General features: G+C 39.2%; 10 protein-coding genes and 1 long non-coding RNA gene across 12 annotated transcripts in view; 3 read left to right on the forward strand and 8 right to left on the reverse strand.

Annotated features, from left to right (window-relative positions):
- The window catches only part of LOC144206723 (uncharacterized protein C14orf132), a 20,312-nt gene extending 13,368 nt beyond the window's left edge, over positions 1–6,944 (reverse strand). The window contains exon 1 of the mRNA XM_077731853.1: positions 6,619–6,944. Within this exon, the coding sequence (XP_077587979.1) occupies positions 6,619–6,645 (27 nt within the window). The 5' untranslated portion in view covers positions 6,646–6,944. The remainder of the gene's footprint in view (positions 1–6,618) is intronic.
- Positions 6,945–11,476: 4,532 nt separating this feature from the next.
- Positions 11,477–39,641, reverse strand: LOC144206683 (uncharacterized). The gene is made up of 3 exons (XR_013328412.1): positions 39,279–39,641; positions 14,444–14,499; positions 11,477–11,573 (listed from the first exon to the last, which is right to left on the reverse strand). It is a non-coding gene; the product is annotated as an uncharacterized LOC144206683 (long non-coding RNA).
- On the forward strand, positions 31,602–37,314 carry tunar (TCL1 upstream neural differentiation-associated RNA). The gene is made up of 2 exons (XM_077731310.1): positions 31,602–32,160; positions 35,890–37,314. The coding sequence occupies exons 1-2, from the start codon at positions 32,131–32,133 to the stop codon at positions 36,073–36,075; spliced, it is 216 nt and encodes a 71-aa protein (XP_077587436.1). The 5' UTR covers positions 31,602–32,130; the 3' UTR covers positions 36,076–37,314.
- An 8,167-nt stretch (positions 39,642–47,808) lies between the features above and the next one.
- On the forward strand, positions 47,809–49,572 carry LOC144206682 (uncharacterized). The gene is made up of 3 exons (XM_077731779.1): positions 47,809–48,414; positions 48,650–48,717; positions 49,072–49,572. Exons 1-3 carry the CDS (start codon positions 47,950–47,952, stop codon positions 49,166–49,168), a joined length of 630 nt encoding a protein of 209 aa, XP_077587905.1. The 5' UTR covers positions 47,809–47,949; the 3' UTR covers positions 49,169–49,572.
- A 187-nt stretch (positions 49,573–49,759) lies between these two features.
- LOC144206681 (kelch domain-containing protein 1) lies at positions 49,760–53,837 on the reverse strand. The gene is made up of 13 exons (XM_077731778.1): positions 53,705–53,837; positions 53,333–53,453; positions 52,888–52,958; positions 52,604–52,721; positions 52,348–52,460; positions 52,120–52,207; positions 51,866–52,024; positions 51,711–51,769; positions 51,538–51,647; positions 51,341–51,413; positions 51,183–51,267; positions 50,406–50,458; positions 49,760–50,286 (listed from the first exon to the last, which is right to left on the reverse strand). Exons 2-13 carry the CDS (start codon positions 53,438–53,440, stop codon positions 50,136–50,138), a joined length of 1,188 nt encoding a protein of 395 aa, XP_077587904.1. The 5' UTR covers positions 53,441–53,453; positions 53,705–53,837; the 3' UTR covers positions 49,760–50,135.
- A 1,261-nt stretch (positions 53,838–55,098) lies between these two features.
- LOC144206190 (uncharacterized) lies at positions 55,099–60,775 on the forward strand. Its single transcript, XM_077730989.1, has one exon. It carries the CDS (start codon positions 55,136–55,138, stop codon positions 55,769–55,771), a length of 636 nt encoding a protein of 211 aa, XP_077587115.1. The 5' UTR covers positions 55,099–55,135; the 3' UTR covers positions 55,772–60,775.
- On the reverse strand, positions 59,647–75,113 carry asap3 (ArfGAP with SH3 domain, ankyrin repeat and PH domain 3). Its single transcript, XM_077730987.1, has 26 exons — positions 74,776–75,113; positions 72,021–72,093; positions 70,922–71,067; positions 69,823–69,897; positions 69,307–69,356; positions 68,967–69,084; positions 68,418–68,503; positions 68,171–68,246; positions 66,869–66,955; positions 66,630–66,739; positions 66,180–66,249; positions 65,977–66,064; positions 65,368–65,416; positions 64,608–64,774; positions 64,280–64,413; positions 63,911–64,002; positions 63,661–63,841; positions 63,382–63,467; positions 63,109–63,224; positions 62,964–63,031; positions 62,768–62,875; positions 62,449–62,650; positions 62,079–62,352; positions 61,620–61,827; positions 61,166–61,297; positions 59,647–61,026 (listed from the first exon to the last, which is right to left on the reverse strand). The coding sequence occupies exons 1-26, from the start codon at positions 74,899–74,901 to the stop codon at positions 60,952–60,954; spliced, it is 2,997 nt and encodes a 998-aa protein (XP_077587113.1). The 5' UTR covers positions 74,902–75,113; the 3' UTR covers positions 59,647–60,951.
- A 2,497-nt stretch (positions 75,114–77,610) lies between these two features.
- On the reverse strand, positions 77,611–86,126 carry e2f2 (E2F transcription factor 2). The gene is made up of 7 exons (XM_077731256.1): positions 85,590–86,126; positions 81,184–81,271; positions 80,893–81,112; positions 80,646–80,807; positions 80,446–80,560; positions 80,094–80,259; positions 77,611–79,923 (listed from the first exon to the last, which is right to left on the reverse strand). Exons 1-7 carry the CDS (start codon positions 85,836–85,838, stop codon positions 79,673–79,675), a joined length of 1,251 nt encoding a protein of 416 aa, XP_077587382.1. The 5' UTR covers positions 85,839–86,126; the 3' UTR covers positions 77,611–79,672.
- Positions 86,127–88,315: 2,189 nt separating this feature from the next.
- Positions 88,316–90,280, reverse strand: id3 (inhibitor of DNA binding 3). The gene is made up of 3 exons (XM_077731226.1): positions 89,889–90,280; positions 89,710–89,784; positions 88,316–88,801 (listed from the first exon to the last, which is right to left on the reverse strand). The coding sequence occupies exons 1-2, from the start codon at positions 90,195–90,197 to the stop codon at positions 89,731–89,733; spliced, it is 363 nt and encodes a 120-aa protein (XP_077587352.1). The 5' UTR covers positions 90,198–90,280; the 3' UTR covers positions 88,316–88,801; positions 89,710–89,730.
- Positions 90,281–101,145: 10,865 nt separating this feature from the next.
- Positions 101,146–103,048, reverse strand: LOC144206463 (uncharacterized). Of its 2 annotated transcripts, none has more exons than XM_077731463.1 (4): positions 102,761–103,048; positions 102,578–102,667; positions 102,275–102,442; positions 101,146–101,811 (listed from the first exon to the last, which is right to left on the reverse strand). In XM_077731463.1, the coding sequence occupies exons 1-4, from the start codon at positions 102,929–102,931 to the stop codon at positions 101,638–101,640; spliced, it is 603 nt and encodes a 200-aa protein (XP_077587589.1). In that variant the 5' UTR covers positions 102,932–103,048; the 3' UTR covers positions 101,146–101,637. The 2 variants fall into 2 exon arrangements, with proteins under 2 accessions (XP_077587589.1, XP_077587590.1); XM_077731464.1 differs by having other exon boundaries at positions 102,578–102,664; positions 102,761–103,047.
- Positions 103,049–108,442: 5,394 nt separating this feature from the next.
- On the reverse strand, positions 108,443–130,067 carry msrab (methionine sulfoxide reductase Ab). Its single transcript, XM_077731966.1, has 6 exons — positions 129,951–130,067; positions 126,695–126,763; positions 126,492–126,611; positions 124,698–124,802; positions 115,847–115,953; positions 108,443–109,334 (listed from the first exon to the last, which is right to left on the reverse strand). The coding sequence occupies exons 1-6, from the start codon at positions 130,021–130,023 to the stop codon at positions 109,161–109,163; spliced, it is 648 nt and encodes a 215-aa protein (XP_077588092.1). The 5' UTR covers positions 130,024–130,067; the 3' UTR covers positions 108,443–109,160.
- Positions 130,068–144,179: the final 14,112 nt, after the last annotated feature.

Here is a 144,179-nt window from a genome sequence, read left to right on the forward strand (position 1 = left end):
ACTTCTTAAAACAACAACAACAACTTTGAAACCTTGTTAATCTTATCCACATATGAGCCATCCACTGCATTAGCTGACACGATAAATATTAAATATTGCAAACCTGTCCCTCTGTGATCGGTCTACAGTTGGTCTCATTATAAAATGAAAAATTAGGTATTGCACAAGTTAAATATGCTACTTGCCCAAATGCAAATGTGTGTTTATGGATGATGCTGCCAAAGTTCTGTTAGCCATTGTACTTTTATCATCAGGTTGCACTGTCAAAATTTTCTCATTAATATTGGTCACTGGCAGACAAATTTATTCATTATTAGTTAGTATTTATACCCAAAAAAACACAGTGTATAAACAAGGTCAGCTAAAGATATGGGGGAGGCCTGTTTGGAGAATATATTGGGACGCCATAATGCCTAACACCGTCAATGGCATCCAATAAATCAATGATGTAACAATAATGTGATCATCTATACTTCAATATACTTGTTGATATTCTGCAAACTCTACACAGCATCTTTTTGGCGCTCCGGTTCGGCTATTTAGGTTAGAAAAAAATACTACTATGACAGTTGGCCTTTCTACAATAGCAAATCGCCATCAGCTTGACAACACAAGAGCTGAAAAGGGAAATTAGCGCGTCTTGTGCGGTGTGTATTGCGGCAGGTGGGTTTAGTGTTTGTGGATGATTGCTCTACATATTTCCCTGCGGGAAGATGAGCCGCAAGAGTGGTGTTGGTGGTTGGGGGGGGTGGGAGGAGGGCTATGTGTTTGGGGTTTGTCACATATACACTATGTTGGCCTAGATACAGTGCAACACTTTAGCGGCATGGCCTCAATCTTGAATGAATTTATTCATGTTTCAGAGAGTGAAGTGCAAATACGAGTCATGAAGAATCCATAACCTTTGGTGGACAGTCAATAAGGACAAAGCTAAAACCTCATGCCATGCATTATTCAAAATTTTGCAGTAATCCCCCCACACGCCATTTTATCATTAGTGTTATATTTATCTAATTTAGTTATCCACTGCCTGCGTTTTTTTTACAAACTAAATGTTCCCACCCCATTTCTTCCTATTTTTTCTAAAATCCAGAAAAGTCATTCTGGAAAAAAAAAAATTCAACTGCTAAAAATTTATACATTAAACCTTCCTGATCCTTTTCGATTTTCCCAGAGTTCACAAGAATTGCGTTTATTTTCATTCTAGAAACATATTTTAGACTAAGAGTTATGGTCTTTAGGTACATTAAATTTCAAATGAATCAACGACACTATTATTCTGCACAGATCTTCATATTTCAAGTGTATGTTCCTGACTTTTAGCTGAGAAAAAGAGCCTGGACCAGGATAGTGGTGGGGGAAGGTGGTGCGGTTGGGGGAATGCCTACATGAAAAATTAAAAATGTTCAGGAAAATCAAAGTTAGCTTACTTCACTAGCACTCATGCATGCATCCGGGAACATAGGTGTATGTAATACAACTCACTGTACTGTAAGTGCTTGATTCATCGGCTCATCATTAAAGTTGCATGCATCCAAAATGAGACGCTCCCTAGTCATGTGTGCTTTATATAAACCGCCAGCCAAGAGCCTAGCAGCTTGACGCGGATGATGGAAAATAACTTCTATAAATCTCCCTGATGCCAAAGTAACGTAGAGGATATAATTGACATTTTCGGAGAAGGACGAAAATTTGTTAACTGAGATTATTTCATGCAGCCGACACAAATGAGCTGTCAGGCTGAAATAATTGAGATGTAACGGAGGAGGTGAAATGTAAAATAATGATGGAAAAGTATGGATCTGCTTTTCCCAGCCAAACAGAGATCATTAGGAAGCATAACATAACACTACCGCTGGTAAATAGCATGTAACTGAGTGTTTTGTTTTTAGACTTATTTGTAGAACAATGCAGGGGATCTAATGAAATGTTTATATTAAACTGAAATTTACACACTCCAAAATAATTGATTTACTTTGGGAAATTAGACAAAAGCACTCGCCTCAAGTCAATAATATTGCTATGTTAATTCAATTATCAACAAGCATGCTAAATTTGCACTTGCGTTTCTGTTTTAGACTGCAATTCTGGCCCGGGAAAGTAAATCATGAGTGCCGGCCGACTTACTGTTTTAGGATCAAATTCAAATGAAGAGTATAGATGTATATTAAATTTCCTGATTTTACCCCTTTTAAATTAGTAATTGAAATTTTTAATCCATTTTTCTGTGTTTTTAGTTCAAAAATCATTTGTAAAATCTAAAAATAGATTAAAAAAAAGCTCAAATAAACATTGTTTTAGATATATAAAAAAACTGAATATTTAGGGCTTTAAATCCAGTTCTTTTAATCCATTTATAAAATAAAAAACTCTAAATATCATATCTAAAATGGTCCAGCCCACATGAAATCAAGTTGACGTTAACGCGGCCAGCAAACCAACCCCGAGTCAGACACCCTTGCTGTAATTGAATAGGTATGCCACTCAAGAACAACGATAACCACAGTTTATATATAATGAACGAAGGCTGCCTGCCATTGTGCTCATAAGTGCATTTGATTCAAATACCCAAACTCATCTGAATATGCAACTATGTGAGTCGGTATTTGTCAGCTATCGGAATATGGCCTTTGCATTATTAAAAGTTATTGTGAGGTGGCTGTCTACTCTTCACTCATCTGTGTGTTGGGCTGAGATGGACAACCCTGTCAGATGGGATGCCTCGACTGGGACTGCTTCTCCAAATAAGGCGAGATAATGAGATATGCTGATGGGCTGTCACCAGTTAGAGACATAACACCTGAGGCCATGATGCAGAACATTGCCAATTGCACAAGCGAACAATGCACTGGCTCCATGGAAAAGTTTGAAACACTACCAATGCAACAGGAGGAAATAAAACATTTTAAAAAGTGTCTTGACAACATTGCATCACCGTGCACTTGACCTCGAGAGCCATAAACTGTTTGTACCTTCGACACAAGAGACAGTGTGCTTTTGAAAGGCAGCCAAGTGGTGCCTTACTAAAACTTGATAACAATGTTGCTGGTTCATAAAGTAAGAAGCCAATTGTATAGTTCACTGTGGGCTTTCCCATGTAATAATATCTATATAGCACTGAGTGAGTTTACAAATAAACGCTCGGTTGGAAAATCTGCATTGGAAGGGCGAGTGCACAAATGAATGGTAGTTTTTTCACTCTGAATGTATTTAATGTTTAAAATACAGCATGGATTAAGATTTAAACGGGTAAATATCCAAAGCATGTTCAGGGAAAGCTCTATTTTTTGGGCTTTTGCCAGACATCTTTTCTAATTAATACAAAAATGGGGATGGAATTTTGACGCTTTGTACAGTTCTGTTATTTTGTACTTTAAGTATTCAATGCACAGCATTGAGTAATTTGCAAAACTAAAATGCAATTACTAGATGCAGACTGTAAATTAAATGCAGCATGTATTATATACAGAATGGAGTTATAACAGAAAGAAATAGCAATAATAGAGGACCAACTTTTCATGTAATGTAAAAGAAATTAACTACTATTAGGGGCACCGCATAGTAGGCATACCAACATTTGTTTTCATATATAAATCACACCAGATTAAATAGTGCATGAGTTCATCAATTACTGCATTTGTTCTGCATCTTTTAACATTGTAATTATTGTTTTACATATTAATTTTATACTATTTGTCTTATTGATGAGTTTCTGAATGATAATTGTGTCTTGAGTAATTTACTGGAGTACTATAATACAGTTATACAGCAACACAATAGTTTACAAGTCATTAAGCACAAATTGAGTCATAAATAAAGTGGAATGGATTACCGTCTTGTTTTTTGTTTTGTTTTGGTAGTCCGAAAAAATAGAGGTAGTATTGCAATTTTCATCCAAGTATGCCTTCACTTGGCCAACTTATTGTATGAAGATTTCTCTATAAATTCTGCAACAAGTGTCAAACATGCCTCCCTCAAGATTAACTATTCCCTCTGCAAACATAAGTTTGTTTTTCTGACCGGATCAGACAATTTCAAGGAAAATAAGGTTAGAGAGACGCAAGGTCTAATTATGCTCCCAGCTCTCATCGTTGAAGGATGACTTTTTTTTTAGCTCTGTGTTGGATTTATGGCACTAATGAACATCATGCGCTGTCACAGTCTGCCGTCCTAATGGTCGCTCCCTCCTAGCTGCTTCTCAAATGATGCTCTTCAATAGCTGAATCTTCCCAAGTTAGAAGACAGTTATGACAAATTCTACCATCCTTAGGAGATAAAATGATGGGAAAAGGTCTTGCGGTTCACACTCGCTTCATTAAGGGTGACCTGAGGCTCTCAAAATATATTAAACTCAAACCGCAACTGTAGTCTGAAAATCTAATCCGCAACAACACACTAAGAATTAACCAGATTAGTTTTGTGTTCCTTAAGAGTCAAAATGTTGGTGTTTTTTCATGATTTTTACGTAGTCCGTTAAACTGTGTACTGAATGACAAACTTCACTCGTCATAACAACAACAACAACTATAATAAATTCAAGATTATTCAGTTTAACATTCAATTTGAGGAAGACAATCCCTCTATAAGTCATTCTCTTACAGTAGGATGCTCCATTCAAAGACTATAATAATACACAGGCAAGCATATTTAAATACGACTTGACTCAACATTAGCCAGCAGCATGCCGAAATAAATATCTATGAACAGGAATTCCCTTGAGGAAGAACCGCTTAGTATCACTTTAGGCATTTTTGCTTTGCACTGAGTGATACGTGTCATTTGTTCACAGTCATGTTCACTTAGCCGTCAACAGTCCCTCTTCTGCCCGCGTGCCTGCAGCCTTGTTCGCCAAAGATTCACAAGTGAGTCACAGTGGCAGTTTTTCCTCCCCAAGAGCTCGCTTGCCTGTCGCCGGTGATCTTAACTTCGTTAGGGACCAGTTAAAAATGCACTCTGCCTATTTCCATACAGTCAGCCAGGATAGACTAACTCAACTGCGACACTAACACAAGCTAACGACACTGAGCCTACAGATGAAAATTCCAGATCTTTAACAGTGGCAAGCACTCTGGCTCACCAGGATTGTAAACTGATCTAATCACGCCGTAGCACTCCACCACCAAATGGAAGACTGCTCATCCATCATGTTATCAAGGACAAATCTCAGTTACCCCTGTTAGTGTTTAGTGTGTCTATAATTGATTTGTTTTTGTCTGTATTCTTTGCCGAGTTTGTTTTGTGCACTAAAACAAATCCAAACTTTTTTGGCCCTTGACCTATTTTAATCAGTGGTCATTTCCATAGACCGTAATTGCTTCCCAAGGTCACAAAGCGTGTGCACGGAACCTGCGGCTCTCCAATGAGTGACTGCACACAATGATGCTCAACCATCCACCGGTTTATGAATATGATTAGAAGAAATTCCCCTTGGTAATTCTGCATCTAAGATCGCTGCCAGCCGTTCTTTTCGCTATTCTTGCTTTCCAAAAGCCAAGTAGCTCCAAGACATTTTCTATGTGTGTGCGTGCCTTTATAAGGTGAATAATTTATCTCTTTTGATATTTTACTCACGGAAAGTTTGCACAATTAGCGAATAGGAGGCACCCACTCACGTCATTTTTATGCCGACAATAAAGGAGACAAAAGCATCATGGATGAGGTAGTACACCACCTTGTTTTGGAGCTTGTTTGAATCTAATTGTAAACATTTGTCCCACATGAGAGCTATGATATTGTGAGCTAAAATCAATTACGCGCATCCAATTACAACATAACCACAGTTAGACTTCAGCGTGGCAAATAACATTTAATTAGAAAAAATGAGTCACTTGTTTTGCTCTTAATTGCTAGTGTAGTTCTTAAGAGTGTCTGGGGACGTTGCTTTCTTCTACAGTACTCGCTGAAGATTAAAAAAAAAGGATTTTTGGAGGAAGGTCTTAGATTTGTTTGAATAATTTCTTGATTCAATATTCTGTATGGACAAATACGTTGTGCAGGAGAAGTCAGATGTGGTAAAAGTTTCATTGCAAAGATGAAAGTATTAACATATGTTAAATATTGATTAATTCGCCTATCAATTACAGTAAAAAAATATGGAGATCATCCACTTTGTTGATTAAAATGCTCAGAATGAATTTTAAGGAACTACCTTCCAAGTTTTTCCTCAAATTCACAATTTTTAGTTATGGTTTTATGGAATCTAAGCACTAGCCCAAAAATGCACAATGAAGAGCAAACAAAGTTGCTTTTGAGGGCAATTTTGTATCTAATCGTATTTTATGTATGTTATCCATACATTCTCTACGTTGCTCATATTATTCAGTCTCATGTTCTGCAAGTGTTAAACATCCTACTGTAGTCCCAAACAAAATAAATGAGATGGATAATGTGTATAATGTGACTCGCCGTTATAAATCCCTAACTTGACTGACTCCTTATTCTTTCAAATCTTAATCTCAGTTTCACTACCATCAAAAACACCCTAAGAGAAGTTAAAGTAGGTAAAAGTTGCCAATACAATTGATAATAATCAATGATATGTATAATAAAAAAAAGCCCATGTACATTAGCCTGTACAAAAACAGCCTGTAAATGAAAAGTTTTAACATCAACACTCACCTGCGCGGCCATAAAGGAGAGATCCATGCTGTTGCTCGGCTCAGGGCGAAGGCACTCAATGAAAAAAAGCCTGCGCGCGTGTTTGACGCTCCTCCTCCTCCTCCTTCTAGTCCTCCTCGTCTTCTTCTTCTCCTTCACCTCCACTTCGAGTATGTGCCCCCTCTTTTGTTTTTAATCTCCTCCTATTTGGGAGCACACACATAGGCAGGCAATTCACGTTGGATTCACATGGAAAAGAGGATGGAGAAGGAGTAGGGGGTGCAAAAATAAGAGGGGGGGAAGAGAGGCAGCGATGAGAGGAGGAGATGTAGATGCAAGAGGCAGCGTGAGAGGATGTGGAGGAGAGTTGAGGCAGACGCTCTGACACATTATAGTCTATCTCTCCTCTGTGTCTAGGTCAGGCGAATTTGAGCATCTCCAGATAGTAAAAGATGGGAAGAGATTACAATCTTTTCTTTCTCAAGAAAATCCAATGCACTGATTGTATCAAGTGTTTGGATAAATAGGACTACAGTTGCTTCTGTTACTGCCTCCCAATTCAACATTTAGAGTATCTAGTGTCATACTGTACTCTGGATTGCAACTTCCCAGGGGGTCTGCGAGTCAAATAATTGCAGCGTCTAAACGGATTGATTCAAAGTCATTCGTAGAGGAGAGGGACTAAGCCATTCCATCAATAGAGAAAGTAATCTATTACTACTACTACTACATACGATATGCCGCTAGATGGCTGTAACGCTATTTTTGGCCCATATCCGTGACAAAGCTCTTCAGATTTTCTCAACATAGTTCATTGTCTTCCAAGATTCAGCCACTACACCCTTTTGAATGAATTCTGAAAAAGAGTAGAGGTGAATTGTAGGAGATTTTGTGATGCTTGGGGATTGGTAAGATATCTACACACTCAAAATAGGCAGCGTAAACACATTTTAGGCAGTAAAAGCAAAGTTTCCGAATGCTTCTTTACTAGCCCATTTCAATTTTTTCTTACTTCATATTTTTTTTATGCTTAGTGGGCAATTCCATTTTTTTTTTACCATAGGAATGTCACCGCTTTACCAATCTTCCATTCCTTCTTTATCATTAACAAGTGGAAATACATACAAATGCCCTCTTTAATTACTTTCATCTTCAGGCGTGACAAGTGCATTGTTACGCACTCTATTACTTTTATTCTTTTTCGTATCCTAAAGCCTTTTTTGTCATTTTTCTTTAGAGGGGTGTAATTGGTAAAAATAGTTTAATAATTAAAGCGCTTGTCATGATTTTCGAGGTTGACGCTAATGAGTCGGAATAATGTCATAGCACCTCAGACTCCATGTCGTAGACTGCTAGCAGTGTGACTGATGTGCTCTGTCGTCTAGGTCTACGAGGCCATGTGTCGGGTATAGTGTGCTTTGATGCATCTAAATATATATTTATACATCGTTTGCATGTATTGTTTGAGTCTTTGGGAATTTGTCACACTAAAAAGATCATTCACGGTGCGAATCGAAGCGTTTGATGACTGTTGCTCCACGTAAAAGCTTGATGTCAAATCTCAAAACTCCCAATTCTATGTTTAAACCATCGAAGAAGCTCATGATGTAACGACATTTTTTTTGAGACAAAACCCCACGGCAAATGAAGTCCACCCACACGTTTATGCGGTTATTTAACTTGCGGCTTCTGTTTATTTAATTTGCAGCCTATGTTGAAAGGCATATGTAGTAGACAGACGTATCAAAAGCTCAACCAAAGGTAAACATGAGTTTCCCACTCATAAGCCTTGTTTCATCTTATCCTGACTTGCAACATAGCTCATTTTGCAGGCATTGTTCCTGTTTCTATGCAAAGACTGTTATTAACCACTCATATGTGATAAAACAAACTAGCAAAGGATGAGCAATCTGCTCTGCTTTGGGCACCCGGCTGCACAGTGTGTGCTTTATGTGTGTCTGTTATCCGACTAGAACTCTCATGCAAACTAATAGCGCAGACTTTCGCCAAGGCCAAGTTTGTTTTAGTATTCATTTGATTGAGATATCACAAGGCGCAAGGTAATACTGTTACGCACCATACCCTTTTTCGGCAAGAAATTGAAAAATGCAAGAGTCAGTGGAGTTTGGGAATGAGTTTGCCTTCAGCATTTTCTTGTAAACCAAGCCAAATTGGCGAGGACGGAACTGCCGATGAGCAGAACGGTTGCTGAGATCACAGATGGATGGAGCCATTAACAAATACAGCAGAACCTACCAGGTTTGTTTCCAAAATCCTGCTCCTAAATTAGTTTCTCTGTGCACTATTCACTTAGCTGAAAACAATCTTCCTGCTTTCTACTTGGACAAAAAAATAATGGCGTGAATATAAGATCACAGGTTTTATTCAAATATCCAGTCACACTTTGCTTACCAAAACCTTCTATTCCATGCAACAACACTTTTCGTAAAAGTACAACAACATTGAAGTGGTGCAATAAGTCTACATATAAAAGTTAGCCTGAATTTCAGGTCCCCCTGATATTTCAACTGAAAGTTTCTCCCTGCATAACAAAAACCAGGACAGCCTGCCCTCAATTTGCTGCCCAGAGCCAAACAATGTTACTTTGGCACACACTGTCAGAATGGCTGTGCATGTGTATGCAATTGGAGCAATTCTAAGTTTGTTTAGGCACGATTCAATTGGAATACATGAGTGACAAATACATTGGCGAGTAGCATCATGTCCCTGGAAGGACATCGGAAAGTCAATCACATTTGTAAGATGAGACATGAGGAGCTCTGAGCAAAATAAATTAATTTTCTAGGTAGACAAAAACTAGCCAAAACCAAGCAAAACCGATCCTGTACAAGTAGATTTTGGAAGAGTCAATGACCCTAAATTTATATGGGATGAAGGCTACTGTGGATGCAGGATGGGAGCCAAACCCCAAAAGAGGTAAATGACTTTTACTCTGTCACATGATTTCCCCAGGGTAAAGATGCCACCAGTCTGACATGAAATGAATTCTAAGAATCATTTGAAGCAAAAATGCTAATAACTAACAGCCAAATAGTAATTTATTGATAGAAGATTAGTGATAAAAGTTGTTTTCAGTATTTCTTAGTCTTAATTTAACTAAAGTCTTTGTACAGATGAATGAAAATACTGTTTGATTGACCAATACCAAAATTCAGCAAAGCAGCGGTTTGATTTCTACTTGATATTTTGGAACAATAATTCTTGGGAAGAATGTGAAAGCTCCATCAATATGGAGTTCAAGAAAAAAGTAAAGGTGATTTCAGCAGTAGCAACATAGCACTTGAACAACAATAAAGCACTATTACTGATCCGGAACATTGCATGGGCACTTGCCTATTGATTGTTCATAAATAAAAGGCAGTGAAAGAAAACATTCACAAAGGGCAGCTGTTATGTTCCTCCCAAAGTGAATAAAAAATGTCAAGCATCTGACAGAGATTGGTCTCCAACACCTTGTTTTTGCTTGCCAATGCAGTCCCAAATAAACCTCGACTGACTGAGTGGCTGGCCGCAGCGCCGGTTTGTAATTTTCATTTTATACACTGCTGACTTTGTTGCTTTGCGTCTTGACTCTCAAGCAAGTGTGTGTTTGTGTGTGTGTGTGTTTGTCGAAACATGCTTACGAGCATAGTGCCTTATGATGAATAGAAATGCACAAAGCCTGCCTTCCCAGGTCGGAGGTGGCGCTGGACCGCAAATTGCCCTCAAGGACGACAGGTGATTCATCTGAGCATCTCAAAACATGCTACAAGAGATATATGCGATTTATTTTTATTTTTTTAGCAGAAGTCCATCTTTCTTGATTTTATTACTGTCTATGCAGCCTGGGGTGGGGCTGGCTGGGTGGTTTCTCTTTCTCAAGGGCATTTGGTAAGAGTCAGATTACATTCAGAAGCTTAGACAGGTATACATAAACACATTGCTGTCAATTCTAGAGCGTTTTGTGAATGCAGATTAAGGGAGAACATTCAAACTCCATACAAGAAGACTGGGGACTAGGTTTGAACCTAATATCTCAGAACTATAAGGGAGACATGCCAACTGCTCAACCACCACAATGTACAATAGAACCATGCTTGTTTTTAGGATTTCATTTAAAATGAATGTGCAGTGAGGATAACCATAAAACAGTGGATGTTTGGGCAAAAAAAAGTGGACAAAAATCATTATGTACCTGACCTCAACCCTATTGAGAACCTAAAAAGGCATTCCCAAGCAAACCGTTTTTTTTAAGTAGGGGATATAGGCAAAACATCTGAGAAAGTGGAAGGCATTTTAAATACAAACTAATCTATTTTATTGTCCTACAAAATTGGAATATAGAAGTCAAGTTCTATGTGACGAAACACCTTGGAAATTGATTTCTACTAGATCTGTTGTTGATTCCAAAATTTGAGAAACTTTTCAACTGAATGCATTCCACAACAAATTTCTTAAAGAGTGAAGAAGCACTGACATGATAAAGATTTCCGTGATTTAAGATCAAGCACAGCTATAGTAAGCCACTATGTTAGTTCAATACCGCTTTCTATTACATTAAATAGCTTTATGCTTTTAAAAAAATGCTACAACGGAACAATAAAGCAGAGCATAATCATGTTTTTGTGCCATAGTGACAAGCCATTTACGAGGCGGACAAACTTCATTGTGATTTATGGCATAAAGCATGTCCTGACCATCAGCCAGCCTCTCGCGGGGATCCTTGACAGAGCTGCTTTGTCGTTATTACCTGCTGTAAACTAAACACGAGCCCTTTTCTCTGCCTTTTCAAAGCGTCTACCTGACAGCCACAATCCCATCCCGCGCTGTTAGACTTTGACCTTTTGCCTCATGATTCCTGCATGTGCACTTTTGCTTACCCTCTCCAAACGGCATCATGCGGCAAGGCGCCAAGTAGAAGGTTGTGACTTTTGGCCAGAGTAATGGATGAATGTCAAGAGGCGTTTGGGGAACATCTGGAAGGTAAGAGATGACAGGTGTCAAAATCAGTTGCCCTTTTCAGATGTATTTTTTGTCTTATTCTGCCATCCTCACTATCTACTATATATTTAAAAGAGTTTTGTTTGCTTTTTTTTTTTAAACAATAACAAAATACCCAGTAAATTTTACATTGGGGTGGCTGGAGCCTATCCCAGCAGACATTGGGCCAGGGGCATGGGACACCCTGAATTGGTGATCAGCCAATCACAGGGCACGAGAAGACGGACAACCATTCCCACTCACAGCCATAGTTCACAGTTCAAACAGTCTACCATGCATGTTTTTTGGAATGTGGGAAGAAAGCAGTTTACCCAGAGAAAACCAACACAAGTCTAGGAACATGCAAAACACCCCCACAGGGCCAACCGTCAAGGCCATCGTTTAATAAATAATAATCCTGAATTATCCAATTTTATGAACCACACTTTAAACCCATTGTAAATTCATAGATGATATAAAATGACATTATTGTTTTGTGTGGGAACATTTCTGATGTATTTCACCTCTATGCAAAGTAGCTGAGAAGGCAGAGGTAACCAATAATAGATGTTTGTGCCAAGCCCATATTTTCATCTAGATGTAAATGCATCCTATGTGCTACAAGTTGGTCCTCCAATTCATTAAACCAGATAAAGCTTCATCAATTTAGCAATTGTCTGGCTGTCAACTTTCTGGGTGAGGGAATAAAAGTATGTCATTTCCCCCAAAATTAGCTTGTTGTTTTTTTCCCTCTGACTCACTCGCACGAGCGGAACACACTAAATAAAAACTGTAAGTAGAGAGGCAGTGCAGCTTGTGACAAGTGTAACGACTTCATTTTTAATATGACAAAGACGAAGGCGGCTCGGCCCAAGAGGCTGCCGCTTGCGTGTTCCTGTGTTGCCATTCTTGCTTTTATCGCGACGGGCCCACGATCCGCTATGCATTTCTCATGTCGGCTGCAGCCGTGCATGAAACCTGTGCCTTAACACTCTGTCTCGGACTTGTCTCCTCCACCACGTGCTGGTTGTGTGGCTTTGTTCTGTCAAATCTGTTAACAGCACCACCTTTCTCTTCCAATGCCACCAAATTAGATTTTGCTGATAATTGCCAGCATTTTTCGAGCAAATAACTTTGCTTTGGATCCTCTTAAAATGTTGTGGTAATAGCCATTTTTTGCAGTGGACAGGGGCTAGGTTTAGGACGTGTCAAAGTGGCGGGCCGGGGGCCAAATCTGGCCCGCCGCATCATTTTGTGTGTATGTTTTAGGATCAAATTTAAATGAAGAGTATAGATGTATATTAAATTTCCTGATTTTCCCTCTTAAATCAATAATTGTACATTTTTTAATCATTTTTAGTTCAAAAATCATTTTGGAAAATCTAAAACTATATACAAAAAAACTTATATAAACGTTTTAGATCTACAAGAAACTGCCTTTTTGGCTCTTTACCATATTGTCATGTTCATATATACTCCAAAACCTTTCAATTGAGCTAAAATACTGCTTCAGAAAAATTTGCATCCATGAAGCAAAATGTGTAATTTGTCTAATATTTCAAGGTGATAAAAAAGATTGGTTAGTGCATTCCTGCTCGCACAGTTAGTTTAACACACTAAATCGTCCTTAGGTATGAGGCAAAGTTGGTACAATGTTGGATATTACATCATCTCTCTAATGCAGTAGCATTTGATTGCTCCTGGCAAGCACAGAAAGTAAGTTAATCTGTCAAACAGACTTGGAGCCAACTTGCAGATGTCAAAACTTCATTAAAAGGCCCGTTCCTAAATTAACAACGAGGTTTAATGAGAACTCTCAAGCATAAGCCAGCGAGCGCCAGGTATTATTGAGATTAACGCCATTAGTGCCAACAATCAACGTGTCACTAGCAAGGGAGCAATTCTTTAATGAGCCTTTAGGTGATGAGGATGGCCCCATAATCACCTGAGGAAGAGCACAAAAATCAAGCCACCCTTTTATGCGGGTGACTTTCACACGGTTGCTCGTTTGTCGCTGGTGATGAGATGAGAGCGGACGATTATTCCATTAAGTCAAGCCGGGAACGTGTCATCGCATTGAGTTGAATTGTTAATGTAGTGCTTCCCTTTATTTACGTGAATAATTTATCATCGTTAATTGCCAGTATTGTTCAACGGAAGTTAGTTGCGTGGCGGTAAAGTGAACCCACACTATTTGCAGAGGGTTAGGTAACAGCAGCAGTAATAAAATTTGGGGGTGCTTTTAAAATTATGCTCTGAAGTCCAACCATGGAATCATTGGACTGTATCAGACAGACTTTGTGTAAATGAGCTTGGGTGTGTGTCACCACTTCACCAGTTCTTTCTATTTAATGCATCAGCTCAGATTTACTGTAATAAAGGGGTAAGAAAATAAAATTGCTTATTTTAATCTAAAAAATAATAACAATAATAACTTATTGGGGCTTATAGATGACAGTAATAAATACTCCTATGGGTGTGGATGCCAGAGCCAGTCCCATTTGACTACCATCCGCACTAACCAGTCAGACATAGTGCCTAACTTTGAACTAACAAAATATTTTAGATAATAAAAGATAATTTAAGAGATTAGTTAGAAGCAGCGTAAAAGTGTCTTGAACCCCAGTGATATTCAGATACTTGAGAGATCTTCCTTGTTATGATTGTCTGACAACCAATTGATGTTATCCGCCTGTTCAACCCACGTGAACGTGGCTCGCCAACAGGGTAGAATCTAAAAGTCATTTTTTGTAAGATCCCCTTTCAGCAGCTAGGCACTTTGGAACCTGAACGTAAATCCCAGTCTGTTCACAGAATTTATTCATTTGCCCTTTCGGTATCATTATTTCCATCTGTTAGTACGTACCGAGGAAAGGTAGTGAGCGGTGTGTAATTGCTTCAGCGTCAGCTAGATGTCAGCAGCTGATTGAGAAGAGAGAGAAACTATATCAGTATACTACATATATATTTTGTAAATAGTAAAGGTCTAATATACAACAAATAAACATTTACTGTATGTAAGAGACTTTCTAATTTCCAGCATTTTAAAAATGTACTTCTCCAGACTATTACATTTCCATTTATGTCTATAAAAAAGTTAATAATGTGATGTATTCAAATGTTAACCAACATAATAAACCAAAAAAAAATTCAACATGTGAATTTGAAACATGTAAGAAATATGTAGGTAATCGCAAATTAAGCAGAAAGATTAACTTTATACTTTGTGTTGTGTTAAAATATGCATATTTTACTGCATAATGCTTTTAATATTTGAATGTAGCCAAGTAAATATTAGTTGTTTTCTGACAACTGTGCTGGAAGGTAAGCTTAGATCAGCATTCACCCTCTGAATAAATTCCAATGGGGGGCGGCAGTGTAGCCTCCCCAGCCCTCCATCGCACTTTCCTTTCCTGAATTGAAGGCTGTGGAAACATCCCTACATCTGCCTCCTCCCTCCCAATTCCTCAGTCAAACACACTGCAGCTCTTTGTTCCATCCAGCTGAAGGTGCTCAAGCCCAGGATAAGCTAGAAGCACTAAAGCAGCCAGGCGTGTTTTCAAGTTGTTCGAGTATGACTTGGGCTTCTCTGTTTAAGGTCTTACATCCCCTTTTAACAAGCGCCCCCTTGTCCATTTCCAAATAATAAAACACTATTTATTACAAAAAACACCTTGAAACGCATGAAACGTTTTGAATCTTAGAATCAACAATACATCTAAATAATATTAATCATTATTTACAATAGTATTTTGTGGGTTTTAGCCTTTTTGCTGTAAGTTTATTTAAGGTTGATGGATCTATTGTATGACCAGCCTCAACATTATCTGTTGGTTAAAATATGCCATTATACAACTTGTACAGAGAGCGCATTAGCTATGGATAATTGCTATTGGGGGGTTGATTGTGATGAATTCATAATTCATTCCTTGTCCATTAATCAACAACAAATATTCGCTACCGGGAAATAGAGCCAAGCTCTCAAAACAAGGTATCGATCAGACCATTAATAAAGCCATCCGTTACTTACAGTATATGATGCTTCCAACACGGTTTGATTTTGGGAATATATTGCAATACTGTACAATTAAAAGCTTTGTATGTCTACTTTCTGATTATATTGACTTAAAATACTGTATTTTCCAGACATGTCACCCTTTTTTTCCATATTATTTATTGTTTTTAGGGCTATGGTTATCTGGAAAAAGTGCCTGTTTCTATTTTATTATTGTCCCTTTAACATGTTTGTTCTCGGTTCCTGCCGAAATAAAAATAAAATGTGACTTATACACCAAGGTGACTTATAGAGCAAAAAAATACAGTGGTGATCTTGAATGTACTGCGAGAAAAAAGTTATCTATAAATCATAAACACTCAATGTAAAAGGGTTTGCAATATAATATAAGATGCCAAAGGACTAGTTTGTTTATGAAGCTCTTCAACTAACTTCATATTGTTTCCTTGACACCAAGAAAGAAGTCAACGCATTTCTGTTGCTGCTATGGTTTGAGCAGAACAAAAATGAATAGCAAAGGAGGTCAGCAGAGGAATCAAAACAAATCCGCCAAAGATGTATTTGTGAACGTCAATGCACGAGTTCCAGGAATTTCCTTTGCCATCAAGAAATGCCTTTCCAAGAAGAGGACCAGTTACCATTAAAGTGTTGTTAAGTGTCATACAAATTCCTCCTAAGTGCAGAGAATTGTGTTTGTGTAAAGCTCAACAGAAAAAAAGCAAAGATTGCATGCTGGTGGTGGCAGAGATGATTCAAACAGAAAGAATGAGCAAATGCACATTCAGCTTGCATGAACCTATGCGGCCAAACTGATTGAAGTGCACTGAGGTGTTTCAGCCCTTGAATATGACTTGCTGCTGGTCAGCTGGCTTTTTTTTGCCTTAAACCCTTGACTCTACCTTGCCTTAATCATCTGGCCAGGGAGCACCAAGCCATTCCTTTCCTCTGGGTACAAATCAAATTCAGAAGACAAAAAAAAAAAAGCTCTGGAAGGGCAAAACCCATTTTGCTGAGCTTACCTGTAAACCGTGGTGGTAGTTAGCCAAGTATCGATTTTTCACCTGATCACAGCTTTCGCCTGCACTCCATGAACATTAGGACCACAGTACCTTCAACGCCAAAACTATTTCTTCTATGGTATTGGTAAAACTTTGCTTTGGTCAAAGTACAGTGGCATTGCTGTGAATATGCTGAATACATTCAACCTCCTTAAGTGTACACAAGTTCTTATCAGGCTATCTAAAGTATTCCCTACCAGGGGTGTCAGACTCGGGTTGGTTTGCGGGCCGCGATAACGTCAACTCGAAAACAAATGATTAAAAAATGACAATTATTGGTTTAAAAGGGCGAAAATCAGGAAATGTAATATATATCTATACTCTTCATTTTAATTCGATCCTAAAACAGAAAGTCGGCACTCATGATTTACTTTCCCAGGCCACACAAAATGATGCGGAGGGCCAGATTTGGCCCCCGGGCCGCCACTTTGATACGTGCCCTAGACCTTAAACCTGAACCCTAACAATTTAGACCAACTTCTGACCTATTTATAGTCTTTAAAAACGTCGACATGCTGTTACCACATTCACATATGATGGTTTTGGCATTGTGCTGGCTTTTAAAGTAAAACAAATTACAAAAGGGTCTCAAGCATACAACAACAATGAAGCAACATGCACATGCAACACACATTCGTTGTAGTGAGCATGAATAAAAATAGTCCTTTTTCCAACATCCAGCTTAGTACAAAATGTGGGCGTATGCCCACCTCCACCAGTTGTCACTAAACACTACTGGTATTTGCATACATTAAATCGAGCTCTAGCACACTACTGTATAGTAAGCCGGGATGAGACCGAAATCTCCCTAACTAAGACTTTGCAGTCAGCCTGCACAATATTGAGGGAGATCAGTTCGGATTAAAGAAAAGTAAAAGTTGACACAAGCCTTTGTGAGAGCGGCTCTAGAATAAATATTCATCTAACTAATTCATTATTCTTGAGGTTAAAGAAGAAATAAATCTCTCGTTTCTGCAGTAGTGACGTAGTATTGTTGTCCTGTTCAGATGCTGGGTTACCAGAATGGTAATTTTGGCCATTTCTAAAGGCTAGAAGTATTTTAGTAATGTGTCAGATAGAAGTTTGGGTTTTTTTTAATTGTTAAAAAAAGTACAGAGGGAATAATGTGAGAAAAACGGATTTATTATAGTGTACATGTTACTTTAATTTGGGTATTGTTGCTATCTCGAATTTTCTCTCTTGCATACCGCATTGAGGACCTCTGGAAAATATTCAATTCAACAACAAAGGGAATTTGATAACATCATATGATATTGTTGAGCTCACCGTGTAGAATCTCTTTCAAGGACATTCATTGTTTGATTCAATTTCCTATGTCACGTATAGTCAGTGTTTTCTCAGACAGTTTGTCTCCAGGGAAACCCTCTTGGTTAAAACTTGACCTCCTCGCTCCTATCCAATTCGAGGATTGTGGATATGAGCAATCATTTGCAAAAAAAGAAAACAAAGCACTTATGAATATTCAGCGTGAGGAGTCAAATGTCACCATAACAATAATAGAGCTTGAAGTTTGCCGGCAAATATGAGCTAATGTGGGTGCCTCATCTTGATTTGTTTGGCTGGTAATTGTTGTAATGAACTCTTCATGGCCTCAATCTCACGGTTCAGTCTGGAACTTTTTTCCAAAAGGGTTAATGATTCTGATGAAATTGAATGCATAGTGTAGTCTGGAATAAATTACTTTGAATTTCTCCATGAAAATGATTTATTTTTGGCCTCTTACTTCACATGACTCAATCTAAAATACTCCTTTTCTGCCTGTTGCTTCCAAAGAAGTATGTTTAAGAAAGGGGAGGAGCTCAATTTACTCAGGCTATGTAAATATTCAAATAGATAATGCCAAATAAGGAAACTAGATTTACCGCCATAGCAAGGTGTTTTAACGATCGTAGTTGTAGATGTGATAAAACTGCCACACAAAGCATGTATTTAGGTTATTTTATGAAAATGGAGCATGTTGACAATTTAATTTGACACACAATAGCAAAAAAAAGAAACAGACTCCCCGTGTGTGGCTCCAGTATTTTAACTAGGTCTACAATGTCTTGTGTCTTATGTCTGTCTTGTTACTGCAACCAAAAGTCTTGCAACGGCAACCAAGAAATTTACCGAATACGTGGTGAAATAAAGTTCTAATCTAAAAAAAAAAAAAGAAATACTTGTACCAAAACAAAACAAATACTATAGCCATAGCCCAAATACTGCGTGTTAGAAGTTTTAGAGGACGTCTCACATTACAGCATTAACATTAGCACAACAAGGATGTCAAAAGTTATTTAATGGCATTTCCCACAGCTTGGTGAGAGACTGAATTGACGGGGCAAATGATATGCAAGCAACAAAATGCTGATCATAAATCATCTATATTGTATACTATAAGACTCAAATGTTAATTCCCACTCATAAATACACAACATTACAAATGTGGGGTTGAATCATGTGAAGTTCGAGTTCTGTATTTATCAAAATTCATTATTGTGGCACTTCCTTGCATAAAGACAACAATGTACGCAATTTATGGAGTAATATCAAGAACATTTGTAAGGCTCCCAGTCTTTGAGTGACTATTTATGGAAGTAATGAGACTATTTAGCATGTTGCACTCTCATCACACCCAGCTGAGGTTTTTCATGTGTCCACAGATGAGATAAATGCAATGAATTAGGTCACCTTAAATTATCTTAACATTTAAAAACATCCGTCAATGTTAATGGACTTTTTGTGAACCGACGCTTGTATTTCATTCTAGCTTCAAATTAATAAATTATACACGCTGAGTCATGCCACTAATGAACAAAATTCCCCATCTGGCTTAATTGTACTTTATAATTATTTGTGCTTGGGAAAAAAAGTGTTAGACACTTATTAAAAAAAATATTAATTTGAAATAAATTCTCTTACGACTGAGGATTCAATATATTTAGACACTTCATTATTAAGCTTGGTGTAAAAGCTATTGAAATGAGCTAAAGTAGAGATTTTATTGTGGTTGTTTGTGATATTGTTTTATCTTTTTTTTCTTGAATGATAGAACAACACAATGTGGTTAAGGTTAATTAGGTTTACACCACGCTGCACAAGAAGCGTTGTTGCTGTATGCGTGAAAACGACTACAACAAATGTGCAGTGATTAATTGCTTCGTCCGCGTGCGTAAGCATATATTCTATTTGTTTTTTCTTAAGACAAAAGAAATGCTGCATCCTCCCTTTCATGGACAATAATTAATTAATTACCGTATCAAGTACTTCATCCATCAGTCCATCTGCTGTCCACACAACATTTTTCTTTAATTTATCTAAGGATCTTCTCCTAAAACATAGGCAATGTTTTGCATATGAGAAACTTTAATTTAAAAAAAATGATGCCTGCAGGCAAAAAAAGAAGAAAAATAACTTTCCTTATTTTCAGTGTGGCATTAATTACACTTGGTGACAAATGAGTCCACTGTGTAAATTTTTTTTTCATCATAATATTGACCAATGCGATAAAGGTGAGAATGGTTTGTAATCATAATTTTTCATTTCCCGCTTGGTCACTCGGATATTTTTGTTGCATCTTCTGTTATTAGACTTCCAGAATTGGAATATGATATGGATGGCATTACAGTGTAGCTGAAAAGAGTAAAGATTCTGAAGAAGAAACAAAGAAATATGCAAGATTAGAGCAGAAAATTTGCCCGTTATATTATTCAACAGTGATGTGAGCACTTGGCCAATTGGTATCGAGTCATGATTTATTGGTGTGAAATTGGCGTGTCATTTGAAATAATGTGCTGAATTCTTATTAGATTCTTGTGTAGGCGTCACATACAAGGATTATTATTATTATCATTATTACATGTGCAAATTCATTAAACTACTCAAGCACACATTGAAGTCATTATGTTCAGAGCTCAAATCGTTTTCACAGCGCCAGGGAATTATTATTTTTTTGCTCCTCAGTTGATTTTGTCATAACTGTCATGAGGGAGCAAAATCAATTTTATGATATTTGGTGGAAAATATGTTAATTGTCCTACACTAGATATTAGAATTGTTCTGCATCATGGCAAACTATAACATAGACTTTGTTAATAGTGTTTTTTTATTACTTATACTGAGGCCAAAAACTAGTCAATTAAAAAGGGCATTAAAAAAAGTTTATAAACCTGAAATACAAAAAAGAATTTCCAAGAATGAAGACAATCTACATTCAAATATTTCCAAATATATTTCTGTATTTTATGGATAACTTTGAAAATGTAAAACAAAAACAAATCTATGCAGTTTAAATTACTCCTAAAACTTCCATTATTGTTTATCTCAAACCTAGAATAAACACACATTTATTAGGTCTCAAGGAACTACCTTCAATTAAATTACTCTGACCCTAGTTCAACTCATCTTTTGCTTCAAGCTGACCAATGGGAAGAAAAGTTGTGCAAAGTAGCTCGTTACTAGCGGAAAGACAGCTTATATATTTGGATCAGCATTTCTTCTCATTGCTAAAAAAGTGCAGCCTGGGCCTCTAAGCGAAGATTAATGACCATTGATCCCCAAACAAGCTCAGAAAACCTTCTTTTGCTTCCCTGCAGCCGAATCCTTGTTGTGCTTCATCTCTATATTTTGTGTGTATCTCTGTGGGTGTGGCAATTTTCCACAAAGAAGGTCAACCGGCCAAGTGTGTTGCTTAAGCATGCATATAATTTAAAAAATCCATTAATGGGTATTCAAGAATGTTATTCAGCATCAAAAGTTGCATTAAGGTAAAAGCACCGTATATTGGAGGGGTGACATTTGACACCAGGTGGTCTCTGATCATGTGACAAAATATCATCATGTCCCACACTCTAAAAATACCAATAAGAGATCCCGATACCAACACTGAGTATTGGGTAGATTCATCACTAGTAGCCATATAATAATACTTGTAGACATACTGTTGTTCTTTGCAAAACTGTCCAATTTCTTAAGGTTAGTTGTTGACCTCATCCGTCACAACTACTTGTTCTATTTAATGTGAAGCTCGTCTACACTAACACTGCACAACTTCATATTTGCACAAGCAATGAACCACAGTAGAATAACGGAGGGAGAAAACTGTTTTGAAAACTTGGGCCGACTTCTCCTGCAGAATCCCTTATTAGCACATGAAAAGGGACATACTGTATAATCACCCTCACAGTCTCTGTTACCGCCACTTCTGCCTACGTGGACTCCCGAATGGCACAAGCGCTATCAAAAAAATGACATTGGATGGGGTCACCGCTGGCTTGGGATTCAAACGGAACATTAGCATTTGGCCAAGAATAATTACCAGTAACCTTTGACCCTAGTGCACGCTGCGTTCATTCATAAAAGGATGGTTTTTACAGAAGGTATTCTTCAAGAGTTAAAATAAAACCAATAAATGTTGCTTTCCCCTTAACATACACTATAAAATATAAGGGAGTGTGCTGCTATTTTTTTAGTTTTATGCCAATAGATAAATTATTGCCATCTTGGCAATAATTAGTGCCAGATTTAGTATTTGTCATTGTATTTGGTCAGTGTTTTTTTTCTATTTAGAGATATTAATGGTTTAAATGTGCAAATTGTTAATATTTTTGGAAGCCAGCAACACTGTTGGCCGCAAAAGGATGGCTATAATTTGACAACAAACAAGCAAACGCTTTGATGGGTACCCATTAATAATTGGGAATGCTACAATAAGCCAACATCTGCTCACACAATCAATAGGGTTGGTTGCCATATGTCACATGATAAGCCAACATATTGCACGTTTATGCTGTATTGTAGGTTGTTTGATCACCAAACAATACAAAACAACAACTACCAAAAAATAGAATCATCGCATATGTTCTTTGTTTTTGTCCAGCGTGAAAAATAAAAATGTAAAATATCCCTGAGTCTATTAAAAGCAGAATAAACAAAGGCTGTCAGCACATTTTACTTGTTTTATGTTTAATACTAATAGACAGCTGTTCCATCCTTTGTTTAACTATTTTCCACTTTCCTGGATATCCATTGCATCAATTCCATTTATTTCACTTAATAGAGTGATTCATGGGGGAAATTCGGTTTACACGAGTTTTTTTTTTTTACAATGATACCTTCCAAGTGTTATTTAGGTTTGCGGATAATAGATAGAATGGGTGCGTACTACTTTGTATTGATTTTTGAGTTAGCTGGAAACATGTTTTTTTATCGTTTTGTGGGCTTGACTGATTTATTTCAATAACTGCACCCCAAATGGCCAATTACAGCACAGCTTAGAGGTCTTCAAAAAGGCACATTTTAAGATGGATTTATTAAAGGGGCCTTATGCAAGATTTTCACTTCAATTCACTTAAGCGCACTTCATTATATTGCCTTAATATCTTAATAGACATTAAAAAGAGATGTTTTTTTAAATATATCTAACCATTTTCAGGGGTTGATAATAGATAGTTCTTCACGTAATTCTTTATAAATTCGATTCCATACTAAACAATGTAAAATAATGCAGTTTTCTGCTCTCCAATCAAAATATTTACCTTATTCTCCACACTTGAAGTCTAGTTACAATACATGGCCAAGCAAATAGGGTAACTACAATATGCAGAATCACGTCACGAAGGCAGATTGGCACCATAAAAAGGCAACGAGCAGCTGCTGCTTCGTACCCGGGCGTGCGTCTCGACGTGATGCGGGCCCCTCGTGACATTTTCACCGCCTTCGCATCTCATCAGCGCTGTAATTAATCATTGACCAAACAAGGTGGCGCTTGGAACATCGGCACTTGCCGCACGCCACCGGGTGATGGGTAAACTGTTGCCATGGTGAAGCAACATATCACATACTTTATGTCACTGTCTAGTGTTCCACTACTGTATTGCAGTTCATCGTTCGAGCCCTAGTACGAAACACACATTTTTCCACAGGAAATATTCCACAAAAGTTAACATGCTCCTCACGTTAGTCCACTCTTTTGGATCAAATGTACCTAATTATGTGTCACCGTTGCATTGATATGTTGTGTAAGTCGGACATTTTTTAGATAAAAAGTAAACAAGGGGAGAGTTCCTTGATATGAAAAGAGAATATGACAGTTTTCTGGGGAATGTTGGAGTAAAATAGATACTTTTTGTCTGTTTGTTGTTTGCAACTTTTCACCTTGTCATAGTGACCTTTAACACAGTGCTCTTTATCTCCAGTTAATGATGAGAGCAAAAGTGGCATGCCAAGCCAGCTTTTAATTTGAACTGAGGGAAATTGTTGCAAGGGGAGGGTCAAAAACATGGCTTCACTCCAGGATGAAGCTGTCACAGACTATATCAGGCGTAGGTTTGTTGTCACCAAATAATTTTTGACATATTAAAATTAAAAAGCGGGATTACTGGCTTTGCCATAACGAAACTTCCCCAAGTCAAGCGTACATTGCAAGGTCAGATTATTATTGAAGTCGCTGAAGCAGAAAGTTGAAGCAGCGTACCAACTGTATGCGCTCACTGGGGAAGACGGTGTCAGTTCAAGGCCTTTGAGTCTGCAAGAGTGGAGAAATGCATCTGCTAACGCTGGAATTATTCATATTTAGACATGCTTACCAGACAATAATAAATTAAAGTAAGCAAAAACAGAGGAGGTGGAGAAAAATGGAAGCCTTTCAGCAGTGTTGGCTAGATAGCCACTTACATCCATGCCTTTCCTTTTTATTTTTATTTTTTATCCTGCTCATTTACTATTCATGTCAAGTCACAACCACCAACCCCCTACTCTGCCTTTAGGACCAGGAGGTGGGCAAGATTCTGAGGAGAAGATGAAGGAGGAAAAAGGCAAATACTGTATGAGTCAAAGCATTTCTCCTCTGACTTTCACACGGTGCTGATCACTGATCGAGAGTTCTTTGATAGTGACGGACTCGTTTCAACTGTAACACTACAAAGAAACTCTTAGAAATGTCTAAAAAGAATCGCCAAGGCAGAAGAAGGATCATTTAGATCAGGACCAAGTTATACACCTTTGTAGGGGCCTCAATTGTTTTTATAAAGATGAATATCTGCAGATATTTGAGCTAATTTTGATATTGTAAATATTAACTTTGGATTAGTTTGCCTTCCTGGTAAACAGCAGCGGCAAAAATCATTATCATACATGTTCATGGTCGCATTTGTAATCTTTATGCAAATTAAGCCTACTTCTCTCCCACTCTATAAACTATAGAGTGTAACCGCCCACCTGATTCTACTGAAAGACCGCGCCAAGAGCGCTGCTCAGACATCAGTGCGTCTCTAGGAGCCTTCTATAGAGTCTACTGGTGCGACAGATGAAGACTGAAAGCAAATCAATCGAGATCAAGACATAAATGAAGAGTGATTTTAATTAGCTGACTCTTATTGACATGCACTCCCCTCAGCTGTTCGAACTGGTTTCAAGGCCACAGGTCACTTGCTGATCTTCAGCTGTTCATGTAACCAAGGGTGACAATATCAATCCAAAGAGGCGTGTTAATGTGGGGCCATCATCTCACTAATGTTAATGGTGGGTGGATTTTCCTTCCCTCTGGAATTTTGATATACAATAAAGCTACATTCAACAGGGGGCTTTGAATGTTGTACTGGCAAAAAACAGTTCAGTTAAGTAAAATAAGTTTGTAAATTTTCAGTATTCTATGTATGATATTTAGTGTAGGAAAAGTTTGAAACTAAGGGTTTTGGGGATGCTAGTGTGTTGAGAACATTTGCCAGAAAAAAAAGAGGGGAACAGTGTTATCTGTTTTCAACAAAATGTCAAATATGCATATATGAAATGAGATCTAAAAATAGCTGCTAATATTTCATAACTGATGAGTCGACACCAGTCCAACAATTGACAGATTAAGACAGTCTTACTACTTCCATTTACATGGGATTGTGATAGCAGCTGTCAGAACAGATCATTGTCACAGTCATGGTATCTCTCTCATACATATTTCTTGATACAGTATTTTATTATATATTTTACTGAAGTATTGTCCATTAAAAAGTACAAACTTCTTATCAGTCAGTGAGACGCTAACACATGAAGTGTGCATTTTCACCACTCACAAACACAGTCAAAACCTTATCAGTAGTCATGGGACTGAAACAGTTCCTTCGGGGAACTGTCTTCAGAGACACAGATTCTTTGGGGAGTTTTAATTGGTGGCTGGCTAAAAGTAGACTTATTAAAATGACAGCATCGCCTCTCCTTGTGTACCTATACTTGGCCAATTAGTCTTTTTTCCCCCCTTTTGCCTGTAAATATAGGCAAATAACATTTGCGCAGAGGTTGGCTGGAATCCAGTAGCATTGCTTTGATGCTTTAATTGGCTGCTGTGGTCATATTATTTGGGGGGCAGATGAAGCTCACAGTGCTTCTGGTCAAAGGAAGCGAGGATGCCATATGCTTTGATCTTGCACCCCCCCCAAAAGAACAGAGCTAGTGGTTTTATTGGACTTTCAGAAAACTATTACACAAGAGCTACCTAGTACACACTGGAAATCACAAGAGAGTAAGATTAAAAGGATGCTCCAACAAGAACTCCCAAAATTGAGTGGGAAGACAGTCTTAAAAGTGTAATGGCGGCCTAGTTTGAGAATTTACACTTGGTATCCCTGCAATCTCGTCAGATGAATTCAAATCTGCATTCAACACATCTCTCTTGAATTATTTGGATAACCAAATGGTAATGAATAACCATTAGTACAGATCAATATTTACACCCACTCGTACAAAAGACAAGGCATCTTCAATATATTAAATGATTCTAATATCTGCAAGTATACTCCTTCCACAATTCCACTTTTACACACAGAGGTATGAGTTTAAAAGGGATATTGATGGAAAACTAAATGGGATCCCACGAACAGGGTCCAACCGTCTTTAAAGTTGATGAGGCCAGATTGCTAATGTCTGACATTTTGTTTCTGGGAGGGCAAAAGGAGTTGATGCCAAAGCAAAACCGTGGAGATTCCTTATGTCATTTCAATTCCTCAATCCCTCCATTCAATATCGCTACCGTCCTGTTTCACATGATAATACCGACTCCCCCATGATGAATGAGTTATTGAATAGACAGACTCGGTTGGCGATAGGAAGGACGCAGCCTCTTTAAGAACAATAAAATGTACGTATGTGAGAGATGAAGGAGAAGTGAAATATTTCCTCAAGAATGGGAGCCTTTTGAATGTCGGAATAATCCCTCAGTGTTCTTTTTTGCTGCCAGATAATGATCTGGTTCTCACTGGCGCTATGTCCTACTTGGCCTACTTATCTTGCTTTAACATAGTTGTGTTGGCAGTGTTCTCATCGTTTGATCTAGGACTAACGCAGTTGTGTCCTTGGTTATTAGACTTATTATTTACTAACTAGAAGTCTGGTTAGGGAAGGAGACTTTTTATTGCATCAACATGAGAAAATCTTTGAGGTGAGGGGGCAGAGTTCAGTGGGGCGATTAGGCCCATTACCGAATCAATATTTTTCTAAACATTTGAGAAAGGATGGCAGGCAAAGTTCCCGACATCTCCATTTTGAACAGCCTTGAGCTGCGAGACTGTTTTTGTATGCTGCCCATGATTTATTGCTAGTACTTTCTGTTCCATCCAGACCTCATAAGAGAGAGGGAAAGTGACAGAGAGCTAAAGAGAAATCGAAAGAAAGAATGCTGTCAGGAAACAAAGTGAGGACGGCTCATTTCGATTAATCAACAGTGATTCACCAACGGGGATATTTCCAACACGTTGTCATTTGTTTCCATCAATTCTGCTAAAGAATAAAAGACTCTGCACAAATGTATGTTTCATAACGTGAGTGAGCATCTTGCAAGAAATCCTTTTTCTTGACCAATTAGTAACACAGCCTTTCATAGAGAAACAATCGCACATAATGAAATGTTGTAATGCGTACTCTTTCAAATGCAGAATTTGACAAGGAAATAAAACTTTATGCCGTTCTTGAAAACACAGCCCTTCGACACAACTATAACTTAATCTTAATCAAGAAATAATTAAAGCTGCCAGCAATGATGAATGGGCCCATTTTATTAATTATACAAACACAAAAGTATTAAATGCTTACGGCAAATTATCAAGATAAAGAGATTTCCAAAAAAAATACACCAAATTGGGACCCTATCTACTCAACTGCAGCTGCTGACACAAGGTGATGTTATTTTGGGTAGCAAAATAGTGCTCTAATGATTGTGTGTTAACTGATTTGTGTTACTTCGCTGCTGGGATTGGAGAACGGACAATGTATAGTTAAAATCTCAGGTTTCTGGGAAGAATTTCTCAAGAATAACTACTCAAGATGTTAATGTGACACATTCTACCCAATGGAAAAAAAGCTGATCTCCAAGAATCTTCTATTGAACAACCAAAGCGTCAAAACTTTCAATTTTTCTGTCTGTTTACACCTCTCCCTAAATGGAATACATTTGAATCTAGATTGATAGCTTAAATCAAAAGCCATACAAGCGAGACAGATTTTCTCGCACACTTTCATGTTAACACCTTAAAGTCCTCATTAGTTTCCAATGCCGCAAAGATCATTTTACAGCTGGGTGTGTGGCACAACAGACAAAAGATCTCTAGAGAAGCGGCGAACGTGCGGAGGTCTAGTGGAGCCTCATTACTTCCTGTTACCGACACTTCTCAAACGGTTGGCAGTGAAGATGATTGAACATTTCGGGGGGTCGAATTCTTTCTGCTACTTTGACTGACAGACAGACATCACTCTGGATTGAATGCAGCTATAATCTACAACTGCCAGAGAACATCATCTCTTTTAAACCAGGTGTTCTCAAATAATTCAAATGAAATTCAGCCTGTATCATAAACCCAATGACGCTTATACAGAACACAACTGTAAATACTATGACACTTTTTAAAGACGAAATAATTATGGTCTGTTAAACTTATCAATGCCAGTCAGTACTGCTGTAAGTCAGCCTCTAAACAAGTGTTTTTTTCAAAAGCATATCTTATTGTCGTTACTATTATTATCAATATATCTTGTGGGTTGCCCTAGCAAAGCATATTTCTTACAACATTGATGTAATGCATGAAGTTCACTTACTAATAAAAAATGATTACATTAACGGTAAAGAAGAAATGTCATGCTCGATAAGGCAGATATGGCCGACTGCTAAAATCCTGAACCGAGGTCAAATCTGACTTCCAGTGCACATGTGGCGTCTTATTTGATTACCAAGCTGTACATTTAATAATTGTAATCGAATTCAAAAAATGTCCAGTCCTGCATTGGCCGCTGCCTGCATTAGCCAATCAAGCCTAAAAGCATTACTTCAAGTCATTCTGAGTGATTTTGTCTTTTCCGTGTGTCCCTTAGTTCTATTTTTATTTTATTCAATTGTATGAGATTTGAGGACACCTCCATCAAAAGTCAATCTTTAATAGCTTTCCCTGCGTCCCATTTCTCCTTCCGCGTGGCTCCTTTGGAATGCTTTTATGCTGTCCAGTCTACACTTGACACTCATCTGTCTCTAAGCAGAACACAAACAAAATGTAAAATTGTTGAATTTGTTTTTCTATTCATCGCTGCCTCCTCTGCCAAACCTATCATGTTTTCGTCTGTTATAAATTATGGTGCACCATTTTACCAACTGTTATAGTGCACATGGGAATCTCAAAATAAATACAAAAAAAAATACAAATAAAAAAATAAAAATACAATTTCCAGATTGTGGTATTGCTAAAATGCAGTACAACAAGCACCATTGTGCCCATTTTCCATAATTTTCTTTTTAAAATATATTTTTCTCACCTTAAAAAGGCAGAAATCATTAAATCAGGTGCCAAAAGTTGTCACCAAATTAGGTTTGACCAAGCAAAAGACAAGGCATATATTAAAAATTTGCCTAAGAAGTCCTAATTCCCAGTTGTGGACCGAATGAAAAGAGTGATTAAGTAGAAGTGGCAGTGCCTGTTTCCACACTAATATTAGCTTGTTAGAACCAAAGGCAACGTGACACTGAGTTTTCAGCGTGTTTTCAGAACACTGCAGTTCCGCATACAAAATTTGATGGAAACCAAAATTAATTGTTACTAGTGTTCTTGTAGACAGCAACACTGTGAGACATCAAATTATGCACACCAACGGCATCACTTCACAGGGGGGAAATCATTCTTTTACATTTCCATTTTTATTGTTGTAGATTGCAGGTCATTTGTTAGGCAAAGTGACCATGCAGACTAGTTTGTTGTCAACGGTTTGACGTTTCAAACATCCACTGGCGTTTTGCCAGGGGAATTCTTTAGCTCAAACATGCAAAGGACTGTTTTTATGTTGAATTTGGGGTCCTAATTTATATGCATGCTTATTCGCGTATGTGTCAATTTAATATTCTGGTCAGTCCAAAAAAAATTGTGTTAAGTAGTATATTGATTTTTTTTTTTTTGGTGAAGAAGCAAGGTTTGTTCAAACTAATTTGGGCAAAAATACATAGAAAAAGTTAAGTCTTAGGGGATTTTAGGTGAAAATTCAAGATGAATTTTTGAAATGTACTTGTTTTTCTAATTGTTTTAGTACTTTTTGTCCAGTTTTCCCAAATATACATCAGGTTGTCCATGTTTAATTCCATGTAATAATAAACTGTCTTCATCTACACTTTGGCCTTTTAAGACTAATAAAACTCTTAAAATCAATGAACAGACAGCAAAAAAAATTGACTAAGGCTCACAGAAACAAACACATTCTTAGTTTTCAACATTCTTTTGTAAATTATAGAATAATTACTATGGTTCTGTTTACAATTATTAGATGATCAATTGTTGCAACTAGCAACATGTCTCAATTATGATCCACACAGTTATAAAATATACAAAAATACCATTATGAAGCCGTAATTGGAGAAGACTGCGGTATTGGATGATATTTGATTTTGCAGGAACAAAACGGCCTGTCCCTAAGAGGCTGCTATTACATTTAGTGTGAACTGATGAAGAACAATAAATATTCAAGGCGTGAAAGTGTCTTAAAATGAGAAATGTTCCGTCTGTCCTCCGTGTGAGTCATGTCTTTTCTCGTTCTTGGGAGACAAACATTGAATATCTCATAGAGGTGAAATGAGGCAAACGAGAAGAGGACAGCATATTCGTCCTTGTCTTCCATTGTGTTGAAAAATAACCGGGATGTGTCCTAAGTCTCATAATTTCATTGACTTCAAATGGCCTGGTTTAATTCAAGTGAGACAATATCATGTATACAAAATGTATGTGAGAAATCATATTGGAAAAACAGATTATTTTCTAATTGTCATTCGGAATAGTTGAAAGAGATGATTTTGTTTTTACATTTAAGACCTTATAATTTAAACATGTTGCAAATTGCAATAATTGGTCATCTAATATCTTTAAACAGAACCACAATAATTATTCTGCTAATAAATCAAGTTTATATTGTTGGTCATAAAAAAAACTAATAATTGGTATTATGGTAAATGCATTGTCAATAAAATGTCAGTAAAAGCAAAATTGATTAAATTAAAATGAGTAAAAAGATAAAATCATAATTCCTGCATTGACATTTTAATGTGATCAAATTTTGTGTTCCGACTGTCCTGGGCGGAGTCTCTTTTCTAGCCATGGATTTTCTCCAGGTACTCCAGTTTCTTACTACATCCCAAAAACATGCACTTTATGCTGGTTGAACACTCTAATTTCTCCCTAGGTATGACAGAGTCTGAATATGAATGGTTGTTCTTCTCCTTGTGCTCTATGATTGGCTAATGCCCAATTCTGGGTGTCCCCACCCTACAGTCCATAGTTGGCTGGGTTGTGCTACAGCATCCCAACGACACTTGTGAGGATAAGCGTTACGGTAAATGAAATTTAGAGTACACACACAAAGGCAAAAGTCCTCCAAACATACTAGAGGAGACCCCAGAGAGAGAGAGTGAGAGAGAGCGGGAGAGAGAGAGAGAGACTCTCACATGTATGTTGCCGGGCAACCACGACTGCATTAATATGCGGGTTGAGTGAGGGAGAGGGAAAGTGAGGGAGAGGAAGAGTAGGGGAATGCCTCTTGTCGGCAAACGGCGCGAGGTGACGGGTACCCTTCGCAGCACTCCTGACCAAAGATGCGAAAAAGGAGGGCGTTAAAAGTTGAATTTGTTTGACTGAAAAGAGGATACAAACTGAAAGAGTTGGCTTTGTTTTTGTTTGTTTGATTGTTTGCAGAAGTGAGACGAAAGAGACAGACAGACGGACGTTGTTCACATGAGATATCGTCGCTCTTTTGCTCCCACCCACATCAAAGCATCATCCATTCTTCAACTTGACATCATTTTTTCCACTCAGACGAGAAGACGGAGAAGCATATGCGCTTTCAAGCTTCAGCAAGTTGAGAGATGAAGAGTCGAGCGGTTCACTCGGGCGACAGGCGAGCACCCCACTGAAGCATGAGTGGGGTCCGCTCTCACTTTAGTCATCTGTGCGCTCCTTGGAAGTGTCCACCACCAGCATGTCCATATTATTCCTGATACTTTGCAAGGTAGGTCTGCATCTTCAACACTCCTCCATCCTATTGACTTGGATTTATTCATGATGTGGAGGGTGTGTGTATACTTTATAAAAGACGACGAGAGGGGGGCTTTCCAGGCTCAGTTGTTTTTATGTGAATCATTCATAGAGGTGATCCAAAAAGAAAACGCTAGATGCTGCCCTCAATTGTTTCCCCCGGGTTATGCCCGTCATGTCATGCGTACTCTTAACAGGTTAAAGTGCCTCTTACGTAATGGCGACAAAGACTTTAATTGACGTCTGTCTCTTGGCGCTTCTTTTGCTTGTTTTTCTTCTGCTGTACGTTTTTTTTAAAGCAGGTTTTGACCTTGGAGGACTTCAATATGGCCTCACGGGTCAAATCCTTAGAAATGGAAAGTATTCCTTCCAAACATGAATGAAACAATATAAACGATGACCTGTGAGGGTAGGGAATAAGTTAAGATAAGGGTAATGTCTGAAAAGGGTGAAGATGGTCTTTGGTTTTGTGTGGTCGTTACTTGTTATTAGAGGAGTTTACAACATTTATCTCCGGGTTTATTTAAAAATGTCCATGCCAACGTTCACCCCCAAAAAAGGTCATTTTGATGAGGATGAATGCTTTTATAATGTGGGAGGAGTCTGAATATTTTGTGCACACAGGAATGTCAGGGCCAAGGCCTCAACTCTAAGCCAAAGTGCCTACCAGTAATACAATATTGTTTGATAATTTTAGAAAAATGCATAAAAGGCACCAATAAGGATTAAAATGTAGTTATATGTGGAATAGGTTCAGAATAATAATGGGTTAAAAGCTATTTTTAAGTATCCAATTAAGTGTACAGTGTATCGTAATCCTTTTTTATATTCATGGCTCAGTGATTACAATTATTCATGTGGTTTTTCAGTGGGACTTGTTCCCATTTGTGAGCCATTCCACTGAAACCAAACGTTTCTCATCTATTGTTCAAATGAGGTATGATGCAATCAACTGGCAATGTGTGTATTATTCATCAGCATTTTTAGGACTTCTTTTTAATGATTTTTAAAAAAAGGCCAATGTGTTGCTTCATTTATTAAAGTTTTCTCAGATGTATTCTATTATTCATCGGTTTACTCATTCATTTTCTATAAGGACCGTAGGGGGGTGCTGGAGACCATCGCAGCCAATTATAGGAACTAGGCAGGAGACAATGAATTCGGGGCCAGCCAATCACAAGGCTCAAGGAGACGGACAACCATTCATGCTCGCACTCATAACTAAGGGCAATGTAGAGTGTTCAACCAGCCAACCAGAGTACCCAGAGAAAACCCCCACAAGCCCAGGGAAGCCCAAACTACACACAAGAAAGTCAGAATCCACCTGGAATTGAAACTCTCGATCTCAAAAATGTGAAGTTGATGCACTAACCCTTTGTCCACATAACCAAAATATATGTATAATTTAATATTCATGGATTCCCTCAAGACTTATCTTGGAATTGCAAAAAAATAATCACTTTTTGACACTTTGGTTAAGGAAAAACATCATTTCTTAGTGTTTTGTGCCATTCTTACAATGCCCTAAAATAGTGCACACATAAAATGACCACTTTTTGCACATTAAGGCTGAGGAATTAGCATTGTATGTTGGAAAAGAGCTTAATTTAAAATAAATTGTAAATGGAAGTCATTGCAATATCTTGAGATTTCTTCCTGAATCAAATCATGTAATTTTAAGTTTTTTCAAAATAATGTTCAACTACTATAAAGTCTAAACAATGAGTATATGCAATTGAAAGTAACGCCATTCATAATTCCACTTGACAATACGAGACGCTTTCTAATGTTAAAGTATGTAGCATTTGGGCGGGTGCACCTGCATGCGCATTCCACGACGCCAAAAGCGAGCGTGCCTTGTCAAAGCGCGTTAGCATGTGGCCCCCTTGTTTGTCATGCTGGCGATTATTCACGTGGCAAACGCTTTCACTCTCCACTGATCTGCGGTGGTTGGCTTGGATCAAGTGAGAGTGCGAGAGTTGGGATTTGTCATTTGAGGTCTGGCATCACTTCCTCTGTCTACTCTTTTAATTTTTTTGATCTTATGTTTGGCTTGAAAACGCCCACAGGCTGGCTGTTGCAAAGGTGCCGGTGCAAAGCCGGTCTTACAATGATGATGATAACTCAGGGAAAATGAAAAAAGGGCTGCAACACTGAGCGGCCTTGATAGCGACAGCCCGGATTAATCAGGCATAAAAAGTGTTCAAATGAGCTGTTGAGCGACAGCGGCAATCAATAGTGAGAGATAACCGAATCCTTCTTACTTCTTGTGGATGGGGCAAAGTCAAATAACTAATCAATTGAAGCCATTGCCGGAGGCGGAAAATGATCTTCCTGCTCCCTATGGGTCATAAGGATGGAACTTTTGTTCTCCATTAGGGGCCCCAAATGTAGTTGTGAAATATGAAGCAATCAAGCAAATGTGTGGAACTATTATTGGCTGTCCCACATCATTTCTTTGTTTAATAACGTAGGCTTTATTGAGACAGCACACATTCTGAATTTGATTTGTTCCACTAAGACCAGATGCTTCTTACATAGAGCCAAAAAATGTGAAAATGTGGCCTGTATGTTTTATTAAATATTAGGCATATGTTTTAAACTATTATATATTTCAATTCTAGCCCTAGAAAATATACTCATGTAAAGGTGTGCAACCTAAAGTTGCATTTAACACAGATTTCATTTTTTAGCGCTATTTTCACTATTTTGGGGAATTCTGTAAAATGTTGGTACAATTTTCAGATTTGATGTAATATCCTCAAATTTTAAAGATAAAAACTGTGATTGAGAGAATTTTAACTTGGTTTTCAATATTTTTCCCATGATTTTCTGATTATTTTTATATTTTTATTATTTTCTTAAACCGTAAATGATTTTATTTTTATAGCAACTTCACAGATAATACAAGAGAGATAAAAAGGACAAAAAATGATCACTTATAAAGCACCAAAAAAAAAAAAAAATCAGCAAGTTATCCACTTTCTAGGCTATTTTTAATCCACTAAAAACTTAGAAGCTTTTGCTGTCACTAGTCGTCCTGTACAACCCACTGACCAGCAAAAAGAAAATATGTTTTTCTTGAGAGGTTTTGAATGCCAACTTGCACAAGATGCTGCCCCTCTGGGATGCATAATACCGTTACTTTTTGCATAAAACAAGACTCAACTAACTGAAACTTAGTGGTCTGCCGTTATTTTTAATAGCTGCAATGAACAGGTATAGAATGTCATTTTTAGACGGGATTCCTCAGGGTACTTTCAAGTCCAAGCTATGTTCAATTGAATGTTCCTTTGTTGTGAACGCTGTGCTTTTTGTGCACACTTAGATGGGGGCAGATGTCTGATATTCTATTAAAGAAAAACGCCTTCACGTAATTTATTTTTGATGCGAAAATATTTTGCGCAGTCGTGAATAAAACATGGCGACGCAGAGGCAGCCATGACACACTGTGTAACATTGGAGAGGCAAGATGACAGCCAAATGATTTATTTACTATTTACAGATTGGGGTCAATGGCTGTGGGTGTGTCCAAAGATCTGTTCGACAACAACAACAACAACAACAAAAGAGCATGATGACACAACTCTATAGTGTTCTGTGTGGGCAAAATCTTGACATTTGAAAATGGTTTTCTTCAAAAATGTATACACAAAAGTATTTGTTACTGCAATATTCTAAAAATATTCCTCCTGTGTTTCAGACTGGTGTGAAATTCAAACTCCAGATGCTTCCCGGGAAAATGGTCAACGCTGTCTACAGTGACGAAGAAAGAGGAAGCCAAGACAAGGAAAGCAAGGAAGAGACCATTTTGGCCATGTTGGGCATTATTGGCACTGTTCTTAACTTGCTGGTCATCATTTTTGTTTACATCTACACGACGTTGTAGAGCAGATCCTCGTTGAGAAATACGATGACGACCGAGAGATGGTGGCAAAGAAATGAAAGAATTGGATCAAAAAGGACTGCAAATACAAAGTTTTTTCTATAACTGAATATTATTAAAGATGTGTTTCAGATCTGCATCTGTGAAATGTACAGAGAGACTTTTTCTATAGGAGTTTCTTATTCAGTTGTTCATTTTCCAAACTGCTTATCCTCACAAGGGTCAAACGGGGTGCTGGAGTCTATCCCAACCGCTATGGGCACCAGACAAACAACCATTCACTCTCACACTGACTCCAATTTACAGTGTTCAACCAACCTTGCACGCATGTTTTTGGAATGTTGGAGGAAACCGGAGTACCCGGAAAAAACCCATGCAAGCCTGGCGAGAACATGCGAACTCCACACAGTGAGGACTGATCTGGAATCGAACCTTCAACCCCAGAACTTTGAGGCCGACACACTAACCACTCTATCAGTGGGCCACAAAAGTTTCCTAATAAAACCCAAATTATGTCATTTTAAACAAGCTTGGACCTGAAGAGAGCTGATACATTTTTACATTATTGTTCGCAACTATAGATTATGTGAGCGTGTTTTATTTAACTGTAAATCTTACAGAACTGTTATTTACATTTGATGTGGAATACATTTGAACTTTTTTTTTTTACTGTTAACCCATTTTTAATATTTAAGCACAGTGTTGAAGTTCAAACCGTGAATTATGTTACAGTGGCGAAAATGACCTCAAAAAAGCTAGGATTTGTCATTCATAAAGAAGTTTTGAAGTTTTTCTTTTAACAAAATGTGTAGTTCAACTTATTTTAATTATTGGTGTTGAGCATGCAGAAAAGCTAATGAGGGTCATCAGGAGTACTTCATCAAAAAAAAAATCTCATGATTTCAAAGTGCCTGAGATCTTTGTGTCTCACTTGCCCAAACTTTCCTGCTAAAATTGAGAATAGCGCTGGATTCGACCCCTCCTCTAACGTGGATCGTTAAATTATTCCTCCAAAAAAAGACAAGCTTACTGAGAGCACACAGTATTCTGAATGTATTGCAATTGATTGGTTGAGCTATCTTTCCCCTAAATCAATACACACTATTTTGCTTGTACTCTTTAAGTGTATGGTATCATATAGCTCTCCTTGACTTGTAAGCAGCTAAGTTTTTTTTTTCATATTTAAATCTTTTTGTAAAGAATAACATCCGAGAAAATAAAGTGATGTTGGTGTATAAGGGTTTAACTGGCTGATTATTTCTTCTGATTCCAATAGTCTCTCATGCTACAGTCAACAAAGCCACTATTTGTCATGAGTTTTGCGATACTTTACTCCAGAGATCACGTCTAAGCTTAACTTTGACAACTCTATATGCATATATCCATATAACTTTGCGATCTGTGAAACAAAAGATGGAAGAACTGCAAATCCGTTTGCAGGATTGAGCTCAATAGAGCGATGTAGTACACTCCAAATCCCTCTTAGTGAATTCAATTCAATGTTTTCCTCTTTTTTGTATACATTCTTTTAAACTCGCGCTTCCAAGTCACAAGCATTTATCGTTTATTCCATCTGGGAACACGTAAATTAATCCCTTTTAGTGGGAGAAAGTCTTTTTCTAAGAGCACAAATTAACATGAACAAGAAGTTTAAGGAACCCCAGCTGCTAAAATTCAGACATGCCCTTCAGCTGCCTTTAAACTCTGTTTCACCTGGACCCAGCAGGCGCACACTTGACAATCACTGTGAGCTAGAACAAGCAGAATGCTAATGTGACTGGGAAAACATTTAGAAAGCATTGGAGATGCCAAAATAATACCATGATGCTTCTGTTTTGCATGCTTACTGTTTTCTTTAAACTGTATATGACATGCCAAATCTGAATAACATTATTCATCCATTTTCCACTTCGCTTTTCCTCACAAGGGTCGCGGGGGGTGCTACAGCCTATCCCAACACCCTGAATTGGTGGGCAGCCAATCACAAGGCACTCGCACAAGTATTTTTTTTTATTAATGAGCAAAGGCGATGCGAAGAGCAAGAAATTCATTCATTAAAAAAATACTTCAGCAAAAAAGTTAACAAAATAATCATAAAAAGTACAAATGAATGAATATGTATGGGGCATTTATTATTAATTTCCAGTTGGCATTGCTAGATGGAGTCATTTGTTATGCTTTCAGATGTTTTAGCACTTTAGTGATTATCCAATACTTATTCAAAGAAGTTGAGGATGTATACATATATTTTAATCTCATTAAAGTCGTATACGTGATCTTTAGCTTTATTTTATCATCAGTATGTTTCAGTGTGATCATGTCAGTTGATTTTAATATTATGCTTCAAAATATTTAGTGGGCCATCTGGTCTGAAAATGTCAATAAGGCATAAAGGTGGTTATTATAGTAATTGTTTTTCTATTGGAGTGATGATTTAATTGCAGTCAGAAAAACACTTTGCATATGTGTTATTGGGGCAGAGGGGTTGGACACTTACCTTGAAATGAAAACATAGCTTTGTATGGGGAAGAAAGTGTTATGGTGAATAATATGGTTTGAATTGTGTGTGTTTGTGTGTGCGTGCGCGTCTGTCTGTTTAGGCGTGTCACTGGTAGGTGGAGCTATTGGACTATCACAGTTTAAAATGTTTGCTCTTTGTGTCTCATTAAACTACAATATGAAGTGGCCTAAAGCAAAATATTCTATATATTCGAAAACAGGGTTGGGCAAAGGAAGGGCTGTTTATGTGCAGGTTTTATTTCCATTGTGACATCTTAAATGTTTGTGCAGAAACTAAAAGCACCTGACTGCAATCCACTGATTACACTTGCAGCACACTAAACAAAAGTGTCCTGTTGATAAGTTTGGATAGTATAGTTGATAAATACTATATGTAGATTCCCAATTTTGCTGTAAAGTAGATTGCATAAACTTGCATCACAGATGAACTCAACTATGAAATAGTTTAAAAAAATATTGCATGAATTCAAAAGGTTTGAAACGATGATCCTATGCCTACAAAACGCCATTTCATACACATTTATGGGCATCGTGCAGAAAAAAACGTCTGTGCACAAAAATATACGAAAATAAAACACAGCAATAGAACACGCATGCAAAAGCATGTGATATAATTAACGCGCATCACAATATCAGTATGACAGATCATAAGAAAAAAAAGACAAAGCTCACTCAGATTTTCTTACCGTGTGCGCTGATCCATGGCTGCCAACTTCTTTTAAGAATGTTTGCTGTCCTCGGAAGCTTTGTCCACCGACGATGAGAGTTCTTTCTCAACTTTCCGCAGGCGAAGAGGGTCGAAAGTCGCTCCGGGCCATGCGTCAGGTGACCTGGATGCGAGACGCGTGTTAGTCGGCGTGTCCCGATCAGTCGGATTTGTGACGTGGAACATCATTATTTGGCAATCTAACGTGGATCAAAGTACTTTAGCTGATGCTCAAACAAAAGCCTGCTCCATATAGAATTAACACTACGCAAAGAAATAAAGTAAGAACCCTGCAAAATCCCAATAGTATTTGCATCAAAACTATTAGTCCTACTGACGTCAATTCCGGGTTCATCCTTCATCTGGAATCTCGAGGGGAAATTGATTGCTATATTTTCCCTGGTTATAATAATTTGGACAAATAATTTACTTTTATAATTCTTCATCCTCAGATTTTTAATCTAAAATACTGCAAATATTTGATATTTTCCAATCAGAAGTGTATGATATTATCTATACACTGAAATCAATAAAACTAACGACCAAAACAAATAAAATATACAAAATTTAAAATAAATAGGATTATTTTACTGCAGTCACTGGTTTAAACAAATGCCATACTGTCTATATTGTATTTTTGATTACTGTCTATTATTTATTTGTCTTAGTGCTGTAAACAATAATGATTATACATAAATAAATGAGATAGATAAATACATAAATATGTATCTCAGTAACTGTCAGTTGTGTTTATGACTGTGTTTATGTTTAGAACAATGAAAATTGAATTAGGGGGTAATTACTCATTTGGATGGGTTAAAAAGTTAAAGAGACATTAATTAATTTGCCCATCACAATCTATCCCATTACCATTTCAATATTAAACACAATCCTTTCATTATTGACATAGTGTGGTTGAAAATAATTGAACCTGACTGTGAAAAAAGGGTCAAACATATGATCTGTCTCCTCTGCTGCTGTAATTCAATCCGAGCGATGTCTTTGAAAACTAGATTCCCTTAAAAACATTTCTTTTTTTCAACATGACCTTAAGGTAGCAAGCAGACATAAAACATGCATCGAAAATGTGATGCAATTTCATCGCGGTGGGTTTCAACAATTGGCTGAAGAGCAGATGGGCGACGAGTCGCTATCTGTGGCGTGCCATCTAATGTCCACATGCACTTTTCAGATGGATTGCACCATCGTTCTTGTTAACTGAGATCGTGAGGAAAACATACCAGCTCCTGATCATGCTATGTATTTTTCTCTGTATCAAGTCAACCTTATCTACTAATTTACTAATCACCACATTAGTCAGTCTAATTTTGGATACAAGTGATGAGAAACATATCACCCAAATATTAAAGAAACAACACAAAGTGTCCCATGCACATCATTGTTTTAACTGTATAACATTAAGTGACAAACAAAGAGGAAGTAAATTAAAATTAAAATTGTTGCTCATGTTAAAATTATTGTTAAAATTACAATAAATACTTTCAAGTTCAAAAATATATCTGGTACCTAGTATGTATACCATCTAGTAGCACGTGAAAAAATATTTTCATGTCATCCCCAACCTTGAAACGTCAATTGTTGATCCCACCGTAAACTAAGTAATCTTTTCACCATTTGTCCTTGACCCACCCTAAATATTTCACTTATAGATCTCGACCCACCAGTTGACACTCACTGCGCTAAATTATTAGAACTTCTTTCGTCAGGTCGAAATCTGTCTCGAAACCCAAATTCCTGAAAATCAACCCATTCAAATAATGTCTGCGTCCTTGGTGTGAGCTACTAACAAAACACTGATCTCAGAAGTTGGTAGTGGGCACCACAAAAATAACGAATGCCCACCCTTCCCCTCGGCATGCTTAGTTTTTCAATCAGAGATGAAAGTAAGTACTGCTGTCAAAAGAAGTGAGGAGAGGATGACAGCCTTCCCAGGAATAACAACCACAGGCAAAGATGTAAAAGATTAATGAGTGGACGGCGTCAAGAACAAATCACTCACATAAAAGCTACGTCAACACTTGTAACGTGACATCCCGCCCATACCACCAACCTTGGCATCAAAACAACCAGTGCGTCTCACAATCTGTCATCATTTCCCCGTCTTTGCTGCACTACATAAAAGTGAAGATGGACTTCAAATGTGACCACTAATTAATGTTAAAATGAATTATAAGATACATTGAGGTATGATGACACAACTTGCAATTTTTTGGTCTATTTTTTTTTGCATTTGCTTTTCAGCTTGAAGCACATTTTAAGTGCTAATGAGAAGAAGCAGGTGATGTGCAATGAGTTAAAGTTTAAGATCATGGAAAAAAATCATTGCAAACTGTGTAGCAAATGATTCAAATTGTAATACTTCCAATTAATGTACAACTATGAAGTAGAAAAATATAACTATAAAAATACTGTCATTTCTATACTGTGGATTTAGATCCATAAAAAAGTGGGGATGCCCCTGAAAGTATGATAAGCTTGGTGAAAAATGCCATTTTTTTTTTCAAATGTAAGATAAGTGCCTTTCTGGGTCGAAACGATGTACCCAATCAAAGCAGCCCAGGTTGCCTTTTGCACAAAATCTGATGGTCCAGCTTCAGAAAATGGACAAGAGGGCCATCAAGACTGCCTTTCGTGGCATCAGATTGTTACATTTGGATCAGGATTGGTCTGCGAAGTGACAGACGACAAAAGGTCAGCCACGAAGAGTCCTCGGCAGCGCGCGACAATAGAAGGCCGCTGTGACCTTCAGGGAATGGCGTTAGTAGAGAGGGAGAATTATGATGAGGAGGGAGGCTGCAGGGCAAAGTAAATGGTAACGCAATGCTGTAATTAGCCAGCTTTTGCATTCACGATTTTGTGTTGGTTAAAGGCTAAAATTTGAGGACATTCATCATAATGAAATGACAAAAACACCCCAAATATAAACTGACTACAGACTGGAGGAAGCCTAGGAATAGGTGATACATTTGCCTTAGCCTCTTAAAATGCACTAGGATCATGGGAATTGGGTTATCTGGAGGTGACATTATGATTTGGTGGAAACGGGTTTTATTTATAGAGCGCTTGAAAGGCCAATCACAGCATCAGATAGAAGGCTAAACTACCAAATCCAGTGGGATTTCTAAGTTACGTTATTTCTGTACAAAGTAAACAATGGCTCCATGCAAGTGTAGATGTAAAGTTAGTCGTTTCGGGGACACCGTGTGAGCAATAAATTATTCAAAGCAGCCTGCTGAACTTCAATGAGATGAGCAACCAAACAAAAGTGGGGGGGGGGGGGGGGGGGGACTCAAATAAGCTCGCCTACCGACACCTTGTTTGTCTTCCAAATGGAACAAATATGACTAGAGTAAATATGGGGTGTGAAGAGTAGCTTCAAGATTGGAATCACCTGAAGAACTTATGCATCATAAAAAGAGGCTGTTCTAATCACAGCGACATTACCAGGCTGCTTCCATTCGTAATGCAAATAAATGTCAAGTTATTATGAAAATTCAGCCCCGCCCACGTGACTTCTATTCAACCCCCAAGCATTATTTAGCGGAATCTCGCTTTCACTAGATGAACCACAAATTTACCATGACGCACCACAAATGAGAAATTCCGATCCTTTAGGGGAAACTGTCCGTTTAAATTCAGTGGAAAAACTCAAATCTTCTATCTTATTGTAGTTAGGCCATCTGGTGACATGTAGCTTTCAGGAACACAATTCCATGTGAGTTGAGTAGCTTCATTTACTAAATAAGGAGGTCAAACAGAGGTTCAAAACTGTAAGACGGTACTGCTAACCAGAACAACAAGATGCTGCCTGAAGTAGATTTAATCAGTTAACACAACTGGGAAATTAACCGTTATTAATTTAGTGTTCTCTCTCAGATGCCTTAAAGCATGGGTGTCAAACTCGAGAGGTAGAGACTAGATTTGCCTTGTTATATCATTTTGTATATACTTTCTGTTTTTTTTACATTTTTATGCTATGTTTACGAAATTGTACAGATACACGGAATTGCTTCTATGCTTCTTTTCATGTATATGGTGCATAGGCATTCAATATATTGAAGATAATAGCGGTGAGCCACCTCTACACCTCCACTACTGCCCACGCCGACTTTATCCCAGGGAGACACATCTATACGCATGCATAAATTGTGTACTTGTTCAAGTTGTGTTTTGGCTGACATGAAGGCATTATGGGCTCTCATCTTCCTCACTAACATAAGCGCCTTCTGCTGTTTGGAAGCGATGCCAGCAATCAGCAGGTGTCTGTCTCCATGTCTCTCTTTCCCATTCTGAAATAATTGTAATCCTTTCCGAGGTCAAACAACTGCAACCTTTGTTAACGGTAAAATCGATTTTAAAGTAGTATTTCAACACTGCTCATGGCCACACGAATGTAAAATGAAGTGGATGTTTTATAATAAAACAATAGTAAATCCTTTCACCTTCTGCTGACGGATAATGGACACAGCAAGTGGAAGGACCTTGAATTATAAAAAAAAAGATTAAACCATTGCTTATTAAGTTCAATTATGCAAGGTGAGTTTGTAATGTACAATTTGACAATCAACAATATTGTCAATATTGTAAACACACATTGACTAACTTGTTCTTTAGCAGAATTAATAAAGCTTTTCATAGAAATTTGTTGAGGCCATTACATGTTGATGTGACTAATCTTGATGGCTTGATAGGATAGGTCAAATTCTGACATTTTCCTTTGGGTCACAGTGAATTATTCATAAATGTTAACAGTGTAAATGACGCAAAACTACAAATGAGATTAATAGCAATGTGATAACTCCTAGTTACCAACAGAGAAATTCATTTTTGCCAGCCCACTTTCCCCAAAAGCCTCAATTCATGAGAATTCATTCATTCATTTGCCAAAACCATTCCGTGTACTGTGAGCACTGCTTGTTGAAATCGGTCCTATCAAGAGTAAGAAAACAACAATGTGGTAATTACAGGAGCTCAATTGGTGGACATTGATAGGCATGCAGGAGAAGCTAATTAAATAGAGCAGCCCAACACATTTAGATGCTGACAAACAGGCTCAGGTATAATACACCGATTGATTATCGCCCGACAACACTCTCACACTGAAGGCTCTCACCGTGTAAGTAATTAGGAAGTGAGCACATGCTGCTATCGAGCAGCTCGCCAAGGCTGAGGGAGGCACAAATTGTTTTTCGTTGATTGCTCGGCCTTTTTTTGACGGAAGAGGATGACTCTTGACCAGGCCCAACGGCGTAGGATTTACACAGGGGAAGCTGAAAATATAGTTGAAGATATGAGGGAAGGAGCTCAAATCTTTTTCAAAATACTATTTTTGTTGGTTTCTTGTTGTCTTTCAAGTGAGAGCAAATAAAGGTTATTTTCATTGCTTTTAACTGTAATGGAACAATGTAAAAGTGGAAGTAAATAAACACCAACATAGCTGACAGTGATCAGTGAGATATATATATATATATATATATATATATATATATATATATATATATATATATATATATATATATATATATATATATATATATATATATATATATATATATATATATATATATATATATATATATATATATATATATATATATATATATATATATATATATATATATATATATATAAGCTCTTTCCCTTTTATCACACACAATGGTGCAAAATATATATATATATATATATATATATATATATATATATATATATATATATATATATATATATATATATATATATATATATATATATATATATATATATATATATATATATATATATATATATATATATATATATATATATATATATATATATATTTTTTTTTTTTTTTTTTTTTTTTTGCACCATTGTGTGTGATAAAAGGGAAATAGCTTGTTAATACAATAACACCATGATGCTGAAACAAAGTTAAATTACATTGAGCAATAGCGTCACCTCCTGGAACTTAATGTCAACACATCAGAAACTGGGTGAGTTTGACAGCCAGTCTAATAAGAAGTCCCCTTTTCCCACACCTAAAAAGATCTTGCCAGAAAATGTCACTTATACTTAATGAGTATGTTAATAGATTATGTTTACGTTTGCTATTTTAGTGGATGATTACAAAATAGGGTTTGGAAGAAAACTAAATCTGATGCCTATTAGTTTTCCTTCCCTGGACTCATTGTTCCCGTGGCAACTGCTTAACATTTATTTTCTGGGCAAGTTGCTTGAATACTTTTCCAGTGTCGGTTTTTGTGGGGCCAAATTCTTAGGAATTTGGCTTTAAACGCAAAGCAGTACACATGGGCATGTTTTAGTTTAATAACCCATTACGTAACTAAAGATCAGGATAAAAAAATACTTAAGTACAGTGAAACAACAAAAATCCACACAATTGTTTTTAAACTATAATGTGATGTCTTATAAAATGGCCTAAATGTACAAATATTATCACTACAGTTCTAATAAGAATACTGCTTCGATTTAACTGTCTGACAACAGTAGTATTTTTATGAATTAATCCATACAGGTTGTAAATGAAGCTCTTACTTGTGGTTATAGTGAACATATTAGTCTTCTGTGCAGGAAGCAGACTGAGCTGACCCCCCCGGAAAAAAGCCACAGTTATGCAGCATGCTGGGCTGTGGTGTTCATCTTGTTCCAAAAGCTCCTCCCAACTCGTCTGGAAACTGTTGACTTTTTGTCCAGATGTGTGCCTCATCTCCTTTAATGATCCACACTAGAACAAGGGAATGGGAAAAAAAGCTCAAATTTATGAAGAAAGTGTTTGTTTGGTGAGATTTTTTTTTACTGTTCTGGTATATTTATTAAAGACTGCATAATCAAATGAGATCCAATACAAGAGACAAATGGTACCAATTTTTTTACAAGTACTTAGTACACATGTAAGCTTCTAGCATGTGGTATTGACATGTATATGGATGTCAAAATGCTGATTTTTTTCACTTTCAACACGATTTTTTCTTAAATGTTGCCAATACTGATCCGATACCAACCCCAAGCCTAGATTTTTAGACCAGAAATAACACAAAAAGTTTATAGAACCAGTGAACTATAGTACTAAAAACATATGGCTACTGGATCGGTTTGGACCACATTCGATACTCTACAATACTCCAAATAAATAGCTATATCGGATGTCGATACAACATCACTAGACATGACCAATTTAAATTATTTTCTAGTTTTAAAAGTGATTCCTGTCACACATCATTAGTTGTTTAGTCTTCTTGTGCATCACAAAAACATGTTGGTATCCTCGAACAAAAACAAAAGTGCAAGACAATTACCTTGAGTGACATTTTAGCCTGAAAAGGTTTTCCTCGAATGTTTCCCGCATCACAATTTGGGAACATTTGAAAGGTCATGCAGGTGTCTTTATCTTGGACACGATCCAGAGCACTCCCACATGTGTGTACTTGCACAAAGACAACACAGGGACCCGCTAATGAAACACAGCAAACATATTGGACTTGAAGGCGATTTGAGGGAGGGGGGGCTGTACTTACTTGGCTCGGCTTATAGCCTAGTGTCTCTTTTGTATGTGCAAGTGGATCCAAAGGACAGGAAGAAAAGCGTCACAATGAATCTGGTGTCACTGAGGAATGTCACTTCTTTCTCTGAATTAAAAAAAACACAGGCAGTGGACAGGGTTAGAAGCAGTTCACAGTTGACCTCACTAAAGTCTTATTAGCTGAGCACGGGCTGGCGAAGGGCTTCCCTTTGCAGATGATGTGACGCTTTCTAAATCACACCAACTGTTAAAGCGCTGCAGGATGATGTAATAGTCTTTCTTTGCAACAGTTGAGAGCTCTAAACCAGCAGAAAGCTTTTTCAATGAAACCCAACCAAACATTACTTTTTTTTTCTTATAATAATGTCTTTTCCAAAATAAATAAAAGTATGACTTTCTCAGCTTGAAAAGATCTACTAAATAGTTCAGATTTGTGTCTGTATAAATCAAGATATATCTGGAGAAACTAGGCATGAATAAATTGCATATTTCTATAGAAAAAAATCACATTACCAACATTTACAGAGAAAGCTGTTTTCTAAGGTTGGTCAGATGAAGTTTTGCATATGATTTCGTTATGATTATGAATTAATTGAGTCATATTCCTCAGGATGGGAAAAAAGACAACTATTTTATATCAGAAAATATATTTTGAATGTACTTAAACACCATCATGGTGCTTTTCTGGCTATTTTTTTCAATAAAATTCCATTGCTATTGCTCTATTATATCTATAGAATCTAATTCTGACCACTCTAGTGAACTTTTCATCTATTCTTCTAACATTCAATTTCCTTGAAAAGTACACTATAGCTCAAATAGAAATTAAACATATACAATGGCTTCATTTTGCCACCGAAAAGGAAGGGAGAAAAAAAGTTGGAAGGATGAAGAATTATGCATGTTTGTCCTTTTACGAGAAGGCGGAGTATTTTCTCCATGTGCTGCTGTGTCCAAGTGGTGTGTGTTATGTAAGCTGCTGCTTCACACACACACATCCTTAGGAGGAGAGCAACTCTCTTTGGATGTTAAAAGTCCCAACTTTTCTCTGATGATCAACTAAAAAACTGTGACTATTCATGAGTTTAACATGAATTAATTCAACTTCGAGATGGGCAGCGGAACGAGTCGTGGGACTAGGGTGGCACCTGCGGGACATGGTGGAGAAGCGAAGCCGGCTAAGAAAGCCTCTTCTTCGGCTAGACGAGACGCCTTCGACGCCTTGAGGAGCCTGGCCAGCCGCCGGGCACCGGTGGACTGTCACAGTGCCGGGAACGACTCGGATCTATCCGGGGACGAGGACGAGGACACTGAGTTTGCCGATGATGAGGAAGGGGGAACCGCGGATCGGCGGAGATGCAAGAAGAACCCGGTGCCGTCCAAGAAGGTGTTTACGAGGTCAAAGACATATGGGCTGTGTCACTTCAGTCGCGGGGAGGAAGATGAGGAGCCGCGGGGGGCGTCGCCCTCCTCCTCCTGCTCATCATCCGGCAATGGTGGGGCAGAGGGGCCACAAGGCTCCCGGGGAGCAGGCAGCAACAAGACCGACCATGATGCCCCCGAGCCTCCCCTTAATGTAAGGGGTATTTTTTTAATAATACGTATAAACTACTGTTAATCTTATGTTTTGATTCATCTTTATCTGTAAGTAATGGAGGTTTCGCCAGGCAAAACTTTCCGAATCAACTTAAACATCAGATATTGTTGACCCTTACAAAAAGCAACTGTAACGATACTGTGATAATGATGATGATATTTACAGTGTGAGAAATGAAAAGCACTTACTATAATTATCTTTGTTTCTTGGTCAGTGCTTTACTGAAACCATCTTGACAACAGGAGCAACAGAGAAAGATGTCCTCTTACCACAAACTCACCTGTAAGTAGATCACCTTGATCAAAAATTGATCTTTTTCCAGCAGACTGAAGTACTTGCAGTATCGTGATTACCACTTGTAGTGCACAAGGACCTCTGGTATGAGAAAGAATTACTGCTATAAATGCAATTCAGTTGTATTTCACTTTAAAGTTCATCAATTCATAATTATAAGATGAGATTGGGACAATTTCTAGTCATTTGAAGGTTTATGCCACCTGACCCATCTACAACTGTGTACTGCAAAAGTTTTGGAACATTATTGATGATTACGTCTATACAACTACAAGTTGACTGAACATTGCCATCACTCTCAATGCATGACAATAATTGACTTTTCTTTCCTTCTCTCAACAGCACTTCTGACCACAATACACCCCTGACCACACCAGTCCTTGTGTATGACGGCTCAGAAGAGGAACTTATGGACACCATTGAGAGGGAGTTTAGTTGACCCTCTTCTGTACTTACCATTACGCTCACTGTGTTGAGCCATTTCTTTTTTAAACTAACTTAGCAGCACTGTTGATATAGGGTACGATTCTGGGCCCTTGGAATCTGGAGACAATTCACCAATGTTTTTCTTTTCTGCAAATCATAAAACGCCATGTTTTATAATGTGTTCTTCTGAACATAAAAGTCTAAGAGCTAAGTGCAGGCGAATTGGTGAGGCTAAGCAACAAAAAGCAAGGCGTTTGCGGCTGTCTATGTTTATTTAAGGTTTCCTTCCTGACCACAGTTGAAGCAGAACTTCTCCGTCCTATGAAAAGAGGAATGTGTAGGACCAAAGTGGGTCTCATCACTGGACTCAATTGCTTCTCTGTTTAGGTTTAAAGAATCAAACTCTGCTGGCACCTAGTGGGAGTAACTGCTTCAACTAATTACTATATTTCTGGATGTAAGTTAGGACTTTAACGATAAAAAAATAACAATTCTACCCACATTTGGGTACCACTGAACTTGTTGCGACTTACCAACAGACATGAATATTTGGTTTTAACTCGTCTTGAACACATCTCACGATATACAATGACCTCACAGTCTAGAGATTCCAATTTTATGTATATTTTGTAATTTTATAAGAATTAGAGGAACATTTTAAGTCAAAGAATTTTCTTGACAATTAATTTAAAGTGTAGAAAAAAATTCTAAGAAGAGAAAAGTTTTTTTTAAGATGATAGTACTATATAAAACATTTTGTCATATGCCATTTAATCATTATAATGACAGCAGGCAGACAGCACAACATAACCTCGCATTTATAACAATAAGATGTATAAATTCTTCTATGTAATTAAAACATAAAATAAATTTGCCCCCACCCATTCCTCACATTTTAGGTTATATGCTAAAAAAATAAAGCACAGTAAGGCAGTCAACCAAAATGAAAGTAATAAAAATAATATGATTTTTGTTGGCATTCACAGAACTTGTGAGTGTTTTTTCTTTGAAGGTCTGTAGAAAGACATTCTTCTCCTCACTGCTGTACACAGTTTGGGAGGAAGTAAAGGAATCTGCTTTCGGAGAACGTCACAATCGCTTGCGTTCTTTGCGATGTAGTCTTCGCAAATTCTGCATGAAGCATAAAAATGTCATTTTTCATCATGTCCATGTAAGGAACAGAATGCAACAAATGCTTCTTGTGAACCAAATTTAAGTTGGGCATCGTGCAAGGTAACAAATGAAGTTACCTGAAAAGTGGGTATGGTGCTGTCTGGAAGACGAGAGCATCATTGCAGTGGCCCTGTCAATAGTAACAATGACTGTTACACTTTTTGTTTGATTCCCAACTTGTATTAGGGGCAATAGCAGGTAAGGTTCTTTTGAAAGAGTAGAATGTCAATTTTCAATAAAATTGCATGACAACCAAAAGGAGTGGGCAAGAAATTATTCTCATGATGAGGGCGTATGTTCCTAATTTAGAATCCTTGTTGTATACTGCGCAATGAGTTTATAAATTCACGTTTGGCAGGCATGTTAGCAACACTCTTTTCTTTGACCCAGTCAAATAATTTATTGACGTCGACTTCCATTTCACAGAACCATAAAGGATTTCTGGTGGGACGGTTCAGATAACATAAGGCTTTTCGCTGTCAATATGTCAACAAAGCACCGGGAAGCAATCAGAGTATAAACAATAAACTCTGACCTTAGACATGTGATGTGACCTGTTTGTGGTTGTGTAAGAAGTACAGCAGTATATTCAATGATCTGTGTTATCAATGTTTTTGCTACATATATTACATATTATCATAGCTAAATCTTTTAACATAATACACAGCCCAAATTAAGTAAATGCCTAAGTCCAAGTGTAAAGCAAGTGACCACTTTGACCCTCCCATTTACTAGCGTACGGCAAAAAGAAAAAAAAAAGACTACCTACTGATGCGAAATGTAAAACACACAAATTTAAAAATAGCACCAACAAGGATGAGTCCTTATGGACTTGTCTTATTGCAGGTACTTACAGTGTCAACAAGAAGGATGTAATCACAGCTGCCTCCAAACACGATGACATCAGAGTCCTTGCCTTGGCAAGCCGTGTGCCATAACCTTGAAGCATGCAAGATGAATACAGATTAGTCTTTCCAATCCTAACATGTGTTAATATACAGACATTCTGTACCTTGGCTTGTTCTTAAAGCGATGTGCCACTTCTTTCCACCTTTTTGTGTCCACATCGAACAGCCAGCCATCACCTGGTGATTATCACGAAGTTTAATCATTTGGCACAAAAGCCCATGTACCATAATGGTTAAGACACTGCGAATCTGAAGCAGCGGTTCCTCACTAATGAAATAAACGGTGACTAAAAGCTCATACTCATAGGTTTGCAGTCCATGCTGAGACCTCCATAGAGAAAGAAAGTGCTATCAGACGTGGCTGTGAGTGAATGCCATGACCTCCCCAATGGAACGCTGGACACAGGGACTCTGGGCACAATACATTAGAGCACTGTGATTTTAAAAGAAATGACATCCAAGAGCATTACTCACATTTCTGACCACGTCCAAGTGTTAAAGTCCAAGCAGTGAATGTCATTTGTTCTTGTTTCCTTCACCAATGATAAAAAAAAACAAAGTTACAAAATGATGAGGAACATAATGTTTTATTTCTAAGGTGACAGTAGCACTTATAAAACGTATCTGACCTTAACTCTCCCACCACAAATGTAGCCCCGATTTCCGAGTGTGGCACAGGCCTGGGCTGCTCGGGGGGCCGGCGTGCAGCCGCGTGTTTCGGGTCGAGCCCAGTTGGATTGCGTGGGGTCAAATATGTGAACCTCGTTGTTCCATCCCCACACAAAGCCCTGCAGGAGGACATGGAAAACTGCATTCATAAAAAGAATACTTACAGACCACAGCCTGGCTATCTGATCATTTTTTATATATTTCTAAATGTCACCTCCGATGAATCATCTTCAATGAAGCTCGTGTTTCTCCTGTCGACCTCAGCTAGCAGTTTGTGGCCATAACCCCCGAAGTAGATGATCCTAAAAAAAATGTTGTTGGTGGTGGTGTGTACACTATAATTCTTTACCTAGCACATTGGCGCTTCATATAGTTTTTATAACAGAGTGAAAGCATGCATTTAAATCTGAACCATGAAAAGTCATGTGTGTATAATTCTTACCTTCCTTTGTAAACCCAGCAGGACAGTTTGTCTCGAGGCGATGGGACAGAACCGAAGCAGTGCACGATTTTGGTCCATGTGAATTGACTGTCCGTCAGCTTCACGCGATAGATCTTTAGATTTTAAGTCACACAATGAAGGGATTAGTTTCACAATTATGTATCAAATTTAATGATGGATGCACAGCTGTCACAAATGTCATATAATGCAGTTCTGATATCTTTAATGCTATTATTTGTAAATTATAAAGTCCTACCTGATTGGTCTGACCATTATCATCACATCCACCAAATATGTACATGTGGTTGTCTAGGTTACAGCCACAGGTGCCTGACATTGACGGTGGAATGTCCCCTGTCATGTGAAACACCTGCCTTAAAGAAAAGAAAAATGTAAAAAGCTTTCAGAAAGGTAACAAAAAGACAGATCAGGGGATGAAGCTGCATTTTTTTTTAACCAAAAGTACAGTGTATTGCTTTGCAAAAAGGTTCTCTGAATATTTTTTGTTGACTTATGACATACATGATATAATATTCTTACCAGATGCCTTGTTCGAGGTCATACACCCAGAATTCATCATTGGGCAGAAACACTTCATCATCAGCTACAGACTAGAGAGGATAGACACCATGATTTAGTGACAACTTGCTATTCTCTAATAACGTTGACAACTCATTGAAAGAGTTTTCTCTATGAATTGCCCAACAGATTTCCAAAGAAATCCACTCTTCTGCCTTTCTGTGTCTCTTCCAATTGGACTCCAGTGCTTTTCAGACATGAATTTAAAGTACATCGCTCTGAACGGCTTTAGATCTTAATACTAATTTTAAGAAAGCCAAGAAAATACATTGTGACTGTCAAAATGGGTTGGCATCAATCACAGTCAATGGGGAGGGGTAACACTTAAAAATAAAATAAAATAACTACTTGCACAATATAGTAAGAAAAGGCGCATGGTAACTGTACCATGTGTAATGAATTATACCATATATCCCCCCCACACGTAGAGGTGGTCGCCCTCCACCACCGCCGTATGTCCACTGCGTTCTCGGGCCACGATTTCCGAGCTGGTATCGAACGACGACGCTTCCATGACAGCCAGGTGGCTAAATATAAACACAATCTAGAAGTGTCAGTTAGCCAAAAACATGCAGCACATGCAGAATTACACCAGAATTAACAAATAAACATCCATCTTGTGTTGTTATTCTGTCGCGTACTATGCAGACGCATGCAGCTTTAACGCTTACAACATGGGAAAAGAACTGTTTACAACGAAATAACAGCAGATACATTAGCAGGTGTTTTTGTTATGTCAGTAGAAAAACAAAGCGAGTTTATAAACATACGATCTGACCGTTTATTCTCATTTTATTGGAGCAGGAGTATCTTGAGGAGGTATCATGTCATCGCCTGTTACAGTCGCGTGAAAACAGCATCAAAATACTTCGTCACATCCTTTCAACTTCCAAAATAAGAGTTGAACTCCGCGGTACTTTTCGAAATTAAATCAAAATATTACTACTGTATATTGGTGGGGTGAAATACAGTAAAATGAGTTGAAGTTGGGCTCAAAAAGGTTTTCAATCGTAAATAAAATCAATGTGAAAATAATGTAAAACAAACAGGACTGTATCAGGAATTGAATTGAATGCTTTTATTGCCATTATACAAGTATAATGAGATTTAAAGCTTCACCATGAAGTGCACAAATAAATAATCAATAAATAATGCATATTTTTTGGCCTCTGCAAAACTGAACAACATATAATGATGCTATTTAAGGTGTAAATATTTTTTATGTCCACTTTACTATCACCTTTGGGTTAATGACAATCTCTCTATATTGACTGCATCAAATAAATCACTTTGTCATTGACTTTACCCATTTAACAATGAAAAAGTATACCAAGCCAAATTTGTAGGCCCGTTGGCATCTGTGCACATAAAACAAATACTAGCACAGATTAATGTAATCCACAACACTGAGAGGGTTTATTTTAGGAGTGTTGTGCATCTTTAACCACACATCGGCTTTGAATACTTAAAAGATAAATATCTAGAAAGCGCATAACGTCCACTGAGTAGGTATAGGGGTTTTTTTTTGTGTGAGTACTACATATAAACAGTACATGTTTGTATACATCCACAGGCAATCCAGTGCTAGTCTGATTGGCAGTTTTGATTATACACCATGTAGGATAAGCTTGGAGCAATTTGTTATCTTGCGCAACCGAATAAATCTCTCCCTAAAAAGGCTTTGTACCAAATAAAAACACTCTCCAGCTGTGTTATTTCATCCCTAAAGAATTAGTATCGCAACCTACAAAACGCAATGGATGCTTGGCTCTAGCATTAATTTTAGGGCACTTTTTGGGTTATACTTCCTTCTTACCTCGTGCTTAAGTTCCATAAACTGTACTAAATCTTCAATCCATTTTTTACTGGGAGTGACAAATCATTAAATAGAGCACAATTAATTAATTTGGGGATATTTATGTATCCATTTACTGATTTAGAAATAATAAATCAATAGAAATTGGATTATATTATTATATTACATACATTATAATCTAATCTAATCTAATATTTGTTTTTGGTGATGAGATTTTCATCTTGGTTACGGTTTCTATGATGCAGCAAGGGCAACATCAGCAGCGCAGAGGACAGCCAGCCAATCAGGAGCCTGCAAGGTCAGTGTGCGCATCAGCCAATTGTGTGCGAGGATGCTCTGCCCCCACCCACCCTCGTCCAGAGCAGAGAGGCTCACATCCTTCATCACCGAGGTATGGAGCCGTATCCTGAACGCATCGCTCTCGGAGGCGACCCTCAAGCAGTAATGGAGGGACTACAGAAGACCCCACAGGACGAAGACCCCCACGTCTTACAGCTTCATCCACACTCGTCTCCATCTCCTTCATCATCATCAAACCACTCTCCTCTATCGGCCATGCCGACCTCCGCGTCCGCTCTCCTGGCCCTGGCTTCTCCTGCAACCCGTCGCTCCATCTCCATGGGCGACTTCCGCAGGGTGGCAGGCGCCATGCTGGCCGCTTCCGAGCCAGGGTCCGCCTCGGCTACGGCACCCTCCTCCAGGTTGGTGACGCCGAGCTCCAGCATGGAGTTTGAAGCGGCTCGTCGGCGCCTCCTGGAGGTGGAGGAGCGCCAGAAAGTGGTACGAGAGATGGAGAGGAAACTGGAGGAGCTCCGAGAGGTGTTTGTGCGCTCCGAGCAGGATGTGGTCCTCCACGGGGAGCGGCTCTCGAGGATATCGGGCGCCTCCCAGCAAAGCGAGATCTACGTGGCTGAAAGCAGCCAGCGCCTGAAGAAAGGACTGAAGTTCAAGAAACACCGGCCCACCATTGTGTTCTCCTCCATGCTGGGACTTCGAACCTGCTTGCCCTGGCCCGTGAAGCTCAAATAGGATTCCAGGTTATGAACCACCTACCCCCTCAAACGTGCAGATGTTTTTTTTGTTTTTGTAACCTGAGGCCGGTCCTTTGGGTCTTTAGAGTGCCTGCTTAAAAGAAGAGCTCAGGAGCCAATCAATCCAAGTGATGCCCTTCCTCGTTGTCATGGAAACCTTGCTGCTTTGGGTAGGGACTGCATAGTGCATGGATGAGTCACGTATGGAGGGATTCACTATGGCTAAGCATTCGGTGAATCCCTTACGTTATACTACTACATTGAAAGCCTAGAAATTCGGAGAAAACTAATGCGGTCAGTTCACGCTTTACATTTTAATCCGCACAATTGAAGTGTAACTTTAATCTCCTCAGTCTGACAGTTGGCTTTTAAAGCTTCAATTCTTGACAACCCAATAACTCCCAATACCCACTATAATGTAGGCATTTAAAAAGATGACAATGCAATGTGAAGAGGTTCACCGTAGAGCAGAAGCAAGCTTGATTTATTTAGAATAGGAATAAGTAACCCATAAATAGAAGACGTGCCTAGACATACATCTCTGTGATTCATCAATTTGGAGGAGGAAAAAAAACAACACAAGCGGGTGGTAACGCCACTTGTGGCCTCGTCTCTATGGCAACCACTGTTTGCTCTCGCTCATCTCCACACAACTACGCAGAATGTGTCCGACCAGGCGATGAGTCTTGAAGACAAAACGTGCTTTGCATGGCCAAGGCAACACTACCAAGGGCATAAGAATTGCCACGTATATCACATTTCTGTTTTAAACTTGACAATATATAGAATGTATATATAGAAACAAAATATGTATGTCTGCTGACAACAAAACATCTCAAAGCTCAAACTTCAAGCAAGTGATTTTGGTTGAAATTAGACTAGAAGTGATTGACTACATACTACTAACAATTCTTTACTCAGATATATAGGCAAAAGCCATCATGAACAGACATAGATGGCTACAAATCCAGGCTGGAACTGGATGAAGACTTTGGATCTGGTTCTAAATGGCATATCTTTACCTATTTGATGGGGCCAATGAGTTTGTGCTGGAAGCACAGCGGTTATACACAAGAGACGTCTATTCTTGGTATTCGAAGGTCAGGCTCACAGCTCAGCTTTCCCGAGAAATCTATGCGGACTGCGTGAGTGCACTAGCGGGAAAGTGGACATTATCACTCCAGGATCAATTTTTCAGTAAAGCCATTCATTGCTATCCTACTAAGACGAATGTGTTAGAGTTGGCCCATTTAGGTAGAATAGTAGGGATGGAAAAACAAAATGTATTGCCTCATTAGACCAGAAGTGGAATAGAACGGTATTCTCCTCCAAAAAAAAATACATATAATAATTCAATTAAAATGTATACACAAACCATTTTGCGCCTATGTAAACAATCCAAATGGACTACATATTACTAACATACATGAACCCAGTCAGCCATTTCACTTCATGGTGCCATAACACCTGAAATGAACAAGAAAGAAAAGGAGCTTCTCACATTGCGTATGCAAATAGAATGGCTTTTTTTAGTTAGTTGTCCTTTACACTGAAAACCCCTTAAAAATGCCAGTCTCAGCCGGAAATAGAAAAAAAACATTTAATTTATCCATAGCAACTCTCAAAGGGCTCAAAGGCTCAAAATAAGAGAAGTCAGAGCCAAGACCTGATTTTATCTTTGAAATGAATGATAGCCATGACAACCTTATAATTGACTACTATGTCTGTATTCGCATTCCACTCTGCTTGCCATCTGCAAAAAAAATGAATTGCTTTTTATTATCACGAGCAAAGAGCTAACACAGCTTGGGCCTTGCGTGTTTTCATGGTCCTGTATGTAGTTAGAAGAAATTGTGTTATACAACTGACCTAAAGTATATCACCTCTTACTCTATATGCCTTATGCAATGTCTGTGCATTGGCAATGAAAACACTGTTGACAAAATAGAGAAGGAAATGCGTCCCAATAGGACACAAGACAATAAAGCTGTTTGTTTCCATTAGTTTTAAGACTACGTTTTCCAAAGATCTCGAGAATGAATGTATACGCTCTTACTAAATATTCAAAAAATGATTATAAGATATTTATTGGAGTTGGACCTCTGTTTGGTGAAATGTAATCATATTTGGGGGATGATTTACTGATTTAGAAATAATAAAAAATAATCATATTGGATTATATTACATTATTATATTATGTAAAATGTATTATAATCTAATTTATATTTGTTTTTGGTGATGAGATTAATAAATAGTATTTCCGTGTTTCAGAAAATGTTACAGAGTTGATAAGTGAATAATAAAATCAGGAAAAAACATTTTGAAAAGAACGTTGAATGAATATGACAAACAAGGGTCCAAATATTTATATTTTGAATGTATTCAATATTTTGTATTATTCCTATGTGTTTGGTTCATGTTAAGTTGTTGTATATTAAGCAGTGGTATCCTTTTCTTGCACATTTTCTGTTTATGATTGAATGTTTTGCTCTGTCCATTGATGTGATTGTATATTTATTTCAATTAATTTCTAAATTCACAGCCTTAATGCCACGCTTCACTAATGGAATCAACCTTTATCACTTTTAAAAAGAAGCTTTCTACTGTGCAATGCAAGAATGAATGTTGTTATCATTTCTGCTTTTGCTGACTCTTCTTTCACATTAAAAATCCAACACTCTTGACGATTTAATCTGAGTACTCCAATGTACTAAAAGGATACATCGTTAGGATTAAACTGGCTTAATGAATAAAAAACGTTACATAAGATGCCAAGCTGTTTTTCTGTGAACTCCCTATTTGAGACTGAATATATTTTCAAAAAGCATCATTTTGCATTCAATTAGCAGACCTCAGAAGTCACTGGAAAGGTTTTCCGCTTGTCTAGAGACTTTTGGTTTGAAATAAAGTCCATTCTCATTTTTCAAAATGTTGCTAGGCAGTTTTTGCTTACTTGATGGAAGGAATAATGCTATTAAGAGTTCATTCTCTTTCCAATTCCACCTGACACAGATGGCTTAAAAGCATAAACCTAATAATGCATTCAAGCCACTCTTCAATAAATCCACAGATTTTCCATTCTAGCTTTTGACAGATTAGCACAGCATTCCTCTGTGTGTTGCACATATTTTAACACTACAAATCCACAAGGAGTGTGCGCATCACCTACGATGCGGGCCACACTGCTTTGCATATTTGTGCGTATTACATAAGTGACAGGTCAGATTGTTATTGTGATGAACCCAGGCTGCAGCTGCCAAGCAACAGAAAAGCTTGGTGAGGACGGTTAGGCATGATAGGAATATTAAAGAGGCAAATGCAACTCTCAGATTGACTAAATACATTGGATTTGATGGCATTTGTCTGGTAGTTTTGAAACAATGGATCAAAATGACATAGCACTTGATTGATTACATTAATATTGAATAATTTCCACAGTCAAAGCTGCATGTGTTGACAGTATTAAGATAAACAGTATCAATTTAAATCTCCAAGTACCTTATACTTGCCTATTGTTATGAATACGGGTACGTTTTCCTTTTGTTCCTGCAAACAGACGTCGGGGGGGGAAAAAAGACCACCAATGCATTTCCTAGTTTAAAAACAGCTTCTGTTCATTTGACTTTAACATGCCATGCGTTGCATATTGATCACAAGAGAAGGAGAAGCACTGCATGTTTTCAATGCACGCAGCCGTCAGCTATACTAAATAATTGAACCCATTCGCACTTGTATCGAAAGAACAGAAGCACTTAGCAACTTTGTTCTCTGAGCTTCTGCTCTACTTTTGTCTGGTACAGAACGATGAAAGTCAACTTGCACTCCTAAGTCCTCAGCTACTATATGGCTAGAAATAACACCAATACAAAGAAACACTATAAATGGTATTTATTGACCGATGCAGCAGACCTGCATTGTATTGTACATCAAAATGTTCCGAATTATTTGATTAAAGGCCATACATACAATGGAGAATATTAACTCCTCCTTCAGTGTGCATGTGTCTCTAACAAAGTAAAAAATTACTACATTAATGCCGTTTCAAATTGAACAATATTTTGCAAGTGAATCTAATATTGTGGCATAGAAAAGGGTAAATATACACATACAGTACGTCAACGGGCATTTAAGACAAGTATTTACATTATCTAGCATGTACAGTAAGTTTTTTTTTAGTTATATGTCAGTATGAAAAAGTTATAAATTGCCATGACTATTTACGATATATACAGTAAGTGCAATTGTGCGTCTTTAATGTGCACACATTTCCAGTAATGATGTTTACGAATCACATACTTCAAAATGTGCCTGAGGCTGTATTTACAACGCACAGTTCCAATGACACAATTACAATATGTTTATGGGCTCAAGTGGTGCAATAGGGAAATTCACTGGATAATTTGCTAATGTCTACAAGTGAAATATCAAATCACGAGGGGTGCTGGAGCCTATTCCAGCTAACTACGGGTCAGAGACTTGGGACACCCCTCCCACCCATAGCTAAGGGCAATTTAGAGTGTCCAATCAGCCTACCATGCATGTTTTTGGAATGTAGGAGGAAACCAGAGTACCTGGAGGAAACCCACGCAGGCCCAGGGAGAACATACAAATTCCACCTGACCTGGATTTGAACCCAATACCCCCGAGCTGTGAGGGCGACGCGCTAATAACCACTTGCTCCACCGGCTGTAAAACTTAACGACAGATAAATAAAAATCAGATATAGGGTTTAAAATGGAATTAGGTACTTGGAGCGCAAGTTTAAATCCTTCCATAATCCCTTACTAATTGTTTTTCCCTTTTTAAATTCCTAACAGCAGCTGACCTGTTGAGATATGAGCATACATTTGCAAGGAATTATTGCCTTTAAAGTGCATTAAAAATGGGTTCGTTCAAAAACAACAGAAATGCTTGTATGACGAGACACTTACCTGTCATTAAAAATTAAGAAAAGAATAAAAGTTCAGTTAGCAGGAAATCAATAAAATGTGGACATGTTCTATTCCTGGTGTTGTATTATTTTGTCCAGTCCTTACCAGTGAATGTTCTGATTTGGCTTACTGTGTTCCAGTTTGAGTTCGGTCAAGCCAAATAGCAAATAGTCCACTTGGCCGGTGTCATGAAATGATTCCAAACAAGCATCAAATGCTGGTTCAATTGGCCATTCACAAATGTGTTTTAATCCGCCAATTTTTGGACGTAGTTTACAGGGAAGGTCCCGCTCCTGGAAGGCTCTCCTTCTATGTAACCGGCCTGTAAAAATGGGAGGGTGGATATCATGATTTAATATTTAATTTAAAACACTGAATTATGAACTCAAACTTGATTTATTAGATAAAGAAAATGAACTTTCAACATGGCTAGGTATGAAAGACATTGTAGTTGTACTTACCCACCAATGGGGGTCACTAGACGCCGTGACCACGATGGTCTCATCTTTGAAAAAGCTTAGCTGATCCGAATTGTCAGATCTGCCATCCACTAATGCCTTTACACGTTTCTGATGGTGCCGGTTGCCTGAAACCTGACGGTTGAAAATAGTCAAATAAGCCTTTTTTTTAAGAGGGTAAACATAATTTATGTGGTTAAGTTGTGTGTTGGTGTGCAAGTGTACGTATGTTTTCTCAGCTGCCAAAGTTTGCCTCCTCCTCTGTCCCTGACCCACTTCCAAAATGTCTTTAATTTGCATTATTTATTTTAATATATTTGCATTGTCTTATTCTTTTTAATGGCTTAATAAATAATTTTCTTCTCCCTTTTGTCTTCCTCACATATTTCAAAGGAAGCTTTTATCATTATTATAAGGTTTGGTATTGGGAACCACGTACAAAAAAAATCATCGTTACCATAGCATTTCGCCGTGGTCGCAGGACATGGCTAACGCCTGGTGATGCGGTAGGAGTGGCAGAAACGGTTACAGGACCAAGGCCAGCGCAATTTCCACCCAAAGTACAATATGGCTCTTCATGGTTGCTGGTGGGAGACAACACAGCACACTTGCCCTGGTTGCATCCTCCACTGTTGGGACGACGATAAGATGTGGTCTTTTCAGAACTGGAAAGAAAATGGGATTATATACTGTATTTAGGTAGTCACAACTCATGAGGAATTGAGGAAATGTCATGCCTCAAAAATGTAGACAAAGGGGTTAGTGGCAATGGGCCAATTTTTGTAGTAGAGCATGGATTTGACTTTTAAAAAAATGGGTAAAAGTAATGTATTAACTTAGAAATCTGTCTTTCAAAAAGGAAAAAATAGCTGAAAAGTACTTCAACTCAAATCAAATGTATTAAGCTTGAATCTACCTGACAGGCCCTATGTGGTTGTTGGAGGACGGGGCAGCACTTTGCGTGGGGGAACCAGTGCCGGTTTGCACTTCAGCTGAATTTCTCTGAGTCCTGAGCACGCTAGCCTTGTGTGCTTTTATACCCGAGGCCTGATTCTCCATGCTGGGTGATGGAGGGCTCTGTTTTGCTTGCGCCTGGGAAGCAGGCGTGTTGGCGGATGGGTTTGAAGCGCGTCGGGAAGGCGCGGGGTTCACGTCGGGCATTGAGACCGAGAGCTGAGGGTCGGAGCGGCCTGAGTGGACGAATGGAGAAGGGATGCTCAGGGTTTCAACTCTTGCTTATTGCTTCTTTAGTTTCATGATCACTTTTCATTCATGTTGCACTTTACCTTTTGGGATCGATTTAGCAGGAAGCGGTGGTGGCACGGGTTGGCCATTGGCCGGGGGATTTCGGTAGAGGAACTCTAGGTTCTCATAGGTCTGACAAGGTCTGCTGGCTGGATTACCACCGGCGCTGCTCACAACACTCCAGCGGGCTCCCACTCCTCCATTGGAGGACACAGGAGAACGGTTCTTTGGTAGTGGGCTCACCTGAGAGAGAGGGGAAAAAATCCCTCTTGATTTACACCGCATTTTAGACACCCATGCTCTACACTTCAGGAGAATTTATTGAACTATGTGCATTGAGAGAGGACATGGCAGTTTTACCCTGTCGTCCAGGTCGTCCTCACTGTCATAGATCTCCTGAGCCTGAGTGTCCCACATGAACTCGACGTGAATCTGAGAATTAAACTTCCCATTGTGTGCCAGCTCCAACTATGTTATTAATCACACAAACAAACAATGTCATAATTCTGGTTTGTCCTCATTGGCCATGTGAAATTCATTAATCTAATAATCTCACCAGCTCAACACATTGTGTGTGCTGCAACCTTCTGGCGATATCAAGGGCAGTTTCTCCTGCAGCGTTCACTAAACATAACACATAATGAAAAAAAAAAACATTTTAGTTGACAGGTCTTTGACTGACAACAAGCAGGAATTGCTACCAATGTGAAGAGTGGCCTTGGCTTTAAGAAGTAACTTAAGCGACTCAGGCTTATGATGGAGGACGCTGTAGTGCAGAGCTGTGTTGCCTTCTGATGTCCTTTTCTCCAGGCAATTGCTGTCAAGTGAAAAAGAACAATGAGGGTTCATTCAATGGAGCTTTTCTTTTTTCTTTTTTTTTTAACTACAGACAACAGGATGTGTGACATCATGGTAAAAAGGTCGACTCGAATATGAATCATGACATTATGCACTGCTTTGTGTTTATTTCAAACCTGTTTTGACACAGGAAGTCCACGATGGCCAGAGAGCTTCTTTCTTCAAGGCGCACGGCCAGATGCAGTGAGGTTTCTTTCAGACCCTTCACAAGAATAAAAACAGATCCATTAAACACTTTAAATTTTGATCTAGATTCAGTTTATTACTTCCATTTGCCTGCCTGCTTGAAAAAATCAGTCAAAGTATGAGCCCTTATTAATTTGAATGATCTGAGATGAGAGTTAGGACTTGAAATAGCAATTTGAAATCTTAACACTGGTTTAAAATATCTTCACCTGTCCGTCAGGCATGGACAGCGGTTTGGTGAGGTCCGCCCCTTCAGCGAAAAGCTGCAGCAAAGACGTCAGGTCTCGACTCTTGACAGCATCGCACAGCTGGCCGGGTTCAGTCGTCTCCCTTCGTAGGACGTAGCGCCGCTCAGCATATTTAGCGACAATGTATTCTTTTCTTGCATTCCTGAAAGAGGATGTTTAATTCAATGGTGAAGCTGTCCCATTAATGAGAATCATTAATAATAGGACTTACATGTCACTATGTGGCAAAGGTTTGATAGCATCATTTGGAAGACCCGCCTCCATGATGTCGTTGAATCTTGTGTTGCCAATACTGACAGGTAACTGTCAAATACACACAAAAACAATGCTTACATTGTGTGATTGGGGTTTATTTCTATTTATTGATGGTATTTTTTGTTAGCAGCAGAGGGCAATGTTTGAAAATGAATCTTTATGAATGGCATAATAAATAGTAGACACACATTTACCCGTGGATCACCAAATAAATGTGTGTCGTGTAATATATTTGGCCATGGATTATTCCGAGTTATGTTGTTTAATCTGCGCTAAATGTGGCAAGTATATACGTAGTGTTATCATGGTAAATTTGCATGGGTACCAGTAACTCAGATGTGCTTAGCAGGTCCAAGGTCAGTGACTGGATCCTGGAGTAGTGGACCCCCAATTCTCTGTGGATCCCAGAGCACTCAATGCACGTCAGGATTCCAAGATTAGTAGACAACCATGTTGGATCTATAACAAAATGAAGAGTCAACACTCAAGTTCAAACAGGACAAATATTCATTCACTGACTTGAAGTATTTGTTGTTGTCTTAACAGGTGAAACATCTTAATGAACAGTACGCCTCCCTGAATTTTTTTTTATATCCTGAATCTTAGAAATAAAAAATAATAATAATGAATCATTGGAATGTAGGTGTCCTGACCTGGCGCACCACAGTCAGCGCAGGCCTCGTTGCCAGGCATTTGTCGCAGTTCACCAATGATGGTTCTTGAAAGCTCCTGTAGGCCACTATCCTGGAGATGAAGCTGGTCTCCTCCTAGTGCCGTGTTCAGAGCCTCTTCCTTACTGTTTTGGAGTACTGAAACCCATCTGAACAACACACATACGAGAAAAATGTCATGTAAATTCACTTAGTCATGAATTTTGGTAGTAAAATATATCATTTTTAGGCATAGGTCTAACATTTCAGGTTACAAGTGATTATTTAGATACAGGTGATGTTTATTGCAGATGGGTGGGTGGTTTTAAGGCATGAATTTTGATTACACTTCATGAAACTTGAAACATATTTCAACCTATCATGATTTATTCCCATTGTGAAATCAAAACATACAATGATTCCTCGCATAGTCAGCATAGAGGGAATTCCACCCAACACCATCTGGACAAAAGTGGTCTTTTTAATAATACTTTCCCTTCCTTTTCAATCTTCCTGTCATTGTTATACAGATCAAGTTAAATCTCAGTCATCTCTCATGAGATATAATGCAATAAACATCGCCTTTATGACATTGTAAAGGCAGGCTGTAAATGTTGGTTTCAGTTCTCCGTTTTTATCGTTCATATCCATGGCTTTCCTCACACAGCTAAAATGAAATTTAATAGGGCATGACATGCAGTGACCTGCAGCGTAGTGAGTAATCGAAAGGGAGATGAATTTGAAGGTAAAATCAAATTCTTACATCACACATTCCTGCTCGTCTTCTGTCTGGAAATGGTATGTTCGGTTATCTGTTAAAAATGAGAAACATTGATGAATAAGATTTTTATCCTGAAAATGGGGGTAAGACAGTTAGTTTAACTGGGGGGGGGAAAAGGGAGGTAACGCTGGAGGAGAAATGAAAGTGAAAGTAGAACACTTGATGAAAGTGAAGTTGGCTCACAATATGTATGAATAATAGATAAGATTACTCTCTTTCTAAACTTTATATCCACACGTTTATACATTAAAAAGTACATATGAATATCTTACACTTACTCCTAAACCTGAGCATTTGCTAGAATTCTTTTAAAAGTCAAAAATTAAATTTAAAAAATGAATAAACCAAATGAAAACAGTTAAGGATAACAGCATATATTTACTACAACTACATAGAACAAATAAATCATATTAGTATTAAGGAACTAATAGTATAAAATGCCACAGGCTTTTATTTATCCAACAAGCATTCACAATAAGAATTCAGACTTCTTTTGTTACTTTACTATTGTTTTGTTGGAAAACCATGAAAATCATCAGAATGTGAAGAATGTCAAGAAAGTCAGGATAAAGGGTCAAAGATAAAACTCACGAGTAACCAAGTCAAATGCTCTGCGGTCCTCTGGGTTTGGTCGCACCTGACAGGTCAAGAGGTTTAGCTTGGCAGGTGGTCGATTAATCTGGATAAACACAATTTTTCTTTACATCTCCATCACTATTATTTACACTGAATGTCACCAGTACAGCAACAATAAAAGGCCTTTTCTGTTGAATTTTTCTCTAATTGATCCTCACCGTACTATGAGAGATGGTTAAACATCCAAATTTGACTCCACATTTCCTCTTCTGCCACACTTTTCTGATCCTGTAAGAAAAACAAATGAAAGTGAGCCTTAATTTCAACATACGCTATTCAAACCTAAAAAAAATAAATAGTATTACAAACATGAAAAGCCCTGGTGAACATATTCTTTGTATTACACGCGCACGCATGCAAAAGTTAGTGTGCCAAAAAGCTGGGTCCACTCAACAAAACCACTTAGCCCAAAAAGTTAGAGGGGCCCCAGTTTGAATCTTCATGTCAGGATAATGGAAACCATCTGGGGGGGAGAAGACCAAGTACGACACTCCCCTTTACCCTCCCCCTATCATCCACAGCCTTTGTCTTCTTACATATATTCGTGTCTGTCCTCCAGCATTTATTCAACGGAAGATAAAGTTCACTCGAGGTTATCTTTCACTCACCCATCACTCTTTTTCAGCAAGAAACCAGATTTCTCTGTCCCGTACTGCTTGTTGCCCTGTGGCTGGTGGATGCTGTAGCCATTGCCAGAATTTTTCCTGTTTAGGTATTCCTGGCCAACACAAAAATATATATAAGTGCAAATGTTTTTTTATCATGAAGAAGAGAGTTATTTCAAGTTTGGAACCAAAATTATGCCGTATTTAGTCTGAAGAATGTATAAGGATGATTGAAAATGTACCTCTCTGCCATCCACTTGAAGGAGCAAGCGAAGAGAATCTCTCAGCTGAGTCAGCTTTCTGACTTCTTCGTCCTGGTCTTGTCGTACCTATCGTAAAATCAAAAGTTTCAGAAATTATCAGCAAATTGAAAAAAAGGCTTGTTAGAGATCCAGAGAACTGTTCAAGCATTTCCTGGCATGTGGTTTTCATGCAGAACTAGAATACAGCGTTGAATTAATGTACTTTCAAACATAAACTGCCACAATATCCACATTTACTTAACAATACATTTCAAGCACATACTCAATCTCTATTCAACAATTAATTAACATCATGCTTCAACCACAAAGTCATAATGTCAGCGTTTAATTTGTTTTTCCAACCATGAATTGACATAATAGCAAAATTTCATCAACTTTGTGTCACAACCATGAACTGTTCCAGTCCAAATAATGTGCAACTCACACACAGAACTAGGGTGTGTCTACCCTCAGAGGCCCAACTCCCAAAATCAAAAATCAAAATAACACAGGCAACAATAAAGGGAGTCAACTAGAGAGCAAAGTGATTTCATTCAACTGAAACACATCAGCACTTTTCCCAAGAACGATGCCGCCAACTGACATAACTACGTGTATGAGCTAAGGCCTGATCAACCAGTGATTCCAAACCAGAAAAACGTGTAACCTAACGTTTTTTTTTTTGCTCAGGACTAAGGCAAGTTTAAGCAGAGCAGAACAAGTCGGGAGTGTTTGGAAGGAAATTTTGACGGAAGCTTTGGTTTTCACCACGTGCTAACAGGGGAAATATGTCTTCAAATAACAGTTTCTGCTTATACTTGTGGAGGAAACGTTTGACTTGGCATGGAAAAGAAACAGTGGAAACAGCTCAGTTTGAGGTTCTAAAAGTATTTCATGGCAACAGAGAAAAACATTTTGACATTCAAATTGTGTGACTGCTGAGACAAGACTATTATGCCATTTTTTTGTCCATTGACTGTTGTTAATCATGGTTAAAAAGGCAAGAGTTGGGTTTTTTTTACTGTAATTACAATTTTTAACACTTTACTGCAACACAACTGCAATTTTTGATAAGATTAACCCAGTTTTCGAGTCCAAACTAAGATCATTGGTTAAAAAAAGTCATAATTGGTGCCACTCGTATCATAAGGACGACCATAACATAATGGCAAAAAGGCTCCCTTATGTCATTTTTGTTATGCTGAAAGATCATAGCACTAGAAAATCCCAATGCTGACCACAAGAAATGATGTTTTGTGCTCGCCATCTTTACAAAAGCCACACAAAGAGACTGTTTATTACCGTGTGAACTGAGGAAGCCAGTTTCTCTACAAAGGGAGCAAGATTTTCTGCAGCTTTTAGCCCATCCTGAAAAAAACTGAGAGCAGAAGAGGAACATAAGGAAGAAGAAAGGCTGAGTCATTGTGTCATTTTAGTCCAAAGGACATCACACTTTCTCGCTTCCGACCATTGAAATAGTTCTAATTGACAAAATGGCTAACCAACAGCAGAAAAATGGGAAGTAGACAAGACAAAGAAAATTGCTGACTTGAGCTGGGCCTGGAAGAACTTTATGAGGCTCTGGAGGAGATCTGGACCTTGGCGGACTTTTAGTTCCTGGATCTTCAAAAGGTACTAGAATCAGAAAAAAAAAACATGCATGTGTGTCATTTTTATTTGTCGTCATATTCAATTGCAGTTATTTTCATGTTTTATGATGCACGGTAATATTTGAGTCATCATTAAAAAAAAACATAAGAGTAGTATATGTCTGATCAAAAACATCCTTTTCTGTTAAAAGATGATTTGAGAAACAATTGTTTTCAATTATTTCAATTTTTGCATGCTCAAGTCCAGCTGTGCATTGTGCAAAAATCCCTCAGCAGCCTTCAAAAACATAAAACAGCAAAAGTCCCCTTTGAATGACAACAATGCAAGCCAACTGGAACCTAACCTGCCTCCTCCACATATTTTTCCCATAAAACAAGTTGGAAAGCCTCATTTGGAAGCCTTTAAAAGGAAAAGAAGACCACCCATTTGGATGTGGCTTAAAACCACTTCAGGTATGTGCAAGGTGTTGTTTTTGCTGGCAACTTACCTCACACATCTGTAACTGGAAGGTCCTCCTTTCCCTCTCCATATCCTCTCCTCCGTCTGATCCCTCTGTCCGGATGACTTGCCTGCTTCTCTCCTTGCGTTCCTTCTCTAGTTTTGCTCTAATTTAGATTTAGAAGGACGGTTATAGCAAAATTAGTTATTTATCAATAACATGAGTTTTAAAACAAGGGAACTAAGGTTAAACTAAGGAAGACTTGGAGGCACTTTTGGTATTTTATACCTGATTTTTTTTTGTTTCATGTACATGTCAATTTCATGATAATACAGGATACATTCTATTAAACAGCTCTTTCTTTGAGGAAGATATGCATAGTAATTACATTTTTAAGTCGTATTCCTTCCAGCTCCTCTCCATCTGTTTCTTCAGCTCCTGATGCAAAACACAATGGAAAACACAAGTGTGACGTCAATAAATAGTACTGTGCAGGGTGTATTTGTGGTTGGGCTAAAACATGACTCGCCCGCAATCTGGCTGAACCGGCTTATGACAGCTACCTTTTCATCTGTTGTGTTCATAATAAACCGAGACAGTAGCTTATTGAAACATGAGAGTACCTTTAGCTTGTCTGTCGTCAGGGCGACTCAAATAAAATAGTCAAACAAAGAGCAGGGTATATTTGGTTGGAAAATGGAATATTACTTTTTCCACTTGTCTGTATAAACATTTTTATTTTAAAAATCGGTCCTAAAATATTGCATTTTTAAAATCCAAATGATATTAAACACAGAAAATGCCACTTAAGTCTCCGCATGTGTTCCTCTTCCAATAGAAGAAATTTAAATATAAGAGGGTTTAACATTTGTTTGTAGGCTTGTCCAGATAACTTTTCACTTACCAGTCTGCTGTCCCGCAGCTCTGCTTTCAGTACATTTTCCAGAGGGAATGCCATGATGTTGTTGAGGTTCTGCACCTGGAACGTGTCAGTGCACAAGACAAGCACAATATATCAGGTTTTCAACTCTCACTCTGCATGTGCATGTGTGACAGTGTTACGAAGAGGGTCATTTGAGGTCATACTCAACAATAAAAGACACAGCAGGGCTCTAGACTGCTAGAAAGTTAGCATTATAACCTCGAAAATTGACTTGGAGAAAGTCTTTTTCCGACTTACAACTTCATTGCACATCTATTTGGGTAGACATTTTTTAAATGCATGTACAGGAGAAGTAAGTGAGGCAATTAGTTGGCAATTGTTTAACTAAGAAAGTTGTTATTGTACCCTGTGTGCTATGATTTTTTTTAGGAGCGTTTAAGCAGACGTTTTTTATTTGATGATAGAGCTAAAAGGAAACCCCCCGCTAACACAGTGAGAACACTCCACACAGGAATGTCGGAACCCACCAGGGATTGAACTCTCGATCTCAGAACTGTGAGGCAAAGTTGCTAACCACTCTTTATCAATATGACTTTGAATCAAATACTGCAGCTTCATTGAAAAAAAACTGAAAATGGAATAATGACTAAAAGAAAATATTTTTTTCTAAAAAAGTATCATTCAGCCTTATTTGAAAAGTAGAAAATGTATGGCAACAAAATAAAATCTTTCAATCTTTCCATGATCTTCCCATCGAGGCTGCACTGACACACATAAGCAAGGAAGTGTGCATGATTGAGTGCTCTCGTGTGAGTTTTTGTTGCATCACTCATGGAGGTCTGCACTCAATTAAATCACCATAGAAACTATCAGTGGGAGGCTTCCCTGTGGGGCAATCTCACTTTTGCATGTGAGCACACACACACTTACATATGCACACACTGTTTGAGCAATGAACTAATGGCAATGCTAACATCCGCGCAGTTAGAATGTACAGTAACCTATAGATCACCCGCCAACATGTTATCGAAGTGATTCATTTCTTCTCTAAACATAACCCATTTCTCTTTATTGGAATAATGCCAAGTAGCTATTACCCCTCGTTTGACTATTTCCTCACCAGATTCTTGAGCAGGGCCGTGACTTCTCGGGTGAAGACGGCCAGGTTGAGAAAGCCGGTGGAGACTTCGTTGTTGTCTTGGCTCAGGTGGCTGTTGCCCAGCTTCTCCAAGACCTCCGTGTACTTCTCCTTGGCTTCCATGTGAGCTGCGAGAAGGAATATATTTTCATTACCAACTGTAGAATACAAGGCAGTTTGAAAGGGCTAATGAGGGATCGCCCATTTAAAAAGTGATAGACCCTTCTGATGAACCAATCAGGTTCCCCGCGGGCAAGAGTTTAATACTTGGGCGCCAGCCAGCAGTGGGTGTGTCAAGTCAACTTTAATACTGCCAAGGGCTCACTAAATTCTAAGCAAATTGTTGCTGACCATGTGCATTGCCATGCCCGCTTTCCCATAAACTCACATACAAAACGGCACACAATGATGGCAACTTAAATGTAATACAGATGTGATCGTCTCATTAAAGCAACATTCTAAATCCTGTATTTAATTACAGCTGTCATGTGATCAGCCCACAGCATAATTGCAAAGAACAACCATGTATCCCCATCTACATTTTCTAAGTGCAGTTATCATGCTCATGAACTCATCTTTCATAGTTTGAAGTTTCTGCATGTATAAAAAGATGTACAATAAGTGCATGTTTTTTAACAAATGTGAGCCAAGAACAGCGTGCAGTGCATTCAGGGGGGGAAATGAGGGGGTTGGTGACTCACAGTGCTGATGTACGATTCCCATTGGGAATGATTAAAGACCGAATGTTAGAAGGCGGGTGCTTACGAGCAACCGTCTCTTCGCCTACACTGTACGCTAGCCAGAATTATGGGCAGCAGATTTGTGACTCACTCATTTCTAGGTCACAATAGGAAGAACATCAAGCATACTCTTACTTCTCGTACTTGTACAAGTTTCTCAATGACACACACGCACATGCAGAACCATGACATACTGCTGAGGGGAGGAATCACACATCATTTACACTAAGGCCTCAGTAGGCATAATAATGCATACTTTATAATGACCATGTTGACTTGATAATCATACAAATTAAACTTGATCCAATTCAACTGTCCTAAGAAGTATATAGTACACTTACTGATTCCGGAGTTGTGGATGTCTCTGATGATCTTCTTCATCTTTTGTAAACTCAGGTGATCCATTTCCAGACACTGTAGAAACAATAATGTTCAATTATTATTCTTGAAGTGACCCTTTTAGAAGTACAGATCGAACTTACAAATATGTTAAGCACCATAACCAAACTAGTATGCTCAGCTGAAACAACATTTCCCTATTGAGTTAAGGGAAGGAACGGGAGGAGAAGAATGTGTCAGTTATTAATCTTCACACTTGTGTCCTTCCAGCACCGCAATTTTCCCAAACAAACAAGGGGTTTCCTGGCATAAATACAATCTCATAGCCTGAAAAATGGAGTCTGTCCACCTTTATGGCGTGTAGGGAAAAGCAAGATGAATTGAGGTTTGCACAAACAGTGTGAATAGGGCTTACTTACATCCTGGACCCAAGGGAGTCTACCCTAGCAGAAGCTAGAGGACCCTGAGGCTACAGCACAAAAATTAAGACTCCGGATAAACATGGATGAATGTTGTGTTTACATTTAGACAGTCAGGTTTCCATAAAGTGCCTCTCAGAACACGACTTGGTGCAAATTGATACTGTGTAACCTTAGATGACTCGTTGAGGTGTTTTAACTTGCAATTTCTAAAGGAATTTCAATATTACAAAGGTTTAGACAAAGAGTCCTGGGTATTCTAACACTTTGGAGTATACATTATATAGCCAAATTAAGGGTTTGCTTCCAGCCTTGTCTGCCATCACACATTGGTATCTCACACAGAGTTTAGATGGCCAATGTGCCAAGTGTTTTTTTTTCTAAACAAAGCCTTTAGACTCACTTTACCGCCCATTCAGACACGAGGTGCTACTCCACTTCTACACATCACCAGAAAAAGCTTTAATGAAGCAAAAATTCAGACCGAACTGAGACTGTGTTGTTAGGTGGTATCGTTAACACGCCTTCGCTTATTTTTGGTTAGACATTCACTCCCACCTCTCAGCAAGCCAGAAACCATCAAGCTAGGTCCACTAATTAAAATGATGACTGCATGTTGTGAAATGTGAATCACTGAAAGGGAAAGTTGGGAAAGTGATTAAAGTTGAATGTGGAGACATGTCTGTTGGTGGTAGAGACTAATAACAGTGACAAGAAACCATATAGTGTTAATAGTTTGGTTAAAATACACGTGGGTAAACACCCAATAATTCCCGTTATGTTGCTATGCAATATGAAATAAATAAAATAATCAGCTGAAGACATCATCACAATTGGCAAGCAGACTACTTTTGATGTAAATTTAGCTGACGTGGCCATTTACAAAAATAAGTTGGCTGAACTTAACCCATTTTAACCCAAGTTAAAAAGTTTTCAATGTCTGCAACATTATCATAAGATTTGCCTAAAATGAAAAAGGTTAACACATGTTTTTTTGTTTGTTTTTAAGAGAAAAAAAATGTATTTTGTACTCTTGCACATGCACTATGCATAGTCAGGTTGGGTTCACAAGCAAGTGTAATATTTCATCCCCTAATAGGCGATCTGTATGTTGAAAGCTTGATGACGCACTACATTTTGCACTATATGCAGGATTTCAACAGTTATATGAATGAATAAGCTATCTTATGCAGTATACAGGCTAATGCATGTGGGGTAAGAAGAACGGGGAAAGAATTGCCTAACCCTGCAAACCACAATTACGTCCACATGTTACCCCTTTCTCCCATTAATCATTTCCTAAACTAAATACACCCACTATATAGAAAGATGGCAGCTTCGACATACAATGTGTACCCTTGAGCTGCTATTTTTATGGATATTAAAAGCGTAGTGCACTGATAAATTGAACTTTGCAAAACAAGATTGACCACCATAACATTTGCAGTGATGTTTTTAACAACACACCAGCACAGCAGTGACGTCCAAAATCTTTAAGAGTTGACTCCTTGTTATGCATTAGATAGAGCAGGAAGGACTAACTGGTGTGGATTATTTGTTTTATGGCAAAGTTCACGGCAGCCTCCCTGAGTCTCTTCCTCTGCCTGAAAAGCTTCATTTGAAATGTGTGGGGAATCTAAAACACCCTAAAAAATACAATAAGAGCAGGATGAAAACCGGCATGTTTTGTAAACATCCAAAACAATTCCACGTCTCCAATGAAGTGAAAACACGGACACAATTCTAAATATATTAAGGAATACTAAGCAATATATCAAGCACATGCAATGTATCAAAACATAATACACATTGCGCAAGTTTTTTACCAAAAATAAACCTAATCCAATGTTTTGCTTATAGTCGACAAAGCCACTTTTAAATAGACTGAATATGGAAATATCATTGGCATATCCATATCTTTTTTTTTCCACATGCACTTTTTGAACATCCATGGCAATTTTGTTCAGTTTCTTGTTTTTTTTGTAAGTCCTCAATGACCTATCTTGTAAAAACAATGAGATTTTTTTCCAATTACTTAAATGCACCAAACATGCAGGCAAGCAAGCTTTGTAGGTGAATTGTTTGTCACCATAACAATAAACATTAGTGTTTTTTTTACCAAAATACAAATCAAACTCCCTTCAGGTCTGCTGAAATGTAGGTTTAGTATAACAAACAAACATTAGATTGGGTTGTTAGAGAAATAAACATGGAAATACAGTAAGTAGGGCAGCAGTCTAAAGGTGAGCGCGTTCCACGGAAGTGCAACACTAGGCACGCCGCAGGTAAAGCCCTTTCCTCGGCTATCCCTCCCCGCTTGCCTCGGTCGACCACTCACCTCTTCCACGGAGGACACGGTGCTACGACAGTCGCTCATTTTGGCTTGAAAGGTGGACGTGGCCGGTGACGAGAGATCCTCGTTGGTCAGGACCACAAAGTCCGATATGCTGATTCTCTCCGGCATGTTTTCCTCGAAAGTTGGCCCGATCAAAAACAAACAAAATTCAAATCTTCGCGTTCAGGGGAACAAACCTCAAAGACACGAGCAAGCAAATAGTTTCCATTGGAAGCCAGAAAGTATCCCCAAAAAGTGTCCTGAAGCTGGGGGGAGAAAAGCGTGTGTGCTGGATAGTCCTTAACGCTGACGCTATTGTGCGCCTCAGTGAGCGGGGTGAGGAGGAGGAAGAGGAGGAGGGAGGAGGAGGAAGAGGGAGATGAGAAAGGGGGGAGGAAGTAAAGAAGCGAATGGAACCGTCACGTGGCAATGTTTTTGTGACACTACAACTTCCCAAGTCCATTCTCATCTCTCATCTCAGTAGAAAAGCCATTGAATCTTTGATTTTTTTGTTGTTGTTGGGGTGTCCATCAGGGGTGCTGGAGCCTATCCTGGCCAACTACAGGCCCCAGGCCGGGGACAATGTGGAAGCCGGAGTACCCGGAGAAAACCCACAGGGGAGAACATGCACATTACACACACTGAAGACCGACCTGGGATCCAACACACATCCCAGAACTGCAAGGTCCTCACTCTAAACACTCATCCACATCTGAGTTTATTTTGATGTAAATTATACTAGACTCTAAGAATTCATCTACATATATTACCTACAATTCAGATTTTTTGCCAACTATCCATGCATTAGATAACTATATCTTTTTTACTTAAATAAACTTGACCTTATAATGATAAAAAGTATATACATTTTCAGTGCAACAAACTTTCACTCATTCCTGACCCGCCCCAAAAAGAAGGCAAAAAAAACCTGACACTGCTGCTCTGTTTACATATAAATGGACAAACACCTTCTTGTGCCGCTTGTCCCTTAGTTTGGCAATGAAGGCCTCTGCATGTGCGCCATTGTGTATGTTTACACACTGCCTAATGTGTGGGCCAACACAAACATGCCTCATGTCGGTCGGCCATGTGCTTTATTATGACGCGCGATACACTCACACTCTATTTATCATTAGGGTGCACTTACAAGTCATTTTCAAACCCAAAACACATTTAACAGAACTTTCTTTATACTCTGCTGTTCTGTGAAGAAAATTGTTCATTACACTCAGTGCGAGTGATTAGCCAATAGTCCTTTGATGACCAGTTAAGTAATACACAACAAAAAAGTGCTTAGTTTTGCCATTTCCCATTGACTATCTCATATGTCATGACATATAGTATACAAGTAATAAATAATGATAAAAAAATTATGTTGGATTTGTACGGAAGCCATTTAAAATGGAATTGTGTCCTTTAACACAATGCTTTGCTATTTAGATTTCCATTTAATTGACTACCACTGCAATAGAATTCACATTCAGCCACATTGGTTATTCTTTGTTAATAATGGTTAAGTTTCAAGGTCACTGATTCAAAAGTGCTTGAAAAGGGTCATGGTCTCTTCCAAGATACTTCATGCATCTCGCAGCGTTAAATCGTTCCCAGAATCAGCAACATTTTTTTGTCCAAAAAGCCTCGGTAAGATTAAAAATTCCGATTGGCTTCAGCTCAGTGGATGACGGTTGTCAGCATACTTTTGGTCTGTATAATTTAGGTGTATTATGCGGACTGCATACATCACGCCTATCCAGGGCTGATGTCATGCAGTCTTGCAATTTCCCGACAATGCCGTCCTTTAGTTTCTTTGCGGCCCCTTGTAAAGAGGCCCTGCTTTTGTGCACCCTTCCAGCCTTCACAAGCCTTCCAGCTTTTGTCAAACCCAACAAACCGGTCTGCTCTGGCCAAGCACTAGAATACAAATCCCAAGTGTGAAAATGGACCGGATTCAAGAGAATCAGAACCAACAAACTGAGGGATTGCAATGAAAGTATATTAGCAATTATGCATTCTAATCGATTAGATATTGTGCTTTTGCATATTATAAATGTCGAATTAAAGATCACTCTTGTTTTATCAGGAAAAAAGCTTTTCTATATCATTGCAAAAGTAAATTAGAGAACTACTGCTCCAGAACAGCAGAAATCAAGATTAGTGGATTTCCCATCAGACCCCAGGGCGACCGTGACCCCCCCTCCCCTCTTCATTCCCTCCTGTTGACTCAGCCTAGCCAGGTCCTGCTATCAATTTACAAGTGCCGTTGCAGAAAGAGGAGACCCGGCCTTACGGTAACAAGGCCTCTCTTCTGATCCACATGGACGCCTGAGAATGGGAGGAAATGAGAGCAGCTTTGAATCATTGTTATTTGGCACTTCCACAACCAGAACATGAGCCATGTGGAAAACAGTATGTCTAAAATCGTCTTTTTCATTTCCCTGACTCAGCTGACATTTGAGCTAGGTGCTGCAAGGGGACAAAAAGCCAACCCAACAAACTGTCTCGGGTTGTCCAACAAGTTTGGGAATCACAAATGCATTGTGATGTGTTCACTGACAACATGTATAGTGTTAAATAGTCAGCCATGTTATCATTATGTTTACAAGGGAGGATGACCTTTGACCCTTGCGTTTACCACTTTCCATTACACTCTCGGATTCCATGACATGGTAGTCACTATACTTTTAGGGGAAACTATACTTAGATGTGCAGCTCCAGATTGAGAAATTTAAAATAAAGATACACGGGTATTCATCGTTTTAGTTTGTCAGGCTATCTTTTTTTTATGATGTCACTTCTTAGTAGTCTTCACTGTTTATTAAATATAGAAAATCATCCCACTTTAACGAGAAGGCATAGTAAATTCATTTATTTATTTCCACCTTTTTTTTCCTTCAAACAAACACAATATTATAAAAATATTAAGTGCTGCATGTCATACAAAAATGCCTGTATGAAAATAAATCAGCAAAAGTGTAGGTATAAATACAAAATCAACTATGTACAAATACCAAGATGAAAATAATAACGCTGATTGAAATTACTAAAAAAAATTCTCAGAATCTACATGGTAAAATAGAAGTAATCACTCATACACACTGTATAAGACCTATGTCCACGGCAAATTAAAAACAATATCACACCCAAACACACATTTTCAAGTTTTTTTTTAGGACAGGACAGTTAGCTTATTTCTAAAAGCCCAACAATAATCATATTAAACATCACATTTACAAATGGTTGAGGGGATAAAAAACACGAGTCCAAAGGAGCACAATATAATAATAAAAATTGGAATTAAACATTCCAAATAAACCAGAGTGGCCTGCCTTAGCTTTTATTGGCATGAATTAGCACCATCCAAATTGAAAATTCTTCAAAATTCCTAAAAAAAAAACGATTGGCAAATTACCTTCTAGCTGCTATTGTTCAGTGCTGTATTTTGGCTGAAATTTGCTTCCTTTCCAGTGATTGAAAACTGCAAAGCTTTGCAATTGAAATTAAAGCTAACATAAAACAATGCTGCCCCCCCTGGGCCAAAGACTACCAAGACTTCTGATGCAAACCAGAAGAAAGACAAAATTCCTGAGTTAAAAGAAAGAAAAAAAAACTTCCAACATGAGCATGCTCTACTTTTCAGTTTGGTAGAAGTGTAGTGGTTGATTGGAATTCCTAAAGAAAATGATTTTGATAATATCATGGATAAATTAAATGCCTTTACATTCTGCAACATTTTCTGAAGTAGTGGCTCGTAACTTTCAATCAAATTTTTGGCACCATCTGATTCAATTAATACATTTTCAACTACAATCATATTTAACTATATTTACTTTACATGTAGTTATATAGTTATAATGAACAACATATTCTATAAGTTATTTGATCCGATTACTATCTTATGTGAAATTATTTAAAGGTTCCTTTACTACTATTGCCATATTTTCTGCTCTAAGGGGCAACTAAAAGACTTCAATTTTCTCAAAATCCAGCAGTGCACCTTATAATCCACCTAATATAAGGATCAATATTGTTTAATAATTGTATGAAATCCGCTTTACACACACAATCCCCTATTACTACAAGAACTACCACCACTACTACTACTACGACTGTGTAGTACAATCCGGTCCACTTTATATGTGAAACAAATTTTAAAATAGACCATTCATTGAAGGTGCACTTTCTAATACGGTACTGTATTTATATATGAGGAGGTAACCTATATTTTACTATTTTATTGTACCATTCAATCTAAATATGTTTAAAAACATTTAACTGATTCAATGATTTCACATATTACTTGATTCAGTTGCCTTTTCTAAAAGATTAAAATAATTGATCTAAATATTTTCATGAATCAATTTCATCATTTTAGCATATCCCTTTCTAGAAAAATAACTATATATTTAAGCTTCTAAACCATCAAACCTTGGGCCATAAGTTCCTACACAATTCTTGAAACCACTGCAAGTATTTTTTCTTACATATAGGTTTGAACACACTTCATTCAATGACCTCAAACCGCTTAAAAACGGTGGTCCTTATCCCATTGATAAAGCAATAAATTCCACTTTGTTTAAATTGTCCCCAGGTATAATTTGGAGCATGATTGATTTTCTATCTCCCTGAGCCCTGCGATTGGCTGGCAACAAATTCAAGGTCTCCCCTGCCTTCTGCCCGTGGTTGGCTTGGATAGGCTTCAGAAGCCATCGCGACCCTTGTGAAGATAATCGCTATGGATGATGAATGAATTAATATTTATATACTAAATAGTAGTATAATAATGTAATCTCATCCTATTTCGAAGGGGCGGGCGGCTCAGTGGAAAAGAGACAATTAATTGAGTTAGTTCAAGATCCATCATGGCTTCTTAGCATAATCCTTTCCAAACGTTCAGTCATCTCTACAAGAGATCATTAAGGTCATACGTGTCAAAGAAGTCGGATACACCCTCGCCGTCCTCCAGGCTCCACAGGTAATCGGTGTGGTCTAGAGGTGGGGAGAAGCTGACAAAGGGGGTGCCACTAGGGTCAGCGGGGAAGGAAGCACCGGGTAGCTGGTCCTCGGTCATCTGCAGCAAGCTGGGCGGCAAACCAAGAAGACGCTCCACGTCCAGGAGAGACGAGGTAGAAGTGGGCACGGTTGACACGTCCTCTGTGTTTGATTTTGGGGAGAAATGAAAGTTTAATATTATCTAATACTACCAAAATTTGACCAAATGGAAGAATTCACTACCTTCTTTCAATTGAGAAACATTTTCTTCTACTTTTTTCCTACTCATTCTAAACACTCAATTGAAAGCCAAAGAAAGACCTCAAACATACCTTCAATGGGCTCTTCTTTGACATTGATTGGGCTTGGTGGTGTTGTAGTGGGCTTTTCTGGGGTGATTGAACTTTTAACCGGACTTTGGTCTTCGAGACCCTCCTCGGGACAAAGATACACTTCAATGGGACCATTCTTACTCTTCAGATAGATCTGTAACGAGCCCTGTCAACATGAAAAGAATTCTAAATGAGTGTTTTGACATTTTATTGTCTGCTTAGGGTGCCCCATTATGGGGAGGACCAAAGCACTAGCTCATAGGAAAGTACTGTGATTTTCAGACTATCAAACACATCTGATTATAAACTGCACAGCCCAAATTTCACACAAAAAATAAATCTCTCTACTCACCGCTGCTGTATCTGGCACTTCCAACTTGGTTTCGGATGGGGCCTTTACGGCGATAACTGTCTCCTCTCGGAGGGTACTGATGGAGCGGATGTCTTGGTACGTCACGTAGCCAAACGTAAACACGTGAAGTTAAGGCCAATTGGCAGCCAAAGACAAAGCAGAAGTGCATTCACAAATTTAGCACGATATATGAAGGATATGTTTCACTTTCTTTGTTCTCGGTGAGCTGTTTCAGTTGAATGCTGCTGGAGTGGATAAGTTCATCTAAAGATCGCTCGGCTCGCTCTAGGTCTCCGAGCTCTTTCCGTAATCCCCGGGCCTTCTCTCCTCCGCTGGCACCGCCTTCAAACACATCTCCAACCCTGACAAATCAACAAAAAATAAAAGGTCATCAAGTAGCATGAATTAAAATATAATTGGAACAGGGATTTCCTTTCTTTTACTTACAGCCACTGAATGTTGTTCTTTGACTTTTTCCTGATGAGCTGGACACCCTCTAGGACATTAGTTATGTCATATATCCTCCTCTTTTGGACCTCCAGCACTTCTGTAGCCCAGTTCAGGTCCAGGACGCCATCAGGGGACTCGGCAATGAGGCCCACAAATTTCTTGGTCAGCAGGCCCAGCGAAGTGTCGTATCTTGTTCGCTCCCCCGGCGACTTGGGTGCTAAAATGCAAAGAATCTCTAAGTACCCTCACATAAAAAAGTACCTTTTCTTCATCAATTTGTATTCTTACTTCTTGGACTCGCTAAACCACCTTTCCCTTTTGGGGTGCGGAATTCGTTGAGGAACACAGGGTCTTCTAGATCCAATTTCCTTTTAGCCTAAAAAAAAAAGAAAAAGAAAATACAATGCATGTTAAGTTACTCAGATATGACAAAGGTTGGCTTATTCCCTTTAAATATATACAGTGCTGTGTAGTAACAATCTTCTTGAATATTAAACCCTGTGTAGTGTGCATGACTTCAGAGTTAAAATCATATACTACTAAATACCAAGTGTGCCACAATGTGGGTAATAGTGCCCCGTCATAAAGTTGCCAACTCCCCTCAAATGCAGGAACAAAGCATACCCTCACACGTTTCTCAACCAATTCAAGAGTGGCTGTGAGGACTGGGGGTTGGAAAGGGAGAGTGGGGGTTTAATCATCTCTCAAACCATTGCCTGCAGAATGCCTGAAATCCTCAGAAGAATTAACCACCCCCCTAAAAGCCTTCTTAAATCTCCATTGGTGTATTTCTGTCCATCTGTCCAGTGTAACAACCTTTTGCAATGCAGTAGAATAAAGCTGATCAAAACTTTCATATGAATTAACAATAGTTTGCTTTTCTCAATCACTAAAGGGATGAAGCCTTTAAAAAAATGAAAAATTGGGGTGAGAAAAGTGCAAAATTATCAAATGTGTGTTGAGAATAATGGTTCAGTGTCAAAATGAAAAGAATACGCTCTGCACAAATTAAATGAAAGATTTTTTCTTACCTAAGGAAAAAATAATAATTGTAGTCTTCAGGTTCAAAACATTTCAAAATGTGACAAGTGTCATAATTCAATCAAGCATTCAATTTCCAATGAATGGATTGCCTATAAAGAGCTTGGGAAAACACTACCTCAGTTAACAAACCTGCATGACAGGTACAACATTGGCATTAAACATTGCAAGTTGATGCAAGTCTGTAGGGTTAGTTGGAAAAACCACTAAGCCAAAATTACACTCCGGGGCAACAAACAATTCCACCCAACTGTCAAGTTAGGCTTTTCAACACCTCTACCAAACCATCTCACCTTGTTTTCAACCTTCCTTCTTTACAAAAACCTGGCCACTCAACAGTTCTCTGCTTCGGGTGAGAAGCTACTTGTTGCTAACAGCTGGCAATCTTCGTGAGGCGAAACACTCGAGGCTGTGTTGGTTTTTGAAAGCCACCATTGTGCAGGCGTGCCAATGTGTGCCATTTCCACCTGTTAGCCGACGACATCTGGAGCTATCCGGGAAATGTATAGTCAGCACGTGGGCTCATGTAGTAGTAACAAATGACACGTAAAAGACAAAATGAACATCCAATCCATTTTGAGCTGGGATGGCTTGCAGTGGATGTTCAATTTGTTGAATGTTTTGGTGTCATTAACCCTGACAGATGTGCGATTCATTGAAACTGATTTAGCTGAAACAATCCTTGATGATTCCCTGATGGGATTCAAAATAACGTTCTTGCAGCATTTGGGGGTTATCGTACAGATGGAGAATTGTCGTTTTAGCCAGCAACTGGGTGGGGACAACCGTGTGTGTGTATAAGGAATTTTTTCTGGTGAGTCAACTGTTTTGTGCAAACAGCATTCCAGCACATGGATTCCTTACAGTCCATAGAAGGGGATCCTCTGTAAGGACCTGTGCTGATTTCACAATCACATTATATTAATGTTGAAGAAGCAATAATTAGTTAGCAGCATCATAGTCAAGGAACACCACTACAAATGCATCCTCAACCCATGAACACTGAAAAAGTTGGCCCACAAACCAGAACTGTGCTTTAAATTAAAGCCCACAGCATCAATAAGTCTAGGATCATTCATTGCTAGCCTTCCCAGGTCAGATAAATTGGACAATGACCACTATTAATGGCAGCCATTGGTATCAATGTGACCAATGTGTCATTTCCAGTGAGGAAGAGAGCAAACTCCCTGGCCTTTATCTGCAAGTGCCGCCCGCAGTATCATGACGCGCTCACGCTTTGCGGCGACCTCACCCCGTCTACGCTCGCTGTTACACCCAAGCGCCGTCACGTCAAAAGTCATTTGTCCGCCTGATTGAGGTGCCAGTTGGGGAATCTCTGGTTTTCATGGCCAGCACCTGAAGCAAACCTTTCCTGTTAGGCTTGAAAAGTAAATGACTGCAGATTTCATAAAAAGCCATGGGCAAGTTAGAAAATGCTAAGAGGCAGTTATTAGTACACTAATTTCCACCTAACAAACACACCTTTGTAGTCACAGTGTACGGATTTGAGATTGAAACCATGAAATGTAAAATATGAAATTGTAAAAGTTGGCATCATTATCGAAAGGAAAACTGATTGTTTTTATCTTTTACAACAGGGAGTGACAAAATTTAGTCACATATTACCTTTCATTTACAAACTTGTTGACACTCTAGACTAATTCTAGTAAATCCAATTACTTTCCATTTTTTGACTGAAATTAATTGTTCCTCCTGCATTATTTAAGAACCTGCTATAAAGCTAGTGTGTTGTGAGAACTTCAAGCCAAAGAGGAATTAAACAACAGACGACTCTATGTTGCAACAATCATACAACAGCAAGAAGTCTTTCATTTTACACATGTTGTAACTTCAAAACCATGGATGACTGTGCCGTTCCAAAGTAAAGACTTGATCATTTTGTCTGAAAACCAACAAAATAGGACTTTTTTTCAGATTATTCCTATTGTAATTCACACATAAAAACAGTGCAAATGAGCCCAATGATTCACTGATCTTATTTCAAAACACTTGTGGAAATGCATACATCCGCTTCCTTTTTAACAACTTTAACTGATGACACAACCAAAAAAAAAAAGTGAAATAACAGTTAACTAAAGCCAAACTCAAATAATGCACAATAAACATGCTCACATTTTAAACGGATTCATATTTTTTCCAAACACTATGTACTATACACATAATGTGTGTGTGGGAGGGAGGTGAAGACCACTATCACTCCAAAAACACTCCACTCCAAGTCTATTGCGTCCTTATCAACAAGTCGCCCACTTCTGATGACGATGCAACACTATAAATACTGTTAGCTGCTAATAGAAGTATGGATAAATTGCAGTCCCTGGATCACAAAAACTGAACTAAATATCATATATGGAACACCTAGGCGGGTGGTCTCTGAGGGGCAGGTGACCCCCTCGCTCTACTTGGGCCACACTACATAATCCTCTTGCGTTAGCTAATAGGGACTACAAGGAGTGGGTCAGCATGAGATTTGGATGTAACAACGTTGTCACCCCCTTAACCTTTTTAGCTTTGGCCAAATATGACAAACAACAGCTGCTCGGTCAGATTGGGGCAGGGTCATGAAGCTCACTGTATTTGCGGCAAGAGTTGCATTGGATGAGCATGGCAGTTGTCCATTATGACCTTGTAACCTGGTGCTTCTTTGCTGACGTGATGAAGTTACACGAGTAGACAGGTGGAGAAGCTTCTGCGGGTGTCATCATTAAAATGGCAAAAAAACTGAAGCACATGAGCAACAAAAATCATACAAATAGTCTGGTTTTGCATTACATAAACTGGAATGCAGTCATCTTCCATTGGTTTTTCTTCACAGGGTCAACAGCCAACAAGGTAAATTTAAAGTATTTTTATTTCTACTTTGTTTGTTGAATAGTGTAGTCTAAATATAATCAATTTGAGGAAATGACCAACTCTGGTGCTAATGACGTCATCCATTTTACAGTGCATAATTTAAAGTTACATGTATTTCAATCTTTTGCAGATTGACTGGAGTGAATGCTCATCCACAGTCCTAGCAATCTAAATGGATTTGACATCTGGAGTGAAGTGTGTACCATGTCAGACATTTTTTGGGGGGAGTATCCAGGCATACAGGGCTACAGAATGATCATGAATACATGATATAGGTATTAAATGCATATTATACTAGTATGTTGATATTTTGTCATGTAGAGGGTTGCTGTCATTGTATATATAAATATATCAATCGACAAAGTCCCCACAACAATTATTTCTCCAATGTATATCAGTTGCATCGAACTAACACAATGCAATAATAATAACTATGAAGGGTGTAATAAATTATACGACTAAGGTATATCATCCTATATCTGTTGATCTGGTTTTGTGGAGTACATAGTTCAACTTAAATCCCCCAACACCTACAATCTCAATGCAATGTGGATCTTTTTGGCCTGTAAAGCCAGTATAGTATACAGACATGCATATATTTATCAATAAAGATATATTGTCATACAGCAGTACTTTTTGGCGAGCAACCCCTTTCAAATACGATTGAATCTATTGTGTCCCCAGTTCCCACGTCATCACCAACTATAAAAATGCATACCAGTGCAACATTATTCCACCCACAGACCCTCACACATAAGATTCGTTGTTCGATTCCTTACCGGCAGCCGTCCGGTAGTTGATCTGATGGGCTTCTGGTCGGGTCCGTGGGGGGTCGAGTAGAGGCTGTGGGCTCTTTGTTCCACGCCGGCGGTGTTGGGGCAGATCTGGCTGAAGTAGCCCGCCGGTACCGTGCTAAGCGGTGGACTGGACAGGCCAGTACTGAAGAACTCACCGGCCAGAAGCTTAATCTTGTGCTGGTTGCACGGAAGTCCCGATGCTGGAGAGACGCCTTTTGGCAGGCGCATCATGATAAAGAAAAGAGGATTTGGTCCAAATACAATAATAATAATAATAAATTAAAAACGATGGATGCGTCTTCCGAACAACAGCGCCTGGTTCCGATTGATGACGTTGGTAAAACACGAAGGAAGACTTAAAAGTGCATACAAATTCGATTTACTAGCCACAAAACATGGCTTAAAATGTGCAAACAAGTTCAACAAAGTATGTTTAAAAGCCCACCGGCTGGCACAAAAGACCACGGAAGGTTCGCGGAGTTGTGCTTCCGGTTTTTTTTCCTCCCCCCTTGTGTATGAATGCGTGAGCCAGTCCGCCCCGGAGCGCCAAAGTTCGTCGCGCGAAATTTAGATCTCCCGCGGTTGGAACTGGTCGCTGATTGGTCAGCGGCACGCTCGGTTTGCCCTCATTTGCATAAAGCGGTTAGGTAGACATAGAGGACGGGACGGGGGTCTGGCTCTTCTTAAAGAGATACTGCACTCTTTTTGTTTCCGATAAGGACACGTTGTTCTTGTGGTGCTGAAAAGGAACAAAAGTGATATTTTGACCAGTAGGTCACTGCAGAATGAAAAGACATTTTACGTTCTACCAATCGAATTTAAAAGGATTGACATGAAAAAGGAAAACAAGCTGTTTTTGAGAAAATTTACTTATAATAAGATTGAATTAAAGACAAATAAATGAGAGAAAAATGCTCAAATTACTAAACCTCAATTACCAAATCAAATAAAACTGATGAAATGAAATTGAGGTCAACGTGGGGGCCAAGAGGTTAGCATGTCGGCCTTACAGTTCTGGGGTTGCAGGTTTGAAAACATGCAGGGTAGTCTGGTTGAACCCTCAAAATTGCCCCTAGTTATGAGTGTCGATTTAATTGTGTTGAATATACATCGAATGTAAGGAATACTATCATATGACAAATGTTTATCAAGAAAAAAATGAAGAAGCGCACCTATCATAACAAACCAACCATGTAACTTTAAAGTATTCAATGTTGTCCAACTTTATACTTTGTCCTTCTAATATGCAACACAACATTTTATTAAATGTTCTCCCTCAATTTTGTGTGTAACACTATACAAAACCAAAAATAACCCCCAAAAAGACACAAAGATAACCAGATCCAAAATGGGGGAAACACCAATTCATTGTCTCATGGACTATATTCGAGGTAATATGAGAATGTATGGCTTGAGAAAGAGGGTCAACGTGAACACACACAAAGGCTATTGTGACCCACGACAGGAGGATAGTTTGGGTGTGATAATTGGATTCATCTCGTATAGCAGCACTCGTGCTTATTGGCTCAGAGGAGATATTGAAAGAAAACAGCCCCCTTCCCCCAAAACATGCACTTGGCCATATGACATGACCCCCACCGCAATGCATTGGCAACTCCTCTTAAGAATCTGTTGTCATGATAAGAAGTGACATCACTATTTCCCATCAGAATTGCTTTTATCATCATCAACAACAAAAACAACAAACACTTCTAAAACTTGTGGATCATGACATAATACACGAAAATATATCATTTGGTTTAAATTTAGTCAAGTAAGATCCAATCAATCAATAGAGGTTTAATGTTAAGGACATGTCATTATTATTATATACTGTATACTATGTGATAAATAGCACACTGAAAATGTCAAGTGGAGCTAACTACTGTCACCAAGTGGCAGTGTGCTGTAGTATTAAAGAGGGGGAGTGTGTAAATAATTGCACCACCAGAAGGGGCTGTAGGCTCAAATTTGGGGTCATAGGCAAACTCGTCTTTTTAACATTTTAAGTCTACTACAAACCAAATGGCCAGTAATTCAAGTTTATGCCACAAGGTGGAAAAAAAGTACTTTATTGTTGAAAACTACTACAATACTTTATTAAAAAAAAATCAATGACTTTGTTTATCATATATTTTAGGACATTATAATCAGCAGTTGTATTGATTCATGAGACTTAATCACATCTTCAGCTCTATTTTGTTTTTAATGAAAGTGATTCATTGGGATTGCTGCACCAATGTGTTTGATTTAATACAGTAGTGTAATTTTCTAACCCTAACCCTATTATACACACCTGAATATTAGACACCCCCATCAAATTTGGCAAAAATGGATCACTTTAATTTAAAAACATTATGTCAAGTGGAGGGGGAAAAGTAATGACTTTTTCAAAAACAGATAGTGCTTTATAAAGTTAAAAACATTTTGGCCAGTTTTAAACATAACAAATGTGTTCCAATCATTAATTTTCCATTCCACTTACCTTCACAAGGATTGCGGGGGTGCAGGAGCATATTCAAGCCAACTGTGGGCATTAGGCAGAATTGTTTGCCAGCCCATTTAAACATTAAACATCCTCTTTATGCCAATTTCAATGAATTCGGAATATCTTTAACACAGAAAACATACACCTGCACCCCCTCTTTAAAATGATTTTGCACAATTTTCCTGCAGTAGCATTACCACTATACATCACACACAAACACTTTTGTTTTGAATTGTGTTTATTCATGGCATAAAATCACATATTACACTCAATAAACTTTACAATAAGGAGTTTATAAAACTCAGTGGAATATCATCTGTGGAAATAACAACAATCCCCACAGACAGTTTACAAGTAACTCTATTATAGAGTTTCTGGATTGTTATCAGAAAAAATAAAACTCACATACACACCTAATAGATATGTACACGTGTTGTATGGAGGTTAGAAAACAAACATAGGGTGGAGGAGGGGTGTTGCTGGAATGTAAATATATGAAGGTGCAGTGCAGGAACGGGTCCAAAATGGAAGCCTGATGCAGCTTTGGTGTGTTGGTGTGTCCAATCCGGACGGACCGAGCAGAAAAACACTCAGTGCTTTCCATCTCGTCTCTTTCTCTGCATACCTATCCTACCCTCTCATAGCCCCCCTCCCTTCTTGTGCTCTTCTGGCCGGCAGTGAAGTGGAGACATGTGTTTCCCTGCACCTGCATGGAGAGAGGGAAAGAAAAAGTCAAGTCAAGATTCCTCCTCCTCCTCCTCCGCCTCCCTCTCCGCTACAGACAGACTGGCGCCGAGCATGAAGCTTTCATTAACCCCAGGCAGATAGCAATGAATGCGCTTACAAATAAAAACAGGGCCTGGCCTAATTAGTTGCCGCACTGGATTGTCCATGGATATCAATTGGGCTTTTTAAAATGTTCAAGAGATTTAATCTTGAAAAAAAAAGAACAAAAGCTGTGTTATAATGTTAAAATAGCATTTTAAGGAGTAAAAATGTTGCTTTCTTCAAAATGTTTGACACATTTTGATGGCTTTAGGGTTGGAGACATATGGCTTGTGGGCCACAAATGGTGCCCGTCAGAGCATTTTAAGTGGACTAAAAACTAGAATCAGTTAGTTTTAATTGCAATGTGATATGAATTTGAGTTATTTTTTCCAAAATGTATACAGCAAAAGAAAAAAAAACTGCAAAGCACATTTTTTTTAGTATCTTATTCCTGATTTCAATGGTTTATTGCATCATGTCTGAGGGAGAGCCGTACTGATTTCTCCATTTGGATCATGACTCATCAAGAAACTCACTCATGTCAAAGCACCACTTTTGATTTAGTCTATAATATAAAGCAAATTCTACTTCCAATCAAAAAATGGCATCCAAAAACAAAATCACACTAACATGGTTGTTCATTTCAACAAAATAAAAGTTTCAACTCTTTTTCCCCCCCTGCATAGTAGATTATTCTAATTCTTACATTGAAATGTAAGTCATTGAAAAAAAACAATTCCATGTTTTTGCAAAAGAAGAGAGATAATATAAAAGTTACTTAGTACTGTCTGACACATCTGATTACTATCACTATTAACAATGGAAACAAATAGTGGCAGTACCTACCATGATCAAACATGATATATCCTAATGGCACAAACGCCCTTCATCTTTGGAGAAAGTTCTGGTCAGGTCAGAAGCCTAGAAGAAGAATTGAACATTAATCAACATGGTATACTCATAACACCATTACATTTATGACAGAAATGTATCATTGCGGATGGGATATATCCAGATTTGCTCACCTTTATCGACAAAAGCCTGGGGGTCTCCTCGTCCTCAAGGGCGATCTGTAGATCGAAAATGTAGTCGATGACATGCTGAAGGATCTCCACCTGGCTCACCGTCTTGTTGCGGGGGATGCTGGGTACGAGCGCCGCCAAGCGCGAGTAACAGTCGTTCATGTCACCCGCCGGCACCTCCACGCACGCGTGTTGTTGTTGCTGCTGTTGTTGTTGCTTCGTTGTCCGGCCGATAGCCACGCTACGCTCCGAAATGCAACACACGGCTTTGTAGCAGTTCCTTCCTGACCGAACGGGACTAATAGCTTTCATGGCGGAATTTGATAAGTGAGGAAATAAAAGTTACTTGGCTTTATGATTTCCGCCTTCTTGAAAAGTACTCGCCTTGCTGTCAAACTGAGACGCTCACTATATTATATAGAGCACGAGGGGGATACGCCCATTACATACGGACAATTTCTGATTGGTCGAGGCGAAAAGAGACGCATTTTTATTGGTTAATGCTACCTGGCTGCTGAGGTGGGTGGAATGAGGAAATAGGAATTGGGGTTGCCTTCAAGGGATTGTCAGTGTGTTTTTTCCAGGTATCTGAGACCCCCCAAATGCTGGAATATTATGTTTCAATTAGATTTTGCATACCTTTAAGTGTTGTCATGTAGATATTTGTCAAAAAGTGAATGTAGTCTTTCTGAAATGATATTTTCTGGCTTTTTAAATAATCAATCTAACCCCAAGTTACCTTTTTTCAACTATATTGTATAGTATAGGATATAATATTTCAAGTAATAATATTGAATCACAATTCAAATGAGTGTATTGATAGTACAAATGAAAATAAGTATTTACATTCTAATATGTTTAGTATTATACCATTCAAAGCCCCAATTTCAGATATTCACACTTTTATTAAATATTCAATGATTTATTGGCTTTATAATGGTGAAATTATATGAAATAACATACAATAATAGTTGCCATACTTGATTTTCAATCAACTTTGCTTTACGTTTTATGTTAACTTCTGTATGGCCCATGAGAATGGACTTTACGATGAAGGTAAAAGGTCAAGCGGTGTCTCTTATTCTCGTGGGTACTTTTGATGATGACACAGAGAGCAAACGGTGCACATCTGTTTCTCAGTGCAAAAAAAAGACAGGGGGAGGAGAAAAAAAAGGAAAAAGAACCAACAACAACACTGAAACAATTGCAGAGGCACAAGTTGGCTGCCATGGAAGCACGTCCCGTTCTGCTCCTTATATTTATATGCCTTATTTTCCCCTCTCTCTCTCCCTCGCTCACACACACATGCACACACAATCCTGTTTTGTAGAGGAATGCAGCGGCCAGCCAGCTGTGTGTCCTATCCCGGCCCAGCTGTGTTGATCTAACGCGCCAGTCCCAGACATGCTGGCGCCAGCATCCCAACGTCATCCATTCACCCGACGCGTCCTCCCTCCCCTCCCTTGCCTATTCTCCCTCCCCTTTTCCTTCTCTCAGAGACGCTCAAGCCTCTGATTGGCTCGCTTCAACTGTCAATCACCAACACTGCACTTTAAATCCGTGTAGAATAACACTCAGAAAGTAAGAATACCCACAAATTCTAAGTTTAAAACGTGTAAACAAACAAAGTGGAATAATCTGAAGATACCAAATAGTATTTTATATATAAATCACTGGGTTTGACCCCAACGTGGCTTATTAGAGAAAAAGGAAGGAATAAATATTACCCTTTTCGACTTTCCCAAGGAAGGATGGTGGGAAGATGAGAAAACTTCAATACGTTTATTTACTTGACATAGCTCCCTTTAGACCAATGCTATATATTAAGAAGTCATTTTAAGTAACGTGTGTGAACTATGAGTGAACATGTGTGAGTACTATTAACAGTAATAGAGTGATTGACCTTTCCATTTTAACCGGGTGGGGCTGGCAGTGATCAATATCAGGTCTCCCAGTTGAAATGGGGTGTGAATTATTCATGTAGATGTCAGTAAACAGCTACTTTACTTTAATAATATAACTTTAGCTATATTCTACACAGTAACTTCAACCTCTAATTTTACTGGAATAGTTTTTCTTTTGTCTCTTTCAGGCCTTTTTGCTACAAGACCCTCTTGCACTGAATTTGATGCACGCGCGGGATCAGATGCACGCGCGGGATCAGGTGCTCGCCATGCAAAGAGCACGGACACAATCGCCTCTCTCTTTCAATGGATGGGAGAATTCCGAGCCTGGCGTCAGTGAGTCTGCTCCCCCACTCCTCCTCCTTCTCCTCCTCCTCTTCCCTCACACTCCCTCCCTCCCTTCTCCATGCAGCTGGACGAAGACAATCAAGCCATCAACAATCGCCACGCATAATGATCGACACCCTTCTTCTACCCTCCTCTTCTTTACTTAATCAAATTACCATCCTAGTTTTACTAGCGAAACATGACCAAAAATGTCCCAAAATAAGTTTTGAATTGACTACAGTGGAAGGATTTGAATGAACATGTTGCAATGAAACTGAATATATATAGTATATTTTATATATTTATATATATATTTTAATTTCCAAATAGTGTTTTATGATATCACTCTACTTTTGCATGGTATCTACTGTACATTTTAGAAATTAAACATGATTATGAAGCTAAAATGGTCAGTGACTGTAACATTAGACATCATGACTTGATGTTGATGTTGCAATGTCGTCTCTGCAAATGGTACAATTTACGCTATTCATAAGAAGTTTTATAATAAGTTGTTTTGATTTCCTCCTAACTCTGAAACATGTGACGCAATGGGAAAGGCTGCATCAGATAATAATCCAGCAAAGCTAAATGTCTGGGGTTGTTTTCAAGGTAAACCTTGCATTAGGCATGCATGCCTAACAAAGCACATGCCTGTCAAACAGAGCTTCACTTCCACACCGGTGTGGCTTGGCTGCGTGGGAATGTGGCTGTTGATGCAGTCAGGTGACCCTGCCCGTGTCCTTGGATGGAAATATTTGACACACGCGAATAAATGGAGGCATAGCAACATGTACGGCAGGCAGAAGGGGGGCGGCGAGAAGCCTCGACCGTGCAGGCGGCCAAAACAAGCAATTCACGAGGTGATTCAGCGACGGAGGCTACCAGCTGCTAGTCCCACATTAGCTTTGGTACTTGGCCCGACCCTGAACAGAACGGTACATAAGTTATTAGGATGACTTGTCAAGTTCGAGTCTAAAAAGCTGACTTGAGTTGGATTTTTTTTGCATTCCTACTCAAATACATTGGGAAATTAGGAAAAATGATTCAAATGGTCAAAATATATAGTCATATGAAAAGATTTTGACGGCTCTGATCCTTTTCCTTTGGGTAAAAAAATGTTTTATGGTTGAGCAAATTCAGTAAAATATTTAAAATGGCAGAAAACAAAGTATTATTTGAGAGGAGAAATAATTTATAGGCATTAAGGAACATGTGCAATCATCATTTAAAGGCCCCATATCGTGTAACATTCATTTTTTGAATGGGGAATGTGTTTCTATTAGATGTGCAAATGTACAAGCTAAGTTCTTAATTCAAAATAGTCTTGTTAAATACTTTCATCACATTAAACATCTACAAGGTCACTATCATCATGATTTGAATAGATTTTGAATGTGTGTTGCCTTGTAAACTTTTTGGATCTTCCCACTAAACGCTACCATATTGCAACTATAATGTGCAGTCTTGTTGGTTTTATGTTTAACTTTTAGCTTCTGTTCACACCTGGGCGCTGGTTAAGAATGCTGTCCAATGTAATTTAAGGCCTTTTTTTTGTTGCTGAAACCTAATCTCCTGTGCATTTCCTTCTTCATTAGAATCCAAGCTGCACTGAGTGGGTCCACCACATGACATTTAGATCATTACTGGGTTCAAGCAAACATGTGCTGTTCCGGCGCATAACAGTTCCACGTGATTAGTAGAAGACACAAAACTAATTGGATCACAACATACATATATGTGTGTGTGTGTGTCTGTGGATTCCATTGCACAATGTCAACACACAAAGATATACGACACGTAGTCACTGGATGGGGATCAGATTGGATGAGGAGCCCAGCTTGCCTATGTCAAGTCTGTACATGCGCTCCCTGTGCTGTTTATTTGCCCTTCCCGAAATGGCACAATGGCGAGATTAGGGCCCTACCGCGCTTCCATGAATGGTCATCCATTCCGTTCATTGCGAGTAAGTGCTCCTCGCTGTTTTCCATGTGTCTTGTGGGCAAGACGGCAAAGCTACCGCTGGTTCCAATTCAAATTCTCATACTTAAAAATGATGCATATGCTACCAGTCAAGTCATATTTTCTTTTACAGATCTTAAATTATAGCAAATGACTCAAACTGGCTTCTCAAGCCAACAGTAGGGAATTATGAAATCTACTTTTATGAAAATCTCTCCTCCGGAAAAACCAGGAAAACATAGGAAAATACTCGAATTGAGATGGAAAAAGAGATAAAAGATGATTACTACAACATAGGCTTTGTTTAACTGAAGAGATTAAATCTTTGAGATTTGAGTAGTGCTGAGAAACTCACAAATGCTTTACACAAACGACGGCTGTTGTGATGCTGCAGGGGTTCAGCTGGGTACACTTCACAGAGGCACACTGCATCCCGGGTGGGTATGTGTGCACCTGTGTGTGTGTGTGTGTTTCTAGGTCAAGTGGGTCAATGAAAATCTTAAATCATACACATGCATGTATGGCTGAACATACACTTCCTTGTGTTGATAATGGCTTGAATCAATGGGGACTGAAGACATCAAATGCAGCTGATCCTTTAAACATACACACACACACACACACACTTTCCCAATCTGGGTCATTTGTGCCCCTCTTGGTCACCCCTTGTCGGAGTGGTCCAGACGGGAGGGTGCAGAGTGGGAGAAGAAAGGTCTGGGATCCAAGTGACCTGATTAAAAATTTCACACACACGCACACACACACACATGCACACACACACACACACACACACACACACACACACACACACACACACACACACACACACACACACACACACACACACACACACACACACACACACACACACACACACACACACACACACACACACAGACTGCTAAGCTGCATGGCTAATCAAACACAACACACCCGCTGACCTTGCTTGCTACTGGACTCTGTAGTTGTCTAGTAATGTCCCCGCACCGTCCCCCAAATGGATAAAGTCCTTTCTACAAAGCGTGTGTGCCTTTGTGTGTGTGTGTGTATTGTCTTATATTATGGACATTTCCTGCTGACATTCTCCAGCTGCACTGTCACTTACTGGAAATACACTCCTTATTACTCAAGAGCACTAAAAATACGGCTTCCTCCAAAGTAACTCAAAAGAGGCCCGGGGAAGCTATGTCTCATGAACGGAAAGGCTGTGAGCCTATAGTTCAAGGCTACAATGATCATAATTTGGATTTAAGTGTCAGAGGTTGCCCTCCTTCTTGACATGCCACTTCATTAAAACAAAACAAAAAAACCTGAAAATCAAACCGCAACCCAGTGTTTGTTTCTTGGTATGCTTCTTTTGGCATTAAATACAAAAAAAAAATCTTCTGTTCTGTTTTACCTATCCAAAGGACATTCTGTCAGAGGCTTTGTGGCTTCTAAATATGCATTTACAAAAATTCCAATCATGCTTGAATGCTTTGATGAACTCTATTCAAAGATAGAAGTCTAAAAGATGAACATCAATTTTATTCACTATACTTTGAGAGTACTCCTTGGATTATTTTGCTTTATTTGCAAGACTCAAACACAAGAAATTTAAGAGGTTTCTTATCTTATCTATAGCTTGTGAGCCTCCACACTTCAACCTTGCTTCAGACGTCTGGAGTACAATGATTGACTCAGTTAAGAACCACTATAGGTTGACACAGGTGAGCGGGGCAATCATAGTTAAGCAGTCATTAGATGAAACACACACACAGACACACACAAACACACACACTGTAGAGATGAAACTAAGCATTTTGACACTGTCCATCACTTAATTTAGGGCTGAAATTGCTGATTGGATAAGTCTGACGATGGTTCCGCCCATACAATATGATTGCGTTAACACGGTTGTCGATCACCTTTTGTCAGAACGTTATCTCTCAGTAGCATGAGGTGCGTCCTTCACTGTGAAGCTTATCAGTGGCCTTTCAAGTACCGCTATTTATTATCTGCCGACACAGCTGTCTTTTACCCCTCCTGCTTATTCACGGACAGCTCATTTCATTTTAAACATGTGAGATGCACTTCATTATATTTTCAAAGCAACTAGAATTGCAAGGGAAATAAAATATTGGATTTAATAATGGATGTGATTGTATTTGGACTGCAATGATCACAACAGTTAAGAGATCAAAACTAGAGGAGTTTTGGACCCAGTTCAGAAATATTTATCAATTATCTGGGGGGGAATACATCTTTTGAGGTTATGCCACTAAATCTCAGGTGGGGTTAAGAATTTTATATCTAATTTGGTAAAACCCTAGGGATGATGTTGATGAGTTCCCAATTAAAAAAAATGTACGCAAATTTAAACTGTTGCATTGTGCTAGAGAATGGCTGAGTTCAAGCTGCGGCAAAACACAGAAATCCCAGGAATATTGCTGAAATGCAACACTTTTATCATGAAAAAGGGTCAAAGACTCATCCTAATGATTATTACTACAAAGAGAAGATCAAGCGGACATTAAACCCAATGATTCACTTACTTTTACATCCTTATCCTGTGAATGTTTACATGGTATATTCAATAAACACATGAAAACACATTTCTTGTTTGGGTTTAGATGAAGCAGACTGAAATTGTTTATCATTTTGATAAAGATTTGATGACCAATTGATGCTGAAATGTCACAAATTCAAAAGCATTCACATACTCTTTCCCCCAGTCTAGTGGCACTAAATCAAACCCACAGTATTAGATAATGACCATAAAAGGAGCTTTTGGATTTCCAGATGTTAACCTCTCTTTTTCGCACAACAACACGGCAATGTTAGGCTAACCTCCCGCTGACTTAGCCAGAGCATCTGGCAAGCGTTAGGCCTCACCTAAACTCGTTGTGCTGAAATCTGAGTTGGTTGAATGTGACTGCGAGGGCTCAAATTCATTTGTCTGTGTGTGTGTTTGAAATGGTGTGTGGATGATGTTTTTGAGAGCTTTTTTTTTTTTTTGAGACACAGTGCATTTAGGAAGGAAGCAAAAAATGGTATGGTGGTATGGAATGGTGTAGTACAAATTACTTGATGTGAATGATGGTTGCTCAAAGAATCTAAATATGCAAATCAGGATTTTTTTTTTAGAAATGTGATAATGGAGTGAAGGATTTTAGAACACAGAAATTAACTCTTATTTTGGGGTAAATTTGATCTCAAATCCTCTCAGGCCACCTGACATAATTCACAGCGAGTCAGCCAGGATGTCAAAACTCCAGAAAATGCAGGGGGTGGATCAATTTTGGGCAGTGGGGGTAAATTAAAATGGCGCAAGGGTTAGGGTAGGTAGGTTTTTTTTGCAGGTGTATTTGAAGACAAACACAAACATAGGAGGAAAAAAGCCAAGATGATTTTTTACTACTACTATGGCTACTCCTCCTACTACCGATATAGTAGTAGTGTTTTATCGCAGTTACATATTATTGTGCCTTACAGAGGCGGGGCTTGCTCGGGTGTTTCGATATTGGCTAGTCGGCATGTGAGTATCTGTACGTAAGCCGTGGTTGACAGCAGCTCCCATGTTGATTATTTAAAAAAATTCCAGTTCTCATAATGTTCACTCACCTGTTGAAAACTAAATCGACTAATTTGGCTTTGTAAGAAAACCACAAACTGATTACTATGAGCCAGAAATGACTGACAAGTTAAAAAGAGACCAAAAAAAGACCTAGAAGACAATAAGAGAACACTCCCTGCACAGCTGCCATTTTTTTTCAGAGAAGCTATTTCCTGTCAAAAGTCTGACAAGGGAATAATGATGGCTTTGATTGGGCCCCCAGTTAACGGGAGGCACTTCCTGTTGCTTTGTATTGCTTTCATTGTGAGGCGGCGGGGTGGGGTTAAGGAAAGGGGGGGTCGGGGCAGGGTTTTAGGGAAACAGCTGCTGGAGATGACACAGTCAAGAACATCCCTGTGAACCCCCCCTGAATTCCCGCCTCAGTTCGGCACCGCTCAGACAAACTGTGAAGAAGAATTACAGGGTGGTTCATTAGCCTGCTATGACATAATTGAGAGAACAATAAACTGGATTTTCAGCTACCGTAAACTATTAGATCACATTTGAAATTCAGCCAACAGATTTTGTCCTCTCATTTATTTCAATACAGCATACAACTCTTGGACATTAAATTCACAGTCATAAAGGAAAGAGTTGGTGTAAAATTCCTTGTATTTAGAAAATCCCCAAAATTCTGGGAAATCGCAGTGAAAAAAACATTAGTATTATCATGATATGGCAGGTTTCACTGTCTTGACTGGTTCCAGGAATAAAAAAAATGGGAGTGCGCGGGATATCAGCTGACCTGTAACTTATCACGTAGTGCACATGACGTCTCGGTCTACGTTCTTTCTGTTTTAAACAACTCATCTTACAAATCTACTGTAGTAATGAATTCTTTGCTATCTTTTGCGAATCTCAGGGACCATCGTGTTTTTATCCGAGGCCATATTGATGAGTTGTAGACAGAACGTGGCCGTGGGGTACAAGTTCCCGGCATTTGGAGAGGGGGTCAAGGCGTCAAATGCCAGGGCTAATTGAACTCGGGGTCACGAGTGCGCATCGCTTGATCGTGCGTGGCGCTATCATTGCGCGCTGATAACACCACAAAGACAATTACGTTCCAGGAGGAGGCCAGATAGCTTATCAGAGTTTTAGTGGGTGTACTTGCCATGGGAAAGTCTGGTGCCATATATAACAACTCCAAGATGTGATGCAGTCGTATCTTGAAATGCAAGATAAAACAAGGGACTACAACAAAATCTACAACCCCTCATAGCACTAATCACCCAAAATAATTTAAGGTGCCAGTTTAAGCAAATGTCCACTGTAAATACACTGTAAATAGTGCAAATTTTGCCATGTGATTTCTCTCAATACTACATTTAATACACTCCTTGACTCAATATAAATGAGGAAATAGGGAAAATCTTGGTTTTTGGACAAAATTAGATTAACTTGAATCAATTTCTACCCTTTTTGCCTCTACTTGATGACTAAACAAATGAAAAAAGTAAAAAACTGGCCTGACCCGAGTGAGTAAATGAAAGTGACTGGATTTCTGTCCCTAATCTAATGACTTTTGACCTGGACGACATGTTGATGAAGAGTCAGAGTAGTCATTTTAGATCACTCATTAACTGTCTTGACTCATGTGAGTATGTGTGTGTGTGTAGCACGCCTATGAGTTCCTCTTTTCTCTATCACACTTCTCTATAGCATCACCTCTGACCTGGTCACCTGACCTTTCCAGCTCTGACTTCTCCTTGCTCATCCAGCTGTGGACCAGGCTAAAGATGTTTGTGCGATCATATGGAATATGGAGAATTTGAGTGCCCTTTGACTGGCAAAAGACTCCATCTTGCCTCTTTTTTTGCCTCTTATCTCTGCTCTAATAATAATAATTATATCAATCACTGAGCACATGGTCAGTTTAAAATGAACTCTAACATCCATCGCAATCCATTTCAAAGTTGATTTTAACCTTAAAAACAACCAAAATTGGGCCGAAAAAAAATTAACCAAAGACAACATTACATTCAATACGTAATGTCTTACCCTTCCATAATGCCACACACTTAGTTTTCATTATTCATCAATTCAAATCAAGTTTCTGCACTCAAATAAACAACCCTTCTCCAAATAATTCCAACTCAATTGGCTTTTATTTCTAAACCCAGTCATTTAAAACATTCTCTTCATATTTAGCGTTTTTTAAGAAAACCCAGAGTACTCTCATCCGCATAGAAAACAGTCCACACAATAAGAATGCAACAAATCTGTGCCCGAGTTGAATTTCGTCCCCCATATGCGGGTACGTTTGAACCCACCGGGTCGCATAGCCTTCTAGCACACAGGGCCTCCTTTAGGTTCCCTCCCATCCCTCGCTCTCTCTCTCTCTCTTCTCCTTCCTCTAGCTCGCTCTCCCCCCTGCTAGGAACCCCACAGCTGCGTCGACCAGGTGCGTTCCACCCCGCACACACACACAGCGACGGACGCAGCAGGAAATGCCTAATACCAGTTTTAGAATGATGCCACTATGCCAGCTTGTCAGCAAGAAACGACGACATTGAGACCTCGAGTGAAACTGACAGAACTCTGAGAAAAAACAAAAAAGAAAACAAATCAATGCATTTATGCTAAATCTGCACACTCTAAAATGACTCTTAAGCCTGAAATATAACTTGGCAAACATTTTTCCTCCATTTTTATTGTTGACAGCAATAGAAATACAAGAAAATGTCATTGAATCAAATCAATTAAATGGACTTGTCAGTCATCTTTGAAAATTAACAGCACTGTACATGAAGTGTAAGTGGTATGTCGGCGTACTTTTGTTTTTGAATAGAGGACAATTCCATTTTTCATAGAAAAGTGGGCAACTCTGTTAACGGCAATAAACGTCCAACCTATTTTTGTCTGCTCTTCAAGCCAAAATTGATAAAATGTCTAGCAAAATATTACATTTGCATAATGTACCATGGTTTTTAAAATGTACTATTACTATGCACTTGCCCTATAAAGGGTTAAATATTTAACTAACAAAAAAACCCACTAGTAATTCTACTCTGTTAGTCTAATACCCAAAATTGTTGGGCTAGTACCTCCTAAATTTCATCTTTTTTCAGCTCAAAGCACTATCAGTATACCCATTTTGTGTGCATTCTACTGTCAGGAATTGTGCAAATTTGATGAAATAAAGACAAAAGTGTTTTTTTTTTTAACATTGCCAACTTCACTATCTAAGTCTGAGCCACTTCTCCAACATAGACAGTCAGATGTGAAATTCTGATGTGCACAAGTGTGACTTGATGTGTGGGTGGACATAAGCACATATGTTCTTATCAGGTAGAGTGGGGGCGTAAGGGAAGGGGGTTGGAGGCTGGGGTGTCATCTGTGGTTCACCAAGGGCCCAACTCATAGTGTCAAAGTAAGTGCAATAATCTATAGTTTAAAACTGCACTAAGGAATTGTCTTGGGGAGGGGTTGTTAGCTCAAGGGCTCCCTCCTCAGTTAGGAAAGTGTACATATGTAACGTAAACTAGAAATTAATCTTTATTATAGCAAAAACATATTACATTTTATATAATATCTCATGACAGTCAATAAAATAAATCTATTAAAAATGCATATGAATCACATGATTATGTATGCATATAGTATATGTACATCTTGTCAAAAATACATTTAGAAAAATAGAAAGATTGTTGGGGGTATGTACTTCCTTCAATTGCACCAACATTTTGGTAACATCTGCAAACTTAGCAATTCCCCGCCTAAAAAGTCTATACCAAGACATACAGTATAGGGAAACTTTAATATTTAGGAATGAAGAACCTTCTTGCATTAAACGTTACTTCTTCAATTATCCAATCTTTTTTTCCCCTCTCTAACCATGACTCTTCTGTTGGCTCGACATGTGACTTTCACCAAAACCATTCACGGCCACCCCGGCTGAGTTCAAATTGATTGGATAATAGTTCTCAAGTAGGATAATAGAAAAATCCCATTCCCGAAAAGTTCATCATCTTTGACGACCACATGCCGTTCTGCGTAGATGGTGAAAGAGCCGTTTGGCCCAGGGACAGAATACCTCCAGGTAGCGAGATATCTCCACAGAGTATCGGAGAACCTCAAATGGCGAGGAAACCGTGGGAAGCAACGGTGGTGGTGGCGAAGGAGGGACGACAGCATTAATCTGAAAGCGGCAAAACGAGATGCCCATTATATAAAACGGCAAGTAAAATGGACTTTTAGGCTTTTAAATAATAAATTGTCTGCCTTGATACTACAGTGACAGACTGAGTTAAGTCAAATAAGCCCCTTCATTCTAAGCTTTTTGATACCAACATTGGCTTCGGCCATTTGAATGAACAATTTCTGTTCAAAAACATGTTTTATTTTAAAGTGTGATTGTGAGGAACCAGTTTTTAGATGATTCCTCGAATGGTGACCAATCCATTGTCGATTGTTGTCTGACATTTCCTGAAGACCATTCAACTTAACCCTTACCATTCAGTTTCTTATCCATCCATATGTGCCAAGAGACATTAATAATAATAATAATAATAATAATAATAATGTTCCTGTAGGTGACCAGTCAGTTGTACTATATGCATCCTACTTAACAACATTGTCATGCGACCAGTCAGAAGCCTCACCTGGGCCAGTGAAGTGCTAACAAGGTTGGTCAGCCATAGCAGGTGAACGCTGGTGTCTCTCGCAGCTTGATATGGAAAACTAAAATTTTCTGAAGCTTCTTTGATCCAATCCACATGTGCTTTTAAGGCTAAAGTGTGCAAGTACAGTTGAGACAGACACTCTTCGGCCTATAAAGACAAACAAATGCGATATATGTGTTTGAAAGTGTATACATTAAACCCTAACAGTCTCTTTGTTTCTTTAAAAAAAACATCCTATGTACTCTATATTGGTATGTTTGATAAATACTGTTTGAAAAGTACCTTTAATGAGTCAAAGTGAGCAGCAGTTGTTGAAATAACTGGAAATCTTAGCAGTTGGGCCTCCAGAAAGACCTCCACAAGTTCATCCTGCTGAAACGAGCGGCAGGAATTTGACTGGGAAACTTTTCACCGGAAAATGGAGGGACGAGAAGTAAAAAGGAAAAGTAGAGGTAGTATTTTTACCATCGGGTGTCTTAGTTGTTCCGAAGTCTTCCTCATGGTGTCCATTTGATTGAAAGCTGATTTAAGGGCATTGCAGAAGACTCCATCATGGGCAGGGGCACACTGCGATGGCTGCGTCAGGATATACAAAAGCAGCAAGTGTAGGAGACAAGAGGTCAAGTCACAGATCATGGCCCAGTAGAAAAGCCCTCCATGATGATCATGATGCGTCGTTATTACTACAATTTATACACGGACAACGACAAAAAAAAACGCCTGCTCTTTTAAATTCTGCTTTGAAATGACACAAATGAGAAGGATGAAATCGCTGGTCACATCAAAGTCAAAGTAACCAAAGGGATTTGAAAGAGGTGTGGCCTCATTTGTCCTAATTGATTAATAACTTCCTGGTAAAAACCTCACCCCCAAAAAAACAACTAAACATTGTTGTAATATGTTTTGAGTGCTCTAATAATATCACTCCATAATACACGTGTGTGGCTTGAGACTGGACTGGCCAGTTTTTGTTTGCCAGGATAACTTTTTGACTGGAATACGTGTGGTTTAATAGTGGTTGCGGATTTAATTCATTGACAAGAACTTGACGAATGGATGGAATGTAGGATGGATTGTTTTTCCACACAAGGCGATTGAGAATGGATTCTTTGAGGCATTCCTGACTTCAGGTAGCAACGTAAAACCAGATAACTAAATAAATACTTGTGAAAATAACTACATAAACTACAGGGTAACCATTGGAAAACTTAACTGTAACATTGCAGTCAAGCAGTGACAGTTACAAACATGTTAAAGTTATATTTTAAGGGAACAATGTCAGTAGAAATGATTAAAAAAAAACACTTAAAATTTTGAAGTAATACATTATTCGCAAAATGTCCCTTTAGAGAATTACAGTGGGTGATATGGTATCATTTTTGAAGCTGCTATTTCTTTCTAAATAGCTTCAACCGGATGCGTAGAATGTGAATACTGTGAATGTGCTAGTACACTTTTACACAAAAAGAATCTTGCATTTTGCTGAGACGGGGCCACATTCTCACCTCAAACTTTTCCACCAACTGACTGGGGTTTTAATCAGGTCAGAGTTTCCACCGGATGTTATTTGGGGTGACTTTTGTTTCTAAAACATCATTTTAAATAAAAAAAAATAAAAAAGACAGATTCAAGCCTTCAAGCCAGAAAGAAGGAGAGCCTGGTTGTACTCATCACTTAGACTTGTGAAATCAGTCCTTGTAAATCTAAAAATACTTTCTTTGACGTGTAGTAATCAACATATATGGTGGCATTTTTTACTGTATTTTTTTGAACACTTACAATGAATAACATTACATAATTTATAATATATTTTGAATCTACATAGTTTCAACATCACTATCTTTCCATTCATTGGAATTGGAGGCCTGTGTACAAGCTTGTGAAAACATGAAATTTACAGTATGGGAGTCTTCTCTCTCTGTACATATGTGTCATGAAAGTGGCACCTGGGAAATCTGAACGTTACGCAACAAAACTTGCTCTGTTGCAACGAAAGGCTGGCAACCGTAGCGAGGCGTGGCTGGCATGCGAGCAGATGCAAATGAATATGAGATGGATAAAGAAGAAATGACTGAAAAATGACTGAAAAATATGCATCATGCATTCAGAGCTCCCTGTAACTAGTAATAAAAAATGAAAGAATATGCTAGAATGATCCAAAGGACCTGAAAGTAATATTTGAGCATATATTGCAGAATATCAGATGAGCAGAAGTCACCTTGTACTATATTTCTTGACTAAAATGTTTCAATATGATATGCATGTAAGTATAAGTAATTTTCTCACATCTAATGTATTTAATGTAACAGAAAACATATTTCAAAAGACATTTATAAGTCATTCAACATAACTACACTCCTGTAAGTTTTCAATTATGGTTTAGACTTGATCATACTGTTGAGAATCTTGTTTAAATTCACAGCAAAAGCTTTAAAAAGAGCCACATGATTGGACATTATCATTGTCAATGACTGACCAAATTGCAATTTCCCTATTCATCCCTAATGTTACCTGCAGGATGAAAAAAAATACCTGCTTTTGAAATTACTACTAAAGCCATTATCTTCCATGTCCTGAGCCCCACTGTTGTAAAGTGGCAATTTTGACAAAGACACACTCCACTTATTTCTGCATTTTATGTGCACGCGTGTGTCTGCGAGCATGGGTGGACGCACACTGGCTACCAGGTGCACAGTGCGGGAAGTGAGCCAGTAAGCAGGCGGCCCGGCGAGCGAGCCAACTGGGCCCCATGGACACGTGCTGCCCTCCTCCACCACCATCCTTAACCCTTTAGTGAGTGCAAGCAGGCGGTTATGACATTATAATTTCAGTTGGAAAAAGCTAAACACTATAAAGTGGGTTGAAATCAACCCTTCACAGCTTCACTTCAATGTCTTGTTTAATTGTATGTAATGTGGGAAACAAGAATATCAGCAACACAATTCAAAAAATGCCATGAAATGTGACATTTTTTGCATTATTTTAAGTCAAATGCACGTGATTAGATTCAATATGGTATGAATTGATTGTAAGCCCTTTAATTCAATCAAATTGTGACAGACTGACATGTAATCAATTAAGAAAAACAATACTGTATCATTGCTTCACGACGTTGGTGATTTACACTCTGACAACTAATTAATATTGTACCAGTATAGGCAGTAAATCTGCCTCTATTGCAGATATATACACAGATACACAATGTGTGCAATTCCTCTGTAAGGGTCAATGAACGTGAAAGGTCAATCCAAGATGAGGTGGAGATGCAGGTCATGCAAGGCCAACGTACAGGACACGCACCCTGGGGTTCACTCTCTTCCCCCAGCTTGCCCCCTACGGCCGCAGATGCAACAGCCCAGACAAGGCGGCGCTTCTCTGGGCAACACAGAGGCGTTGCTGTGCTCCGGTTCCTGGAGCCCCGGCGCTCCGATAGAGAGGCCCTGCGTCCATGCAGGAACCGGGGGAGGGGGTGGGGGTGGTTTGTTGGGGAGAGAGGATGCATAACACATCTGGCAGCTGTGAAAAAGCCTACATGGTACGAGGAGACGGGCACTGCGGAAAATGTCGACCTCCATCTACCATTTTTCGTAGATCCAATTTTTTATTTGAAATTTAGAGGTAGCTAGAAATGTTCATGAAAATACCTGCAGGCATTTTTTTATACTGTATCAGTTTCCCGCTAGAGCCACTTCCATTTTTCACAGAAGCGACAGTGTTCATTTCTGTGACCACTGAATCAGAGTACAGACTGGCCTCTAAGACTAAAATTTGCAAAGTGTATTTTGACAAGCCATAAAGCTCCATGGATGGGATGGCAAATCCAGACTGATTTTATAATTTGATTTAAATAAAAGGATGTTAAATGGCCTAAGCTGTAGTCAGACATGAATGTATACACTGTTCTTACTGTTGCTTAAGTTCTGTGGCTGCCTATAGATAACATTATATACATGCTTGATATCTTATGCAATGTAAAACTGTGTTATTAGAGGACTAAGTTATTATGAACTAAGCACCTAAGCTAATTTACACTTAACAGTGGAGACATCGTTACTGTCAATAAGTCACTTGCCTAAATCAGGTCATCCATGCTATAATGCCAAGGTTCTCAAAATGCTAATCCTATTGGAAAACACGTCTTAAACATTTTGAATCAAACCTATATGACTTAACGAGTATGGACTATTCATAAAATATAGTCAACTCACAGTAAAAGTAAAATAAAAACAAAATTTAGGGAGGCAGTTCCTTTATGTATCATACTTGGAGCTTCACTGATCTACAGAAAGGATGCTGGTGCATGACATCTCTGTGTGGGTGTGCATCTCTGCAAGGTGTCTCGCTTCTTTGCGTGGGTGAAGCCTCGCCAAGATATTTCGGCGGAACTCAGGGCGCGGCATATGAGGCGGTGGTGGTGGGCGAGAATCTGTGCTACATGCGTGTTTGTGTGCGTCTTAGCAGATAAAGCTGTGTGACACATACTTAGGCGACCTCTCACAATTACTTGTTTTTTTTCCCTGTAGAACTGAACTGAATGGCTGAGTGGAGGAAAAAGTTAAGAGTTAAAGCCAGTGCAGTGTTCAGGGTGGCCTGCAGCTCTTTAGATTATACAGAGTAGGTCAGTGAGAGAGGTACAAGCAGCCGGCTGGAGCACGGCGCCGTTCGCGGCCAGCTGTTGGCCCATTAAAGGCCCAACTGCACACAATAGCCTCAGTCTTAAAACACCCACACCCACATAACATACACGCATAAAGTACATATAATGCCTGGTTCCTGCTTTATGGATTGTTCACTTATATTGTTGCAAACAACAGACAGAGAGAAATTGTACAATAACAGTGAGGAGTCACTTATATCTCATCTCATTTTCTCGCTGGGGGTGCTGGAGCCTATCACAGCTGACTTCGTGTCAGGATTTTAGTGGCCAGCCAATCGCAGGGCACAAGGAGACAACTGACCATTTACGCTCACACAATATAGAGTGACCGATTAGCCTTCTAGCAGGCCCGGGGAGAACATACAAACTCCAAACAGACCTGGATTTGAACCCAGGTCCTCCACTGTGAGGCCAACACACGAACCACACATTCACTGGGCCGCCGTTGGCAAGGAATCGTGATAATAAATTAAAAAAAAAATATATATATATATATAGAACTTCAAAATGATGACATGTAAAGTGTTCCTAATCACTCACAGGCAAAGTCTTGTGGAATAGAAGTCGGCACACCTTTGCTATTATTTTAAATGCCTCTGAATATTCCTGATTACATGTGCATTCCAGAATGTATTTTTGGTGCTTTCTAGCAGTCGCATAAAGCAGGGGTGTCCAAAATATTCCACAAAGAGCCACAGTGTCCTGAAAGTTTTATGCAAAACCTCACTGCTGTTCTTCATAATGCCATGCATGTTTTGTAAGTTGAATTCCATAGAAGAACTTGAACGAGAAGCACTTTCTGTAAATCTATTCAAAAGAAACACTCTACTTTACATTTGACTTTTAATTATGCTCTACTGGCAACCGCCTGCAGAACTTGGAGTTCAACAGCAGTATCACCACAAAATAGCACTTATTTTTGTAATCATTTCCGCTTACAAACTGAGTATCACTTCAAGCTATGCAAAGAAATAATAATAATTAAAAAAAAACCTGTTTGGCACTATTGTTCATCTTTGGCATGAAGTTCTACAATCATTCTACTTAAGGAGGTCAGAAAAATAAAAACACGCTAGAGTGCCAAATTAAATTAAAGCCAGGTGCTGGGAAGCAGCTAGCTGTCCCAACCGCATACTTCTCAGTGCGGTTCCATCAAGCAAGCCGCACAGTAAAACCACACACACATATACACACTGCTGCATGCAGACACATGCAAAAATATCTGTCCCAATACGAAAATAGGCCTGGAGAGGTTGCACCTGCACCTGTACTTCGGTCTACTCCTACACACAGGTGTCAGGATGTGACACGCACATACACATACAATAAGATGAGGGAGGGGGAAATACGAGAGCAGGGTGAAAAAAACTGTGGTTGACCAAAAGGCTTATTTGGAGATACAATCTGTTTGATTTTTTATTTTTTTTAATAGGATGTGGTTTTGATTTGTTTGAATGTACAACGACAATGTAGGCATTCAGAGTTGATAACACATTTCAGAAAGTATTTTATTGTTGTATTGTTATGTTGTCTATACAGCTGCGTATATGGTGAGGATAATTATGAAAGCTGTGACTCATTTACATTAAATGAAGCACCCAAGTGACGAGCAATCCACAGCTGGATGGAATTCACCTCATAAACTCAAAATTATGTGGTATTATTTTTTTTACAAAAGTTGGATTTAGGCAAATTATAAGGGTCTTAAATTATTAGAAGAAACAATTTCATGTCCTATTTATACCTCTTGGTAAAACAAAATTAGTCATTACTACATCATAAATGATAAAACAGTATCATATAATAATTAGAAATACAACTATGCATACACCAACATTTGGATAATGTCAATACTATACTGTAGCTCATGTCAATGTTTTTTTTACAATTATACAGCGCCATTGCGTGGATAAAAACATTACTGCAATCTAAGTAACTTTCCAACTGCATTACATTTTATTTTTCCTACTTTGCACTATGGGTTCTCAACATTAAGGGTTCCAGGATACATTTCTTTTCTAATAAGTCTAACACCACTTTTCTAAAATAATTTATATCAGTAACAGTCATTTGAAACTGCCATGATTTCAAAAATGCTTTTCACACATTGCCACAACACAGTGTTAGAGGAGGAAGTCAGTGTAAAATTGACTATTTCTCTAAAAAACAGGAGATAAATAACTTTTAAGGATTCCTCCATAGGGTTCCTTAGTGCTCATCTTTCACTGGGCCAATGGGGCAGCAAATGCCGGTTCCTGTCGGGCGGCAATGACCTCTGGGCTGCTTTTTCAGGTACTGTTGGTGATAGTCCTCAGCATAGTAAAACTGCTGCAAGTCAGCAATCTCTGTAGTAATGCACCCCAAGCCTTTTGCGTGCAACTCCTGTAGATAGATAAAAAACACATATCTAACAAAGTGTGACACCATTAAGTCTTTAGCCTCGTTGATTCCGCAAGTGTGGAATTTACCGTAGATTTCAACACCATCCACTGCAATCAAAACACTGCAAAATACAGTGTGAGGTGCAGAATATTTCATTTTAACTCTATTTTAGATCAGAAAAAGCTATAAACCAAACACTAGGCAAGTTTTTACAGTAAACAAACCTGGGTTCAACATACTTTGGGTTGTAAGAAATGTATTTATCACAAAAAAACTAAACTTTTTAACTGTCATACAATTGTAGAATGTTGAACTTTCCATGTCAGGCGAGGGCACGCAAGAGGCATTGCTGAGTGACAGTTGAAAGGCACATAGCGCGCTTTGTAGTGCAGCCGTTTACCCGCTGTGGGACTACGCATCATCCGCTCTCTTTGTTGAGGACTCCTTAAAAAGCATGTTGACACTTACACTTTCCTAAGCACCTTGAACGGCTTCAAAAGCTTTAAGTCCCACTGAAGTGGGCCGTGTGATTTTCTATGTCAAATAAAACGGGCATCTACCGAGCAAAAAAGAAAACACAAGTTGGCAACATGTAGCTGGAGCCAATGTCCAACAGTACAGATATAAGTAGCTGTAAAAAACATGGAATATTTGTGTACACTGCATATCCAGATTGCACAAAGTATACCTCAAATGACAATTGTAATACTTTAATTTAATTTCAAACCAATAAATATACACCATGAGCTATTTTGAGGAGTTTTTGGGGTGACAAAACATAACAAAATTCTCTTTTTGCAACTAGCAAATCAAAAGAAGCAACCTAACTTCAATATAAATATTCAGTAGATTATAAAAAAAATGAATTCTGGAGCACAGAAAATGAACCCCAGATCTTTAACAACCATCAAGCGTCGACCACATGAGGGCAGAACAGTACCTAATATGGGGGGCATTGCTGCAAAAGGGTCGACTAAATCAAAAAAAGGGGTGCACCCTGCAGAGAGACCAAGGCAGCAGCTGACCTCTAAGTCCTCGGCATCTGCCTGCTAGAATGCGAAGGCACTAATCCGCCTGCGGGAGCATCCGCAAACCAAATCCCAACACCCTGAAATATCGTAAGATCTTTACGTTTAGGCTTTTTCGCGGCGTGACACAGCAGCGTGTGCTAGATTAAACGGCGTCCTCGCACAAGCGCTGCTCGACTGGCCGTGGCCTAATTAACCACTCATCACCACAGAACCACAGTGGTAGCAAACCCTTTGAGGCATGAGGATGAGGAGGATGGGTGGAGGGGGGGTGGGGGGGGGGGGGGGCAGCACAACATCCAAGCTACGGCAACCCCCCACCTTCACCTCCATCCTACGGTAGTCACAAGACGGCCGCCATTTTATATCTATAAATCAGAATGCAAGGCGGCATACTGTAGTAGCTAACCTGACGTGGATTTGGTGAGCCGGCGGAGGGCGAAACGTTCGGCGCAAAGGAGGACGTCGAGAGCTTTCCGTGACAGAAGCATAATCGCGTGTACATTAACGTCACGTTAGAGTCAAGTTGTAACCTCGAGAGGATGGAATGAATGTGCGCAGACATGGAAGGAAAATGTCAGAGCTCAACTTACCCAGAATCAATTTACAAGAACACTACTGCTGGGCCTTCAGTCAGGATATACCTGACTTACTTTGCATATAATATAATCGTCAGCACACAGAAATTTTAATGCTATAAAATACATTAAAACTGCAAAAAAAAGTACAAAATGTTGCATCAGAAGGAAATATGCATCATGCTCATTAGGTCTGATTAAATGCATTAAATGCTAAAGTTTAAACTAAAGGTTTTTGGTCTGACCAACCAATTAGAATGGGCTATGAATTTGGCTATTTTAGAACAAATAAGCATTTGATTGGTTAGACTAAATTAGGTTGTCCAGCAAAAGTGAAATATGACGTGCAAGATGTCAACGCTGGGATGTGATTAGAAAAAATATTATGCACGTGCATGAACTGGAAGAGAAAAGCAAAAAAAAAAAAAAAATCAAGAGTGGCTGATGGGTGAAACTGTGAGACTGATAAAAGTTCAAAGAATAATTTACTACAAAAATGATCACCACTGGGAACTCGAGTCAATGGATGATGATTCATCGAAATGATGTGAACAGGTAGTTGAAAACAGCATAAATGAATGAAAATAAAATTGGAGAGCTTCCTGGGGTACGGTTAAAATGCCAAATAATGAGACATCCTCATAATGAGACTTCAAAAACGCCATGGGTGTTAAGTTTTGTTTCCTTCATTGTCTTAATTGGCAAAAAAAAAAAAAAGATTTCTTTAGGGACAATATAGTACAGCGGTACTGCTTAAAATACACCCTAAATTCCTAACATGTGGATGTAGAAAATCTACACACCCCTTGCTCAAATGCCAGATTTATGACATAATGAAATGAGACAACCATGGATAAACAATGCGACTTCTTCCGAATTCTGAAAACAAGCAATTTTTTTGACACACCAACTTCAAGATTTCTGAAAGAATCCTAATAAAATACAGTCATATTTGAACGTATAAATATGTGTAAGTGCAGCTGACCTTGTATGACCTTTTACATGCAAATAATGTAACTATGGAAAAGTGACCTTGTGACTGACTAATTCATAGACTGCATGTTCATGTCGGAAATCATTTTCATTCAAATATAATAGCAAGTTTTCATTAATTTGATACCTATGCATTGCTCATTTTCTTTTCGGAAAGAACGTATAAAAGACAAATTTGACGTGTTCCATTGTTTAACCCAAACTTGAGTGTTCGCGTGTTTTAAGCTTTCCTCTGCCATGCCTGTCGGAAAAGCTCACATGGTCGAACGGGTGTATTTCTAACCGCGTTTCTCCTCGCTCAAACCACTACTTCATGCCGTCGAGTCCTTCCTGTTCTCCAGCCGAGAAAAAGCGAAAAAAAAATGAGAGTGAGGGTGAGACAGAGCGAGCCCCCCTTTCACCACTCTTGCAGAGAGACACGGGGCCCCTGCCACACAAATAGGATGTGACACCCCGAGAGAGGGCGGAGGTTGTGGAGGCTAGAGTGGAAATATACGCGGGTCCTATACCCCTACTGTGTGGACGCCATCTTCCATATCCCCGACTCCCCCGCCTGCCTTTGGAAGGCCGCCGGCCACGCTTTGACATAGACTTTGTGACACCCGATGACTCATGGCGAAGACATTTGAAGATGAGGCTGACCTCAATTTGCCGATTTATGTAATCGTGCCTTCGTCTAATCCCGACGTAGACGTTAAATGCGACATCACAGATTTTTAGGTTCATCTTGATAGGGATTGAGTTCAGCTGTCTTTTTATTTAAATGACAACTGGAATTATTTCCAATATTTTACAAAAGAGCTTCTTCAAATAGTGCCTTTTTCATGCAGATAAAGGATTGGATAGCAGAAAGAAAATGGCAAAATAGAAAATAATTGCATGACATTTTATCTATAGACTTTAGCAGCATACATTTTTTTCTTCTAATCAGCCGCTATAGTCAAACGTCGAATGCACACAGGTTAAATAAGGAGACGAGCTTACGATTAGTCAAACTTTGCGCCGCTGATGTGCAAAATTCAGCTGTCAAAAAAATAGAACATGAAATTTCACCATGATATGCGCGTCTCTTTACCCCCTCCCATTTTTTTTGCCATTATTCAGGCATCCATTTCCTTTACTCTTCGTCGAGCGCTTGTACATTTCACGAAATGCAAAACCGGCGCTCACATTCGGAAACCGAAATCATATGGACGGACGCATAAGATTGTGTCCTCCCGTTAAAGCCTGTGCGTAACCAACATGTAAAACTTAAAAAAATATATCTTCATTTGACCTTGTGCGAATTAAACACTAATGCAGACATAATGCAGCAATTCTACCCCCCCCCCCCTGGAAAGAAAAAAAAGACATTTCCAACCCCCCACAACCTCCTTTCTATCTTTCAAGCTTATTAAGTTGCCTTATCAGAGGGTACACTCACCCCTCCGAGGCCTTGAACACACACACACACACACACACACACACACACACACACACACACACACACACACACACACACACACACACACACACACACACACACACACACACACACACACACACACACACACACGCAAACAATATGCAGGTTGGCTGGATTGAAAGCTATTGTTTGCATTTGCACATATACAGAAGCCAGTTTTGGTGGCACCACCCTACCCTTCTTTCGAATCAACCCTTCCCATCTCTCCTCTCCCAGGGCCTAGAGGGTGAAGACGTGGGGTGAGGATGAGTATAAGGGAAGGAAGCTGGAAAAGGGGGTGAGACATGAGTGTGTGTGTGTGGGGGGGGGGGGGGGGGTGCACTCCCTCCTTGGCGCATTGCTCCAAAAAAAGCCTTTGATGTTCTGCAAATTTCAAATTTCATTATAAGAAGAACCCCCTTCTCCCCCTCCCCTACTCTTATGCTTAAATAAGCCCCCCACCCCTCCATCTCTCCCCTAACCAACCCCAATGCTGAAGTTAAGAAACTGAAAGCCGTGCAGAAGAGACTTTTCATTTGGGTTAATTATTCATCGGGTTGGAAGGGTTTGAGCCAAAATATATGTCTGAAAGCGTGCGTCTGGATTTTTTTTTTTCTTATCTCTGGCTTCGCCCACTCGTTTTTGCCACTCCATCGAAGGCACATATTTTTTTTTTTATTTTTTCCCGATGAGAGGGCGGTTGGCCTTTTTGGAGGCACGCGCCGTAGTTGCTCAGTGCCATTTTGAAAGACGAGGGGGCGTCAATGCGGCAAGGCGACCATTTTGGTTCCGAGTATGTCAGATCCACATTCCCGGCGGAGCCCCAGTCGAGAACTGCGGCGCCACTGAAGTCGTTGACAGATCGGCGATGTCAGCAGTGGTGGCGTCGTCGGTGGCATAGAGAGAAGGGAAACTGTCAGATGTTTGTAAATGTGTGTTTTGTGAGCGGGAACTAGGTTAGAGCCTCTCAGACGTCAACTGGGGAGCTGACGAGACGATACGCTCCAAATGAAGGGCCTTTTGTTGCATCTACGCTCCATTAACGGGACTTTAGATTTTTCGCTATAGAGCAGCATGAGGGGCGCAACAGCTCATGTGCAATGATTCCTCAGAACGAGGGATATGTTGGAGACTGACCATCTAAAGTCAAAAAATCCATCATCTGAAGGGACCATACGTTTTACCCTTGGCACACACTTTGTATTTAAATACATTTTTCAGGCAAAAATGTAAAAACCTGACTAAAAACCTGATTGAGAGGTTGTGGCATTACAATAAGGGAGCTATTTCAAGCATAAATTCCAGGAAACTTGCTAAACTGCAGCTTTTTTTGTCAAAAAGAATGGACTAAATTCCTCCTTTTTGTTGCACATGTGACCTTCGGCTACAGAAAGCATTTAATTGATGTTATTTATGGCATCCTGAAAAGTGTGAATGGTTATGAAATGGAATGCACTTTTTACTCCGTGTCATGAATTTCAACAAAAAATGAAATTGTGAAATATGTCAGGGCAATGCTATTAGTTTAAGGAAATTGATAGACATCAAGATGACAATTTTCAACCATTCAAATTTGGCTTCACATACTTTTTGTTCCAGCATGGGGCGGGTAGGAGGGGGTCACTTTCAGCTGATAGGTTGTCACTCCCCTCTGCCCGATCTCATTACCTTCCTCTATTAATTTTCCGTCAATCACCTCCCTTCACCCTTGTCTCACCTGCCACCCCTCTTTCACCTCTGACCCCAGCCCAAGGCCAAGGTTAGGGAGGTTGTCGCCATGGAAACACTTCCCCTGACCCCGGCCTGTGACGGCTGACCCTACTCAGTTAAAAAGCATGTTTGTAATTGGCAACCCTCTGACTGTTAAGTGAATGGCTTTTAGAGCAAGCCAATGGGAGGATCAACGTCAAGATGGACCCACGGACAGATGGAGTAGACAAAAGGAGGGGTGCCGGCGTGTGCCACCTCAACGACCTAAGCGCCCTTTTGCACTCTTTCAGCTTAAAGGCCTGGAAAGAATGATCACGTAGATGCGATCAACTAAACACAGGTGGCTTTGCTGAACTAAATGGCGTCCGACTCAGAGTGGTGGCCATTCCAAAGGCAGACACTCCATTGTTATTCAAATAAATCAGCCAACTTCACACATTAGGTTTAACGGCTCCGCAAGCACACTTGAAATCTGGAAAATTTGCTCACTGGGATCAGAAAAAGTACATATTAAAATTTAAGTGGGACTTGATTTAAGCAGTGGTGATGTTTCTGGTATAATGAAGTTGCTGTTTCAACACTTTTAATTGAAAAGATCATTATACACCATTTTTATGATTTTAAATGAGTTACTAGTACACCACCATTCAGCCTTTGACTCTTCAATGGATAACTATAGAAAATGTTCTATTGAGAATTACAATTTAAAAGGTTTAATGAAATAATTTGGATTATTTTGACAGAAAAAAAACGGCCTACCTTCTGGTAGACCACTTTGCTATTCAAAGCAAGTTCATGTTGAATGGTGGTGGATGTGTAAATGGCCGAACGGTATTGAGTCCCAACATCGGCATGCTGCTTCATACCTGCGTACACATACATATACACACATGAAGATAAGTGGCACAATGACTGTGTACTTTGGATCCAAAAGGTTTTCACAATAATGTCATCATCCCACATCTTGAAGCCAAATGTATTTAGGCGATCACTTTCAACCTATGCGCCGTCCTCATCTAGGTGGCTGTGTGTTCATCTTCTTTGTTGTCCATGAATGTCAACATTTTCATCAGCTTTACATCAGAGTATTTTTGGAGGACCAAGGCAAAGTACCCTTGGAAAAGGAGGCCAAAGAGCTGCCAAGATTGCGCACTCTTCAGAGGTGACGTTTCTGAACAGCTTTGGTGTCCGTGAAAGACTTTTTATTTTGCGCCATATCATGATTTTATTCATGCACCCTTACAGTCTATCCTGATTGTTGTTTGGTATTAGAAGACATTATTCTCAATATTAAATCATCAGTCTAGTTCAGAGGGCTCACATGATTATCTACATTACAATGCTTTTATCACTATAGCAATATTATCTTACCTATGATAACTATATTACTATTATATATATATAGCCTGGCCTGCTCTAATAATAGAACCATAGTACTAAACTAAATAGAATGACAGCTCTGTTATATGTATGCTATTCCATGGAAACCAGGAACTGGGGTCAAAACCCAGAAATGTGATTTTTACGATGATACTTAACATGGCCAAAGACGAGTCTATTATATCAGATAATTTTGCGGGATATGTTATTTGTGAGTAAACTCTCACCTCAGAAATTTTGACTGGTTTGAGCCCTCATGTCATGTTGATAATGTTTTATCTATAACTGTTTTACATAGTGAGATAGTATGCATTAAAACTAATGCACTCACTTGAGGTTTTGCGTTTTGGTTAAATATACAACATTGCTTCAACTTTTCGTATTTTATTCTAGCAAATGTATGGTCAAATATGAATAATATATTTGAACAGTGAGTTCTAACAAGTTCAAATGTACTGAACAGCCATATGCGAGTTTACTCGACTGTGCTTCCAGAGTTGAATTCTTTAACATTTTTATTGTGTGCTACTACTGCCAAACCCAGAATTAAAGAAAAAGACAAGCCAATCAAAGCATCAAGTATTTAGCTCCACCCACCGCGCCTGCCTTGCTTTTGATTATTCCAACTGCACAACCAATCCCAAAAGAATTGAATCCTCAAAGAAACACAACGGCAACAAACACAAGCACCCCCCCAAAACAACTCAGCCATCTCTCATGCGCTTTCTCCATTTTTAACAGCCCTCTTCGTTATTTTCTCCAGCCGTCAAAGGCAGCAGTAATTATTAATGAGAGCCTCACTGGTCCCTTTGCATTATGCATGAGAGAGTCTTGCTTTTTGAAAGCACGGGTAATGGGGGGGTTGAACCAAAAAAAAGGGGAGGGACTCCAGGGGTCACACGTGCCCATTCGCACAAATGGCGCCGCCTCGCGGGGGTCACTGACCTACACTCCGTGAAAATATGAATTAACCCCCGCCAACGGGGAACGCCAGCGGTGCTCCAAAACAAAAGCCTTTCAAAGTGGCCCCATTTTGAAAGCATTTACAGACAAATGGAATAAGGAATCAGACAGATGTCTCGAAGAGCAAGCGTTCCCGGTTTGAACCTGCCGGGATCGGTGGCTCTGCAACGAGATGCTTCTCATTGTTTAACTTCATCCTTCCCTTTTGCCTTCACAGGCGTTTTAATCTTTCGTATCCCAACGCTCACTTCCTGCCGGCGCTTTAAAGCGTGTGCACGTTTGAACCAGAAAAGAGGAAAATGGGGGGGGATCAAGTACGAGGCCGCCTTGTTGATGCGTTCGCTGTTGCGCTGGCGTGGTGCGCCTTTCTTTTTTGTTGTCTCTGATGCTGCGTTGACCCTCTTTTATTCCAACCCGCAACCCTCCCCAATGTATTTTTACGTAACGAGCCTTTATGCACTAACAAGTGTCGGAGTGGGGCTAAGCCTCATCTCGCCACGTATCGTCCCCGCGGCCTTCTTCTGCCTCTGGATTACCGAGAAGGGCCGGGTAGTGCTCACAAGGATGCAGAACGAGAGAAGACTGGCAATGAGGCAAATTAAAAACGCAAAATAATGAGCGTCTTATGTAAGGGCCGTCAAGCTAAGTTAAAGCTAGTATTGTTCACTTTTTGTGTGGTTGCACCATAGGTCACCTAGAGGACTTGCCACCTATATATACTGGATGGGATGAATCAATTTTAAAGGCTGGAGGAGATGACTGAGGGGAATAGAAGTTAGTTTCTGGTGAAAAAGTGTCACCAATTTTGCACGAATCGCAGAAAAGTGCCATTATCTGAGACACTTTAGGAAAAGATGTTTGTTTAACATTGTGACTGGTTATTCAGCCTGTGTAAATCACATCGCAATATCTTTGTGTTTACAAAAGACTGGAGAAAATTGGACCCTAGTGGAAGAACTTCAGCTTGATGTCACATCTAGTGTTGCAACAGGAATCACAACCAAGCAAAAGATCAATTGGTGTTGGAATCGGACCAAATCCCACCAGGAGAACATGTTCACATCCACTATGTGTTGTTTATACATTATCTTGTATACTTGAAAATCTAACTTTTTAGATATATTGCCTTACCGACAATTGTGCCAAGTTTCCTTCTCCGCTCTAAACTTTGTTTGACAAACATTTTTTTTTTTATTCTGCCTGAGTCTATTCAAGAAAATAATGCCAATAAGCACTTGTCTAAAACTGCAATGTCAAAAAATCCTGCAAATTGACCACAAAATAAATTCTACTCCCTGAAAATCTAGCTTCTAGATATATATTTAAGTCCTCAATATAATTTGTGTGTACTGGTATAATACCAAAATTTGAGTGACTTATAAAGGCCAATTCTATTCCGCCATGAAATGTTCTGGACAAATGCAATCAAGCATCCCTTATTTGTATTTTCATTTTTCTTTGGTAGTGGTGCGTTCGTGCTAGTAGGTTGTGGCGTGCCCTGCGGTCCCGCTACGACTGTGTGTGCGTGCCAGCGCAGTCCTTCTCTATCGCTCTCTCACTGGCGCTTTGCTCTCAGCTGCTATTTTTGCCCTCATCTTATGTAAGCCGCCGCTGATGCGCTGGAGACAGAGGCAGAGTTTGGGATGGTGAGAGCATCCCTGGTGGATGCACGTGCGTACACACAAATGTACGTTTGCATGTACAGCCTATCTTTAAAGGGTTCCAATGTATGATAACATAAAGTGTACAGTGTTGCCTGCTTGAGTGAATATCGTTTGGTGTGTGTGTGTGTGTGTGTGTGTGTGTGTGTGTGTGTGTGTGTGTGTGTGTGTGTGTGTGTGTGTGTGTGTGTGTGTGGTAGAAGGAATGAATTGTACGTCCACATCATGATCACTGTTGGTGCTCGCGTGCCTTTTTCCACAACGGGGGCTCTCAAACGTGACTTCATGGTTCTAGGCATGCTGTCAGTGACCCTTTCCCTTTTATTTTTAGCTCTAGCCAATCTACAACATTATTTTTGTGCTACTCAAAAGAGTACAAAAAGTCACAGACACACCATAAAAAAAATTAGAATTTTCTCTTTTACAATGTCTATGGGAAATTTGGAAATATGTGGCAATATTGATTAAGTACTCATTGATATTTTGAACATATAGAATCTATAGTGCAGGGGTGGGCAAAGTAGCCCTCGTGGGGGCAGGTTTTTGGTCCAACCGATCCAGACAGTTTAACCAATAAGATTTCTGCAGAAAATAAGAAGCACCTGACTGCAATCCACTGATTGCACTTGTAGGACCCCATTTTGGTGGAAATGTACCATCTCTATATATTGGAATGAATAATTTTGCCCAACTCTGTTGTAGTGCATTGCTGCATATGTAAGTTTTAATATTCATTCATTTTTAGATTCGGAATATTTGATACGGCGCGCATACAAAAGATTTACTGGAATACATCAAAATGGTGAATCTCATTTCAATGGTCATGTAACACTGAAAAGCTTTTCAGAAATCCAATTCCGTTTAAAATCATTTTGATTGTTTATATAACATTTTGATGTCTTGTAAATCTTAATGTGAAAAACATAAAAGGTGTTAATTATCAGTAGTTGTTAAACTATCACGCTTATGAGGTTTCTGTTTTCTTTATGGGGATAAAAAGCACACTTATATGGAGCCGACTGCCAAGACTATAACTGTTAAAGTAATTTAACCTTTTTTTCTCTCTGTTTTCTCACATAAATATTTATAGTGTACCTGCTATTCCATTCTAACAATTTATCTCAGTGCATATCTTATCCTATATATTGCAGCAAAGTACATTAATAGTGCATTAATGAGTCATTTTTTTGACATTGTTTGTCAACTTCCAAATAGATGCTTTTAATCATAAGGACATGCAAAAGAAGCACACACACACATATGCACACGAGCTGGGCAATCTCCATAAATTATGGCCGTCATACGTGTGGCAGGGTGTAATAAGTGACACCTGGTAATGAGCACACCATGTGGGGGAATAGTATGGGGGTGCCAAGGGTCAAGGTCAGAGTTCAAGGTGATCTCCTATGGGGTTTTTTTCTTTTCTTTTTTTTTAAGAAGGTGGGGGAAGAGTCCCCTAAAATGAGGTGATATGGTGACTCAACACAAGGCGACACGGGAGGAACCCCCAAAAGGGAATTGGCGTGTGTCGCAGCCAGCTGGGGTGAAGATATGATTATTGGGGAATATTCATGCTCATTTGTCGGGAGTGTAAGGACCACCAGTATGATTTAGCAGATGGGCAGATTGGGCTCTATTTTAGGATTGGACCCTATTCATACAATAACAATAGCTGAAAGTTAATGTGTTATTTTTCTCATTTTGCAGTTTGTTGGTGGTCTAAGTGATGATCATCCAGACCCACATTTAACTAAGTATAGTGTACTTCAGTATGTTGTCTGATTGATGTTATGTTCAGGGTTTACATTGTCATTTTTTTTGCAGCTCCATTGACACCATGTTTTCATAATCCTACATTATAATTAGCATCCTTGTTTGTTATCTGCATAGGCGATTAACGTCCTCATTTAGATTTTTTTGATTTTCCACCTAAGGTTTGGCGTATATTTTGATGATTTGAATCCTTAGGTATAGGGTTAGATTTGTGTTTGGATTTCATGCAGTATTCAGGGTACTTCTGCAAATATTGGAAAAATCCTGCATATGTCATTTAATCTGGAACCAAGGTAGAAAACAAGATTGAATGCACATTTGGTCCCCATTGTTGAAATAATATATACTTTTTTTACTTCTATGAAACCAAGTTGACTAGGTGACCTAATGGTTAACATGTCTGCCCCCAAATTCAGAGACTGAGGGTTCAATTCCAAATGAATTCCAATTGTCTTCAGTGGAGTTTGCACATACATACACATTAAATACATTTTTATATGGCTTAAAAAGGAGCCATCAATTGTCACCAAAACTCTGGTGGTTACATCTAATTGTGCTTATTTTAAACTGTGAAAATATTAGACTGATAATTTTAACACATTTTGGATTCTATGGATGTTTTAGAATATCTCACTTTTAAGTACATGAGCACAAAAAAATGCTTCTGAAGTAGGATTTTTGGGTAGGCGTACTATATATGTGAAATTACCCTAGCAACACCTTCTCATGTGTATATTTATTGTTTGGTTAATTTTTTGTAACTGTGGTGCACAGTGCCTACGATTAAAAAGACAGAAACTAAGTGTCACTGAGGCAGAATCAGTAAGTCATATCATAAATAGTATGTGCCCTCAAAAAAACAGAAGAAAGGAGACAAAAATGAAGATGGGGGGGGGGGTTTAAAGGCCTTGCTTGTTAGGATGAACAGCGGCGGGGTGGAGGAGGGAAGCCGAGGAAGAGCGAGGATAATGTTGTGGGGGGGCTTGGAAGAGGAGCTGGGAGGAGAGAGTGACTAAGAGATAAAAGAAGAGCGAGGGGATGCGAGAGTGTTTATGTGGTGAGCGGATGGCCTCGGGGAAACGTCGAGTCGACTCACTGCGCTGCTCTGCGGATGTGCTGACGGGCCGCACGTTCACTCGGTCGCTTGCCTCGCGGGCCCGCCGCAAAGAAGGGAAGGGGGCAGGTGAGAATGTGGATAGCACAGGCATACGTTGGGGGGGAAAAAAAAGAACTGGAACATGTTTGCTTGGGTTAAGGGAATAGTAAGCTAAATGTGGTGGCTTACGCAAATGGGAGGATGCGAGATGTTGGAACAACAAGAAAAGATGTTCCTTTCGGGGTGTGGGGAGGGGGGTAGACCAGGGCCTCCCATAAAAACCAATGTGAATGCATCAGCAATTAAAAATGGAATAAGTTGGCAGCTTTATGCATAAAAAGCGTATCAACAAATATCAAACGGTGTTTCTTGCCCCCGCCATCTTTGCACTCTGACACGCCGATGTCACTTTTGGGAGTTTGTCATTGTGTGCTCATGTGTGAGGTTGCATTATTGAAGACTTGTCATAACGCAAGACATAAGTGCGCTTTGAATTTTTTTTATTTTTTATGGGGGGATGGGGTGACTCGTCTTTATGCAACATCCCAGAGAAGCCAGCAGATTGAGACTAGTGTTGCTGAATATGGAAAGAGGGCACACTGCAAAGGCTGCTGGGAGTTTCTGATTGGCTACTAATGTTGCTATCCGGGCCCGGATTGGCGGATTCGCCGCGAGCCCCGGCATCACGTTGTCGGGACTAAACCCCTTTGAACTGAAGAGAACCGGAGCGGCGCACACATCTCGAAATGAGCGTTACATGCATCCATACGTGACAGTTGATGCCAACAAAGTGTGCAAGGGTGGACTACCATAACCACCCCCCTCAGCCCCTTGCCTGGACCCCTTAAAAACTCCCGTCCTTCTCCATAAAAGTGATGAACTTCCTCCACGCCACAATTCTCTTGTGCATCACCACAAGGTGGACGGAATAAATTGGAGTTTAAGCACGCGTGAAGGTACAGCCAGCGGGCCACATCACGCCACATTTGTCAAATCAAAGGTTTTTCCTTTTTTTTTTAGTTGCATGTGAACTCCAAATCAGTAGCGAACGAGTCGGGGTGGTAATAAAGGCAGAAATGCGCAAAGGACGTAAGGGAAAATCTAAAAATGTGCACTTATTATGGATGTGTTCTTAACCGTGGCATGGAGTGCATAGACAACAACCGGCGCAGGCTGTAAATAAAACATGAGAGGAAGACAGGGCTGTGAGTCAGGGGAAACGCTTGACTACTCGCTACGGCCCCCTTGGTACGTTTTTTTGCCCACGGTACTGACACGTAACTCGACCTACAGCGCCATTGTAGCTCCATTGCTTTTGGATGACCTTGACGACCCCTTGGTTTCCCCATTTTTCAGCCTCAGGTAAATGCAACGCATTATGAATGCCAAGACTCGATGCATTAGTCGCTACAAAAAACAGACAGACCATTGAAAGAAAGCATTATTTTTTTTATGCTGGAGGCACAACTCTACTTTTTAGAAAAAGTACATAAAGTGGTACGGATAGGCCCCTCTGGATCCTATCAGAAATTTCCAACTATATTTGAGCATTGTATACTTACTTGGTCTTGTGTTTGAATACAGGACAAAAGTTAAAGTGCTGCTTTTATTTAGGTCACGTTGAAGATGCAAGTTCAAAAATGACTGGTGCAAAATATGACGTCATTGACTAAAGTAATGTCACTGAGTCCATGCGGTGTGTGTGTGTGTGTGTGTGTGTGTGTGTGTGTGTGTGTGCGTCCATATACGCGTGCACAGTGGTGGCAAGCCTGCCTATAAATCTTTGATTGGCCTCCTCCTAACTTGTCATACACCCTCAACCTTCATTTTGCCTTTCCATTCCATGTGAGTGAGCAGAGTTCGCAGCTCTTTGCCTGTCCTCTCACTTCCTTTTTCTTGCTCATCCAAGTGCCATCATGATGTAGTCATGTTCTTACATCACCTCTGATAGTCAGCAAGGCAAACCTAAATATTTTTAACTCTAATTCTGCAATTTTGGAGTTTGGTTCGAATAAAAATGTGCTGGTAATATATGAAATGGAAATTGACAATAAACAAAATGAAACAAACTGACTCAATTGGCCGATTTCCCCATAATAAACGTTTAAACCCTACATTTTCAAGTATTTTTGTGCAAAATTAGTGAGCTCTAAGTACAAATTTCCCTTTTAGAATTGCATAGAAAGGCACTAGTTTGTGTATCTTCTTTTTGCAACCTGTAAAAGTACCTAACATTTTTTAAATGACCCATTTTATTCTGAATTATAAATATATTTCTAAATACATGTTTTTATTTTTGAAACAACTAACACATGAATATATGTCTTAAGGGGTTTCATCACTTCACATCAGTGGAAATAATTTGATGTACAATATGAGCAAAAAACAAGCTCCAGTTAAGCTATGGATGTTCATATATACGTATATTTGAGATTGACTTTAGCTGATATGTGACACAACTTGAAACAAGCATCTTAATGTGCAACTGTATTAGGAAGGCCGTGCGTCAATAACGCACCACACTGGCATGACTTTCCATGGATGGCTGGATGTCAGACACATTAACTCTGTCTGCCATTGACTTAAACCCATGAGACCCTCCACCCTTCCTCCCCCCCACCACTAACAAAACGTACACGTCTGGGCAGCATCCTTCTGCTCCAATGCATCCTTACCCTGTCCCCATTTGGGTTATACCTCAAGCTCGATATGAGTGGTTATGCGAGAGCGCTCCTACCTTGCGTCGGATCGTGGTTCTCCCAGAAGCGTTGCAACAGCACCTCCAGATCAATGTCTCTGGGAGAGAAAACCACTCTAACAACCTCAGTGTGCCCAGTCAGACCTGCAGGACAGAATCTCCATTGTTAGTAAACGCCATAAAAATGGACAGTCCGTTGTATGTCAAGTAACAAGTTTTTTTTTTTTTTTGTCGCCGTATCAAGAGCGTCTCAACTCAATAAGGTGTAGGCCCGGGTGTTTTGATCAGCCGTGTGTGATCACCGCATTCACACCTGTCCAAACATACTGCACCGAAGGGCTAAATGAAGCGTTCAATCCGAGCCAACTGTACAAGGCAGGTGCGAAATAACGCCTTGAGGGAGGCAGGCGTCGGGTTGGAAGCCGCTGTGACTTTGACAAAGTATCCTGTCTTCTCAACCCCCTGCAGTCAAAACTTTTTTTTCCCCTTTCAAACTATCGAACAGTCGAGTCTTTACCACTCACTTCTTTTTGTTGCAACGCTGTCGGAGCTGAGCACAAACGTGTTCTCAATCTTAATTCATACGCCTTCATATTCTTAACGTGTCACATTCTCGCTTCTCTGACCACCTTTGTGAAAGTTACAATCTAAAAATGTAACATAATATGGACCAAACGGAATAATATCTTTGGAATAGTTATTGCAAAATTGCATATCAGAGTTTTTGCTCATGTTAGAAAGACTGAAATAATTTCAAGAAGGCCTTTACACTGCCTTCTGCTAAGGCGCCTAATCAGAAATGCATTCCATGACTGCGACTTAACGTCTTTTGTCACATTACCACTCTTCAGTCTGCCCTTTAATCCTTATGTAGGTAGTTTCACTTGCGCTTCCATCAGCCTTGCCTGTCTCTTTGACCGTCGGACACCGTAGCGTTGACAGCTCTTCACCGCAATACCGTGGCCGACGTTCCGCTCCGTCACGGTCACTGGAGCGACGCCCGCACCTTTTTCTTCCAGCCGTTCTTTCCTTCGGATGTTCTTTCCCGTCGGAAAGTTTATTCTCGCCCTCCCCCTCAAGCTCTATCTGTCACACAGCTCCATCCTATAGCTGATTCACAATCCCTTGAAGGGCTTTTGCTTAGAATTTGTGCCAGCTAAAGCCCAAAGCGTCATCCTCGTCCTCTCCGTGTCCGATTCTGCTTTGCTCACCATCAGGACTTTGCTTTCCATTTTGTTCAAAAAGCATAGGAGTTTATAATTAAAACCCACCAAAAAGAGCCACACATATTCAATTGAATTATACATCAATGCCCTACATAGATCTGTTAGAATCTTGATGGGGAAAAAGAAAAAAAAAAACAGATAAACAGACACACACACACACATACAGCGAATCTGGAATGTTTAAAGTTTCTTAAATTTAACCCAATGCCAAATCACAATCTCAAGGAACTGAGCCCACTGATGTCGCTTCAGACGCGCTAACCTCTGCTGAAAAACGCCGCAGTAGAGCTAAGAACGAAGCCCAATCCGTACAAGTAGGTCATGGGTGGGTGGGGATGGTAGAAGAAGAAGGAGGAGGTGGGTGGGTAAGTGTGGGGGGATTGGTATATGCAGCCCATCTGGAGCAGTGCGTTCTGAGTTTGCCTGCAGATGAAGGGAAGGCGGAGAGACGACGCCAGAGCTATAATGAGTCCGACTGGTGTACTTTTTTTGGTGCATCGTTCCCAACGATGGATCAAAAGCGGTGAGGTGTCTCGCCATTGAACTCTTCACAAGGAATTCAGCTTGAAATTCATCAGTAACGAGACATCAAGGGGTTAAGTTGTACCTGAGCAGATCTCTTCATAGAAAGGGTTGGGTGTAAAGCCACCGGCGTAGCCCACCTGGGTGGAGAAGACCCCAGAAACTCTCCAGAAAAGCTTTTCAGCACCCCAGAAACAACCCATACCTGCACAAAAATATCAGTTTGACACGACTTAATCCATTACTGACTATAAAAAGAAAAAAAAAAACAGGGATTGAACCACTTACCAAACATGATTGTCTCCATCCCTTCTGGAAAGGGTTGCAGAGTTGTATTACCATTGACTGCATGCTTGTCTGTGTGTGAAAAATTAAATTGTATACAACAGTATGCACACAAAAAGGCCTATTACATTTGTGTTGTCATAGCTATTCTGGTCATTGCTTTGGTATGGAATGACTCCTTAATAGTGCATATTATGAAGGGTATGCAACAGTGGTGCGAGATTCCATTCACATGAATCACTTCAGTTAATTCAGCAATTTTAGATCTTGGTAGGAGAGTCATGAAAGACTCCACTTGAATCAGCATGATAAATGTGTATTTTGAGGGCAATTTTAAATTCACTGTCTTTTGATAGGAACCTTTTTCATGACATCCATGCAAGCCTGGTGACCATTCCAGCAATTCAGTAACATTCAATAGTCAAAAATGTAAGTTCCATAATCTCTGCAAAGCAAATGATCCTATCATCAATATGATTGCAAATGTGTCAATTGGAGATTAAGCTGTAAACATAAATATATCATTGCTACATGGATTTGGCTGGTTAAAAATGAAGTCAGTGTGTGCAAAGTAGAAGTGCATGTGATGTAGGCGTAGCCCACAGATGTGCAAAAAGGATTAGACTTGGCTAAGAAGACTGAGGTGACTTATCGTGTAAATCTCTGCTAAGCAAGGCTGGTTGGTAGAGCAAGCACTAATATTAGTCTGGAGATAAACAGGCCAATGGGTACACTAAGGTCTTAGGCACACACCAATAATGGATGCTTGCTCTGAGGTCAACTCCAGATAGCTCTCGAGCTGCTTAAATCGACTCGATGTGTGACAATGACCTGAATGCAAACAAAGTCAAACCAGACTAATCCAATTGTTCATTTCCTTGTTGTTTTTATCTTTAAAAAATGACGGCACTGTCTTGTCTCACAACTTGTCAAACTGGATTGCATTGCAATAAAAACTACCTAAGGCCAGCACACTACCAGTCCAAATGACCAAATCTCATAGGTCATTTGGCTATTATTAGCCCTTGCGTTTAACTGTGATCCACGTCCTTCTATAAATGCACAGTCCAAGTGGTGAAACATGAAAAGGGCATTATCTTTCAATGCTGTAATCTGTGAGGTCAAGGTCGATTTCCACAATGGAGAAAGTTTTGTCCCCCAGTTTCCCTCCCCCCAAAAGAAATCCATTCCTCCTTTTTTTGCTCTCGCTATTCTCCCACTCCCACTCGCCACTCTTCTTCCCTGCTTCACTCAGGTTGGCAGCAAGCTAGGCACGAGTCGTCGGAGGAGGCTAAAGCTTTATACTGGTGCCAACTACCCTGGTTTTATGGGAGAATGGGAAGCGGGTGAGCAGAAGAAGGGGTAAACTAGGGGAGGGGAGGCAAGACTGGTGGGGCGATGGTCCAAGAATGGGAACAGGCAAATGAACAAAACATTGTAGCTGTGGCTCACTGTTAAAGCTCATTTGTCAAGCGTCAAAATGTCTTACGTTTTCTTAACTTTGATGAAGAAGACCTGAAAAGTATCATTTCAGAGGTGCAAAGTGACTATATGTCAATCAAGGACAGGGAGCAATGCCCTATTTCGTGGCATATCAACCAACTTATCTAATCGAGAGTTAGGGAACCAATGATATTTGGAGAAAAATTGAAGGACAATCCAAGCCCATTGGCTCTTGGAACCACCACTTTACTGCTGGTGACGGTATTATGCGATAACGGCACGTCTTTTAAACTCCGTTATCCGAAAGATGATTGACTAGAGAGCCTCTGGTTCCTTTTGAATTAAAATTGTTCACGCTCCCAAAATATATTGTAGAATTATAAAGAATTTCTGTTCCGTTTTTTTTGTATTATGTCATTTACATCAATCTATTGTTTATACATTGGAGGTCTGCTTTTCTAATCCATTTCCACCATGAAGAAGCTATTAGGAGTTGTGTTGAAACACATCACAGCGAGATTGATACTAGTCAGCTGACACCCACCGTTCCTGCTATCCTGTTAGGAAGAAATATTGGCAGTCTATACCGCACTGGCTGAAAATAATAGCAGGTGTGCCCCTACCATGTTGCAATCTGCCACTGGATCGTTCGCGCCAAGGTCAGTGAGTACATTGGAAAGACAGTTGGGAAGAAACACAGGGTGGGAAGAAGTGAGAGGATAAGGAACGTTTTTTTTTAATGAAACAGCCTTTTTTTATATTTTAAAGAGGAGGGGTCAGTTATAATGGACCATGCTTGCAAATGTGCACAATTTCCAACAAGGGCCGCACTCAAACAAATGAAGATCCCCCTCAATCTCTCCTGCCGTGAAAAGGGGGTGGAACAGATTTGTGCCATGCGGTGTCTCCGAGCTGCTTGGACAGACGGAGCAGGAACTTACGACGGGGCGGAGCTTTCATGCGAGTAATGCCCAGATGGGCGCTCTGGACCCATCGTCCCTAGATGCACTTTGGCAAGAACCAAGGCAGGTGACCAATAGCACAGTCAAACAAAACAACATGTTCAATGTTATTCTGTCCTTACGCGAAACAAATTTCCCAAAAGAAGAGAGATCACCTGATATCTATATCGCATGTGTCAAAGTGGCGGCGCGGGGGCCAAAATCTGTCCAGCCGCATCATTTTGTTTGGCCCGGGAAAGTCAATCATGAGTGCTAACTTTCTGTTTTAGGATTACATTAAAATGAACAATGAACAGTATAGATGTATATTAGATTTCCTGATTTTCCTCCTTTTAAAGCAATAATTGTCATTTTTAATCCATTTTTTCTGTGTTTTTAGTTCAAAAAACATTTTATTTCTAAAAATATATTTTTATAAAAGCTAAAATAAAAATTGTTTTAGATCTATAAAAGAATAATATTCAGGGCTTTAAATCCAGTTCTTTTAATCCACTTATATAAAAAAAAATCTAAATGTTATATCTAAAATGGTCCGGCCCAAATGAAAACAAGTTGACGTTAAAGCGGCTCATGAACCAACCCGTGTCTGACACCCTTGATTTATATCGTACAGTACACAAATTAACTTGAATTCTCAGGATAAAAACAATTCATTTTATCAACGGTACCATAGCCTCGCACAAATGAAATTTCCTCCATTGAAGCTCAGTTTTGGCTTCAGTGTTGCATTTCATCACCCACTCCTGTGTTTGAATTTCTAGTAGTAATAGGCTAATGCAAAGTGTCAGGCTGCCATAGTTGAGGTCCAAGACAAGGCCAGCAATTATATCTCACCTTGACATGACATCAATTACCTGCGACAGTCATTTGCTCCTTTCGTCCGACGAGGGCGCCCTCCTTGCTAGGCATCTGCGTCTTATATGACATGATCTCCAAGCTCAACGGACACCACAGGAAAGGGAGGAAGGGAGAGCCAAATGGCTGAGTGTGGCATATACTTGCGAGTCACCACAGCAAGAAGGTGAGGAGGAAGGGGTTGGGGAATGGGTGGTGGGGTGGTGGGTGGTTTGGAAAACGCCATCGACATGAATATTCATGGCGCGTGGGCTACGCCGTGCAGCGCATAATAACTAGTCAAGGGGTTAATATGACTCTGGCACAAAAGCCTAGCCACACCACGTGCGGGAATGAAATTAAATTTAAATAAATATCAGCAGTGGCGTGCATGCAAATGAGCTCGCGCCACTCCACAGTGCTCAGAGGCCTCTCAGGTTGGAGCGCGGCCTGCCGTAGTGGCTTTTTTTTTGCCGTTTCGGAGGCGTTAATCCGGAAAGGGGAATAATGGCTTATTAAAACACATGCAGAATAAATGGCAGAGGGATCCTGAGTAATGCAAATATAGCAAATCGTGTGTAAACAAGCTATTTAGCTGGTTAAGTTTAATTTGCTGTAACATTGCTATCAGATGCGCATCGATAGTCATATTAAAACCTCTAACCATTCCATCAGAGATAATGACAATGTTCTCACTTTCTTTCAGCATGTTGCTTTTATTCAATGATAAAGTCATTTTAACACGTTTCGAATCCACCAATTTAGCTCTCGTTCCATTGGTTGACGTTTTTTGCTTCCTTTCGTCAACCCGAATTTGCAGACAGACAAAAAATCTGTTTGCTGTAACACAGCATTGCAAATCAATCTGATGGTAATAGGAGTGATTATTTCTGGGTGGACACCTAATGTCTTTTCTGACATGCTTTATAAGTAACTAAGAAATCAAGATGTTGTTCCCGTTCCCACGCGTGTATTGCGAGTTAGAATAACATCACATCGTGCTGCAATTCTTTATCTGTGTCTTCTTTTTAAAACTTCCTCTTTTCCTTTTCCTGGCTCTCTTATCTGGTTGGGAAATGAAGCTCAATCACCTGCGGAGGAGCTGAGGGCGGCACGGGCGACTTTGCAATGCAAATGCCAGGTAATTACCCCAACACGTGGGGAGCGCAAGCGCACGAATGGAAATGGAGCAGGGGGGGTGGTGTCGGGCAGAAAGAAAGAGAGCAGGAAATGGAGAAAGAGATGAACCAAACGGTAGGTTCACCTGCCTGTTGATGCAGGATGATTGGGGGTGTCGGGAGAATGAGAAAATGGGTGGGAGGCCGTGGAGGGGATGCAAACATTACCTTGACAATATCTGGCTGTCTGCAGCATGACGGTGTGCAACCAGCTACTGTGGCCCCTATGGGGGTCTCTCTGTGCAGAGATTGTCCCCCATGTTGCAAATGAGTTAAAGAAGTTTGAAAAATGAACTTTTATAATCAAAAGACGATATCTCTAGCAAATATTAGTGCAAGGGTGTTAGACTCAGGGTTGGTTCGTGGGCCGCATTAACGTAAACTTGATTTCAGGTGGACAGGACCATTTTAGATATAGTATTTATATATATTTTTTTATAAATGGATTAAAAGAACTGGATTAAAAGCCCTGAATATTCAGTTTTTTTTTATAGATCTAAAACAATGCTTTTTACATATATTTTTAGATTTTACAAAATGATTTTGGAACTAAAAACACAGAAAAATGGATTAAAACTGACTATTATTGATTTAAAAGGGGGAAAATCAGGAAATTTAATATAAGTCTATACTTTTCATTTTAATTTGATCCTAAAACAGAAAGTCGGCACTCATGATTTACATTCCCGGGCCACACAAAATGATGTGGCGGGTCAGATTTGGCCCCCAGGCCGCCACTTTGACACTTGTGCAATAGTGTCTAGTACAGACCAATATGTGGTCCTTTCACAAAGTGTGTCAGCCTCATAGACCTTCATGGGTGGAGGTTCACTGGGTTTTCTTTGGGTACTCCCATTACCTCTCACAACAAAGTTGCATGGTTACCTGGTTGAACACTCTAACAACGTAAGGAAAAAATTAAGCAGGTATTTGCGCATATGTATTTTATACTATAGTCAATTCCATTGGTTAGATTTAAATCATCCCCCTTCATTTTCATCATTATTTCTAATTATCCTGTTTGGTATATTTTCCTCCAATTCTTATGCTTCGTTACGAGTCATTCAGGATTGATTAGAAACACGACCAACTCCGCGTCCTTTTCTTATAAAAGGTTAATCACAAGCGTGTGTGTAAGTGTGCAGTTACATGCATATCGCGCTTGGTTGCTCCTGTCTTCATATCTCGTGTGTTTAAATACATACAGTGTATATACGAGCATGTGTGTGGACCATTTCGCTTATGCCCTCTAATGGGCACTTGTGTGTGTGTGTGTACATGTGTGTGTTGGTCTGTACAAGTGTGTGTTCGCCGCAGGATTTAATGCGTACGCCAGCTTGCAGCTGTTTCATTGTGAGCCAACGAGAGTAGAGCGGCGTGCAGATGTGCTTTAAGTATCAAAGAGATTATCAAGTGACCTGGAAATGAATAAACACACACAATGCAATGCGTTGTGAACACGACATGCCGGCCGCCATGTTGTCGTCAGAGGAAGCCGGATCGTAGCGGTTTGTTTGTTTGGAAGCAACAGTGTGACTCACAAGTCTGATGTGTTTTAGGGCGTGTTTTTTGGCGTGTAATTGCGCCTTTGCTCGAGTTTCACTTTGCACTAATTAGAATTATAAATCACGCAGCCTCGCGCCGCTTCAAAAGGGCCCTCCGACGTGGCGGCGAGCAGGTGGGATGGTGTGCAAAACAAAAGGGTTTGATTGCTCTGCCACGCTTGGTTAAAAGCAGCGTGACGCTCCATGGGGGATTCATATTCATAAAGCTACAGCGTGACACATTTTGAGTCATACCTAGGTGTGTGTCTTCAAATGATTTAAGTTGGTCCGCCATCATAAATGTACATACATATACAACTTTATTGATAAATGCGCTGGAAAAGTACCTTAGCTTGAAATAGATATAGTCTAAATCTATTATATTGGATGACTGGAATGGAATAATGGTATTTATATTCCTTAATACAAGGGTGTCAGAATCGGGCCGCGTTATCATCAATTCGATTTTATGTAGGACGGACCATTTTAGATATAATATTTAGATATTTTCTTTTTTTTTACATAAATGGAGAAAAAGAACTGGATTAAAAGCCCTGGATATCTAAGTTTATTTGTCCTTTATTTTAGCTTTTTTTTAAATATTTTTATATTTTACAGATTGATTTTTGAACTAAAAACACAGAAAAAATGATAAAAAAATTAAAATTATTGATTTAAAAGGAGGAAAATCAGGAAATGTAATATACATCTATACTCTTCATTTTAAATTGATCTTAAAACAGAAAGTCGGCACTCATGATTTAGTTTCCCGGGCCACACAAAATGATGCAGCGGGCCACATTTGGCCCCTGGGCCGCCACTTTGACACATATGCCTTAATAGGAAAACATGGCTTGGATTACAAGTGCATAATTTACCAGCGCAATCACTTTTAACTGTCTTTATTTCCAACACAACTTCAGGCTGACTCTTAACATTCTGATGATGGTCTACGGTCTTTTCCTCATTTGAGCATATTCACCAATGCTTGAGGGTCTTCCTCCTCTACACCCTTTTTCCTTCCCTCCATTTACAAACTATTTCTGGCCTACATCTATTGCTAAATCTTCGCCCCACCATCTCTTTTTTAATTATTATTATTCCTGAAGAGACTTTGCTTGAGGGAGAAGATGCCATTTATGTACCGAGACAAAGCCAAAACGGATGAAAAGGACACTGGGGAACAAAATGTTTGCTGACGCCACCATTGTAGAACCTTCATTTTGACCCCGAGGGCTGTGATTGAGCGAGGACTGGCCTGCTTTAATGGGCAATTTTTTTTTTTTTAGGATGACTCCTTTAGACTTCCATCTAAATCACTTAAAAGCCCCTCCATTGTACAGCGAATCACCATCTCGCACTGCGCGCAACCCACTTTTCACTGCAGCGGTGCCCAATGCCAATGCATTGAAAGGAAAGGAAACAATGAATCCGTTTGCTCGAACGTCTTTAGCAGCGTAGCTCGGGGACACGTTCTCCGCTTGCCGATTGGCTGCGGCGGGAGGAAAAGTTGGCGGAAAAGACACCGCGAGGGGAGGTTGGAGGCATAAAGGATTTGAAAGGCAAAGCCTCTTTGGTAAAGAGGGAGCCGCGTGGGGGTTGCTGTGGGATGGAAGGATGGATGGATGCGGGATGACACAAGGTCCAGATTAACCCTAATCTCAGGCCTGGTGCTTTAGGTGAGGGGAAGCCAGGTGGTTCCAACTGGTGGGGCTAGGGGCGGGGGGTTTAATCTCAGTGTGCTTTTATTTTGATAGAGATATACCAATGGAAAAAAAAGAAGAGATGTTAAGGATTGGCGTGGGCGTGGCTAGAGAGGCAGGAGCCGTGAGCCCATTGGTTGCCGACTGCATGGCGACAGTGGCACATGCCCTGGTGCATGAGATTAGAAGGACAGTTCCATAATCTGCTGTTTTAGGCTCGTATGTAGGCCAAGAGTGGCTTAACCGACCGCTCTTAGAACGGCGACAGGAAGTGGACCGCTGTGATGTGGCAATGCGTTAAAGAGTCGGACATGCAGCTTTATTGGGAACTTTATGTCTCACTTGTTCTAATTGCTGGAAAAATTGAATTGATAATTTAAGAGACTAAAAACACTTATTTTAATATTTTAAAAACAAAGACATTAATATGAGTCCTTTTCTGTTTCTCTTTTTGGCTATTTAATTACAAATGTAAAAAAAAATACTAAGTTTAAAACTACTACAAAATAAATAAACAAGAGAATATTTACCCTGAATTATATCAAATTATATAAAAAATACTATACGTTCTATTGCCATCCAAATCCTTTAAAAGTGACTTTTCATGCTTGCTTTTCAGTCCCATTCACTAATACTATGTATGGGTTAAATTCCCATACAATAAACCTACCATGAATCCCAAAATGTATTACCCAATAACAGCATAGAAATACTATACAGTAAACGTATAATGTTGCAAAAGAATGAGAGCAGTGTAAGACTATAAGAAGTATAAAATATAGCCTTTTATATCTAAAAAACTGCACTAATTATGATTTCATGTGCTCTGCTTATTATCACTGCAAACTTCTGCTAACTTAACTGAGTTCTAAAAACACATCATGATTCTATAAATTAGGCATGCTTATTAGCAACAAAAAAAGCGCCGAGTGCTTTCTGCTTAACTAGGCTGCAAAATTGATTTGCCTGCATGACATTCTGCGAGCGTTATTGTTCATCACAGAATACGTCAGCCATGTACTTTCATTAGAAGTACAATTAAAAAATAAAAACTAACCTATTTATCATCTTAACAAGACGTCAATGAAAAAGCTTCCCGGCCACCAATAATGAGACGCAAAATACATTTTTTTTTTACAACAAATCAGATTATATATTCAACATTTCGACTTAGTACGTATTTTTAATTTAATTGTCGAAATTCTTCTCATATTTTTTGGGTATTTTTGTGGAAAAAGGTCAACTAGAGTTCTACGTAATGATGTATATTTTCTTCTTCTTTTTTTTTTTATTGGAGCTGATATCATTATTTCCCTGTTTGATTCCTCTCTACTGTACGCCCCAAAGCAAATCAGTCGTGTGTCAAACAATAACATGCGAACATGAGAGGAATGGTGCAAAAACAGTAAGTAGGTCACATAGCAATTTATTTCACAAAAAAAAAGAGGGAGGATGAGGGGGTGAGTGGGTTGGGAAGTGGGGCACGGTGTATGCAGAGGCGGCGGCGGCGGCGCCGGCATTTTTTGTTATTTTGGGGGAGAAAGCAGACTGAGCTTTATGGTTTTGTGTATGATTACTTGATCGGTCAAAGGAAAGTTACAGAAGAGCTCTCAAAATGTGATGATTTTATTTAAGGTGAGAGTGATATGGTGGTCCCTGGAGCATCATGATACTCACTCACTCACTCAGTCAACTGTATTGATCAGCTGTCAATAAACTGAGCGTCCCACCAAACACACACATACTTGCACTAATATTCCAAGAGCAAATAGAAGACATTCAATTGAACCAAATGCAGTAATTTTCAAGTACATACACATTTCCTGATCTTAATTAAGCCTGTATGTCATCATGCATAGAAATAATGCTCCACATCTTTGTAAAAGTTCAAATTACTAACAAAATGTACTCTTGAATGATTAAAAAACGTTGATAGTTTTTATTCTGTATGTCATATTCCTTTAAAATGGAAAATATTTATTTGTATGCATTTTAACAGGTCAACGGGTTCAGTGATTGTTCTTAATGGGCTGGAAAATACAATATATTAGTGGAATCAAAATATGGATTAAAATCAAACATTGCAGAGAAACAGTACATTTCTGTTTATTGAAATAATCTAAAATTAATCTAGCATGTTTACTGAGATATTTGAACAATGTACATTTAATCAAGAAAATGGGTAATTAACTGGAGAACACTTTAAATATTTGTGTCTATTAAAGTGGTTTCATCTACAGTGAGAAATGATTGCGTATTTTAACAGTTACTAATTACTATGATTCTGAATAAAGTTGGAAATATGATACATGAGTATTGAAGAGGCATTTGTTTTAATATCGTGAGAGTATTTAGTGGTCGATGGGATACAATCTGTGCAGACTGAGGCTGTGCAAAAGCCATATTAACACATGAGCGAGGCTCTAGAGCACCAGTCTTCTCTAATGACTCCGTAATCCCGCCCAAATACTGCCTGTTTGCTAATCTCTCCATCGGATTACCCAAGTGGGGACGAACCCTGCGCTCTACTTGTCTCGACTGGGCTCAACACCGAGCCGCCGCCGCCGCCTCCTCTGGCATGGGAAACCTCCTATAGACTCAATCTCATGCAACCAATTTTGCTTGTTACCGTACGGTGAACTTAATAGAGAGCAATTTGCATATGTTCATACATTGGTCGACTTTTATTCTCCCACAAGCAACCTTGTTTTATACGGGGAATCTACAATGTTCTTGTTCAGGGAACCTTATGTCCTAATACATGAACTTAATGTTTTCTTATTAACTGAGCCAACAAAGTAAATAATATAAATATCAACCTATTTTCACATGTACTGAACCTCCCATTTAAACAGGTTGCTAATAAAGTGAACCCCTTGAAACTCTTTTTAACTTTTAGTTATGAGGCAAGGGTTGTATATTGATTGGGTGGTATATAGTAACCTTTTTTGTCATATTTTTGGAAGAATTTGTGAACAAAATCTCACCTCAGAAACTTTCACTTTACCATTTGACCTTTCGATTGTGTTAGTGTGTTTTTATAACCGTACCCATCATATTTATTTTTAAAAATGATACTTTTAGATACAATTGTTGGTGCCAATTTTCCATTAATTATCAAGATAAATTATGATTTATAGGGACTACTCAAAGGCTTCTTTGCTCATGTTTTCATATTTTAAAATCTTGGATTTTACAAAATATGGAGGCTCCCAGTTTATTAGCATAGAAAAGCAATGATTATAATGTACAAGTTACAATTAAATATTATAATTATATGTTATGCGCATGTTTGCAGATGAAATGATAGTGGTTTTAAAAACGGGCAAGGTTAGGGAATACAACTCTTTTAATGCACTACAATTATAATCTGGGTTTAGTAGTATTATAGATTTTTTCTAAATCCTTTTAATGAGACCCTGATAAAGCTAAAAGAAGAAAGCTTAATTTGTGGAAAGCAACGGAAGATAATCAACTTGTATTCATAGTTTTTATTAAATTTAAAACACAAAAAGAGGAAAAAACTGCTTGAATCCGAGCAAATGCCAGCGCCATTTTCAGTTATTTGACATCAGACATTGATAGAAGTAGTCTTATTTTATTGGTCACACGACCATAACATCTTATTCTTTATATCCGCTATTGAAAAACGCCATTTTGTGCAGTCTTTGAGGGCCTAAAAATGTCGGCTTGATTTTCCAGTGGAGATTGTATGCGTAGTCTTGTGTGTGTGTGTGTGTGTGTGTGTGTGTGTGTGTGTGTGCACGCGTCAATGTGTGTATCTGTCCTATGCACTGTAGCTCAAACTGCGACATAGTAATGCTCGACGTAGCGTGGACAAAAAATCGGACCTGCATTTTATTGACGGTATATAAAATAAATCTATAAATGGGGACATTTTGTTTTGCCAAAACACCTCAAAAAACGATGAAAACAGCGCTAAAAATGTGCAGGTAAATGCAGCAGTTAAAAAAAATGTAAATGAAGGATTCGTGCAACATGAAGGAAAAGTACCTCAAATAAACTAAAATAAAATAGAATGTAATGATTGTATTTTTCCCTTTTTTTGACCCTTCAAGCATTTCACACACAAAAAACGAGTGAAATAGAAACAAAGCATCCTGCGCTACCATACCAGATGGATGCATTACGGTTGTAAAGGTTTGGGAAGTGAAGCATGAGATGGAGGTACGTTCGATTCAACGTTAGCAGAGGAAAAAGGGGTGCTTGTGGCGGGGGGCTTTTTGTTCCTGCGGCTGTCCCGTTTCCTGCGATCAGCTGATGGATGATGAAGCGCGGAAAGGGTCAGGGGGCAAAACCTTGCATTGTCAGCTCAGCCGCCCGCCACTCTTCTCGCACCCCCCAACCCATCTCCCGTGGGGGTTCCCCTCCCTTAGACGCACCCTACCCCGTTTGCTGTGCACCCTCCTGCAGCATTTATATCATTTTAGCCAGCGCTTTTTTGAAAAGAAATATTTCAGTGCCATTGACGATGATGGACATGTTATGACTTGGCTGTTTTTAGTGTTTTTTTTGTGAATTTAAATTAGTTCGTCATGAGTAGAGTAGCCCAATCTGTTTGAACTAGGAGGGCTGATAGCCAATAAAAAAACAGCAGGCAGTTCAAATGGATTGGGTGTCTATCAAAGTCAATGGCAGCTAATGTGTTAACATATTAAAAAAATGGTATTTCTTTAGTTTTGACTATGATAGGATAATGAGGTTTATTTTAAAAATTGATATATTGTTCATAGATTGTACAATTTTGAGATTAGAGGCCCATGACCGTCCCTTTCTACAGTGAGACCTCGTACATTACAGATTCATATAGTGAAAATATATTGCTATTCAGTGACTTTAGTGAACCTCAGTTATTGTCATCGTGAATATCATGTGCTGGGCAAATGAACCTTAGATGTATTCATGCCGTGAATCTCATTCATACTCATAAATTGTCATAGAGAGGACCTCTTACTTTCTCATGTGATGAATCGAGTAATATGTTCCGTTTAAGGCAGTGTTTCGCCACCTACGGTGCCAAGAAGTCATGCGTTGTAATATTCTGTAGTAATATTATAAGATTAAAATCGTAATATGACAGGAGTTAAATCATATTGTAATATTACAAAATTGTAATTGGAATAGTACAAGTAAAAAAGATGCATCACATTGGTGAGAATGACTTAATATTGTTAATTTGGCCAGCAAATTTTAAGATTTTTCAGATGGGATGTACATTGAGATTTTTTCAATCCAAAAAAATGTGCTAATACAATAAATCTCATGGGTTTGCTGCAATGAATTTTTACGTTCTCTCAGCAAGAACCCTATACGTTCTAATAAAACTAATCAGCAATGTGTCATAGAGAAACCTATGGAGTGCACTCAGATGATCATAAAGAGAGTCTAAACTGTTCTTATGCAGCGAACCTTAGTGTGCAAGCCATCTCAATAAAACTTGAATCTTGTCTTAAAAATGGAAGGGACTTTTTAGTTGTCCAAGTTGTATTTTTTATATTTGAGCTTTCTAAAACTGCAAATATTCTTGAAATCTAGTAAGAAGTGGCAAATAATCACAAAAATGAGGAAATTTAAGTCAATAAATTATGACAAAGTGGCCTTAGAACCACAATGCAGTGTTGAGCAACCATGCTTTAACCAAAACAACTGAATGAGCAAATTTAAGACTTTCAACAATGATAAGACTCGCGTTGACGTTACCGTAAATGTTTCTGAGGTTTGAGTTTGATCATTCTAATTATATCCCCAACAATCCATGATCAAATAAGAATATTCCCTGCAGAGCCAGCCGGGTTGAACGGCTTACAAATGTCCGCATGCAGAATAATAAATCCGGAAGATTTTTTTTTTGCCTTTGAACCTCATAAAGTATGTGGCCTGAATGTTAGTCGAGTACATTCTCCTCTTGTGCAATGTGATTTTAGTCTATTCTCCGAACCTCTGCAATTCTCAATCCGTAAACTCTTGCAAGCGCCCAACGCGCATAACATAAAACCTGACACACTTCTAGACCATAGACCATGTATACTCTTCTGCACCAAAACTCAAAGACAATCTCTTCAATTTACCACAACGCATCGAACCCCAACGACCTCCATTGCGTACACCAAATCTCCGCACTACATATACGTGCAAGTACATAGACAAGCCATCATTCCACCCCTATCCCCCATTTTGCCAAAACCATCGCATTCACCGCACGGCACCCCACCCCCAGCCCAGTTTTTCCTGTGTAATCCCTGCCAGCTGGCCTCGTTGGTTAATCCCTCTGCACTGATCAGATAGGCCACGCATCCAGTACGGGACAGGGGCAGATAGGGGCGGGACGCTCCTGTCTACGCGTGAGTGTGTGTGTGCGTTGATGAGGTGGGGGGTGGCGTCGACCAGAAAGCATAAATTGCCGCTCATGCCTTCGCCTCGGCGCAGTGTGTCTGTGCGCGAGCCAGTCGCCCCTTCCTCCTCCTCCTCCTCTTCCTCCATCCCTTTATCTCCTCTTCCCTTGGATGCTCATACATATATACCTTCTTGGCTTATATATGTAAGATTTTGGGCTTTTTTTGTACCTTCCCTGAATGGATTTCTCCTACCGCAACGGTATATAGCTATTTGTTTTTCTTATTTTTTTTAAACCCCTTCTACCTGTTTATTTTTTTTTCCTGACTGCATGCCTCCTATCCCTTGTTGTCTGCCATCCAAGCATCCCAGCATCCCGCCTTTATCTCGTCAGCCAACCAAAAAAAAAGGACCTCAAGGATGCGGAATCGGGGACCAACGGATGCGCCAAAACAAGAGGAAATACTGCAGCCTCCTCTCCTGTTCTCCTCATCTGGGATATGACAACAAGCGCATTTGTTATTTTTCTAGGTAAAACGTTTCATTGTGAGAAAAAAAGAAAAGTTATAAAGTTCCCTTGGACTAAGATTTATGCTTAAAACTCGCTTATTTGCAGCATGTTAGCAACCGAGAAGTGACGGGAGAGTGGGAGGACGGGAGGGAGGAAGAAAGGGAGATAACGACGCGGCTTTACCGACTGTAACGATGCGACGCTTAAAGCTGTTAAGCTGCGGCGCTGGAGTAGGGATGATGGCGTCGTGTGCAGGAATGGGCGCAGCCACTCGAACATAACTCGCTAATATCTCGCATCGATGCATGCTTTTTTATTTATTTTTTATGTATTTTTTCGGGGGAGGTGTACAGTGCCATTTTTTCGTATACATTGTCCTCATACGCGGCCACGTCGGGTAACGTCAAGAGGTTCCGATGTTTGGTTTGAGCTCTTTGTGTTCACAGTGGACCTTGATTTAATTTCAATACAATTAAGGCACGCGGTGAATGCCAAGAGAGAAGCCACAGTCTTCACTTACCTGACGGCGGGATGTCACGTACGTGCGGGCCGACCGCAGGACGCGCCGTCGTCACACAAAAGGCGCAGTGAAGGTTAAGCGGCTTTAGACGGGGGAATCTGCGTCGGTTGGCGTCAAAATCGGGGAAATGATCGGGTTGTTGTAAGAACCACTTAAGCAGTGAGGGCCAAGTGGACAGAGGGGTCGCATGAAGGGTTGATGGGGGGAGGGGGGTGCCATGTGGTGACAGCGGGCCACTTTGAAGGTCTGCCAGTTTACGACTGACCTGCAATGGCAGAGCAAGGTTAGGAAAAAGGATAAATGAGGAAAAATGAATGGATGCTGATTCAGAGCTAACATATGTAAAAATGAATGATGCTAAGATTTTAGAGAAATTCTTTTATAAGGTAAAAACTGCATTTAAAAAAACAGGAAAACAAGGTTTTTTATAGAGGATAAATCGTAATACAAGAAAAATATACATCATATGTTTATTTATATAGATATTTGGTATCTTTAATGATTATTTTAAAACATATATATTGAAAATATTATTTCAATCTGATACTTTTTATTTTCCACATATTTAGATGTATTTTTTTTTCTGTTGTAAAAAAAAATCTCAATAAAGATTTCAATTCCTGCAGCAAATATTCATGTTGGTTTTCAATGTAAAAAAAAAAGGAAAAAAAAGGAAAATATTGCTATTTCTTTTTACTCAGATCAACAATTGTGCTCATTTGAATCCTCTTTCAACAAGCGGTCCACATTTGGCCCACAACATCATTTACCGCGGTCCGAAACAAATAAAATTTCAGAGTGAGTATTTGAAAAAGTCCTGAAACAATGTTCTAATCATACAAAAACGAGTTCTATTTTCCATGTTATTTCTTTATGGGCGCAAATTACTCCCTCCTAGCAAACCCTACAACAAGAGTATTTAACGGACGCCATCCCTGCCGTTGCAATCACGGCACGCTTTAATGTTGTGATTTCCAGATTGAACAATGAGCACGTGTGGAAGGGCAAGTGTGCCGAGGTCATCAACTGCTTTTTTTTTCAGGCCGCCATCTTGCTCGCTGTCTGCGCATTATGCATTCGTCTATATAGAATTGGGACAACCTCTCCCCCCCTCCTCCCTCATTCCCCCTTCCTCTCTTTTGTAGAATTGAAGAAAGGCGGGGTGCATTAGACAGCAGGTGACCCCATATATATTAATATATACACCCTCAACGACCACCATATATCATCATGACATATTTTGAACGCCATTGTCAAAGGTACCTCTGTTTTGCATTCTGATTGTCCCAATGGGAAAAAGGTTGAGGCCTTGATTGTACTAAGGCTAAATTGTCCAACTATGGTAACTAACAATAATATAATATCACTATAAAGCAGCTGCACCATTATATATTCTTAGAAAACCATGAAAGATATATCATATCTCTACTAGTGCATATATTTAATAAGTGCAGGTTAAGTGGAAGGGACTAAGCTTTTTTATGGATTGGTTCCCTCAAAAAGAGAAATAATAGGATTATTTTAGTTTTTAAAATGATAAAAAAGAAGATAGATTGACAAAAAACACATCAAAATTGCAAAGTAAACAAATATAGGTCAACTGGATCCCAAAAAAGTTGGGTTTGAGTTTGCAAAAAGTGATATATATATATATTTATATATATATAAAAATATATAAAAATACAACATGAATGGAAGACATCTCTTTAGAGAATAAGCAGGCCATCTCATAGTGTTTAAAAAAATCACAAATGTGTTACAAAAATGACGGTTTGTTATAATCTGGCCAAAAAAATGGCTATTGTGACGTTCCATTGTAATGAAACTACATATACAATCAGTAGCCATTCATTTATTTTCTGTACCACTTATCCTCAGGTCGCAGGGGTGCTGGAGCCTATCCCAGCCAATGGTGGGTAACACACGCTTCATTGTTTGCCAGCCAATCGCAGGACACAATGAGACGAACAACCATTTATGGTCACACTCATACCTAGTGATAGTCAGTATATAAATAGAAATTACTTTTTGTTATGAATTTTAACTGCTAGTTTACTTTATTCAAAACAAAATAGAAGTGGTTAAGTTTTAGGCCCTTGGGACAGGTTAAGAGAACTTGTGCAAATACAATTCTCTTGTGGAATAAATATAATAGAGCAAGAATTTTCTGAACCATGGCTGAATGATCAATCTTTCTTTTTTGGTCATTTTATAGGAAACCCCCTTCGCTTAGGTGCACACACACATTTACACACATATATTAGAGACAAATCAATCTAATTTAGTCATGTAAATAGAGGTCGGCGGAGGCGACATGGCGAAGCGTCACTAATGGAAGAAAGAGATGGATGCCTTATGATAATGAAGGCACAATGAAGCACTAGAATGACCTTGCAGCACCAAGTATGGAATATAACACACACACAGACACACATCTTA

This window comes from Stigmatopora nigra, chromosome 13 (genome assembly GCF_051989575.1).
Source record: "Stigmatopora nigra isolate UIUO_SnigA chromosome 13, RoL_Snig_1.1, whole genome shotgun sequence".
Lineage (NCBI taxonomy): Eukaryota > Metazoa > Chordata > Actinopteri > Syngnathiformes > Syngnathidae > Stigmatopora > Stigmatopora nigra.

Bases quoted from the DNA above. Each gene is read 5' to 3' on its own strand.
- tunar (XM_077731310.1), top strand. From the start codon at position 32,131: ATGTCCATATTATTCCTGATACTTTGCAAG. The intron at 32,161-35,889 runs GTAGGTCTGCAT...CCTGTGTTTCAG, and splicing joins TATTCCTGATACTTTGCAAG to ACTGGTGTGAAATTCAAACT.
- LOC144206682 (XM_077731779.1), top strand. From the start codon at position 47,950: ATGGGCAGCGGAACGAGTCGTGGGACTAGGGTGGCACCTGCGGGACAT. The intron at 48,415-48,649 runs GTAAGGGGTATT...TTTCTTGGTCAG, and splicing joins CCCCCGAGCCTCCCCTTAAT to TGCTTTACTGAAACCATCTT. The intron at 48,718-49,071 runs GTAAGTAGATCA...TTCTCTCAACAG, and splicing joins CTCTTACCACAAACTCACCT to CACTTCTGACCACAATACAC.
- LOC144206681 (XM_077731778.1), bottom strand. From the start codon at position 53,440: ATGGAAGCGTCGTCGTTCGATACCAGCTCGGAAATCGTGGCCCGAGAA. The intron at 52,959-53,332 runs GTATAATTCATT...TATCCTCTCTAG, and splicing joins ACGTGTGGGGGGGATATATG to TCTGTAGCTGATGATGAAGT. The intron at 52,461-52,603 runs GTAGGACTTTAT...TAAAATCTAAAG, and splicing joins ATAATGGTCAGACCAATCAG to ATCTATCGCGTGAAGCTGAC.
- LOC144206190 (XM_077730989.1), top strand. From the start codon at position 55,136: ATGGAGCCGTATCCTGAACGCATCGCTCTCGGAGGCGACCCTCAAGCA.
- asap3 (XM_077730987.1), bottom strand. From the start codon at position 74,901: ATGCCGGAGAGAATCAGCATATCGGACTTTGTGGTCCTGACCAACGAG. The intron at 72,094-74,775 runs GTGAGTGGTCGA...TTGTTTCTACAG, and splicing joins CCGTGTCCTCCGTGGAAGAG to TGTCTGGAAATGGATCACCT. The intron at 66,956-68,170 runs GTAATAAACAGT...ATTTTACGATAG, and splicing joins TGGCTTCCTCAGTTCACACG to GTACGACAAGACCAGGACGA.
- e2f2 (XM_077731256.1), bottom strand. From the start codon at position 85,838: ATGATGCGCCTGCCAAAAGGCGTCTCTCCAGCATCGGGACTTCCGTGC. The intron at 80,808-80,892 runs GTAAGTAAAAGA...TTGATTTGTCAG, and splicing joins AAGAACAACATTCAGTGGCT to GGTTGGAGATGTGTTTGAAG. The intron at 80,260-80,445 runs GTGAGTAGAGAG...TCATGTTGACAG, and splicing joins AAGTGCCAGATACAGCAGCG to GGCTCGTTACAGATCTATCT.
- id3 (XM_077731226.1), bottom strand. From the start codon at position 90,197: ATGAAAGCTATTAGTCCCGTTCGGTCAGGAAGGAACTGCTACAAAGCC. The intron at 89,785-89,888 runs GTGAGCAAATCT...TTCTTCTTCTAG, and splicing joins CCAGGCTTTTGTCGATAAAG to GCTTCTGACCTGACCAGAAC.
- LOC144206463 (XM_077731463.1), bottom strand. From the start codon at position 102,931: ATGATCTGTGACTTGACCTCTTGTCTCCTACACTTGCTGCTTTTGTAT. The intron at 102,443-102,577 runs GTACTTTTCAAA...TTGTCTTTATAG, and splicing joins CTCACTTTGACTCATTAAAG to GCCGAAGAGTGTCTGTCTCA. The intron at 101,812-102,274 runs GTGAGGCTTCTG...TGCCGCTTTCAG, and splicing joins TTAGCACTTCACTGGCCCAG to ATTAATGCTGTCGTCCCTCC.
- msrab (XM_077731966.1), bottom strand. From the start codon at position 130,023: ATGTCATATAAGACGCAGATGCCTAGCAAGGAGGGCGCCCTCGTCGGA. The intron at 126,612-126,694 runs GTAAGTGGTTCA...ATTTTTGTGCAG, and splicing joins GATGGAGACAATCATGTTTG to GTATGGGTTGTTTCTGGGGT. The intron at 115,954-124,697 runs GTAGGAGCGCTC...ATGTGTACGCAG, and splicing joins GAACCACGATCCGACGCAAG to GTATGAAGCAGCATGCCGAT.